This window comes from Anomaloglossus baeobatrachus, chromosome 5 (genome assembly GCF_048569485.1).
Source record: "Anomaloglossus baeobatrachus isolate aAnoBae1 chromosome 5, aAnoBae1.hap1, whole genome shotgun sequence".
In the NCBI taxonomy this organism is placed as follows: domain Eukaryota; kingdom Metazoa; phylum Chordata; class Amphibia; order Anura; family Aromobatidae; genus Anomaloglossus; species Anomaloglossus baeobatrachus.
Genome location: NC_134357.1, coordinates 167,326,024 through 167,470,202, shown reverse-complemented (window position 1 = coordinate 167,470,202; position 144,179 = coordinate 167,326,024). Strand labels below are relative to the sequence as shown.

At 48.2% G+C, this 144,179-nt stretch overlaps 1 protein-coding gene across 1 annotated transcript; it reads right to left on the bottom strand.

Annotated features, from left to right (window-relative positions):
- Positions 1-28,679: 28,679 nt before the first annotated feature.
- LOC142309831 (elastase-1-like) lies at positions 28,680-133,522 on the bottom strand. Its single transcript, XM_075347292.1, has 6 exons — positions 133,426-133,522; positions 62,703-62,812; positions 60,308-60,402; positions 54,093-54,373; positions 46,836-46,999; positions 28,680-28,859 (listed from the first exon to the last, which is right to left on the bottom strand). The coding sequence occupies exons 1-6, from the start codon at positions 133,520-133,522 to the stop codon at positions 28,680-28,682; spliced, it is 927 nt and encodes a 308-aa protein (XP_075203407.1).
- Between the last annotated feature and the right edge of the window lie 10,657 nt (positions 133,523-144,179).

The window sequence follows — 144,179 nt, the reverse complement described above, 5'->3', positions numbered from 1 at the left end:
GAAAAAAACTTCATAATACTAAATAGGATAACTGAAGTGAGCACTAATATATATTCTGAGTGCAAGCCAAAAAAATACATAGTACATAAGGATAAGGCTGCACATCAAAGTTAGATAATAGTATAATGCTATAAGCATACCGAAAAACATTGAAGCATACAATGAAAAATGCCATTTGCTAACTTGAAAGTGTGAATAATGAAATGCATACCTGCCATGAATATTAGGAAAAAGGAGATATTTAGCAATCACATTGATCAATGTAACTGAGCCCCAAAACCTCATCAAGGTATATCTCTATATTGGGGTCCCTAGCTCTATGACCCTAACTGTGTGTCATCTCATTGCAATTAAAAACTGCTGTGTGTGGAGAGGGGTAACCAAGGACTTTCTTATATAGGAGATGGAAAAAACATGGCCGAAAGGGGCGGAGCTGTGTTCACATTCAGAAAAAAAAATTCAAAATACTAAATAGGATAACTGAAGTGAGCACTAATATATATTAGGAGTGCAAGCCAAAAAATACATAGTACATAAGGATAAGGCTGCACATCAAAGTTAGATAATAGTATAATGCTATAAGCATACCGAAAAACATTGAAGCATACAATGAAAAATGCCACTTGCTGACTTGAAAGTGTGAATAATGAAATGCATACCTGCCATGAATATTAGGAAAAAGGAGATATTTAGCAATCGCATTGATCAATGTAACTGAGCCCCAAAACCTCGTTAAGTTAGCAAGTGGCATTTTTCATTGTATGCTTCAATGTTTTTCGGTATGCTTATAGCATTATACTATTATCTAACTTTGATGTGCAGCCTTATCCTTATTTACTATGTATTTTTTTGGCTTGCACTCAGAATATATATTAGTGCTCACTTCAATTATCCTATTTAGTATTATGAAGTTTTTTTTCTGAATGTGAACACAGCTCCGCCCCTTTCGGCCCTGTTTTTTCCATCTCCTATATAAGAAAGTCCTTGGTTACCCCTCTCCACACACAGCAGTTTTTAATTGCAAAGAGATGACACACAGTTAGGGTCATAGAACTAGGGACCCCAATATAGAGATACTGTATACCTTCACGAGGTTTTGGGGGTCAGTTACATTGATCAATGCGATTGCTAAATATCTCCCTTTTCCTAATATTCATGGCAGGTATGCATTTCATTATTCACACTTTCAAGGTACAAGTATTTTAACCATATAATTTTTATGCAGATTTTCCAACTCCAAGCTTTATAAACTTCAATGTTTATTGGATGAAGCAGATCAAGTGATGTGTATTTGTGTATGAGTATGTGGTTTAAGGATACAACATCCTTATTATTAGGCAGCTTGTTTTCCATTGGCAAAATGGGCCAAAAAAAGAGATTTAACGAACTCTAAAAAGTAAAAATTTGTTACAAATCTTACAGAGGGATGAAATTACTGATGTGGCGCCCCTGAACATATCAGGGTGTCACAGGGTACTGCAATTCTTACCATGGGTGCAGGATCTACCCCCCCTAGTTTCAGGTTCCTAAGAAACCGGTGTCACTAACATCAGCACAAATCCTAATCACACCTCACATCATGACCTGTCAGACACACTAATGGGTTGGATAAGCGGAATAAGGCCACCCATCTAGGGGTGAGGCAGACTGGTGGGAGGGAAGAGAGAGGAGAGTAGTGAGAGCCCTCAAAGAGTGAGGAGCTGAGAGTAGTAGCTCCTGGGGAGCTAGACCGAGGTTGGGTCGCAGACGGTGGTCCGGGACCAGAGGAGTCGAGGACCGGTGACAGTGACATTGGAAGGGTGCAATGGACATAGTCTAGGAGGACTATCGTCGTCAGAAATCCAAAAAAACTAACCGGTACCGAGCATGACGGGGTACAGGACCCTAGGTCAGGAGCCAGTTTATCGTCCTGATAATTAACCTGGGAGGGAGAGTCTCTTTATGAACTTCTCTAGGAGCTCAGAGATTGAAGGCGACAGCACACCGTGGGGGATAGGGCTTTTCAGTAACGCGGCCCACTAAAATCCCAAGTGCCAGCCATCAAGAGCACAACTACACTAAAAACATAGTGAGCGGGGCCTCAAAAGCTTCAAGCCAAGGAGCCATACAAAGAACTAATTTGTGCATGGAGGCGGCTCCGGATTACCCAGTGACACCTGTGGGAGCAGACATCTGGACGGGCTGCCTCGTAGAGACTGTGATGCACAGGGTCTTTGGTTTATCTTCAGTGTGAGTGTCTGCTTTTGAATCCTCATCCTGCACCACGACTACTCGCAGTGAGTAACCTGGTTCCCCTGCACCCTGCTCTCCCAAACATCTCACCAAAAACCCCAGAGGCCAGGGCCTTTTCCTACCTGAGGAGTGACTGACACCTTGCTGCTCCCCACCATCTGCCCCAGTACTCCTTCCAGCAGCGGCGGTACTCCCATTACCGCAACCCGCAGGTGGCGTCACGAACTTCTCCCCTGTAAATAATCCCCTTTCAAGGATTGAAGCGAGTGCCGAGCCCGGAACCGGACCCCTCGAGCCATGACCACCCTGGATCTGAGCACCCCGGTCTGCGCCGGGGCGGCACACTGACATATTGGGGTGTGAGCACATAACCATCAAAAGCTTTGTTGCAATAGTCAACAGGGTTGCAAAAATTGTGATGAGGAAAAAAAAGGCATACATTAACTGTCAAAGACTTGAGGAAAAGCAAATGTCAAGTAAACAGAAACCTGTTATCCTCAAGTGCTGTCATATTCCAGAACTGCCATGTCCCTGAAGTGCTCAGAAGTAGAGATGAGCCACCCCCCTAGTGTTCGAGTTCGGTTCGTCGAATGGCGGGTGTGTTTGTCGAACGTTCGACAAACGTTCGTCGAACACCGTCGAACCCCCATTGAAAACAATGGCAGGCAAACACAAACACATACAAACACATAGAAAACACCTTCTAAGGTGTCCAAAAGGTGACAAACAACTTAGAAGACACCACAAACACATGAAAAAGTGACAAGTACATATACTCATGCTGAAAGAAAAGAGCTGGACGAGTAAAAGGAGGAGAAGACACAGATATAGGTGTGATGCCCTGGCCTATCGGGTCGTCACAAGGGTGCCGTACAATCTACCCTTCTGCATGGTACCCGCTCCTCCTTGGTTATGGGTCCTGCCCCTTTGGTGTTGCTAAGAACAGGTATACATGAATCCTGAGGAACACTCTGCACCACACCCACCAGACACCCATTGGGCGGCCTGAGGGGAATAGGGCCGCCCAGATGGGGGGATGGTAGAAGGAGGGCCCGAAGTGTCAAGGAGTAGTCAGAGAGTAGTCAGTGAGCCGTGACAGGAAAAGGTCAAGCTGCGAAGCTGGGTTCCTGTACCCGTCCCAGGTGCCAGACGTTGACCTGGCCTGGAAGGAGATGGAACACCAGTCGCAGTGGGTAGTGACAGGGGGCACGGTACTGCAAGGCTCCAGTTGCAGAGTCATGGCATTGATATTCACTTGGAGATACAGGAGTATCATCCTCTCCAGCTGTTGACTACGTGTCAGTCTTCTTGTGTCCTGTGGCCTTGCAAAGCATGGTCTAAAAAATTCATGAAACGATTCCATAAAATTGCTGTTACCACCAGATAAGGTGTTGCTGGTATGGTTTGAGTTATGATGACTCGACAGTCCCATGGTTGGCAAGTTAGAACTGTGAGATTCACTCTGTGCACCACTGGTGTTTAGTGGAAAAGCCAATCTCATATTGTGTAACAGCTTCTGCTGATACTCCTGCATACATGCGTCCCTTTCTATGGCAGGAATTATTTCGCCAAATTTTGACTTTGACTACCGGGGATCTAAGAGTGTGGCAACCCAGTAGTCAGCATTACTTTGAATTCTGACAATCCGAGGGTCATGTTGTAGGTAGTGCAGCAAGAAGGCGCTCATGTGTCTTGCGCATCCAGGAGGACCAAGTCCTTGCTGTGTTGGTGGCGGCGAGGTGAGAATCATGCTTCCTTCCTCTGCCCTCTCCTCCCAACGTTGCATAACACAAATGTGATCAAGGTCTTCCTCATCTGCTCAGTCTTCCATGCCCATCGCCAGTTCAAACACGCTGATACTATGCCCCAAACAATTGCATGCACTTTTTGCAGTTACAAATTGTCTAGCAGAAATCGAGAACTGGGCTATGTTTGTGGAAAGCAGTGTTACGTCACTTACTATCACACACGCTGATACTATGCCCCAAGGAATAGCCTGCACTTTTTGCAGTTACAAATTGTCTAGCAGAAATGGAGAAGTGGGCTATGTTTGTTGAAAGTAGTGGTACGTCACTGACTATTACACACGCTGTTACTATGCCCCAAGGAATTGCCTGAGCTGATTCAGACAGACGCTGTGAACAACCCTTGCACAGCGCTGGCACAGTCCTGCCTAGCAAAAATGGCTATGAACTGCTCTAATATAGTCCCTAATCCCTAACCAATGTGTAGATTGCACTGTATAAGTGTATAGCACCCACAGCAGCAGCAGCAGCGGGAGCGGTGACTGACACACACCCGCAGCACTGAGATAATGGCGGCGATGGGGAAAATGGCCGGGTCTTATAGGGCAAGGAAATGTGACATGCACAGCCAATGAAACATGCCCTTGCTTGTCTGGCAAAAATCTTTGCTGTGTGTGTGTCTGTGATTGGCTGACAGCCTGGCCCTCCCCACTGTACACGAGGTTAGGAAAAACAAAATGGCGATCGCCATTCTTTCAGCACTCAACAGCACTGATCTAAACCCCATTCCCCCCGCACACTATACGGTGAATTTTGATAATATCATTATTAACAGTGACTGACAGTATTACAGTGAAAAGCCATCTGGTAACTAGCTACACTTTTGGTGATCGAACCATTATCGAACGGTAACTTGAACGGTCGAATGTTAAGCAAATCATTCGAGTTCGTCGAACGACTTGAACATCGCCCAAAGCAACTCAAATTTGAAATTGGCGAACGGTTCGATTCGAACATCGCTCATCTCTACTCAGAAGTAAAAGACGTTCAGTGCTCAAATACATGGTCGAGGTAAGAAAGGCTGAAACCTGACCACTGATCAAGAATTTCTAAACTATTGAAAGTTCCAGTCAGCACTGTTGGGGCCCTAATCTGGAAATAGAAAGAAAATCATTTCAATATAATCTAATGATTTTCCACTGATACTTATGTTTTCCTTATGCCGATTTAAAAAAAAAAAAAGAGACAAAAAACAAAATATTTCTATCTTTAGCCATCACATATGAATTTTGAACAAAACAACGAGCAATTATGTAAAAGCAATATGAACAAGAAATATCTTTATTATAGCCAAAAATGTACACAATATTATACAGTATATAAAAATTATTGAACATTCATTCTGCAATTTTATTGGAAACTAGAAGGTGGCCCGATTCTACGCATCGGGTATTCTAGAATTTACGTATTGTGTAGTTCATGTATGATTTTTGTTATATATATATAGATGTTGTTGTGTGTAGTTACCAAGTGTTTGTGTAGGGCGCTGTACATGTTCTGGGTGTTGTCTGGGTGTGACGGGGGGTGAGAGCGGTGTTGTATGTGTGTTGCGTTGTTTGTGGAGCGCTGTGTGTCTGTAGCGTTGTGTGTGTGTTGCGCGGTTTGTGTGTGTGTGGTGTGTTTTGGGTGGAGGTATGTTTTGTGCAATGTGTGTGTTGTGCGGTATGTGCCTATATTTGTGTGTGCAGCGTTGTCTGTGTGTGTGGGTGTCTGTGTAGGGCAGTTGTTTGTGGTTCCCAGTGTGTGTGTGTGGTGTGTTGTGCAGTGCGCGCGCGTGTGTGTGTGTGTGTGTGTGTTGGGGGGAGGTGTGCACTTCCCATCGTGCTCCATCCCCCATGCAGCGCACTCCCCATCGTGCTCCATCCCCCATGCAGCACACTCCCCATCGTGCTCCATCCCCTATGCTGCGCACCCCCCATTGTGCTCCATCTCCCATGCTGCGCACTCCCAAACATGCTCCATCCGCCATGCTGCGCACTCCCAAACGTGCTCCATCCGCCATGCTGCGCACTCCCAAACGTGCTCCATCCGCCATGCTGCGCACTCCCAAATGTGCTCCATCCGCCATACTCCGCACTCCCCATCGTGCTCCATCCCCCATGCAGCGCACTCCCCATCGTGCTCCATCCCCTATGCTGCGCACCCCCCATCGTGCTCCATCTCCCATGCTGCGCACTCCCAAACGTGCTCCATCCGCCATGCTGCGCACTCCCAAACGTGGTCCATCCGCCATGCTGCGCACTCCCAAACGTGCTCCATCCGCCATACTCCGCACTCCCCATCGTGCTGCATCCCCCATGCTGCGCACTCCCAAATGTGCTCCATTCGCCATGCTGCGCACTCCCAAACGTGCTCCATCCGCCATGCTGCACACTCCCAAACGTGCTCCATCCGCCATGCTGCACACTCCCAAACGTGCTCCATCCGCCATGCTGTGCACTCCCAAACGTGCTCCATCCGCCATGCTGCGCACTCCCAACCATGCTCCATCCGCCATGCTGCGCACTCCCAAACGTGGTCCATCCGCCATGCTGCGCACTCCCAAACGTGCTCCATGCGCCATGCTGCGCACTCCCAAACGTGCTCCATCCCCCATGCTGCGCACCCCCATCGTGCTCCATCCCCCATGCTGCACCAGCATCAGCCTCTCTGCCCGCAGCATCAGCCTCTCTGCCCGCAGCATCAGCCTCTCTCCTCCCAGCATCAGCCTCTCTACCCGCAGCATCAGCCTCTCTCATCCCAGCATCAGCCACTCTGTCCCCAGCATCAGCCTCTCTCATCCCAGCATCAGCCTCTCTCCTCCCAGCATCAGCCTCTCTGTCCCCAGCATCAGCCTCTCTCATCCCAGCATCAGCCTCTCTCCTCCCAGCATCAGCCTCTCTGTCCCCAGCATCAGCCTCTCTCCTCCCAGCATCAGCCTCTCTGTCCCCAGCATCAGCCTCTCTCATCCCAGCATCAGCCTCTCTCATCCCAGCATCAGCCTCTCTCCTCCCAGCATCAGCCTTTTCTGTCCCCAGCTGATGCCTTTTCGGTCCCCAGCATCAGCCTCTCTCCTCCCAGCCTACCCCAGCCTCAGCCTCCCCCAGCATCAGCCTCTCTTCTCTCAGCCTCCCCATCCCAGCCTTCCCCAGGATCAGCCTCTCTCCTCCCAGCCTCCTCCAGCACGCCGTGCTCCTCTGCCGACACTCACAGATCCGATCGCATACACTCACACACACACACACACACACACACACCCGATCGCATACACTCACACACACCCGATCGCATACACTCACGCACACACACATTGACGATATTGCACATACGCGCTCATACTCACAACATCCGGAGATACCACATGCTTCTGGTCATGTGATCCTCCGGCAGGTCCTGGAAGTTCACTCCACAGTATCGCCGCCGAGAAGCAAGCGATATCCCAGGATGTTGTGAGTATGTGGATGCGATGTGATGTGTGTGTGAGAGTGAGTGTGGTCTGATGTGTGTGTGTGTGTGTGCTGTTATGTGTGTGCGTGTGTGTATTTTCCGCCGCTGCAGGACCTTGATGCGCTGGTAACTATGCTACCATGGTTACCAGCGCATCTCGTCCCCCGCTCGCACGGGAGCCCACACCAGCATACGCCGGCCAGCCCCAGCAATGCGAGGGTTTGTGTCGGCTGGTTTGGCGGTGTACACTGATGTGGGCTCCCAGGGGTCCAGTACTCACCTGGTAGTCGTGGCTCCGTGACCGTGTCGGTTCAGGGAATGCGGGGGGGGCGGGGCCAGAGCTAACGTGCATTGCGTGAGGGGGGGCGGGGTGTGGCCGAGTTGCCAATGCCTGCAGGGTGCCGGGGCGAGAGGCCAATCTGTGGGGGGGCGGAGCCTGGGCGAGCGGCCGGCCAATCCGTGTGGGGGCGCAGCCTGGGCGAGCGGCCAATCCGTGTGGGGGGGTAGGGCCATGGCGAGCCCAGCGGCCAATCAGCTTTGTGTCACTGTAAGGACACAATTTTGGAGCAAGACAGACAGACAGACAGACAGAATAAGGCAATTATATATATAGATTAATTCTTGTGCTTTTTCCTTTTCAAACCAAAGCTTCTCTTTTGTACATTTTCTCTTACAGAAGGCCTGCCGATCTTCTCTGTGAAACATCCAGCAGTCGTCCCTCATCATGATCACGTTTCATCTGCCTTGACATCGTCGTTCTATCTCTTTGATATCCTGATAACATCTTTATCCTTGCTCTTCACTAACAGCACCAAGGTTTTCAGGAAAGTAGTCCAAATCGGAATGTAAAAACATTAACTTCAAATTCATTAGACAACTCAAGGCTTTAAAACATTTCAGCATGTTCTCCACAATAGACTTAAATTTTGGATTTTTGTTGTTACCTAAAAACTTCTTCACAACTTCTTTAAAAAAAAAAAATAATCCCAAACCCTTTTCTCAACAGCTTTCATCTTTGATGCGTCCTTCACGAGTTTCCAAATATCCTAGCCCACAAAAATGTCTTTCTTCAATTTTGCTTCTGACAGAACCTGAAGCTTGATACACAGGTACTTAAAAAAGGTGCTTTTGGTAGAGCTTTCATAAGCTGCTTCTTCAGTCCACGTTTAATGTGGAGTGGTGGCAGGAGAACATTATTGGGATCAACTAGAGTTTCTGCAACTATTTTTTTATTTTTTCTCATTAGCCAACTTTTTTAGCTCCAGTGATGAGTTCTATCACTGCTGTCCCATTCACACAAAAAGCATGGGTGCTGTGTGTATCCTCCTTGCTGCTCAAGGAGCAAAGAGAGAAATTTCTGATTACCACAGATTGATCATCTTTGATCCTCATAGTTACATTTCTCAAGAATAAAGTCTAAATTCTCATAGCATTCCCTCAAATGCAAAGAATGCCCTACAAGTACTGAAGCATACTTGCTGCCACTGTGCAGTAGCACTGCTTTCAGACTTTTTTTGTATGAATCAATAAGACTCCACTCACTTTATATTTAATTTTACATTTTTCCATCATCCCAGGAACATCACTGCAATACACTAGAGCAACATCTTGAGAAAATTGTGGAAGGAATTCCTAATCTCTATTTATGTACCATGAAAAACAGGTACCTTTGGGAAAAAGGTTGCTCGTTTGGTGGGAAAATTATACCATCTCAAGTGGATTTTTTTTAATTGTTCTATATGGTTAAGGCATGAGGAAAATCTGTGAATCCACTTTGAGGTAGGGTGCCAAGCATGAGTTGGGAGTGGGGAAGAGAGTTCCTTTTCCCATTTAAGCATATATGGGAGCTGTTTATCATTTAGCGGGGCATTTAGTAAGTTATAGATGTATGAGAGGCCCTTAATTTTACTATTTTGAAAGAAATTTTTAATTGTGATGGGGTCAGCTACTAGGGGGCTGGAGATGGTAGGAACGTTCTTGAGAAAATGGCGTATCTGAAAAAATTGGAACAAGCTGTGTCAAGGGAGGTTGAATTTCTCACACATCTCTGGGTAAGGAAGCAGAACACCATCTTTATATAGGTCTGCTAGGACAATAGGCCCTTTCTGTACCCACGAAGTAAGATTTAAATTTGGGATGAATGATTTAAGCGCTCTCAGGGAAATATTGGGTTTTAAAGCTTGTGACACTGTTCCACTCCACTCGCTCCACTTCTTCTTCAGTGCTGCTGTTGTGGGTAGAAGGTCTACATGAGAAGAGGGGGCTTGGATTAGAGATTCAATGAAATGTTTATGGGTGTGATATTGGGCCCAGGTATGTCCGATCTGCATCCATCTCAAATTTGGATCATTTTTCCACCAATCACGGGCCTCCTCCAAAATGGCAGCTCTATGATAAGTTAGAATATTTGGAATACCCATGCCACCGCCATTTAACGGGGCATGCATGCAGCGCAGGGCTATTTTCGTTTTTTTCCCAGCCCAAATTTATTTTCCCATTAGCGAGTGAATTTTAGTTAAATAGCGATGTGGGATTGCCAGGGGAAAGCATCTCAGGGGGTAGATGATTTTTGGGAGACATATCATTTTGAATGTCTGCATTCTTGCCAACCAAGACAGAGGAAGAAGACTGAGGCAGGCGAGTTCGTTTTCAAGTGAGTTATGTACAGCTATCATATTTTTCTGAATTATAGTCTTGAGTGGAGCAAGTGTAATACCCAGGTAGGGAATTCCTTCCTCCTCCCATTTGAAGGGATATAGGTGAGTAGTGATGAGCGAGTACTAAAAAGCTCGGGTGCTCGAGGCTCGGGCCGAGCATCCCAAGATACTCGTGTACTCGGCCCGAGCACCGAGCCCAATGTTATCCTATGGGAGACCCGAGTATTTTTATGAAATGACCACTGGCAGCATGTAGAAACCCTAAAATTGTCACAAAAGTCTCAGAAGAGTGCTCAAATGACATGGCAACAGCATGGGGAAGACCCCTTGAAGCACTTATCACTCAAAAGTCACAGCTGTGAACAATTTTGTCCGAGTTTTACGCCATTTTTACGGACTCACCAGAAAACCTTCCAAAATGACACCAAAATGAATTTTCATGGCGGAAATATTAAGGGCACATACCCAATAGTGAGATAGAGCTGGTGTATGTTACTTTTTGAGATTAATACATGACAGATTTTACGTAAAACATTGTGTGGCACTCCGATGTCCAAAACGCACGTTTTGTGCTTTTTACTAGCGATGTCGGTCATTTTTTTTTTCATTCTATCTCCCGTCGGTCGGTCTCGCTCTGTCGGTCTCTCTCTGTCTTGTCTGTCCCCCTCTCACAGTCTGTCGGTCATTCTCCCCCCTCTCTCTTACTTACCGTTCCCCGATCACTGCCGCGGCGCTGCACAGCTGTTCACTAAACTCCGGCGGCTTTTCCTCTTTTGAAAAAGCCGGCCGCTCATTAAACAATCTCGTATTCCCTGCTTTCCTGCTTTTTGGCGCCTATGATTGGTTGCAGTGAGACACGCCCCCACGCTGAGTGACAGGTGTCTCACTGCACCCAAACACAGCAGCCGGTGTGTGTGTGTATACTGTGCAGTGAAATAAATAATTAAATAATTAAAAAAAACAGCGTGCGGTCCCCCCAATTTTAATACCAGCCAGATAAAGCCATACGGCTGAAGGCTGGTATTCTCAGGATGGGGAGCTCCACGTTATTGTTAGGCTGGGGGGCTCCCCATATCAGTCAGCAGCCGCCCAGAATTGCCGCATACATTATATGCGACAGTTCTGGGACTGTACCCGGCTCTTCCCGATTTACCCTAGTGCGTTGGCAAATCGGGGTAATAAGGAGTTAATGGCAGCCCATAGCTGCCACTAAATCCTAGATTAATCATGTCAGGCGTCTCCCCGAGATTCCTTCCATGATTAATCTGTAAATTACAGTTAAAAAACACACACACCCGAAAAATCCTTTATTAGAAATAAAAAACACTAACAAAGTCCCTCATAACCAATTTATTAACCCCGACAAACCCTCCATGTCCGGCGTAATCCACGGACCTCCAGCGTCGCGTCCAGCTGTGCTGCATGAAGGTGACAGGAGCTGCAGAATACACCGCCGCTCCGGTCAGCTTCACACAGCAACTGAAGACAGCCGCGCGATCAGCTGAGCTGTCACTGAGGTTACCTGGATCCAGCGGTGGCCGCGGGTAACCTCAGTGACAGCTCAGCTGATCGCGCTACTCACCGCCGCTCCGGTCAGCTTCCCACAGCAACTGAGGTGAGTATAGCGATCAGCTGAGCTGTCACTGAGGTTACCTGGATCCAGCGGTGGATGCAGCGGTGGCCGCGGGTAACCTCAATGACAGCTCAGCTGATCGCGCTACTCACCGCCGCTCCGGTCAGCTCCATGCAGCAACTGAGGTAAGTATAGCGATCAGCTGCTGTCACTGAGGTTAATCGCGGCCACCGCTGGATCCAGCGGTGGCCGCGAGTTACCTGACTGACAGCAGCTGATCGCGCTACTCACCTCAGTTGCTGTGTGAAGCTGACAGAAGCGGCGGTGTATTCTGCAGCTCCTGTCACCTGAATGTAGGAGAGCTGGACGCGACGCTGGAGGACTGTGGAGTACGCCGGACATGGAGGGTTTGTCGGGGTTAATAAATTGGTGATGAGGGACTTTGTTATTGTTTTTTATTTCTAATAAAGGATTCTTTCAGGTGTGTGTGTTTTTTAACTGTAATTTACAGATTAATCATGGAAGGAATCTCGGGGAGACGCCTGACATGATTAATCTAGGATTTAGTGGCAGCTATGGGCTGCCATTAACTCCTTATTACCCCGATTTGCCAACGCACTAGGGTAAATCGGGAAGAGCCGGGTGCAGTCCCAGAACTGTCGCATCTAATGTATGCGGCAATTCTGGGCGGCTGCTGACTGATATTGTTAGGGTGGGGGGCTCCCCATAACGTGGAGCTCCCCATCCTGAGAATACCAGCCTTCAGCCGTATGGCTTTATCTGGCTGGTATTAAAATTGGGGGGACCGCACGCCGTTTTTTTAATTATTTATTTATTTAATTTACTGCACAGTATAGACACGCCCACCGGCTGCTGTGATTGGGTGCAGTGAGACACCTGTCACTCAGCGTGGGGGCGTGTCTCACTGCAACCAATCATAGGCACCTGTGGGCGTGGAAAGCAGGGAATATGAGATGGCTGTGTACAGAGCACAGCGCGCCCGCCGGTATAAAGGCTCGGTCACGCTGTGCAGGCCGGCCAATCACTGCAATTCCACAACTAACAGGGCTGTGGCATTGCAGTGGTCTGCCAGCCAATCCCTGCATGACGGCTGGCTCTCAAAAGAGCGCCAACATGCAAAGATGAAGACCACGAGTACAGCACGAGTATTGCGAAATTACTCGGTACCCGCCGAGTAGCCCGAGTACAGTGATACTCGTGCGAGTACCGAGTAGTAACAAGCATACTCGCTCATCACTATAGGTGAGATAAGGTGGTTTTGGTTGAGGCAGGCAGGAAAAGCAGAACAATGAGGGATTTATTAATATTTAGTTTGTAGTAAGAGACCTGTGAGAAGGAGGTCAAAATCTCCATTATGTGCTTCGGGGACACCACTACATTGGTGCAAGATAGGATAACATCATCCGCATATAAGCTGATCACATGATCCACCTTGCCTACTTCCACTCCAGATATCTGCGGACATTCTCAGATAGTGTGAGCCAGAGGTTCGATAGCCAGTGCATAAATGATGGGTGAGAGAGGGCAACCCTGGCGTGTCCCATTAGTGATATCAAAGCTCCGAGATATAAACCCAGACGCCAGGACCTTAGCGTTGGGGCCAGAATAGAGCGCCATTATGGCAAATAATATCGTGCCTTCGAATCCAAATTTGTCCAAAACTGATTTCAAGTATCCCCAGTGTACCCTGTCGAATGCTTTTTCTGCGTCTAAAGAGGAATACACTGGGGTTTTTCCTTTTCTCAACTATCGCGATCAGGTCCAGCATCCTTCTTGTCCCATCTTTTGCCTGCCTGCCCGCCACAAATCCCACCTGGTCTGGAGCAATTAGTTTTGGGAGAATTTTATGTATCCTGGCCGAGATAATTTTTGCGTACAATTTTAAATAGCAATTCAATAGGGATATGCGCCTGAAGTTTCCAGGAGTTATTGGGGGTTTTCCTGGTTTAGGTAAAGTGGTTATTATGGCCTCTAGGTTTCTTGGCAAGATAGCTGCTGAATCTTGCCAAGAGGAAAAGATTCTCAAGAGAAATGGAGACAGAGGGTTAGTAAATTGTTTATAGTAAGAATCTACTATCTGGGCCAGGTGCTGAGTTTTTCTTTGCTGAACTGATTGCCTGGCGAACTTCTTGCATGGAGAATGGAGAATTAAGCAGTTCTAGCTGTTCTATGGTTAGCCGGGGGAGGTTAATGTTATTTAGGAAGGGACTGATTGTGTCTTGGGAGGGCTTTGGAATGGCGGAGTCATCTTTAAGGTTGTATAATGATTGATAAAAGTCAGTAAATGCGTTGGCAATTTCTGTTGGGTTGCGGATTTTTGAATGAGAGCCTGATATGAGGAACTCTATTTTATTTTGCACTTCTCGTTTTTTGACTCTCCTGGCCAGTAAGGCCCCTGCCCTATCTCCTATAGCATAATATTTTAGTTTAAAAGCTCTCAAATTTTTCTCATAGTCCACCAAAAGCAATTGGCGGAGCTGTAGTCTTAGTTTCCTGAGATCATTTGAAATAGAGAGATTTGGGGAGGATTTATTAAGAGAATCAAGAATGTTGATTTGGGTTAGAATAGCTTTAGAAGCTGCCTGGTGTCTTTTTTTCTCCCTTGTGGCGATTTTTATGAATGACCCTCTAATATAAGCTTTGTGAGAGGACCACAGTGATTCCTCTTTTACTTCATTATTATCATTGAATTTGAAGAATTCAATGAGGTCAGATCTCAGTTCCTCAGCTACTTGTTTGGAAGCCAGAAGGGAGTCATTCATTCGCCACCGGCTGAATATAGGTGAGCGATCTTGCTCTTGGATAGTCAAGTAAATGGGAGCATGGTCCGACCATGATATTACTCCAATTTTAGAATCCGAACAGTCTGTAATAAGTGAACTATCTACCAGAAAATAATCCAATCTGCTGTAGGAGAGGAACCGAGGCGAGAAATATGTGTAGTCTCTCTCGTTTACATGTAGGTATCTCCATTTGTCATGAAAGTGCCATTCTTAGACCACTGTCCTCATCTCCTTCCTCTGTACAGCAGCATTAGAGCAATCCAAGGTGTTTGACATTCGCATATTGTAATCTCCGCATATTATTTGTTTGCCCCCCCCCCCCAGAGACTGATGAAAGTTTGAGCAGGAACTTGCAAAGGAAACAGATCTGCCCTGTGTTGGGGGGCATATACAGAGGCAATAGTATACTTGGACCCATTTATGGATCAATTTAGAATAGCATATCTGCCTTCAGGGTCTGAGTACTGAGCCAGTATAGAGAAAGAGACAGTATTTTTTGCACATATAAATACTCCAGCCTTTTTTTTTTTTTTACCACAGGCATGCATAATAAATGGAAATTTAGAGTTGTTCAGCTGGTGAGTGTCAGTTTGGAGAAGGTGTGACTCCTGCCCGCATATCACGTCACATTTTGATCTTGACACTTCCTGCCAGAACATAGGCCTCTTGGCTGGCGAATTTAGATTTTTTACATTTGCATTCAGTGGACACAGACTCTGAGGTAAACAAAGTCTCTTGGTACTGCTGCATTCGGTGACAGCACGTCCGGTGGTCCCTTTCAGTGATTCTGTGGTGGACTGCACCCTTCCTCCATACACTGTGTACTGTGTGTGTCCCTGGCCCTGTTGGCTTGAAACCTTCAGGTCCCGTCCCTCTTTTTACTGGGGACCTGCTCTTAGCAGCTGGCATGTGGGATTTTCTGTGACTGCTCTGTGTGGGAAGCCCTATCCCTCCGTTATGCTGACACCGCTAATCTCTGAGCCGTTGCAGATAGCACGTGAAGCTACTTCCCGCTGCAGGTTAATTGCCGGGTTGTGTGAAGCTACCTCCCGACTTAGGGGCCTGTCCCCCGTTGTGTGCTCGGCCCCCAGACCGGTTACTGTGGATCCGATGGCTGACAGTCCTCTTGCCCCGTCCAGCCCTGTCCTCCAGTTTCCCGCGACTGGGTCTCCGTCTCCTCAGGCACAGGCCACTGTCTGCGACCCAGCCAGACTCTCCTCAGGGAGCTCTTAATCCCCAGGTCCTCTCTCTTTTTCAGTTGCTACCAACTGTCTAACTGACTCCTCCCACCAGCCTGTCTGACTCATAGGTGGGCGGTTCCTTTCCCAGCTGGAACCACGCCCCCGGTGTGCCTGAAAAGTGTAGTGTTTGGGTGACTAGGATTTGTGCTGTTGGTACAGAATCACTGTTGCGGACCCCGGAACCAAGGAGGGTGGGCCCTGCACCAAGGATAGAGAATAGTGCAGTTCCCTGTGACACCCTGGACTAGTCCAGGGGCGTCACATTTGGATCACACAGAAGAACATTTGTGAGATGCAGAACAACTGAAAAGATGCTGGAAGAGTACCTGGAGCCATCTGTCAAGCACGGTGGAGGTAATATGATGGTTTGGGGTTGCTTTGGTGCTGGTAAAGTGAGAGATTTGTACAAGGTAAAAGGGATTTTGAATAATGAAGACTAACACTCCATTTTGCAATGCCCTACCATACTCTGTGGACAGAGCTTGATTGGAGCCTATTTTATCCTACCACAGGCCAATGACCCAAAGCAAACCTCCAACTTATGCATGAACTATTTAGGGAAGAAGCAGGCAGTTGATGTTCTATCTGTAATGGAGGTTCCAGCCCAGTCACCAGATCTCAACCCTATTGACCTGTTGTGGGAGCAGCTTGATCATATGGTACGCACAAAGTGCCCATCAAGCCAATCCAACTTGTGGGGGGGGGGCTTCTACAAGCATGGGGTGAAATATCTCCAGATTACCTCAGCAAATTAACAGCTACAATGCCAAAGGTCTGCAAAGCTGTAATTGCTGCAAAGGAGCATTCTGTGACGAAAGCAAAGTTTGAAGGAGGAAATTATTATTTCAAGTAAAAATCATTATTTCTAACTTAGTCAATGTCTGGACTATATTTTCTATTCATTATGCAACTCATTTGATGAGTAAAAGTGTGATTTTTCATGGAAAAGACAAAATTGTCTGGGTGACCCCGAACTTTTGAACGGTAGTGTAAGGTGAAGAAAAACCGTACACCTCTCTTCTGGCTGAAGCTGTCCATGCATCCGTGCACCTTCCTGGTCTCCTCACTGGGTGAGCTGGTTCAAATTTTTCTTTCCACTTCTCTGTGCAGTGTATGCAAGGCTATGGTTGGTGCAGCCCAAAAAGTTGATTGTCAACAGATTAAGAAACTGATAGACTCCATGGATGGAAGACCTACAACTGTTATTGCAAAGAACAAGGGCTATGCTGGTTATTGATGTTTTTAATGTCAGAAATTTATTTTTCTACATATTGAGTTATTTGGTTCTGACTCTATGATGGCTCTGTTTGAGCATTTGTCCCAGTGACCTGATATTGGGCTATTGCCTTTTCTTCCCTGTCCAAATGCTGATGATTGAAATTGGTTCACTTCTCTCCAGGTGTATGTCATTTTCCTAGTTTGGTCTGTCCTATCACATTCTGGGTTCACATTTCTATGTTCACCTTTTACTGCACTTCCTTGCTTGCTATACCTTTAGGCCTAAGCCACATGGCATGAAAATCGGTGCGAGTGGAGTGCGATAAAACATCACATTCCACTCGGACCAATATGAGCCTGTGTGTCAGCACACATAAGTGATTATTGTCTCAGCCCAAATCGGACCGAGAAAACAATCGCAGCATGCTGCAATTGTAATGCTAGACTCTTTCTCTCGCACCCATTCAAGTGTATGGGGCTAGAGAAAAATCGCACTGTACTCGCGGTACACCAGAGTACCGTGAGTGCAGTGCGAGAATGGCAATAGCCGGCTACGGAGGAGAGAGGGAGATAAATCCCTCCCTCCCCTCCTCAGTGCCGGCCCTCCCCTCTGCAGCTGAGGTCCACTCGCACGGTCGGACTTCAGTCGCAGGGAAACTCGCATGACACTCGGCTCTGCTGTACTGCCACCGTGATCCGATTGTCATGCGAGGGGATTGCAGTAATCCCCGTGTGGCACCAGCCTAAGTGGATTGTATTTAGGAGTAACAGTTGTTCGGGTTTGGGGGTTTACCTCATTTTGTAAACACCTGGTTAGTTCCTGCAGTGAGTCTGATTGTTTTGCTTCCCAACACCTTTTCCTTTCACCTGTTCTAGGTTTCTGGGAGGTTTTTCTTGATCTGCTTATTTGTAGCTCTCTTTAGCTTTCGCTCTCTATTTTATATGAACCTATTTTAGTTTTCTCACTGTTTCATTTGTATCCTCCTGCACACCTTCCTCTCCCCTTGTTGGCAGTGTGTTGCAGCCTCCTCTCTGGTCCTTCAGGAGATACAAAAAAAAAACCCTCAATGGCTTTTTAGGGAGTCAGGTCCGAGGTAGTGTTTTGACCTGTGTGGCTAGTCTATCTAGTCTGTACAGGGACCAGTTGGGTGAGGGTGCGGCATCTCCTTGTAGTACGTCTTCCCTTTTTCTGTTACCCGTGTGTGAAAGTGGTTACATACATAACAGTTCTTACTTTAAACAATTGAGATGGGAAAATTTTAAGTTTTAAAATTTAATTTATATTTCAGGTTAGTTTGATCTTTTGAATTGACCAAGAGAACTGTAGTTGTTCAATAAAAAAATGAATAATTCAAAAATACAAATTGCTTAATAATCGTGCACACAGTGTATTGTACGGTTTCCGTGCATGGTTGTTTTTATTTAAGGCTACATGTGTCTGTTACACATATAGGGAAAACGAAAATTTCAGGCTCACCGCTAGTATTAGTACTTGAAGGCAAACAAATTTCTGAATATATCTATATATCCCCAGCACACACAATGAATATGGAGGACAAAAATATGAATGCAAGTGACTTTATTTTAACATGATTTTATTTGACCGCTGACGTCACACGCATGCTCTGTGCATGCGTTCCACAAGCGTGTTTCACCACGCGAAACCGGAAGTGAAGCTCACCGCTCCACTTCCTATACGATGGTGCTCCCCATACACCCTGTTACCGCCGCTGCCGCCATATACACTGCTCATTCTGCGTTGCCTGGGCTCATCCTGCAGGTACCTGTCGTGCCACCCTCTCTGGTGCACTCTGCTATTATCCTCAATGGTTTTTAATTTTCTCCTGCTTTCATTACAGGCGCTCTTTCACCCTCCATACCTGTCTCACTGTCCATTCACCACTGTGGTATGTATTTTACTCTGTCTTACTCCAGTAGCTTGTGACACCTCCTGACTTGTATATAACCCCCCTATTGACATAGGACAAGTATATTACTGTAGTTACTATTGTACTCACTATGTTACAATACAGGTTTTCCTCTCATGTATATGTAACCACCATGACATACATTCTCCTATATTATATATACGTTTCTTTCTGTGTGCAGCTTGCCCATTGCTTATGGGGGCTTCCCTATTTTCATTATCTCTTGTTGGTACATTATATTAATCCAGTTATTTCTTATACGTTATCAGACTGCCCACTGCAAAATGTGAAGATCCTTGCTTCCACTTCTATGATACGGTCGTCCTAAGTGACCCGCTTGATTTTGCACATGACGTACGTGTATAATATTTGTATATAACCTTTGTTAATTTTTGTGTATATTATGTGTATATTCCACCTGTATATACTTACACCATTTTTTAAACCTTTACAGGCAACTACCTTGAAAAAGGCGTAAAAGCCGAAACGTTGGGGTGTTGCTCTAGTCGAGGTCCACTTTTTGCAGTCTATCAAAATAAAGTTACTTGCATTCATATTTTTGTCCTCCATATTCATTGTGTGTGCTGGGGATATATAGATATATGTTACACATAACCTACATATAGCATTAGAAATTCAAATAGAAGTGGACTCCCGCGCTGTCGTAAGAAGATGGTCAGCAGTAATGGTTAAACGTGATTTTATTACGCATTTCAGAGATCACGTCTCCTTCCTCAGATAAATCACACATGTACATGTGATCTCTGAAACATATAATAATGCGTAATAAAATCACGTTTAACCATTACTGCTGACCATCTTCTTACGACAGCACGGGGGTCCACTTCTATTTGAATTATTGATGCTAACTCCTTGTGGTGTCTGCTCCAGCCATAACCTACATGCTTTCAATAGCAGTTGGGATTATTTTCACAACTGTATCAGGTGAGCACATCTGATTTTATTCTACACACGTTTATAACGTTGGTACCCTATTAGCGCCATTTGTCTTTTCAGTCGTCTTCACATTGATATAACCTACATATAATACTTATAGGTGTACTGGCCATGGCCAGTACTGGCCAACAGAAAAATAATGTTGATTCCTGGTATCAGCTATGTTGGCTGAGGCCCCGCCTCTTCTCGTCACAAGGGTATGACATCAGCACAAGTCCTTCTAGTCACTTAGTAAAACAATTATATAATAGAATTAGCATAAATAACAGAGAGAGGATGGACAGGCGGGGAGTGGGAATCACTATGAATACCCACCCCAGCAATTAGCTGATTGGTAGCTGCTGCCAATCAAAAAACTGCATATTTTACAAACTTTACTTGCTTGTGTTTCAAAACCTATACATCTTAGCTGACACCTAAACATATGTATAAAATCAGCATGATAGTCCCATTATAGCACTGGCTTTAGGTTATGTAGGAAAATCCTGGTGATTGGTGCGTGACTGACTGACACATTTCATCCCACTTGAATTTTTTTTTACCCTTTTTTTCCAGTACATTTCATGGTAAAAATGCATAGTGTTTTTTAAAATTACATCTTGTCCAGCAAAAAAAACAAGCTATACCAACAGGGAGCCAAAAAAGTTATGGCTCTTGAAAGAAGGGGAGGAAAAAGAAAAACATGTTTTAAATGGCTGCAAAGGAAAGGGGTTAAACACAAAAAAATAACAGCATGTGGCAAATGGATTTCACATGTACAAAAAATGTAAGCTGAAATCCTGAACCAAAAATTATTATGTTTTTCTTATAGTGACATCATATTCCGCAGCGCTTTACAGACATTATCATCACTCTCCCCATTGGGGCTCACAATCTATAGTCCCTATCAGTATGTCTTTGGAGTGTGGGAGGAAACCGGAGAACCCGGAGGAAACGTCTTGCAGATGTTGTCCCAAGAATAATACAATGTTAGGATTCCTTACCCTGGTCAATAATCTACATTCTCCATTAGAAAGAGTGAGATGGAATGGGCATTTCTAACATTTTCTCCAAAGAAAATCAAGATTCACAAAGGAAGCACAATTTACAAATGTCACGTTAACTATGTTTTTATATTTGATGCACTGGTCCTGAAGAAGAGGTATATCCTCGAAACGCGTAGACCGATGGAATAAAAGAATACGTTTATAACATCAACGTGCTACATCTTCATTTTGGCTGATGCGCGGCATTAACCCCCTCTTCACTCTGATTTGTATGCACATCCACGTGGGGCTGCAGCAGACGCCTTCATCCTATGCTCTATCAGTGGTTGTGACTATAACAACCTTTTCAGGTGAGTGTATTTTTCCTGATCTACCTCACTGATCTGTTGGTATTACACTATCAGCGCTCCTTATTTTTCAGTATAATAGTATTGTTGTAATTTTTGTTCTGTGCTTTCTGCTTTCTACATGCTTTCCAAAATTCACAAATCTGGAAATCCAGGAAGACCCATCATTTCATGTGTGGGCACCCTCACTGAACAAGTCTCTGGATGGGTAGAGGGTATCCTTAAACCCTTGGTAAGGGATACAACCAGCTACATCCAGGACACTACTGACCTATTGAAAAAACTATCAGCAATAGGTCCTCTACCAGAGGGAACCATCCTTGCCACCATGGATGTGGAATCCTTGTACTCGACTATTCCACACCAGGATGGATTAAATGCTTGCAAAATTTTCCCAGAAAATACAGGAATTGATGCCGATTCTGTGGTGAAACTTACAAAATTCATCCTCACCCGTAATTACTTTGCATTTGACAATAACATATATATCTACAGGAGACTGCGACTGCAATGGGAAGCAAAATGGCACCACAATATGCAAATCTTTTCATGGCCAAACTTGAGAGTGACTTTTTATCCTCTTGTCCTATCAGGCCTCTGGCCTACTACCGTTACATTGATGATATTTTAATCATCTGGACAGAGTCTGAGGAGCAGCTGAAGACCTTTCATGAACACTTTAATCAGTTTCATCCCATCATCAACCTAACACTCAACTACTCCTGCACTGAAATCAACTTTTTGGACACCATCATTAAACTACGGAACAATGAAATAGAGAGATCCCTGTACAAGAATCCAATTGACCTTCCAACATACCTGAAATGGGACAGTTTTCATCCAAAACACATAAAAAACTCTATAGTGTACAGTCAGGCCATCAGGTACAATCGGATATGTTCCAACACTACAGATAGAGACAATCACCTTGAGGGCCTCAAAAAGACCTTTCTGAATCAAGGCTACCACCCAAGAACAATTGAAAACCAGATTGCAAGAGCCACCAGAATATCAAGAAACCATGTCCTACATTATAAAACTAAAGAAGAAAACAACCGGGTACCTCTTGTAATCACCTACAATCCAAATCTGGAGGTGGTAAGGGCAGCTGCATGGAAACTACAACCATTACCGCAAAAAGATGCCCGATTAAAATCTATTTTTCCAGAACCCCCACTTCTGTGTTTTAGGCAGCCCCCGAATCTAAGAAGCATCATTGTCAGAAGCTCCCTATCCTCTCCAATAACAACAGGAACATTTCCCTGCAACCAGAAAAAATGTAAGACCTGTCCATTTATTTTGACAACGGACAAGATAAAATTTCCCAGAACACATCAGGACTACAAGATCCCAGGTACCTTTAGCTGCACTACAACCAATGTGGTGTACTTGTCGTGGGCGGAGGAGGGGACGCTGCGCTCACCCACTGCTCGCGTCCGGCTGCTCTGCTGCTGCTGCTCGGTGGTGGCTCGAGCGGTGGGCCGGATCCCGGGGACTCGAGCGGCGCTCCTCGCCCGTGAGTGAAAAGGGGAATGGTTTTGGGGATTGATTGTCCGTGACGCCACCCACGGTTGTTCCCGGGAGCGGTGACAGGGAGCAACTTGGATGTTGCTTCTCCCCTCCGTGGGTAGGGGGGTTGGTTGTCCCGGGGCCCGGTGAGGGGTAGGAATGGATGACAGGCGGGTTACGGGGCCTAGGGAGGTGCAGGGTCGCGGGGGCAGCGCGGTGCCGCACGGCACGGTGGTACTCACTCAGCCAGTAATTCACACGGAGTCGCTGGTCAAACAAACGGCTGGATGGACGGGTCCCACAGACGGCTGCGGTGTTTCTCCTCCCGGCAGGTTGATGGTGACTGCCTTTCCCTGCACCTATGTTGTGTTTACAGTTCCAATGGCTTCCCACCGGTAACCCGCTCCCCAGCTTGTGATGTATGCTGAGGGAGCCCCTTTTGCCCGCAGGCTCTGGCCCTGGGAACTGTAGCCTTGGCGGTGACTGTGTTTCCCTCTACGGTGTGAGCTGTTGCCTTCAATCGGGTTTTGACTGCTGGGAAACCCCGGAGGTTCCCTTCGCTAACGGATTTGACCAGTTTAACGGCGACTCCTAGCCTGGTCGGGGTCCGTAAGCCCTGCCGGATGGTGCTGGCTTCTCTTTGCTCTCCGATCCGGTACCGCTGGGCCACCGCCCGTCCACGGTCCTTACGGTTCGCTCCAATCGGCCTCTCCTGCAGACGGTCACCACCGTCTGCCAACCTTGCTGTATATGCCCGGGCCACGCACCCGGACACGGTCAGTCTCCTCTACTACCACACACTTCACTCCTCCTCCACTCCTCTCCAAAACTCTATCTGACTTCCTTTTCCCGCCTCCAGGACTGTGAACTCCTCGGTGGGTGGGACCAACCGCCTGGCCCACCCCCTGGTGTGGACATCAGCCCCTGGAGGAAGGCAACAAGGATTTTTGTGTTTGACTTCGGTGTGCCTAGCCGGGGTATGGGGTGTGTTGCTGTAGTACCTGTGACGACCTGGCTTGTCCAGGGCACCACATAATTAATTATCACCGCCACACAATTAGAGAAAAAAGGATGGATCTACCCGTGGCCAAACATTTTTGTAACCCCGACCACAGCATCATGGACATGAAATTGCTGGTATTGAAAGGAAATTTCAAGTCCCAAAGAGACAGGAGAGTCTGGGAATTCAAACTTATGATGAACTTTGACACATTCAGAGCAGGAATGAATGTGTCACATGGATTTATGTCTTTTTACATCAATTAAGAAATTTGTTCCTCAGAGCATCTGGGGGCATCACAGCCTGGACCATATCCTAATCAGAGGACAATAAAACTTTCACACTGAACTGCAGCAATATTTATGGCTACAACAGTTTGCCCCCCTGCCATAGTGATAGTTCTGCTTCACATAACTTGTTTTTTTTTTTTTTTTTTTTTTTTACTGCACTATTCTATGTCCTGTTGTGTATAAATATGTGACTCTTCAGATTTTGTGTTATACTGAGCCTGAAGAAGAGACCTGAGTAGTCTCGAAAGCTTGCAATTATTACCATCTTTTCAGTTAGCCATTAAAAGGTATCAACCACTGAGGACTCTCAGTTCTTTTAAAAAACTTTTTTATCTCTACTGGCTAACACGGTACAAAGATATATTTTACCTGTTCAGTATTAGGGAGGAACTGGGGTGTCAACTGACACTATTATGTGTTTTTAAATGTTTTTAATGAGTGTTTCTATGACTGCAGATTTTCAATATGTATTCAAATAAAGATTATTATTTATATGACTTATTTTCAATGAGGTGATCCCACTATATAGTACTCTTTTCTCTTTGTTTGCTAGCCTAGTATTTAGGTAGTATTGATGATCCCCCATTCATTTAAGTAATGCCCTCCTACTGGTTTATTCTGCAATGGAAAAAATAGTAGTATTTGACAGCCGTTCAGATGCATGCTTGTCTGTGCTACACTTAGATGTAGTCCTGCAGAGAAAAGATGCAGCACTGGGTCTCTAACATCTGTTTCATAAAGGTGGTGGGTCCTGAGTATGAGACCCCCATCTAGGATGACTATAAGCTCAACTAGGGCATATGGTTAAGGGTTGTCTACAAGAGGCAGCCAATTTAAAGGGGTTGTCCAGGACATTAACAACATATCCTTTTATCCTATTTATTCAAATAGGGGAGGATATGCAGTTCCCAGCCATGGCCCCTATACAGTTGATGGAGTGTGCTGAGCAGTTCCGTAACTGAGCAGGTACGGCAGCGTCTGCAGGAGCAGCTGATTGACAGAGATGCCAAATGTTCCATTCTCACTAATTAGACATTGAGGATCTATCCTTATTATAGTTCATCAATATTAAAGTCCTGGGCAACCCCTTTAAATATTAATTAAACATACTGCAGAAAAAGCTCATCTTTTCCAATTTTCTATATCTAAAATTATGGTTTGCTGTCCCTGTTCTTTACCTGATTGCACTCCAAACACTGCTTCAGCAATAAGCCCTACCGTCATGTCTGTATTGCAGAAATTTTGTGGCGCTCCAACATGGACATCATCTGTATTTTTGATAGACCATTCTTTTTAGAAGAGACTCAAATAGGTAAGCACAAGGCAGTAAATAAAATTTTCGTCAGAGAATCTACCTTAATATTAAATCTAAGAACGCAACTTTATTCTTAAAGTGTTAAAAGCAAACAATATCCCACACAACAATAAACACACACAATAATTACAAGACAGAATATCTCATATGGAATATCCCCATTAATTTTGATCAAATAGGGGTCTACCCCAAAATTTCATTAAAGGGCCACCAACTAAACTGATCCCTAGGGGAGTACTGTATGTATGTGTGAGTGAAACCGGTGCCAACCTTCCTTGGACCTGGGATAGGTACTACACCCTTATGGATGTACAGTACCCTGTGGTGACTGAAGCCTCAGGGGCACCACACGAGGTCTTAAGCCTGCTTTACACCATACGATCCAGCATACGATATCGTATGTGATCGTACCCGCCCCATCGTATGTGCGGCACATTCAATTTGTTGAACGTGTCGCACAAACGAGTAACCCCCCATCATACGTACTTACCCGTCCATACGACCTCGATGTGGGCGGCAAACATCCACTTCCTGGAGTGGGAGGGACGTTCGGTGTCACATCGATGTCACGCGGCAGCCGGCCAATAGAAACGGAGGGGCGGAGATGAGCGGGATGTAAACATCCCGCCCACCTTCTTCCTTCCGCATAGCCGGCGGAAGCCGCGGGACGCAGGTAAGCTGCTGTTCATCGTTCCCGGGGTGTCACACACTGCGATGTGTGCAACCCCGGGTACGATGAACAACCTGACGTTCAATTTTTAGGAATTGAACGACGTGCGTGCGATGAACGTTTTACCGTTCAATCGCAATCGCACGTAGCTGTTACATGCTACAATGTAACTTACGATGCCGGATGTGCGTCACTTATGACGTGACCCCGCCGACACATCGTAAGATATATTGTAGTGTGTAAAGCGCCCTTTAGTCATATAATTCACACTTGTACAAAAACAAGAACTCAGGAAAGTGTAGTAATGCTTTTGTTGATTTATTAAGCCTAATGCTGAAATACCACAATCCAATAGTAAGAGTTAACAAAAAATCTCAGATAACTATAAATTAGCTATTTTTATTTATCAGGATAAATATTTGTTTTCAATATAGAATAATATAGAAAAAAATAGAGTAGCATAAATAAACAGCAAGCTTTATAAAGAGTAAATGAAAAGAAAGCACATATACATAAATATAGGCATTGATGCATAACACCTCTATGCGTAATGATATAGTGAATATAGACTGTGCATAATATATACGAGTGCGTTTCAACCACACTGAAAAGTCTAGATACATATATACATGTTATACAACTAATTTGAGATAAACAGGATGGTAGTGTTGTAACAGAAGTGAAAAGTTTTAGTTTATCTGTACAATCTATTACATAAGTGGTCATCTGGTTATAACATCCCCATTGCAGATGGTGGATTATGGCACATTTAACTAATAAATGGAGCGATCCACACGTAGACAACCTTGTGTTAGCTAAAGAATATTTTATTTGATTGCAGTCATTTCTACAAACTTTCTTGTACTTAATCACATTCCAACCAAGTCTTGTCTTGTAATATGGTAATGGCTTAAGGTGGATGGGAAACTGACTAATTCCTTGCTAGGATATCAGATCCATACTCGTGACTCCTGTTCTGTATTTATCATCAGTCTATGGCTCTATTGAGAAGGATGTGGTTGACTTTTCTTAAAGGAAAACACCATTATGTGTATTTTTGAATTTTACTGTACAAATAGTAAGAAAAGTAAATAGTGTTCAATTACCACTGACTTCCTTTTCCCCACCTTCGGACCAAATAATCAACAGGAAGTGAGCGCAACCACTGCACTCACTTCCTGTTAATTAACTCATTTGGTCCGAAGGTGGGGTGACAGAAGCCGGCACTGATTGGATGCAGGGCTCGCATGACGTCACAACCCCATGTGATTGCAGAGACCTCTGGAAAGGCGCGGGTAAGGGAGGGGAGTATAGTTTTTATTATTTTACCTGGGGGAAACATGTGGAATCAGGAGGGGTTGTGCTAGTAGTGGACAAACCCTTTAAATTTTATTTGGTTAGTTACAGTTTAACAGTATGTAATATTTCATAGACTTTCAGATGTGGTATCATCTGAGCACTGAAGCAGACATAGAAATCCAATTCATGCCAACACTGAAGTGACTGCTCTTGATAATGATATTTACTTAGAGCACTATATGAAATTGACATCCCTATTTTGACCGGACCCAATGAAACACACAGTTGACAACCATTTTAGTGGTAAAAATAACATTTTCCTTTCTACGCCAATCATAACTATGGGGTAAGCACTAGAACTAAACCCCTAACTAGTAGTGTAGTGTGAGTTGCCGGGGCCTGGAGGCAAGACAAGTATTTTGTCCTTTCCACTAATCCATTATTTAACCCCTTATCCTCCCACATATTTTAAGAAAATACTGATGCAATTATAGTTTATAACAATTTTCAGGGTTTTTTTCTGAACATAAAATTAGGTTGTAAATTATTTTTTTCTTACATTTATTGGTTTTATAACTATTTTATTTAAATAGCCCTAAACCTAACTATATCCCTAACATTACGCCTAACCTTAGTCCTAGTCCTAACTCTGAGCATAATCCTAAATCTAGTCCTAACCCTTGCCTTAGTTAGGGCTGGAAAAAAGTATGTAAAATCTTAAATATTATTATAATGTTACTGGTTTTGTCTGTATTTCTTTTTATAGGGGACAATTTTTTATACTTGAGACAGTTCTCCTAGGACCTCTCTGTCTCCCTGGTCACAACATTACAAGTGAGAGGGAAGGCGAGGACCACGGAGCTGTGGGAGCGCACAAAACATGTTTTGTCATCCTAGTCGTTGCCTATGCTAAGCACAATAGTTGAGATTAGATTGCCATAGGCTGCTGTGCTTTGCACAATACAGTAACTGAGATGACAATGTTCATTTCATTATACTGAGAGCTTTATATTCTCGGTCACTGATTATTGCAGAGCGTAATAGGCGATGATAAACTTATCTTGACTGCTGAACCCTAGATAGGAACCTAGTATCTAGTTCACTGGCCACTGAGCAGACACTCACTTCTTCAAGAAGAAGAGGTAATCAGGGATCTGGGTGAAATTTAGTGGCCCCATAAGATTTTGGGACCAGAAAAACCATCCCCCATGCTGGGCCAAAGCCTCCAACTCCCCCTCTCTGCATAAAAACCGGACGTTGAACTTATCCATTTTTTCTACAAGTATCTTTCATACCACAAACAACTACAACTTGAACATTGCTGAAGATGGTTTACATACAAGGTGTTTCATTTGGTAAGACTAAATCCCTTTTACAATTCAATATATGAATAGATGCCAAATTAAGTTTCTTCTCCTTCTATTAGTGTAAGAAGAAATCACGAATCCTTGTAGCCTCAATCCAAGGAATATATGTCGAAGTCCTAGTGAAGACACTTGGTTTGTTCTCTACTGTGCAACCTATGGGTCCAAAGCTGACGATACCATGGACTTCCCATCTTTCTCTTCCATTTTGACATACAAGAGGCCCTCCTGAGTCACCCTGTAGACAACAAAGTCCTCATGTCATGTATGCTTTTGCATGTTATGATAATTGTATACAGAAAAAATAAAAACCCTCAAAATATATAAAAACCCTCAAAATATATAAAGAAACAGTATATCACAATAGTGAATACACCCTTCACATTTTTGAAAATATTTTATTATATCTTTTCATGGGATAACACTGAAGATATGACACTTTGATGCAATGTTAAATAGGCAGTGTATAGCTTGTATAACAGTGTAAAGTTGGTGTGCCCTCAAAATAACTCAACAGACAACCATTAATGTTTATTCCACTGGCAACAAAAGTGAGTACACCCCTAAGTGAAAATGGCCAAATTGTGCCCAAAGTGTCAATATTTTGTGTAGCCATTATTTTTAATCACTGCATTAACTCTCTTGTCAAAATATGTATGGTGTGAACACTGCACTATTAGAGGTGGTATTGAGGTGCTAGTGAGAGGACCAAGGTCCGGACTCTAAACTGTACATTCAAAACACTGCACTCTCATCAGCATGAGGTATTAGTAAAAGGAAGTCAACAGATTCTTTATCGTGCAAAAAAGTTTCTTTATTTATGAATAAAGTGGGTGGGAGGGACTAAGGGACGTTTCGGCCGAGACTGGGCCTTCTTCATACCAAGTCACACTCCAAACATAGAAGAAGTAATATCACAGAGGGAATTTTTTTCTCTCTTTTTCTCTCCTTATTAAGGGTTTTTTGGTATAGAAGTGGTTACGGACTCCACCCAGGAAAATGGATATAATAGTTGCAAGATGCAAGTCCTTGCCCGTATTAGCAAATAAATAATTATTAAATGTTGTCCTTTTTATATTGGGAGAGTTTTGTGGCTCGTGGTCCCTTAAGTTTATAGTAGATAGATATGATCACATATGATATGTTAGTATCCACAGGCATAGGGGACTTATTTGCATCTGTAGGCTTTAGGGTAAGAGTATAGCTGTGGGTAATGGAGTCCTCTTTGCAGCCGTCTTCCCAGACTGTGGCATAGAGCCCTAGAGCTTAAGATGTTGCCACTGGTATTCTCTTCCACTCCTCCATGACGACATCACTGAACTTTTGGATGTTAGAGACCTTGCACTCCTCCACCTTGCATTTGCGGATGTCCCACAGATGCTTAATAGTGTTTAGGTCAGGAGACATGCTTGGCCAGTCCAGCAGCTTTACCCCCAGTTTCTTTAGCAAGGCAGTGGTTGTCTTGCAGGTGTGTTTGGGGTCATTATCAGGTTGGAATACTGCCCTGTTTCTCAAAGGGAGGGGATCATGCTCTGCTTCAGTTTGTCACAGTACATGTTGGCATTCATGGTTCCCTCAATGAACTGTAGCTCTCCACAGCTGGCAGCACTCATGCAGCCCCAAACTTGACACTCCCACCACCATGCTTGACTGTAGGCAAGACACACTTGTCTTTGTACTCCTCACCTGGTTGCCCCCCACGTGCTTGACACCATCTGAACAAAATAAGTTTATCTTGATATCATTAGACCACAGGACATGTTTCCAGTAATCTTTCTTGTGCATCATCATTAGAAAAGGCTTCCTTCTGGGACAACAGCCATGTATACCCATTTCATGCAGTGTGCGGCATGTGGTTTAAGCACTGACATGCTGACCCCTACCCTTTTAACTCCTGCAGTAATACTTTCAGCACTCATACATCTATTTTGAAAAGACAGCTTCTAGATATGATGTTGAGCACGTGCACTCACCTTCTTTGATCGACTATGGCGAGGCCTGCTCTGAATGAAACCTGTCTTGTTGAACCACTGTATGGTCTTGTCCACTGTTCTGAAGTTCAGTTTCAGGGTGTTGGCAATTTTCTTATAGCCTAGGCCATTATTATTTTATCAGATCCTTAGAGAATTCTGTGCCATGAGGTGTCATGCTCATATTCTAGTGACTAGTGTAGGACACCAAATTTAAAACACCTGTTCTTCATTTAGCTGAGACCTTGTAACACTAATGAGTCACATGACATCAGGGAGGGAAAATGGCTAATTGGGTACAATTTGCAAATTTTCAATAGGGGTGTATTCACTTTTTTGACCAGCGGCTTAGACATTAATAGCTTTGTTTTGAATTATTCGGAGGACACCAAATTTGCACTGTTGTACAAGAAACAAGCTGTACACTAACTAACATTGTATCAAAGTGTCATATTTTCAGTGTTGTTCCAAGAAAAGATATAATAAAATATTTAAAAAAAATGTGAGGTGTAAACTACAAGTTTTAAGAATTCCACAAACATTTGCAATCTGAACATTTTGTTTCAAGAAGCAGTGTGGGTGCAGTTGGACCTCTAATGAAAGACCTGTCTTACTTGTCTAACACTTTATGGCCAACGTATCCGAAGCAGATCATGAGGAGTTAATATATGAGGCCGACCAATTAAATATTTTTCCAATAAAATGTTGTTTAGCCAAAAATTTTACATTTTCAAAATAAATAACAGGAAGAAAAACACCCCACAGTTTGTTGCAAACTGCATGACAATGGAGTAAATTGGGCTGCTATTGAAAATATCTGTGCTGCAGTGTTGGTTAAACGTTAGCTTCTTCTTAAGCCTATAAACAGGCAAAATAACGATGGCCCTTCCTACCCTAATAATATCAGCCCCCAGTTGTCTGCTGTACACCTTGGCGGGTTTTAGAAAAATGAGAGGGACCCCATGTCTTTTTTTTTTTTTTTTTTTTTTAAATCAAATAATTAAAAAAAAGCTTGGGATCCCCTCTATTTTTGATAACCAGCAAAGGGTTGCAGCCTGCAGCTGCTGCTGTTCCTGTGCTAGATATGAAAAACGGATTTTTTTACCCCTAAACATTTTTTAAAAAACAGCTGGCCAAGCTAGCTATCCATTTATTGAGCTATTCTGTTATTTCTATCTATCTATCTATCTATCTATCTATCTATCTATCCTTTCTATCTATTCTTTCTGTCTAATTTTCTATCTATTCTAGTTATCTATCAAATATCCTATCCTATCCTTTTTTTTTCTCCTTTAAAAAGCGCACTGTCCAAAATGCATCCGAAACGCATGCATTTTTACTGTGTTTTTTTTTCAAAAGCAGTTTTACAGTTGTCAAAGTCTGCCAGAGGGTGCATTTTTTTTGTCAAATCAAGAATGCAGCCTGTGCACATACTGTTTAAGGGAACCTGTCAGATGCAACATGCACGCAGAGCCCTGACTAGTTCTGGGTGCATATCACTAATCCCTGTCAAACTGTCCCTGTATCTAGTAGCATAGATAAAGAGATCTTTAGAAAAAGTATTTCTAAAGATCTTTTATGATATGCTAATGAGGCCAGGGACTAGTCACAAGGGCGTTACTTTCCTTGACTAGTCAGCCCCCTTAGCATGTTAGCACACCCCTAACATGCTAATGAGTGCACAGCATCAGAGGCATGGTAGCGCTCACCTCCACTGCCACCGCTTGTTTTCGGCTCAGTGTGCAAGATCACAATATCCACGGACATCTGGTCATGCGTACTACACCAGTTTGAAGATAGGATGCGTACACCCAGTTACATAGTACGCATGACTAGAAGTTTGGTACTTCTGATCATGCGCACTGTGCTGACATCCAGCGTCGGGGGTGGAGGCAACAGAGAGCGGTGAGATTGACCATAGCTCCTCATGTAGAATGATGTCCGCACACAGTCCTCTTGCACAGTATTTTGTCCCCACACATCCCTCTTGCACAGTACTATGTCCGCACACTGCCCTCCTGAACAGTTTTATGTAGTCACACAGCTTCTTTGCACAGTATTATGGCTTCAGATAGCCCCCTACATAGTAATATCCCTCACACAGCCCACTTGCAGTGTCATGTCACCAAAAAGCACCTTTGCATGGTATTATGATCTCATACACCCCCTTGCACAGTATTATGTCCCCAAACAGCCCTATTGCACAGTGTTATGTCCCACACAGTCTATTTGAACAGTATTATGTCCCTACACAGCCCTACATGCAGAATGATGGCCCAACACAGCCCCCTTGCACAGAATTACTGTATGTCCCCACACTGCCAATTTTGCAAGTTTTCCCACCTACAAAGAATGGAGAGGTCTGTAGTTTTTATTATAGGTACACTTCAACTGTGATTTGAATCCCCCCAAAAAATCTAGAAAATTACATTGCATGATTTATAAATAATTAATTTGCATTTTATTGCATGAAATAAATATTTGATGTAATAGAAAAACAGAACTTAATATTTGGTACAGAATCCTTTGTTTGCAATTACAGAGGTCAGACATTTCCTGTAGTTCTTGACCAAGTTTACACACAAACTTCTGCATCTATACAGATGTTCTCCAGATCTTTCAGGTTTCAGGGCTGTCACTGGGCAACCTTGAGTATCAGCTCCCTCCAAAGATTTTCTATTGGTTTCAGGTTTGAAGATTGGCTAAGCCACTCCAGGACTTTGAAATGCTTCTTATGCAGCCTCTCCTTAGTTGGCTTGGCTGTGTATTTCTGGTCAATGGCATGTTGGAAGACCCAGCCATGACCCATCTTTAATGCTCTTACTGAGTGAAGTAGGTTGTTGGCCAAAATCTTGCAATACATGATCCCATCCATCCTCCTTTTAATACAATGCAGTCGTCATGTCACCTTTACAGAAAATCGCTCCCAAAGTATGATGTTTCTGTGGCGCCCCAGAACCTGGTCGCCACAACAGCATTGCCCCTCCAAGAGTGATGCTGAGCCTGGAGGTAATTGGGGGAGTCTATTGGCCAGTAAGTTTAACATCCAACGCAGTTCTCCCTCAGGCAAGCAGGGGGAGCTCTGAACCTGGAGTTCCAGGGAGCATTCCTTAAGTCTGACCTGAGGGAGGAGTTAGTGTTCAGTCCGTAGGAGAAAGCAGAGAGTGCAGACGCCGAGTGTGCTGTCCTGTGGAACTGGGGCCTAGAGCTGGAGCAGCTTGGCCCAGTGAAGCAGGAGGAGCAGAGAGGCACAGAAGAGACTCGGACATCGGAGTCTGTGGCCACCAGGGCCTAAAATACTCCCTGGTAGCCGAATCCGAAGGGCAGGAGAGCTGCAAGCACCTGGCCCATAAACAGCCCGAAGGTACAGCTGCATCATCAGGGCCCGGTGTGGACTCCAGCAGAGAAGCACCAGAGAGGGCCTGCGCGGCCTACCACAGAGGGAAAGGGACATACCACCGGTCCCAGCAGCAAGAGGGCCATTGCTAAATTCAGAAAGCAGGGTCCTATCACAGTAAGGAAAAGAACAGGAGTAGGCCTCATACTCATCTGGCCAAAACGACATCTCAGTTACTTCCAGGCCGGCCGGAGCCCTCTACTACCTGTAACGGTCTCCCAGGACTAACAGTTTGTGAAGTAAAAGAGGAGAAGGTAAAGAGACTGTTGTTTGTGCCTGTTTCTTTCATTGCCTGTCGGCCCTGCACCGTGTTATCCACACAACACCATAGACTCTCACGAGCACCAACAGTGTCCCCGGGGCACCGCTCCACCTGTGGGGAGCAGTACCACCATTGCTGCCATATCATCACCCCGGAGGCCTCACACAGCAGCGGCGGCTTAATAGCCGCAAACCACAGGTGGCGTCACGACAACCATAAACTTTATTCACCAGCCATATTTAATTGACACCCACCAGGGCCACGGAGCCGGGCCCCGCCACCACTGACGACCCCCGGACTAGTCCGGCCCGGCAACGGGTGTCCCATAGCCCTGGGGTGGGCGAGTCATTTCCACTCGCGTGCTTCATGGTTGGAATGGTGTTCCTGGGGTTGTACTCATTCTTATTCTTCCGCCAAACATGGAGAGTGAAGTTGATACCAAAAAGATCTGACCACAGGACCTTCTCTCATGCCTCCTCTGGATCATCCAGATGGTGATTGGCGAACTTCAAATAGGACTGGACATGTGCTGGCATGAGCAGGGGGACCTGGCGTTCATTGTAGGATTTTAATCCATGATGGCATAGTGTGATACTAACTGTAATCTTTGGGACTTTGGTCCCGGCTCTCTTCAGGTCATTGACCAGGTCCTGCCATGTAGTTCTGCGCTGATTCCTGACATTCTCAGAATCATCCTTACCCCACGAGGTGAGATCTTGCATGGAACCCCAGACTGAGTAAAATTGACCATCATCTTATGATTCTTCAATTTTTTAATAATTTCAACAACAGTTATTTCCTTCTCACCAAGCTTCTTGGCTATTGTCCTATAGGACATCCCAGCCTTCTACAGGTCTACAATTTTGTCTCTGGTGTCGTTAGCGCTTTGGCTTGGCTATGGTGGAAAGGTTGGAGTGTGATTGATTGAGTGTGTAGACAGGTGTCTTTTATGCAGGTAATGAGTTCAAACAAGTACAATTAATACAGATAATGAATGCAGATTAGGTGGCTTCTTAAAGAAAAAAATAACAGGTCTGTGAGAGCCAGAATTCTTGCTGGTTGGTAGGTGATCAAATACTTATTTCATGCAATAAAATGCAAGTTAATTATTTAATAATAATACAATGTGATTTTTCTGGATTTTTTTATTCTGACTGACAAATTGAAGTGTACTTACAATAAAAGTTACAGACCTCTCCATTCTTTGTAGGTGGGAAAACTTGCAGAATTGGCAGGGTATCAAATATTTACGTTCCCCACTGTATTCCCACACATATCCTCCTTTGCATAGTATTGTGTCCCTGCACAGCCCCCTTACACAGAATTATATCCCTACACAGACCCATTTGCACGCTAGTATGTCTCCACACAGATACCTTGCATAGTATTATTTCCCTACCTAACTGTCTTGCAAAGAATTATGTCTCCAGACAGCCCCTTGCACAATATTATGTTCCCACACAGCTCTTTGAAGAGTATTATTTCCCCACATAGCCCTCTTCCACAGTGTTATGTTCTGACACATCTCTTGTACAGTTTTATGTCCCTACACAGCTCAATGTGCAGAAAAATATTCCCACACAGTTTTGCTTGCAGAATAATGTCCTCACAAAGCCCTCTTGCACATTATTATGCCCCCACACAGCCCCCATGCACTATTTTTAACCCCATCTAGCCATCTTACACAGTATTATGTCCTAAAACAGCCCTCTTGCACAATATTATGTCCCCATGAAGCCCTTTTCCACAGTGTCATATCCCCACACAGCTCCCTTGCAGATTATTATGTCCTCACACAACCTCCATGCACAGTATTATGTTTACACATAGCTCACTTGATCAGCATTTTGTCATCACACAGCTCCCTTACATTATATCCCCACACAACCCTCTATGCTGAATTATGTTCCCCCACAGACCCCTTGTACCGTATTATGTCCCCACACAGCCCTCCTTCAGAGTTCTATGTCATCACACAGTTACCTTTTACAGTATTATGGCCTCACAGAGCCCCATACATATTATATCCTCCCACACAGCCTCCATGCGCATTGTAATGTCCCTACACAGCCCCCTACCACAGTAGTATGTCCTCCCATAGTCCCAATGTACAGTATGATGTCCCTAAACAGCGCCGTTGCATAGTATTATGTCACCACACAGTGTTATGATCTGGAACCATGGAAGACCACCACAAATCATTGGCAAAAGGTGACAGAGCATTGGCAACTAATCTGGCCGCCATCCCCTTACTAACCATCACAACTAGAAGTAGCCGAGGGGTGACTAACATCCTGTGCACCGCGAACCCAGCCGGAGAACTAACTATCCTAAAGGTAGGAAAGATGAATAACTCTCTGCCTCAGAAAATAGACAAGAATAGCTAGCCCTCCACATTCAAAGACTGCGGTGATATAGGAAAAACACAATACACAGGTAGATGACAGGATTAGCAAAAGGTGAGGCCCCCGCTGACTAAAATAGGAAAGGACAGGAAAGGGACTGATGGTGGCCAGAGAAAAATCCTGCAAAATACCAACTTCCTGATAGTACAAAAAGGCCCTCAGATCACTCGATCTGAACTCCGTCCTATACCAGGTGCCCTTGTCATACCAATGAACAGAAAACAAGAATCATAACAAAGTCAACAAGCCACAAACACATGGACCCAAAGGAGCTATACTCCACACAGAACTGCAGGGAGTTCCTCAACAATCCACTAAGGGGGAAAATCCCTGCAAGCAAATAAACTGAAACAACCACAGCAAATGACAAACCCAGATAAACAAAAGAACCAGACAATAAATAAAGAGCAAGCACTTATCTGGGGAAGATGTGGTGTAGAGCAGGATTAAGCAGGCTGGAGATACAAAGAACAACTGACATCCGGCAACAGCCTGCAATCAGTCCAGGATTTAAATAAGCAGAGAGTTAGCAAAGGAAACACCCACTGCACAACACACCTGGTCCAAGTCCAAACCATTCCTGGCCACCAGAGGGAGCCTCCCAGCAGCCAAAACATAACTAACATTCACAACAACACAGCTTCCTTACATTATATGGACGATCACAAAAAATTCCATTAATCAAGAAAAAACAAAACCATAAGAGTAGTTGGAACTGACTGAGCTGACCGCAATCCCCTATCTATCAGACAACACTAGAAGTAGCAGTGGAATGTTGCTAACACACCTAGACACCTCGTCACTGCCGGAGAAACTTGCTACACCTCAAAGATAGAAATGAGGAATCCTAATTTGCCTTGGAGCAGTCCCCAAAGAAATAGCAAGCTCCCAACATACAACAACGGTGATGTAAGAAATCACAATACACAGATAGAAAATATAGATTAGCAAAGGTAAGGCCCGATTTACTAGATACGACAGGACAGGACAAATAACTGATTGCGGCCAGCAAAAAACCCTGCAAAACATACCAAACTCCTGATAATAAAAAATATTGAGACCACATGGTCTCTTCCCCACTATATCAGTTACTCTTGTGCTAGACACTTTAGACAGAACTGCAGATGTAATGGGAAGGAGCAAAATCACAGAACAAATATTATTCTAAAGTGCCAATAATCCAAATCAGAACAGGGAGAAACTCCATTTCTTCCTGGAGGAACTGACCTGCTCACAGAAGCAGAAAGGCAGATTCTCACATACAAGAAACCAAACACAGAACGAAATGGAATAAGCAGAAACAACCTTAAGTGCAATTTCAGCAATTAAATACAGAAACTAGCAAACTTATCTGAAGTAGATTCAGGCACAGAAAAAATGGGAGAAACTTAAGGGAAAACTCCCAGACATCTTCAGAAGAAGGCAGGAAGCTGTCACGCTCCCCGGGTCCCCTGCTCTGCTCCCCGGCTCACCTGCCACGCTCCCCGGCTCCCCTGCCTCGTTCCCCGGTTCTTCGGTCCGGTCCCCGCCGCTGCCCGCTCTCCAGCCTCCATTGCCTGCGCTTCCCAGGCGTCCTGGTCCCCGCTCCCGGCGCCCGTCGGCTTCTCAGCCCCAGCCTGGCTCTGCTGCTTCCTCCACAACGCTTCCTGCTCTGGCTTCTGGCACCCAAGCCGCGCGCATGCGCATTAGGGCGCGCGCGCGGTCATTGACCCTTTCTTAAAGGGCCAGCGTCCACTGACAGGAAATGAAGCACACAGGTACAGGGTATAAAGGGGTTTAGTGTCCAAGTGGGCGGGGCCTGTTCTTCGTGTTTCCCAAGCTAGGAGTCAGGTCTCCTTGTGTTCCTGTGAGATACTCACCTCTCTTTCTTCTAGAGCCGATCCTGCCTTGCCATCCGGTCCTGCCGAAATCCCGAACCCCGAACGCTGTCTATCTGCCATCCTGACAGTCCGTACCACCTCTGATCCCTGCGGTGACCCGTCATCTCGCTCCAACGGTTCCGGACTCCGCCTGACATCATCTCGGCTTCCGAACCTGAGCTCCGTCACCCGGACTACCATCAGTGACTCCGTGGTCCCAAGGACTTCTCCATTATACTCTTGTGCACGGACTGTCCTGCTACCTGTAGTGCTCCAGCTACCGGACCCCTTACCATCATCAAGGAGTTCGGCCCAGTGGATCCACCTCCTGGGTCTGCCCGTCCACCTGGCCATAACAGTAAGAACAGGCCATGGATCCCGCCGAAGCACTAGCAGCCTTACAGGAGGAACTCACACGCCAGCGTGAGACTCAGACCCGCATGCTGCAATTCATGTCTTCTGTGGACGCCCGCCTGAACACGCTACAAGCGTCGGTTACATCTTCAGCATCTCGGGCTTCCACTAGACAATCCACGGCTCCAGCTCCCGTGGCAGCCTCTTTGGATGCTTCCAGACTTCGTTTGGCCTCACCACCCCGGTACGCCGGAGATCCCAAGACCTGCAGGGGATTCATAAACCAATGCTCCCTCCATTTCACGCAGCTGCCACATTTGTTTGCCTCCGACCAAGCCAAGGTCGCCTTCATCATGTCCCATCTAGAGGGTGAGGCACTTGCGTGGATGAACCCCTTGTGGGAAAGGGAGGATCCTGTGACCACGAACATCCAGGAGTTCCTGCAGGCATTTCGTGGCACCTTTGACGAGCCCGGACGCGCCTCCGCGTCTGCTTCATCTCTTCTCCGGTTACGTCAGGGGACTCTGACGGTGGGTCAATACGCCATCCGTTTTCGCACCTTGGCTTCGGAACTCGGGTGGAACAACGAGGCCCTAACCGCCGCCTTCTGGGAAGGACTCTCGGGTCGAATTAAAGATGAGCTGGCTGGTCGTGACATACCGTCCACCCTGGATGCCCTGATTACCCTAGCGACTCGAATGGACATTCGCTTTCAGGAGCGATCCAAAGAAGTGTCCCGTGAGAGACGTCCGGTACGGCATTCCTCTCCTCCGCAGAAGCCCGCCGTACTTCAGTCAACGGCATCTGGTGTCTCCGTCCACGAGCCCATGCAGATCGACCGTGTGCGGCAGTCTGAACAACGCCGAGCAGAGCGGCTCGCCAAGGGCCTCTGCTTCTACTGCGGAGAGGGCACACACCTGCTACGCTCCTGTCCAGAGAGGCCGGGAAACTCCAAAGCCTAGGGTTGGTAGGAGAGGCCACCCTAGGTTCTGGGACTCTCTCAGACCCAGTTACGTGGACTGTGCAAGTGACAACGGGAGAGACGCGGTTCACGGCTGAGGTGTACCTCGATTCTGGGGCAGCAGGCAATTTCATCCAGCAGGCCACGGTGGACAAGTACCAGGTGCCTGTTACTCCACTCGACAAACCCCTCGTGATTGCCTCCGTGGATGGGAGACCCCTTTCTGACACCATCTCCTGGATCACCAGGCCGGTCGAACTGCGTATCGGTGCCCTGCACACCGAGAACATCGCTCTCTACGTCCTCCCACACATGTCCCATCAAATCCTGCTGGGACTTCCCTGGTTACGGACACACGAACCATCAGTCAGCTGGGGCACTGGTGAAATCACCCGATGGGGCTCTTCTTGCCATGAGAACTGTCTGAAGACCATACAACCCATCCGACGACCTCCGGTTCCAGAGTCCCTACCGGGACTGCCCTCGGCCTATTGGTCCTTCGCGGACATCTTTGATAAAAAGGAGTCAGAGGTACTTCCGCCACATCGTCCTTACGATTGTGCCATCGACCTGCTCCCGGGAACCACACCACCGCGAGGACGGATATATCCATTGTCTCCAGCCGAAACAAGGGCCATGTCTACTTACATCACAGAGAGCCTGGCAAGGGGATTCATTCGGAGATCCTCCTCTCCTGCTGGAGCAGGCTTCTTCTTTGTTAAGAAGAAAGAAGGCGACTTACGCCCATGTATAGACTACCGGGGATTGAACCAAATCACCGTGAAAAATAAATACCCCCTGCCGCTCATCCCCGAATTGTTTGATCGGCTTAGAAGAGCTCGTGTGTTCACCAAGTTGGATCTTCGGGGTGCCTACAACCTGGTCCGCATCCGCTCTGGGGACGAATGGAAGACCACGTTTAATACTCGCGATGGGCACTATGAATACTGCGTGATGCCCTTCGGCCTGTGTAACGCACCAGCAGTCTTTCAAGAATTGGTGAACGACGTTTTCCGGGACCTTCTCTACGTCTGTGTGGTGGTATATCTGGATGATATCCTTGTCTTCTCTCCGGACCTCCAGACCCACAGAGAGAACGTGCAGCTGGTTCTACAAAGACTGAGAGAGAATCGTCTGTACGCCAAGTACGAGAAGTGTGTCTTTAAGCAGTCTTCTCTCCCCTTCCTGGGTTACATCATCTCCGATACCGGACTGCAGATGGATCCAAAGAAGGTCTCCTCCATTCTCAAATGGCCTCCTCCTTCTGGACTGAAGGCAAACCAACGCTTTCTGGGATTCGCCAACTACTACCGCCAGTTCATCCCTCACTTCTCAGCTCTGACTGCTCCTCTCTCCGCCTTGACCAAGAAGGGGGCTAATCCAAAGGACTGGTCACCTGCGGCCGACGCCGCGTTTGGCTCTCTGAAGCGAGCATTTGCCTCCTCTCCTGTACTCCACCGTCCGGAGTTAAACCGCCAGTTCACCTTGGAGGTGGATGCCTCCTCCTCGGGAGCCGGAGCAGTGCTCATGCAGAAGTCCTCCTCCGGGAAGATGGTGACTTGCGTTTTTTTCTCCAAGAGCTTCTCAGCGCCTGAACGCAACTACACCATCGGTGACCGAGAGCTATTGGCAGTCAAACTGGCTCTGGAGGAATGGCGCTACCTTCTGGAAGGAGCAGTGTATCCCGTTATTATTTACACGGACCACAAGAACCTGGAATACCTGCGGTCTGCTCAGCGACTGAACCCACGGCAAGCCAGGTGGTCCTTGTTCTTTGCCAGATTCGATTTCCAGCTCCATTTCCGACCTGCGGACAAGAATGTACGCGCTGATGCCTTGTCCAGGTCTTTCATGCCCATGGAGCAGGAGGAGGAGACATCCCAACCCATCATCTGTCCTAGTAAAATCATTCCGGTGGCTCCTGTCACCTTGGCCCAGATACCGCCCGGGAAGACCTATGTCTCTGAGACTGACAGGAAAAAAGTGTTACACTGGGGCCATGCCTCGAAAACAGCCGGTCATGCTGGTCAGAAGAGAACATGGAGTGCGATTGTACGTCATTACTGGTGGCCATCCCTTCGCACGGACGTCGCTTCTTTTGTCTCTGCCTGCTCCTCTTGTGCCAGGAACAAGACGCCCAAACACCTGCCATATGGCCGTCTTCTGCCTCTACCTATACCCTCAGTTCCGTGGCAACACATTGCGATGGACTTTATTACGGACTTGCCATTGTCCTCCGGACACTCAGTCATATGGGTCGTGGTGGATCGATTCTCTAAAATGGCTCATTTCGTCCCTAAGGCAGGACTGCCCTCTGCCCAGGAACTCGCGGACGCCTATATACATCACATCTTCCGCTTGCATGGCTTTCCATCACACATTGTGTCCGACAGAGGAACTCAGTTCACCTCCCGCTTCTGGAGGGCTCTCTGCAAACATCTGGGAGTGACTCTGGACTTTTCTTCAGCCTACCATCCTCAGTCGAACGGCCAAGTGGAACGGGTCAATCAGATCTTGACCTCCTTCTTACGTCACTACGTCAACGCCCATCATGACGACTGGTCCACGCTTCTTCCTTGGGCTGAATTCTCCCATAACCACCACGTCAGTGAGTCCTCCTCCAGCTCTCCCTTCCATGTCGTTTACGGACTTCAGCCTTCCGTCCCATTGCCTGTATCCTCTTCCTCGGATGTCCCTGCTGCTGATGCTGTAGCCCGTGATTTTACAACCATTTAGGACTCTGTTAAGGCGTCCCTTGCACGTGCCTCCCTGCAGATGAAGAGACACGCAGACAAGAGACGTCTGGACCCTCCGTGTTTCTCTCCTGGAGATCTCGTCTGGCTTGCTTCCAAGTACGTCCGATTGAAGCTACCATCCTACAAGCTGGGTCCTCGCTACATCGGGCCGTTTAAAGTCCTCAGCAAGATCAATGAGGTTTCCTACAAGCTGCAGCTCCCAGCCACGATGAGAATCCCCAACTCCTTCCACGTCTCCCTGCTCAAGCCGGTTGTCCTTGGTCCCTTCTCCGCTGCTGCCAGTTCGGCTCCTCCTCCTATTGCCGATGACGACATCTATGCGGTAAGGGATATCGTGGCCATGAAGACCGTACGGGGCCGACAGTTCTTCCTGGTAGACTGGGCAGGGTATGGTCCTGAAGATAGGTCCTGGGAGCCCCGGGAGAATGTGGGTACTCCTCTGATCCGTGCCTTCCTGTCCCGGTTGCGGGGAGGTGGGCGTGGGGGGGGGTACTGTCACGCTCCCCAGGTCCCCTGCTCTGCTCCCCGGCTCACCTGCCACGCTCCCCGGCTCCCCTGCCTCGTTCCCCGGTTCTTCGGTCCGGTCCCCGCCGCTCCCCGCTCTCCAGCCTCCATTGCCTGCGCTTCCCAGGCGTCCTGGTCCCCGCTCCCGGCGCCCGTCGGCTTCTCAGCCCCAGCCTGGCTCTGCTGCTTCCTCCACAACGCTTCCTGCTCTGGCTTCTGGCACCCGGGCCGCGCGCATGCGCATTAGGGCGCGCGGTCATTTACCCTTTCTTAAAGGGCCAGCGTCCACTGACAGGAAATGAAGCACACAGGTACAGGGTATAAAGGGGTTTAGTGTCCAAGTGGGCGGGGCCTGTTCTTCGTGTTTCCCAAGCTAGGAGTCAGGTCTCCTTGTGTTCCTGTGAGATACTCACCTCTCTTTCTTCTAGAGCCGATCCTGCCTTGCCATCCGGTCCTGCCAAAATCCCGAACCCCGAACGCTGTCTATCTGCCATCCTGACAGTCCGTACCACCTCTGATCCCTGCGGTGACCCGTCATCTCGCTCCAACGGTTCCGGACTCCGCCTGACATCATCTCGGCTTCCGAACCTGAGCTCCGTCACCCGGACTACCATCAGTGACTCCGTGGTCCCAAGGACTTCTCCATTATACTCTTGTGCACGGACTGTCCTGCTACCTGTAGTGCTCCAGCTACCGGACCCCTTACCATCATCAAGGAGTTCGGCCCAGTGGATCCACCTCCTGGGTCTGCCCGTCCACCTGGCCATAACAGAAGCATTATCACCGTCAGCCGACAGCCAGAAAATGCTCTCCTAAATACACTAGGCTGATTTGCAATAGGATTTCCTGGATTCCCAATTAACTCCAACACCTGTCTGGGTCACAGATTCAGACTTCAGCTTCATTACCATTCCTGGCCCCATTGGGAGCTCCACACCAGCACCCACTCGGATGACATTCACAACACCCTTATACTGAATTATGTTACCCCACATACCCCTTGTACCTTATTATGTCCCCACACAGCCCTCCTGCAGATTTGTATGTCATCACACAGTTCCCTTTTACAGTATTATGGCCTCATACAGTCCCATACATATTATATCCTCCCACACAGCCCCCATGCGCAGTATGATGTCCCTACACAGCCCCCTTCTACATTGGTATGTCCTCTCATAGTCCCCATGTACAGTATGATGTCGCCAAACAGCCCCGTTGCATAGTATTATGTCCCCACACAGTCCTCTTGCACAGTGTTATGTCCTCACACAGCCCCTCTGCACAGTATTATCTTCCGATACAGCTCCCTTGCACAGTACTATGTCCCCACACAGCCCTATTAAAGTGTTATGTCCCCACGTAGCCCCCTTGCACAGTGTCATGTCCACACACAGCATCACACACAGAATGATGTCCTAACATAGCCCCCTTGCACAGAATTATGTCTCCATACAACCCATTTACACAGTATGATGTCCTCACACAGCTCCCTTGCACAGTGTTATATCCCCACACAGCCCCGTTGCACAGTGTCATGTCCACACACAGCCCACTTCCACAGAATTATGTCCCCACACAGACCATTTGCAGTGTATTATGTGTCCACACAGCTCCCTTGCACAGTATTATGTTGCCACACAACCCCTTTGCAGTGTATTATATCTCCACACAGCCCCATGTGCAGAATGTCCCCATACAACCCTCATGCACAGTATAATGTACCTACTCAGCCCCCTTGCACAATATTATTTTCCCATACAACCCTTTTGCACAGTGTTATGTCCCCACACAGCCATCTTGCACAGTATTATGCTGCATACAGCCACCTTGCACAGTATTATGTAACCATAAAGTGCCCCATGCAGAATGATGTCCCAAGACAGCCCAGTTGCACAGAATTATGTCCCCACACAGACCATTTGCACTGTAATATGTGTCCACACAGCCCCGTTGCACAATGTTATGTGTCCACACAGCGCCTTGCAGAGTATTATGTCTCCAAACAGCCCCATACACAGAATGAAGTCCCCAGACAGCCCCCTCGTACAATATCATGTCACCACGCAGACCATATGCACTGTAGTATGTCTCCACATGGCCACCTTGCACAGTATTATTTCCTCACACAACTGCCTTGCACAGTATTATTACACAAATCAAAACAGCATCTAGAGTTTTTCAAGCACCACTATATTATTTAAGCCCATATTGATCTGCTCATATGGTAAAGATCATGACATGTTTTTTTATACCATAAAAATCAGTTTCATTAGGTACATTTATAATAAATAATTTTGGAGAGTCATACAACAATTACAATATATTTATGTATACAGTGTGTTCACCCGTATCCTGTCCACCGCCATTAACTTATGAACGGCGGCAGCTATAGGAATAGAAGTGGTGTCTAGGTATAGTAAAGTAGCCATGTGCTACGCAATTAAACCACCTATAGTGCCACCTGGTGGAAAACACCAGCATTTTTTTTCTCGAAAACGGAACGAGATAGAGGAAAAAAGTGAATTAAAAAATTGTAGGGCATCATCAATTCAATACGAATCGACACCTTGCATACAAAAATGCTATGATAAGAACGTGTAAAACTCACAAGGCTGCAGATGTGAAGCGATACCTCATGGAAACCTTCCTACAAGTCATTGGGTATGGTGGCTGCGTGGAGTGGCCTCCACGCTCACCTGACCTGATCCCATTGGACTTCTTTCTGTGAGGTAACATCAAACAGCAGGTGTATGCGACCCCTCCACCAACATTGCAGGATCTACGACGATGTATCCCAGATGCTTGTGCAAACGTGTCACCTACCATATTGTACAACGTGCAGCAAGATACAATATGCTGTCCAGAGTCTAGATGTGCATTGCAGCTGACGGTGGCCACTTTGAGCATCAAAGTTAAATGAGCGCCATATGCGTGACCATCATTCAATGTTTTGGTGGTGGTCACAGGTTTCATATCTTAGCATTTATGTATGCAAGGTGTCGATTCGTATTGAATTGATGATGCCCTACAATTTTTTAATTCACTTTTTTCTCTATTTCGTTCCGTTTTCGAGATAAAAATGCTAACTTCGTTGTTTTCCAAAAGGTGGCGCTATAGGTGGTTTAATTGCGTAGCGCATGGCTACTTTACTATACCTAGACACAACTTCTATTTCTATAACTGCCGCAGTTCTCAAGTTAATGGCGGTGGACAGGATATGGGTGGACACACTGTATATACACACACACACACACACACACACACGATTGTTTACTACAGAAGAAACAGTAATGACCAAAAGCAGAGGTGAGGACAAGGATAAATGCCCCATCAATCCACATGTACAAAAATCCCAGGCCTACACTCTATATTGACCAAAAGATAGTGCTACAATAGCTGAATAGCTAAAGTAATATCTACTGATGGCTAGGAAATTTCTAAAGAGTATTCATATGCGGGGAATAAGTGACAGTATAATGTAAGCAACTGACGACTCACCCATAAAGTGCACAGTGCCTGGATGTGCCCCGATGCATGTTTTGCACCTCACTTTAGTCAATTGAATGTCTCCATGTAAATCCTTTTTTGGGGATCTCGACAAGACCACTACATAGTGCTCAGCAAAGTACACAGTATATGTGTGAATCTAGCCTAAAATGTGCTATATAGAATAATCATGTTTTTAAAATGTCCATCAAAATCACAGGTACACTTCAACAACAATGAAATTATGTTGTGCTACTTACCTGGCAGGCAGCAGGGGATCCTCCAATGTCTCGAAAGCCAGCACAGATCATTGACTCCCGAACCCTTTCACCCCAGAACTTTTTCTGTTTGCATGTTTTAGTATCAATGATTGGCAGCTTAGCTTGGTTCAGAACGTCTGACAGTGTAAGGTTCTCTTTTCCACCTAGAGCCAAAAACAAAACTTCAAAACATATAGATATTGTATAAAATAAGGTTTCACCATGATGGCCTCTAATAAGGTGAACAAACCATTAAACAATACTAGTGTTGTAGGCAGACACCACAACCTCCTTCCATAAAATAGCATTGCCTAAAACCAAGTTTTCTTGGCTTTCAAGAATGTAAAATACTTCAGCCTCCTATTTGGAAAATATTGGGGAGAGAGTTAATTTGATGGAAATAGAAGTCATAAAATTTTAGGAAATTTGTTGGTCCTTGTGAATTGGAACAATTTGTTATGTGAGTGAATTGTCCCAAAAATACCCGCTAGCATTTTATACATTGCAGAAGATTGCATCAGCCATAAAAGGCTCACATGACCTGTGTGGCAACCGCATGGTATAGGAATCAGGAACGGACTACATAGCTGTTGTAACAGCCAAGGAAGGAAATGCAGAAGCCATTTTAGGGAGGCAGAGAACTGTACCAAACATTGACTAAAACTGATGGTGTCTCTCTCAGAGGTAACATTATCCAGCTGTGATGACACAAATTATGTGCATTATGTTCTATAACAACTTTCATTTCTTTTGCACTAATATACTTGACAGAGGGAAAGGAGGCCAATTGTTATGGCCTGCGTTTCTTAGTACTACTGCCCGGTCAGCTGGTGATGCTGGATTGTACTGCCTTCTGCAAAATGAGGGCATAAGTTCAGCCTCGAAGGAAAACACAAAGCTACAAGCTTTTCTTACTTTGTACTCTCATGTGGCAGAAACCGTGGTCTGCTTTTTGGAAATGTCTTTGTGCTATGAGGTGCACTTTTCTGACGACAGCAGCAATTAGGACCATATGTCTTCATGGCCCATTGAGTCAATCTTTAGAATTGCGGTAATGCAGTACCACAAGCAGGTTATGTTCCTACTGGTGACACACCCAACCCATTCACCTTCTGCACAACCTTCTTAATGGAAATCTCCTTGTTTCAAGCATGGCAGAACATTGTGTCAAATGTCACACTGGAAGACTCCTCAACTACAAGTATGCAACTTAATAAGTGACAATACTAGAAACACCATGGCTGCCATGTATTTGGGCAATGTAATGCAAATTTTCTTCATGGAACATAGCCTCAAAATCGTTTTTGCACAAAAAGAAATTTCACACAAAACTTCACAGCCTTCCATGACTACAATTTACTTCACATCATCATTTTTACTGAGTATAACTATTTTGGGAGATTGACTAGGGTTAGTTACCCAGGTTGAAGCCTTCACAGGATTGGGGCCCCATGCAAGACTGGGAACAAAAAGCAAACATTTTTTTCCAAAAGGAAAAAAAACATGGTCTTCATGACTATAATTTTTCTTTTCCATAATCCTCATATCTAGTAAAAAGTTGTATTTTGTGTACATCAACAGTTGTGAATTCCACTGCTAGGTTACTGTGCAGAAATGCTAATTTTCAAAATATAATTAATAGGCAGACTATAATTTATTTTACTATCATTCACATTTTTTTAAAAATCAGTATCTTGTCAGTAAACACTGGTATTTACTGTGCACAAGGTTGGACACAAAAGGCAAAATATTTTTTAAAACTAAAAATTATGGACTTCCATAATTAAAACTTTCTTTATCATAATTTTTATTTTAGGTAATGTGATTCGTATTTTTTTGTGCATAAACTGGAGTTCATTTCCCCGGCAGGGCCCTGTATAGTAATGGTCTCCAGCACAGGGCTGCGCATAAATAGCAAAAACTTTAGTGAAACAAAAATACAAAAATTCATGGATTTCCGTGATTACCAACATCTCAAATTGTTTTGTTAAAAATGTGGATTTTTGGTTCCTTGACTGGTGTAAATTCCTTTGGTAGGCAATCTCGCAGAATTGCTATCCTGAAAAGGACTGGAAACTTAAAAGATGTTACAGTGTTAAGGTGGTGTCACACACAGCGACGGCGACAATGACGTCGCTGCTACGTCACCATTTTCTGTGACGTAGCAGCGACGTCCCGTCGCTGTCGCTGTGTGTGACATCCAGCAACGAGCTGGCCCCTGCTGTGAGGTCGCCGCTCGTTGCTGAATGTCCTGATTCATTTTTTGCTCGTTGCTCTCCCGCTGTGAAGCACACATCGCTGTTTGTGACAGCGAGAGAGTGACGAACTGAAGCGAGCAGGGAGCAGGGAGCCGGCTTCTGGCAGCCTGCGGTAAGCTGTAACCAAGGTAAACATCGGGTAACCAAGGGAAGCCCTTTCCTTGGTTACCCGATATTTACCTTCGTTACCAGCGTCCGCCGCTCTCACGCTGCCTGTGCTGCCGGCTCCCTGCTCCCTGCATGCCAGAGTACACATCGGGTAAATAAGCAAGGGTTTGTACTCTGTACTCTGTGTACTCTGTGTACTCTGGCGTGCAGGGAGCCAGCGCTAAGCGGTGTGCGCTGGTAACCAATGTAAATATCGGGTAACCAAGCCCTTGGTTACCCGATATTTACCTTAGTTACCAAGCGCAGCACCGCTTCCACCCATCGCTGCTGGCTGGGGGCTGGTCACTGGTCGCTGGTCAGATCTGCCTGTTTGACAGCTCACCAGTGACCATGTAATGACGCAGGGGTGATCCTGATAAGGTCAGGTGACCCGTCGTGATCGCTGCTGCATCGCTATGTGTGAACCCAGCATTACTACTGGCAGTGCAACTGAACCAGGACACGAACCCTGACTATATTTGGTCAAACAACATGGTAGACACAGAAAGCAACATACAAAGTTGACAGGAAGGGCAATGACACAAGAATGGTTATCCTCAAGTTCTCCTATGTCCATTGTTTATAAAATGTGGGGTCAAACCAGATTTGTTGTGGAACAAAGGCCTCAGGTCAGTAGGCCACTGCATAGGAAATTTCAGTTTTTCTTTTGGACTTACTGACCGCAACAGAACAGTCTGTCTGATTACAAATGGTTAATGTGGCGCCCTGGACTAGCCAGGTCATCACAGATAACACACAAACACCCCCACCCCCATCAGACAGGGACAGCAGCCAAACAAAAACCCTTGTTGCCTCCCTCCAGTGTCTGATGTCCACACCAGGTGGGGCGGAGCCAAGCAGTTGGCCCCACCCACCGAGGAGTTCACAGGCCTGGAGGCGGGAAAAGTGACAGATAGAGTTTGGAGTTTGAAGTGAGAGGAGTGAGCACTTGGGTGTCGGGTTTGTGGCCCAGGCACTGACAGCAAGGTTGGCAGACGGTGGTGGCCGTCTGCAGGAGTGGTGAAGCAACGTGGAACCGTAGGACCGGGGTCGGGCGTTGGCCCGCCGGTACCGACCGGGGAGCGAAGTGAAGCCAGCACACACAGGCAGGCCATCGGACCCCGACCAGGCTTGGAGCCGCCGACAATAGTCAAATCCGAATGTGACCGGAACCCCAGGGGTTTCCTAACAGCAAAAGTCCCGATTGAAGGTAACCGCCCACACCATGAGGGTATACAGCTACCGCCTAAGGCTAGAGACCCAAGGGCCAGCGCCTGCGGGCAAACGGGCTCCTCCGGTACCCATACACCGGGGAGCGGACTACCATTGGGGATCCATAGTAGTCAACTGAGAACATCAAGGTGCAGGGAAAGACAGCCGCCATCACCTGTCCGGGGAGAGACACAGCAGCCGACTGCGGGACCCGCCCATCCAGCCGTTTGGTTTACCGAGGACTTTGTACGTTTCTTACTGAGTGAGTACACCCGTGCCATCCGGCACCGCGCCGCGCTGTCCCTGCAACCCTGCACCTCACCAACCCAGCCTCCCCGTCACATCACCAGGCCCCGGGACCACCGACCCCTACCCACGGAGGGGGAAAACAACATCCCAGCTGCTCCCTACCATCGCTCCCGGGATCTCCGTCACCAGCAGCCCATCTTCACCATGACCCGTGGGTGGCGTCACGGACTAAATCCCCTAAATCAACCACCCCTTTAACTCACGAGCGAGGAGCGCCCCTCGAGTCCCTGGATCCGGCCCACCGCTCGAGCCACCGAGCAGCAGCAGCCGCAGCAGCGCCAGACCCGAGCGTTAGAGACTGATCACATTTTTTTCAAGGCAGATGGAAGCTTTGCAGTATTACAATTCGCAGCAAATCAGGTTTTTTTTTAATTTGTCAAAGTTGCTGAATTCTTTTTAAAAGTTTCGATCAACTCTAATGATAACAATTAAAACTATAAGAAGGTGAGCTAGGGAGTCTATTGATAGGGGGAAAAGACTCACCTAGGACACAACGTTGGCCATTAGTCATTGTTGGTTTATTTCGAAAATAAAAATATCCCCTATTGCTGATCTCTGGGAAGTACGATAACTGGGACCCCCAGGGATCCCTGTTTTGAATAGAGCAGAGGAGCACATGCTCGTCTTCCAGTTTTCCTGATTTGTTTAAGGAAGGCCTTTAAGAACAGAGCAGTAGGTAGAGATACAATATTTATGGGCTAGCACCAATGGATCCAGGTTCATGCTGTCAATAAAGATAACCAAAAAGACTTAAACTACCATGATCCTATTCAGACCAGGGCAGTGTTCACTTCTGCGCCAGCAATCCTCTGCCCGGCATCTTGGGGGCTTCTGTACCTATTAGGCTCCAATGTGGCGCCTTTGATGGCAGGCAGAGGGTAGCTGGTGCAGAACTAAATACTTCACTGGTTCCGTTGCCACGGAGGACCAAATAAACGCTGGATGAGGGTAGTGCGAAACTCTCTGCCCATTTCTAGTTACCAACTTGCAGCTGTATGTACTAGTAATCTGTTTGATCATCTTAGCACTATTCATTTGGATACTGCAGTACAGATTGTATCTAAAAGCTGTTTGACACTACAGTAGTTATCACTAAACAACATTGTATGCACTATTCAGTTGAACTGTTAACATTATCCGGATGATGTTTGATACTAAAAGCCTGATTCATCATTTATATATTTTTTAACTCAGTTTCCTTTATTGTCTTATGTTAATCATTGACTTTATTGCATCAAAAGCGTCAAAATTCTGCATTTCACGCAAAATGAAAAATGCTCTTTATTTTTTACGTTAATCTTTTCGGTGACTTTTTAACACATAAAGTCATGTTTCGGTAAAATTTGCAAAAAATGTTGTGAATTTTTAACAAGTTGCAATTGATAAATCAGCTGAACACATCTGCAAATCTCTCCCACAATGCCGAACATAAAAAAATAATAATAGATGAAGAGATGTAAAATACAGTTTAACAGAGGCACAAATTAAAAGAAAAGTAAGATGCACATGAAAACGTCCATAACATAGACAAAAGAAGGCTCAAATTGAATATGTATTAATATGTATTTAAGTGTTAAAAGTGCAGAAATCTACAATCTGAGTTTGCAGAAGTCCCATAAATTAAGATGATCTGCCATAGATTCCCCCAGCACAAACTCATTTGAAATTACAGAATGTGTATTGTTTTGGGGGTTTAACAGTCTGTGCTTTAGAATTATTCTGCCCTTGCATTGTCCTTTCAATGCATGTGATATACAGTACTTGTGTCAGGTTTCCAGGTTTTCCAGTTCTCTTTTGCATGAGCTTGCCCTCAGTTAACATGGAGTTTTAAGGTTCTGTTGCCCTACTTCCTGTCCAGCTGCTTAAAAGGCCGCCTCTCAGCCCAGTCCAGTGCCTGAGTATACTGCTTGCTGTGTGCTCCTGCTTTTGCTGCTGCTAATCCTGATTGCTTTTGGATCCTCCTAAAGACTACCGACCGACCGACTCTGGACCTTACCCGGTTTCTCAAGCTGTGTCCGGATTCCGTCTGCCATCTTCGGTCAGCACTCTGCCCGGTTCTCTCTGGTTCGTAACCACTCTGGACAATCATCCCGTACGGACACTCCTGGACTTTTACCGCTTGCCCCTTGTGTCCCGGCTGCTGCGCATTTAGGCCTTCCGGGGTGATTGCCGGACAGTCCCTGTATAGGGGTTCGCTCTGGTGGTCTCCCTGGGGGAGTCCGGTGCGTGGCCCCGGGAATTCCCTCCGCTCCGTTTCGGGAAGGTATTGTGTGTATTTGTATTGCTGTGTTTGTTCCGTTGTTATCTACCGTGGTTACAGATTATAAAACATCTTGTATCAAAAACTCGTCTCTGCTGATCATTGCCCTACGCTATCGAAATCCTCAGAACATATAATAAGTATTACAACTTGCAAAGAAGGCAAAGAACATCAGGCCGTACCAATGATGAGATCAGAGGTGTTTCTCAGATTACCTTAAGTGCCCTACAAATGCGGAGTTATGACACTTGAAAGCCTCTGGACTTAAAATGTGAAAACCCCTTTAAAGGGAATCTATAACTAGGTTTCTGCCACCTGATTGGAAAGCAGCATAATGTAGAGACAGAGACCCTGATTCCAGTCATGTATCACTTATTGGGCTGCTTGCTGTACTTTTCATAAAATCACTATTGTATCAGCAGCAGATAATCTTTAGAAGACTAGTAAACCTACTGTCCGGTAGTCCAACATGTCAACGAGCAATAGCGCTCCTGCACTTGCTTAAACACAGGACCCACATCCTCAAGGCATTCCTTATTCATGCTATCATCCACTCAACTTCCATATCCCAGGCACCATGCTTGAAGCGACTCTTGACTAAGACCAAGGTGGGGTCAAAACGTCGGGTAAGACTTCATAGTCGCCACAATAAATTATTTTCATTTCTTTGCATCACAACCATTGATTGCAGTGAATTTATTTTCTATTATGTACTAGGGTCATTGACCCAATTCTTCACTAGCACCACTATCTTTTTTGTCTGAGTGCAGGCCATTTTTTGAACTGTACACTGTACATGGGCAGAAAGCTGCCGGTCAGTGGTGAGGATGAAATTATACAAAGCGCAACATTCAGAAAGCTGCTAGATCCCCACAGATAAAAGAGTGATTTTATCAAAACTGCAGCAAGGAGCTTACTGAGTGACACATTGTGGGAATTGGGGTCTCGGCCCCTACATTATGCTGCTCTCAGATAGGGTATCAAAAACCTGGTGAGAGATTCCCTTTAAGAAGAAATAAATGTACGTTTCCAATTATTGAATTCTGTTTATTGAATGTACAAGTATGTTACCTCTGGTATCTCCCCATCCTGTTACCCAGCAAAAATGACCTGGACGCAGAGTAATTTCTCTCCTAGGAAGACAAGCATACTGCACAAAGTGGGTGGTTAGTATGTCTCCTACAGGCTTGACCAGTGCAATATCATAGTCCAGCTCATTCAGATGGGGGTAGCGGAAACGTTCATGCCTGTATATGCGCTTCACATTGTAAATTTTTTCCGTAGGTTCTGTATGGTTGAGGTTATGCTTCCCAAGGACGATCCTCCAGTTAGCGGCATCTTCTGCCTTCCCCCTGTTCAATAAACAAATGGCAATCAGACGAATAAGATACATAATGATTAATATGTTTATGTAAAAATTATTTTCTATAACTTGTAAATCCCTTCCCATGGGGATAACTAATGTTAGGATAGTTTTTTTTCCACAATTCTTTTTTTGCCCAAGTGTAATAGCCTGCCTTATCTTGTATTGACTCATTATCCACACTTTATTTGTATATATTTGGAGCATGGACTCGGGCTTTGAAGGGGGTGACACATTGGGGTTTGCTTACACCTGAGTGATATACTGTGGTCCCAGAGCGCTTTGCGTCCTGCACTGTACACTCCACAACTCTGGCAATCAGGGGGCAGAATCCAAAGAAAAAGACTAAGGCTGCGTCACACGGTATGATCTATCATGCGATCGCACGAGCGATCGTACCCGCCCCCGTCGTTTGTGCGTCACGGGCAATTAGTTGCCCGTGGGGCACAAAGTCGTTTACCCCCGTCACACGCACTTACCTGCTGAGCGACGTCGCTGTGGGCGGTGAACATCCTCTTCCTGATGGGGGAGGGACGTTCGGCGTCACAGCGACATTACACAGCGGCCGGCCAATAGAAGCGGAGGGGCGGAGATGAGTGGGACAAAACATCCCGCCCACCTCCTCCCTTCCGCATTGCTGGCGGGACGCAGGTAAGCTGTGTTCGTCATTCCCGAGGTGTCACACGGAGCGACGTGTGCTGCCTCGGGAATGATGAACAACCGGAGCACAGAAGGAGGACCAATATTTTGAAAATGAACGACATGTCAACGAGCAACGATAAGGTGAGTATTTTTGCTCGTTCACAGTCGTTCAGAGGTGTCACACGGTATGATATGTCTAACGATGCCGGTTGTGCGTCACTAATGACGTGACCCCGACGACATATCGCCCGATATATCGTACCGTGTGACGCCGGCATAAGTTTATTTACTGTTTATGCTGTAGTCAGACATAGCAGATTTATTGCACAATTATTACTACTGGACTATGTATCAAATTCCTGTTCTTGATGCAGGGGCCGACACACAGAAGAAGAAGGTCCCTGTGCCAGAACAATGACTGGGCACTTTGCAGTCCATGTGCCTGTGGTAAAAGCTGCTTGCTGGATTTAGGTAAAAGTGACTCATTACCTCTTGGGTGTGTGCGACTGCATAGGATGCACCAATGGTGCGTCTACCCCTGGCTGGCCCCCAAAACAACCCTAGTCAAATTAATTAAACTAATTTTCAGTGGCAAAACATACTCCCGAAGGAACCCTTCAGAAAACTGACACATGTGAAATGTTTTTTTTTTATATGTACACAGTATTTAAGAAAAATCTGAAGTCAAACTAAAATTTTATATACATTTTACACACACACACACACACACACACACACACACAAGTGGTATGAAAAAGTGTTTGCCCCCTTTCTGGTTTCTTATTATTTTGCATGTTTGTCACACTTAAATGTTTCGGCTCACTAAACAAATTTAGATATTAGTCAAAGATAACACAAGTAAACACAAAATGCAGTTTATAAATGAAAGTCTTTATTATTAAGGGAAAAATAAATCCAAACCTACAAGGCCCTGTGTAAAAAAGTGGTTGCCCCCTAAACCTATAAAATGATTGGGCCACCCTTAGCAGCAACAACTGCAATCAAGCATTTGTGATAACTGGCAATGAGTCTTTTACAATGCTTGTGAGGAAGTATGGCCCACTTATCTTTGCAAAATTGTTGTAATTTGACTTGCTGGTGTGTGTTGGATCACTGTCCTACTGCATAAACCAAGTGGCTTTCAGGTAGAAATCACGAACAGATGGCCGGACATTCTCCATCATGATTTTTTGGTAGACAGCAGAATTCATGGTACCATTTACCACAGCAAGTGTTTCAGGTCTTGAAGTAGCAAAACAGCCCCAGACCATCACACTATCACCACCATGTTTTACTGTTGGTATGATGTTCCTTTTCTGAAATACTGACATACTTCTATGCCAGATGGCACAAAATCAAAATAGCGACAGTTATAAATTACAACCCAGCATAACTATAGCATAATGTTTTATTAGGCAGGGAATACCTGGCAACTTTCACTGCGACACCTATTGAATTTACAAGTTCGCTAGGTGTCGCTGCTACTTCGTAGCCCAATACAAATGAATGGGGTCACAATGCAACCAAGAAGGCTCTGCGACCATGACAAATAGGTGTAAAGAGTCCACCCATTTCAGATTTTTTGCAACCTGCTTGTTGCATCTTAAGTTCTAAAGTTGTCTTGTAGCACTAACCTTGCTTTTTCAGTGTTACCCCCAGCTAAATCTATTTGACTAAGCCTGCATTATCATTCAACAAGTGAAAAATCAAAGTTCACCACCCGAAATAATTAATTTAACACAAGAAGAAGTACGCCTGCATCTGCGTAAATTAAACATTGACAAATCCCCAGGTCCAGATGGCATTCATCCACGAATATTGAAGGAACTCTGTAATCGACAGACTGCTGTATCTCATCTTTTTAGACTCGCTTGTAACAGGGTTGGTGCCTCAGGATTGGAGGATTTCTGATGTGGTACCAATATTTAAGAAAGGTAAGAGGGTAGACCAGGCAACTACCGTCTAGCAAGTCTGACGTCAGTGGTGTGCAAAATTTTTGAGGGCATTTTAAGGGATGACATGCAAAAATATATTGAAGAAAATAATATAATAACTGACAGACAGCATGGATTCATGAAAGATAAGTCGTGTCTAACCAACCTGTTGGGGTTCTATGAGGGGGTAAGTGCAAACCTGGATATTGGTAATGCAGCTGATGTGATTTATTTGGACTTTGCAAAGGCATTTGATACTGTACCACATAATAGCCTTATACTAAAGCTCCAGAAGCAAGGACTAGGGGAAACTACAGTATATGCAACTGGGTAAGGAATTGGCTAAAAGATAGGAAACAAAGTGTAGTCATAAATGGTACATTCTCTAAATGCTAAATGGGTTATAGTCAGCAGTGGGGTGCCGCAGGGATCTGTGCTAGGACCGATTCTTTTTAATCGCTTTATTAATGACCTTGTGGATGGGATTGATAGTAAAGTGTCAGTCTTTGCTGATGACACCAAACTATGTAGGATATTAAAAACTGACCTTCATAGTACAATATTATAAAAAGATCTGGATAAGATATCAGAAACTTGTCAAATGAGATTTAATGTTGATAAATGTAAAATAATGCACCTAGGACGGAGTAATCCTATAGCTGCGTATACATTAAATGGAAGTAAACTTGGGACTACAGAACAGGAGAAGGACTTGGGTATTCTCATTACAAATAAGCTGAGCAGCAGTACTCAATGTCAAGCAGCAGCTGCTAAAGCAAACAAAATTTTAGGGTGTATAAAAAGAGAGATTAGATCCCGTGATCCCAACGTATTGTTACCCCTCTATAAATCACTTGTAAGGCCACATCTGGAATATGGGATCCAGTTTTGGGCTCCACATTTTAAAAAGGACATTCAGAAGTTAGAGTCAGTTCAAAAGCGGGCAACTAGACTACTACAAGGAATGGAAGGCCTCCCATATGATGACAGGTTGAAAAAGTTAGATATGTTTAGCTTAGAGGAGATCTCATTTATTTGTATAAACACATGTGTGGTCAATATAAAGGACTGGCACATGACTTATTTCTTCCAAAGACAATACTAAGGACCAGGGGGCACTCACTGTGAGAGGAAGAAAAGCGATTCCAACAGCTAAATAGGAAAGGGTTCTTTACAGTTAGAGCAGTCAGACTGTGGAATGCCCTACCACAAGAGGTAGTAATGGCAGATACTATGACAGCTTTTAAAAAAGGGCTGAATGATTTCCTAAGTACACACAACATTGTTGGTTATAAATGACTAAAGGCTGCTTTACACGCTACGAGTTATCGTGCGTTCGCATGAGCGATCGCACCCGCCCCCATCGTCTGTGGGTTACGGGCAATTTGTTGCCCATGTCGCACAAATCGTAAACCCACGTCACACATATTTACCTTCCAAACGACCTCGCTGTGGGCGGCGAACATTCACATCCTGAAGGGGGAGGGACGTTCGGCGTCACAGCAACGTCACACAGCGGCCGGCCAATAGAAGAGGAGGGGCGGAGATGAGTGGGACATAAACATTCCGCCCACCTCCTTCCTTCCGCATTGCCGGCGGGACGCAGGTAAGCTGCAGTTGATCGTTCCCGGGGTGTCACTGGGAGCGATGTGTGCTGCCTCGGGATCGATGAACAACCGGCGCACAGAAAGACGTTAGATTTTTTGAAAATGAGCGACGTATCAACGAGCAACGATAAGGTGAGTATTTTTGCTCGTTCACAGTCGCACGTGGCTGTCACACACTACGATATGTCAAACAATGACGGATGTGCGTCACTAACGACGTGACCCCGACGATATATCGTTAGATATATCGTAGCGTGTAAAGAGGCCTTTAGTGACCAAATGTAGAACTGGTGGAGGAAGTTGAACTAGATGGACCTAGGTCTTTTTTCAACCTAAGTAACTATTTAAACTATGTAAACTATGCATTCAGACATTCGTGTGTTACCATCTAAGAGAATTGGAATATTTTTTTTCTTATTTGTTGGCAATAGATTCGTAAAACAGGGAAGCAAATCTGAAGCCTTTCAACTTACATTAATGTTTCACATGCCCATTGACTTGTATAGCTGATTCCCAAAAAATCACACTCTGATCTGTGATTGTCACATGTGTATGAATAGGTTACATCAAACTCTATTGGTCTGTTTGCTGTCTGATAAAAAAAATTACTTAGGGGTGCTTCACACACAGCGAGCTCACTGCCGAGATTGCTGCTGAGTCACGCTTTTTGTGACGCAGCAGTGACCTCATTAGCGATCTCGCTGTGTGTGACAATGAGCAGCGATCTGGCCCCTGCTGCGAGATCGCTGCTCGTTACACACAGCCCTGGTTCGTTTTCTTCAAAGGCGCTCTCCCGCTGTGACACACAGATCGCTGTGTGTGACAGCGAGAGAGCGACAAATGAAGCGAGCAGGGAGCAGGAGCCGGCGTCTGGCAGCTGCGGAGGCTGGTAACTAAGATAAACATCGGGTAACCAAGGTGGTTACCCAATATTTACCTTAGTTACCAGCCTCCGCAGCTCTCACGCTGCCTGTGCTGCCGGCTCCGGCTCTCTGCACATGTAGCTGCTGTACACATCGGGTTAATTAACCCGATGTGTACAGCAGCTAGGAGAGCAAGGAGCCAGCGCTCAGTGTGCGCGGCTCCCTGCTCCCTGCACACACAGCTAAGCGGTGTGCGCTGGTAACTAATGTAAACATCGGGTAACCATACCCGATGTTTACCTTAGTTACCAGTGTCCGCAGCTTCCAGACGGCGGCTCCGTGCAAGCGCAGCGTCGCTTGCACGTCGCTGCTGGCTGGGGGCTGTTCACTGGTCGCTGGTGAGATCTGCCTGTTTGACAGCTCACCAGCGACCATGTAGCGATGCAGCAGCGATCCTGACCAGGTCAGATCGCTGGTCGGATCGCTGCTGCATCGCTAAGTGTGAAGGTACCCTTAGATGTGTCACATGGATGTGTGAATGCAGACTAAGTGCTTTATATTTCACCAATACAAAACCAAATATTCAACTGATAGCCTACAATTGTAAAGGCCCCCATACACAATAGGTAAAGGTTTGCCTAACTGCTGAATTTAACTGTATTGGTTAACAGTCTAATGTACGTCAGCCTCCTGACTCTTACCCAACATGATTTAAAAAGCTGATCCTTTTGTTTGGTGGAAAGGTAAGCCACTGCCAGAGGAGTCCATTAGTGGCTCACTCATAGAGAACACATGAGCGCTAGGCCATGCTGGGCATTTCTGTAAATGGGGGAATTGGGAGAAATCTAATGATCCAATATGTATGCTTAAGACTTACTTCTGAAAACAGTGGGCCGCAGTGAGTACCCAATTTTTGTGAATGAGCGTCCCACCGCAGACATGAACATATTTCTTATTTCCTCTAGCCTGAACCTTTAAAACAATAACAATTAATTTAGGTCAACAAAGCAATTAGTAACACATAGAGGGTTGTTCAATATAAAACAATTTGAAATTGAAGTTAGTAAAACTAATTACTAATTAAACTTAAAGAATGAAACCTGTATTGATGGTCCAATTTCAGCTCCCTCTTGAGGTTCAAATAGCTTCACTCTTGCTGTCCTTCACATACTACCTTTATCTGAGTATCGTCATCGGACTAATGCGGGCTTTACACGTTGCGACATCGCTAGCAATTGCTAGCGATGTCCAGCGCGATAGCACCCGCCCCCGTCGCACATGCGAATATTATCGCTACGGCAGCTTCATACGCACATACCTGCTCGGCGACGTCACTGTGACTGCCGAACAATCCCTCCTTCAAGGGGGAGGTGCGTTCGGCGTCACATCGATGTCACCGCGACGTCACTAAGCGGCCGGCCAATAGAAGCGGAGGGGCGGAGATGAGTGGGACATAACATCCCGCCCACCTTCTCCTTCCGCATTGCCGTCGGGACACAGGTAAGGAGATGTTTGTCGCTCCTGCGGGTTTACACACAGCGATGTGTGGAGCTGCAGGAACGACAAACAACATCGTACCTGCAGTCGAACTGACATTATGGAAATGAACGACGTGACACAGATCAGCGATATTGTACGCTCCTGTGCTCGTTCATCGTCGCACCTAGGATTTACATGTTGCAATGTCACTACCGGTGTCGAATGTGCGTCACTAACGACGTGACCCCGACGATATATCGGTAGCAATGTCGCAATGTGTAAAGCCCCCCTTACATGAAGCAAGCTGGTTGTCAGGTGTAGTTCATTAGCATACCAGCATCATTTCTGTCAGTTGTGATGGAAAAGGGGATGGTTTAGTTAAAAAAACTATCCAGAAAGTCAGATCCTTAGGGGCACTTTGCACACTACGACATCGCAGATGCGATGTCGGTGGGGTCAAATTGAAAGTGACGCACTTCCGGCATCGCAGGCGATATCGTAGTGTGTAAAGCCTTTTTGATACGATTAACGAGCGCAAAATTGTCGTAATCGTATCATCGGTGTAGCATCGGTCATTTCCATAATTTGGAAATGACCGATGTTACGATGTTCCTCGTTCCAGCGGCATCACACATCGCTGTGTGTGAAGCCGCAGGAGCGAGGAACATCTCCTACTTGCGTCCTGCGGCTCACGCCGGCTATGCGGAAGGAAGGAGGTGGGCGGGATGTTTACGCCCTGCTCATCTCCGCCCCTCCGCTTCTATTGGCCGCCTGCCGTGTGACGTCGCTATGACGCCGCACGACCCGCCCCCTTAATAAGGAGGCGGGTCGCCGGCCAGAGTGACGTCGCAGGGCAGGTGAGTGCATGTGAAGCTGGCGTAGCGATAATGTTCGCTACACCAGCTATCACCATGATATCGCAGCTGCGACGGGGGCAGGGACTATCGCGCTCGGCATCGTAAGCATCGGCTTGCGATGTCATAGTGTGCAAAGTGCCCCTTAGAGTACATCATAAAGAGGAGTGAATCTTTGTGGCAATTTACAACAACAGAGGAAGTTTGGGCATCATGGATTGCGAGAAATGGTCTACATTGTTATAATGGTACATATTTACTGACCATGTATACCTCTATGTGCTTCCACTAGGTCAGTTTATTGGATTGTAGCCTCTGTACCTCATATAGCTAACTCATTGACTAGAATAATTCTCCATAAAAAAAATGCCTTAAAGGGTTTGGTCAATACTATTTTTGCAAAGGCTCTAAAACACCATATAAAGTTACCATAAAGTGGTTAAATTAGCAACTTCTTGTTTTCTCTTCCTCCTGATTAGATTTATTACAATCCACTGCTCTGAAGAGGCTCAGGAATGTACCTACCAATCTTTCCCACCATTCCGCTGATGTTTCATACATGCACTTTAGTTAGTGGCATAGAGCACAGTATATGTGACGTCAGCAGAAGCAAAGACAATGCCTACAATGCACATCCCATGACAGCAACTGATTTATTCTAAAAAGAAAAATGGATAGATAAAGTACATTGCAAAATTACTTAAAACCACAAGGATTTTTTATGAGCGTTAGATTAAACAGTCTTGGAGAAACCCCTTTAAATTACGGTAGATAAAAAAAGATGAGTGCTTAGAGTGAAAAAATAGATACATTACACCTTCATACATCATACAAACATGATCATTAGAATTGTGAAGATGTCCCATCATCTGGTTTTGTAAGTATAAAATTTTTTTTAAAAAAAGCTTTTATGATATAGATGCCCACAAATTGACTTACCTGCAAAGAAACCTGCCATGGCCAGGAGAACGGGCGTACTTCATTCCCAGACACAATCCTTCCAGCTGTGTTTTGTTGGAAAAATGCCACCCCACAGTCTGCTGGCCAATCTGAGAAAATGAAGAAAGTGCAGGTGAAATCATCTTCATATATGAATGACTTTCCCTTTCTATGTGTTACCATGAAGCATACATCAACAACTTCCTATATTGGACTCTATAAGAATGCTACAATAATTCTTGGGCATATGTGAATGTGATACTTTTTTAAAAATGTTCTTTGTTTCAACAGATAAACAAAATTGCTGTAGTGGGAAGCAGGCGCCACATTAGAAGACAGTGAAGTCAAGGCTGGGGAGGAGCTGAAACGTCACACTAGAAATCACATAGCTGTTTAAATTCCTTGAATTTCCCCAATAAAAATTCCTGATTGCAAAGAATCCACATTTTGGAGAGTGCTGTGTGACTGGGACATTAGAAGACCAACAGTCATGCAGAATAAATGTCTATAAAGTGGGGAGTGTATGGAGGAGACCCTGGAGGAGCTCCTAATGGTCCTGTTTATTCAGTAGGTTCAGTTTTCATTACTGTCCACACTGATATTATGTTGAGAAACCTTGTGCGGCCAATAGTGCCTGTGAGCGGCGCTACTGCGTTCCGCTCACTCCCTTCGTGTGATCCCTGAGCTCCGTGACCTCTGATGTCCATAGTTTTCACATCAACTGAGGCGGGCTGCAGTCTTCCGGAGTACCTGATTTGTGTACAGCATTTTACTGCTCATCACAGCCCAGCATCTCGCGTGCTCTCTCCTTCACTGCAGAGCACTACAAGCTGGAGCGATGCCAGGCTGTGATGAGCGGTGAAACGCCACCCACAGCCCAGACACTCAGGAAGCCTGCTGCCCGCCTCAGTTGAGGTGACATCACCGGACATCAGAAGTCACTGAGCTCAGGGGTCACGCGAACGGGTGAGCGGACCACAATAGCGCTGCCCACAGGCACTATTGGCAACACAAAGTATTTGAGAGAAACCTTGTTTCTCAAAATAATACCAATGTGGCCAGTAATGAAAATGGATGAACCACCTCTTTGAGTTCTTCTAAAGGCTCCCTGCTGTGACTGACAGGAGCAGGCACCCCAGTGAGAGCCTCTAAATTCTCTTAACGGCTCTCACTGGGCGTAAAATTTGGGTGTTTGGTGGGTGAAACCCCGCCCACCTGAACAAAACCCCACCCACTCAGCATTTAAATTGGACCATTGCAAGTTTAGTCAGTGGGTGGGCGGGGTTTTGAGCATGTTGAAAACATCTTAATTATGTGTTCACCTGGAGTGAAAACATATTTAATAGGGATCTATTTAGGATCTGAAAGAATTCGACCCTTTTTGATCGGCGGAGCCATATGAGACGGATCACTAAAAATACTGGGCTCCAGGTAAAGTACCTTATTATTCTCACCCACTCTAATGCCCCTTTCATAGACCCCACACATTATGATTTTCCCCAATCATACACAGTATGATACCCCTACAGTGAATTCCTTCACACAATTTGCCCAAACACGCAGTATGATGACCCCACAATGATCACAGCAAAATATGATGTCTACAAAGTGCACCAAAGGAGTATGATGCTGCCAAAGTGCCCCCAACACAGTATGGGGTCGCCACCGTGCCCCACTCAACAGTGTTATGTCCCCATACTTCAACACAGATTGAGACCCCAAAATTACTTGAAACACAGAATGATGCCAAACATAGTTTGATTGCTCACTCACAACCTCCCTCAGAGTAAAATTGCCCTCACTGCCCCTTACTCAGGATGGTGAGCCCTCAAGCTCTCTCTGCATAAAATGATTGCCCCCACAAAGGACGATGGGCCTTTCAGGCTCCCACACACTTTGGAATGGTCGTACAACATTTCTCTCTAACACACCATAGCTTACCACAGAGTGCCCCCACACTGTATAATGGACCACACAATTTATGGCTGACACACAGTATAATAGCCTCCAAGCACAGTATGATTTCCCCATAGCCTTCTTCACACAAATGATGTTCATACAGTCCCCTTACAGTATGATTGCCCTGACATTCACCAAACACATTATGATGCTCCCACAGCCCTGTCCACATCAAATGATGGCATTCATCTCCCCCTCACCTCATACAGTATGATGGCCCCACAGCTGAAACACAGGATGATGACTCCCACAGCAGAAAAACAGGATAATGGCCTCCACAGACCTTGTAACGGGGTGCCAGGGGTGCCTCCGGGCTTGTAGTCGTGGCCCTTAATACCAGGCTTACCCCTGGCTCCGCCGTCACTTTGGGGTCGGGAGATGACATGGTGGGGCAGAGTGTGGTGGTGCAGAGGTCGTCCGACGTACAAACACTCTTCAGACGTGTTTCCGTGAAATCAGAAAGCATCTTTATTGCTCACAACTTCTTCACACAACCGGCAGATATTGATGACTTTACACTTCTTTAGCTGGGGAAACCTGCCCTTGACGTCTTCTCCAGTGGGGATGTGCCCGGCTACTCTGCTTCACCTGGCTCCCACTATGGCTACCCACAGACCGGACCCACACCGGTCTGCTTCGCACTTGAGATTCCGCCCGCTCCTTTACTCTCCGGCTTCTCTTTTATCCAGCTCCCACACTCTGCCCCTGCTCTGCTTCTTCTCTCCCGTCCCGCAACCAACTGCCTTCTAACTCCCACTTTTTCTCTACACCTTTTTCCTCTCCCTCCCCTTTAACTTGCCGGCTCCTCCTACCACTTGTTTCTATGAGACAGCCGTCCCACCCGGTCCTTGGGGAAACCCTAACACAATATACATACAATAAAAACATTTTTATTAAACAACATCAACATTCCGGGCTTCTTTGTAAGGGGTCTGCCCACCCCTTACAGACCTCATAACATAAATTGATTGCCCCTCACAGCCCCCACATAGGATGATGTCCACCACACAGTGACCCTTCTACAGTATAATGGCCTCCATTTCCCTTCTCACAGTATAATGGCAGTACAGCCTGAACACAGTCTGTTTGCCGCCATAGCACCCACAGAGGATGATGGCTCCACAGCCCTCTCCACATAAAATTATTGCACCCACACAGCCCACCACATAGGATAATGGCTATCCCTAGCCTTTACCTTACAGTTTGATGGTCCCACAGCCTCCACACACAGTATGGTTTCCCGATGGCCTACAGCGCTTCTCCACACAATATAATGGCTCACACATCCCCCCACATTATGATTGCCTTACTGTTATACTGTCATGCCAGGAGCGAAAGGACTCCCGGTGAGCAACACAACACAAAAGGGAAAACCAGGGAAGCAATGCAATGGAAGACCCTGGCACTAGAGAGCATGGTCAACTCCTACACTCACCTGAGTCTGATCATAAGGGACTCCCTTATGCCCCTAGATGGGTCGTTCTCCCCTCCGTGTGCCATCATGGACCTAGGCACTGGCTTGCCCTTAACTTACCCTGACTAGTGAAGGCCAACGAGACGCTAGTCATGCCACTGCAATAAGACAACATGAGGAACATAAAACAAACAGATGGGGAAAGACACAAAAAATAGCACTCTACAGCTTCTGCAGCAGAAAATGCCTCAGCTGCAAAAGAAGCGAACACCTAAGCTTCTCCAGAGACAGGCTCCTTCAAAGTGGACAATATAGTATGAACTGTAGCCGACATAGGGAAGAGTGATGAGTAGATATTTATAGCAGAAGGAAGTGCTATCAATTATACGCTGGGACCTTTCGATCCCAGATCCCCCCAAAATCACATCTGGCCCTTCCACACTCGTGACAGAATACCCTCTTATAAGAGAGGCCTCTGGACCCTCAGGACAAAATTTGTCTGGATGAGATGACCTACTAGTGGACTGATTGCGACTATTGTTTAAAGCAAACTCAGGCAAGAGTAAGATGCTCAATGTTCTGCCCATTCAAACTTAAAGACAGATATCAAAGTTATAGTTGTCATACAGCCTCTGTTAATGGACTTGTAGTAGTGTTAAATGTTGTCAGAGCTCCATCTAGTGTTCTTATTTCTGCAGTGTTTAGTATTTTCTCTGTGGGAGTGTCCTAATGTATTATGGGAGATGCTTAGGCATGCTGGGTAGTAGCCTCCATTTTAGGACTGCATTCACCACAGGAGAGACATGTGTGTCCTGCTGCACCCCTTCTTGTTAAAACTCCATTATTCTTGTAAAAGCATATGTGGTAAGAGGTTTACTTCTGTATGTGATATCTTAATGTTCAGACCCGTTATTGAGTTGTACAGCAGCCACTGCATAGGGAGATTGTGTCTGTTAGGAACTTGTGTTCACATGTATGTGCGGTCTTCATTTTGTGGTGCACTTCCTCTGTTTTGTAAATGTAATAGCAGTGTGCATTATGTGCTCAGTACTTACCACTGTTATTTGTATTCTTACAGTTTTACCACATAAATATACTCTTGCGCACCAGCAGTATTGCCTGTTGACCAATAAACGAGTTAAGACTTCAGAGAAAACAGGATGCTTTTTAGGAAGACAGAGAAGGTTTATGCTGTATGTCAGATTGCACACTGAGAATGTGTATGAAGACAGAACACCCAATCTTTTTGATTATCAAACACAAAACACTTTAGGTACATCTCTAGACTTTGATTCAGATGTTATGTCTGATTGTTAGATTGAGGATGGAACACTGAAGAAAAGGAAAGATGTACCCCACTGATGAGAACAAAAGGCTCTCCAAAATTTAGATACAAACTGGGTCCCACTATCTGACACCACTTCGGATGGAAACTCGTGAAGCTTCACGACCTCAGTGACAAACATTTGAGCTAAAGTTTTAGTGTTAGGGAGAGAGGTTGAGGCATTGAAGTGCACCATGTTACTAAACCTATCAACCACGACTAAAATTATAATTTTTCCAGCATATGAGGGAAGGTCAGTAATAAAATCCATGGATAAATGTGTCCATAGTCTGTCAGGTAGAGCAAACACGAGGAGAGGCCAGGACGAACGAATATGCGGGGTCTTAAGGGTATTTTATACGCTGTGATATCGGTACCGATATCGCTAGCGAGCATACCCGCCCCCATTGGTTGTGCGACACGGGCAAATCGCTGCCCATGGCACACAACATTGCTAACACCCATCACATGGACTTACCTTCCCTGTGACATCGCTCTGGCCGGCAAACCGCCTCCTTTCTAAGGGGGGCGGTTCGTGCGGCGTCACAGCGACGTCACACGGCAGTCGTCCAATATCAGAAGGGCGGAGATGAGCAGCCGGAACATGCTGTCCACCTCCTATCTTCCTCATTGCCAATGGACGCAGGTAAGAAGATGTTCGTCGTTCCTGCGGTGTCACACATAGTGATGTGTGCTGCCGCAGGAGCGACGAACAACATCGTACCTGCAGCAGCAACGATATTAAGGAAATGAATGACGTGTCAACGAGCAACGATTTTTCACGTTTTTGCGCTCGTTGATCGTCGCTCATTGGTGTCACACACTGCGATGTCGCTAACGGCGCCGGATGTGCGTCACTAACGACGTGACCCCGACGATATATTGTTAGCGATGTCGCAGCGTGTAAAGCACCCTTTAGAACCAGCACAAATATTACAGGAAGATGCAAAATCAACTACATCTTGATGCAAATTTGGCCACAAAAACGACAAGAAACGAGGCCCAAGTTCACTTTACTACCTAGGTGACTTATGTGCCACCTGCTTTGGGAGCTATCTATAGAGTTCCACCCACATTCCCCTTGACAGAAGTTGCTTCTTTGGCTGAACTACAGAAAGCTACAATTCCCAAGGTGCCTTGCAAATCTGGGGGAGGCAGGCAAAGGACTGTGGGGTGGAAGGAAGTGAGCCATTCTGCAGGTTTGAAGGGGCCACTCCGTGTGATGAAAGACTGAGTTCAAAAGCTCGAGGACACACTATTAATAGGAACTGCCGTCTTTCGGGTTTCCCACTCAGAAGAAGGATTTTGCCTGACATTCCCACCCTCTCCAAGCAGTTGGATCCGGATGCTCCATTGTAGAATAACCTAAGAGAACAGATCTGCTGCAGTCAGAAGTGAGTAGGGCATTGCTGGAACTTAACACAACTGACCAGGAGCAAGGAAAGGGATAAGTGGTGCCTCACCAGATTCCAACCGAACACAGGTGCCTGGAACAAGGGCTGGATACCACTCATAAGCAGCAATGAAAAACAGGAGAAATTCCGGCACCAGGCGTCTCTTCATTAAAATCTTCAATATTTTATTTGCATGTCAAGAATAAAAAAAATCATGCCCTTAAACGCCTGATGCATTTTGAACAAAGTTCTTAACCATAGGCATATGAACAATACATAAAAACATCCTTATATATCTATTCCATTAGATAAAACCATATACACCTGTTACTTGACAAAGTTAATTATGCTTACTTATAATTTAAATGTGGACAGCCTACCTAAATCTCATGATGCCAACACAAGCTGTAGACCCTCCCTCTACTTAGACAGAGCAATTTCCTAAAGGTCTCGTAGGACCAGCACCACATGTACCGGCCTGTATCAATGGGCAGCCATGCACTGTATTGCTGGATAGTGTTTCACAAGTGTCCAACATTTTTGAGAAGTGGTACATAAAATACTTGTCAGACATACCCTTGCAACCCCTATCTGAACTTGTAGTCTGGGGATTGAGTGAAAACAGTTACCCCTACAAGGATACGTGTCTGACACACTACGATTCCCAGAGACAATAGCTGGGGTGGAAAGAGAGGTACCCATCATTGCATTAGTTTGTCCACACACGGATGAAGACCGGAAAACAGTGCCTGCTATAATAGGGACAAATGCCAACCTATTCCATACTCTGGCTCAGTGGTGTCGCAAAGTTGGAGGTGATAGATACTCGCAGGCCCTCACAATCCATCCTGTCTGTCTGGCTGCTTATGAGAAGAAAGAGGAAGAGGAAAGGAAGGAACTATGTCCTGAACATTTTGACCTCTGTTTTGAAGGTAGTGATTTGAAGAATGAGGAAAAGCAGTCAGTGATAAGTGGTATGATGAAGCGAGCTGGAACCTTCTCATTGGGTGATTGGGACCTGGGCCTTGCAAGAGGAGTGGAACATCACATCCGGCTGACTGATGAGAATCCGTTTCGAGAAAGATCGTAACGATTGGCTCCCGCAGATGTGGAGGATGTTCGAAAGCATTTACAGGGTTTATTGTACACCGGAGTCCTCAAAGAGTCCAACACCCCATACGCATCTCCGATAGTGATCGCTCGGAAGAAAAATGGAGCTATCAGCATGTGTGGGGATTATCACACCCTGAAAAAACGTACTGTGCCTGATTAATATACTGTGCCCAAGATTGACAAAGCTTTAGATTGCCTGCAGGGCAGCCAGTGGTTTTCTGTGTTAGATCTTCGGAATGGGTATTACCAGATACCCATGACCAAGGAGGATCAAAAGAAGACTGCTTTCATTTGTCCTATCGGTTTCTATCAGTTCCAAGGGATGCCCCAAAGAGTGACCGGTTGTCAGGTTTCCGGGTTTTCCAGTCCTCTTTTGAAAGAGCTTGCCCTCGGTTAACATGGAGTTTTATGTTCTGTTGCCCTACTTCCTGTCCAGCTGCTTAAAAGGCCGCCTCTAAGCCTAGTCCAGTGCCTGAGTATACTGCTTGCTGTGTGCTCCTGCCTTGCTGCTGCTGCTACTTGATTACCTTTGGATCCTCCTGAAAATCTACCGACCGACTCTGGACCACACCCGGTTTCTTCAAACTGTGCCCGGACTCCGTCTGCCGTCTTTGGTCAGCACGTCTGCCCGGTTTCTTCCGGTTCATAACCATTCTGGACTTTCATCCCGTACGGACACTTCTGGACTTTACCGCTTGCCCCTTGTGTCCCGGCTGCGGCGCATTTAGGCCTTCCGGGGTTGATTGCCGGACAGTCCCTGTATAGGGGTTCGCTCTGGTGGTCTCCCTGGGGGAGTCCGGTGCGTGGCCCCGGGAATCCCCTTCGCTCCGTTTCGGAAAGGTATTTTCATGTGTTTGTTATACTGTGTATTTCCGTTGTGTATCTACCGTGGTTACATATCATAAACATCTTGTACCACAAACTCGTCTCTGGCTGTCATTGCCCTACGCTATCGAAATCCTCAAAACATACAGTAGTATTACATTATACTCAGGCCACTAAGAGGATTTCGCTGGGGCAATGACTGAGACACGAGTAGATCAGTTCTTTTCTATGATTAACTCCTTGCAGCAGGAGATGGAGGTGGTGCAGACTAAACTTAGAGATGTGGAGACACAGCTGGGCCATGATCACCAGGTACTGGGTCCGGCTATACAGGATTTGCAAGTCAGAGTGGAGGCTCAGGAAGCCGGCCCCACTACGTCCGTATCAGCTGCCGGTATGCCTAGGTTACCCCCATTCCGTTTCAATGGTGACCGTAGTCAGTTTCGTGGATTTGTGAACCAATGTATACTGTTTTTTGATGTACATGCTGATTATTACCGTTCTGACCGGTCCAAAGTGTTATGTATAATTATGTTATTAACCTCACGAGCACTGGCTTGGGCTAATCCTATGATAGAGAACCGGGACATCCGTTTAAATCACCTGGAGGACTTTCTGACCGCAATGGCGCAGATGTTTGATGATCCAAATCGCCGTGCTACCGCTGAATCGGCTCTCCTTTCCTTACGTCAGGGAAAGCGTTCTGTCGTTGAATACGCCACTGAGTTCAAGAGGTTAGTGGTAGACACCGACTGGGGAAACAATGCATTATTGTCTGTTTTCAGAAAGGGTTTGTCCGGTACCATCAAAGAAGAGTTAGCCCGTTCCGAATCGCCAGGGGATTTTGAACTGTTTCTCCAGCACTGTGTGCGTATTGATACCCGCTTGACGGAACGTAGACAGGAAAAATGGGCAGCTGTAAACCATGTGAACAACTTTGCATTTCCTTCCAGAGAACCCGCTCTCAGGACGCCACGGGAGGCCGAGGACGTTCCTATGCAAGTGGACTCTCTGCAAAAGCGAGAGACCAATGAACGTCGCGAACACCGGCTCCGTGAGCGTTTGTGTTTCTATTGCGGTCAATCGGACCATTTCTTGATCGACTGCCCGAAACGTCCGAATCGCCCAAATAAGGTATTGGCAGCCATGGCAGAGTGTGACAACACGGACGCAGAGTCCGATATCTCTGAGGCAAGCGGACACTTGGATGCGGTATTTCCCTTGACTGTAATGTCAACCTCACCGAAGGACTCGGAAGGGAAATATACCCATTGCTCGCTCCCCATTCAGATCCGGTGGGAGGGACAGCTAATACCTACCTCTGCAATGATAGATTCTGGGGCAGGGGGAAATTTCATGGACTCCTCTTTTGCCCGGAAACACGGTATCCGGACTCAGCAAAGATCCTCACCGGTTACCATGGAGACGGTTGACGGATCTCCGTTAATCTCTGGACCAGTTGATCGGGAAACCGTACCGCTAGAATGCGTCATGAAGCCAGGTCAGCAGGAGACCCTTGTTTTCATGTTAATTTCTTCTCCTCATTTTCCGATTATTCTAGGTATTCCGTGGCTACGGTCTACAAATCCGGTCATCGATTGGGAAACTAAGGAAATATCCTTCCCACCGCAGAGTATTCCGACCATTAGTCCAACTGTTCCGGTTCCAGTAACACCGAATGCGGAGGGCACTGTACAGGTACCTGTTCTACCCCCGGTGTATAATGACTTTGTGGATATATGCGACAAAAGAAAAGCCGATCGGCTTCCCCCGCATAGACCGTATGATTGCCCCATAGACTTACTCCCAGGGGCGGAGATCCCGTTTGGTCATGTCTACCCGTTGGCGGCACCTGAGCTAGAAGCACTAAAAGAATACATTGATGAAAGTCTAGCTAAGGGATTTATTCGTCCGTCTACCTCACCAGCAGGGGCACCCATCTTTTTCATGAAAAAGAAAGAGGGGACTCTGAGACCCTGTATTGACTACCGGGAACTGAATAAAATAACTATCCGGAACCGGTATCCGTTACCGTTGATTCCTGAGCTATTGGAGAGGGTCCAACAGGCAAAAATATTCACCAAATTGGATCTCCGTGGGGCATACAATCTACTCCGTATACGTCCCGGAGACGAGTGGAAGACAGCGTTCCGATGTCGGTATGGACATTTTGAGTACCTAGTGATGCCTTTTGGACTTTGTAACGCTCCCGCGACTTTCCAACATCTAGTTAACGATATTTTTAGGGATATCATGGACCAATTCATGGTGATTTATCTGGACGATATCCTAATCTTTTCTGATTCCCTGCAGGAACACCAGGAACACGTCAAGACCGTACTTACCCAGCTGAGGGAAAACCACCTGTACATCAAACTGGAGAAATGCGAATTCCATTGCTCACAAATACAATTCTTAGGTTATGTCATCTCTCCTCAGGGACTGAACATGGAGTCTGGCAAGATACAAGCAATTCTAGACTGGCCGGAACCGGGGAACATCAAAGAGGTACAACGCTTTGTCGGTTTTGCCAACTTTTACCGACGTTTTATCCGTAATTTTTCAGAGATCGTTCGTCCCATCACTCTGTTAACCAAGAAAGGACAGAAGTTTGTGTGGTCCGCCCAGGCCCAGGAAGCTTTCCATCGTCTCAAGGTTTGTTTTACCTCAGCGCCTATATTGGTACATCCGAATCCCGCACTTCCCTTTATTGTGGAAGTCGACGCTTCCGACTACGCATTAGGGGCCATCCTTTCTCAAAGGACTAGGGACAAGAATCTCTTACATCCGTGTGCTTTCTTTTCCCGCCGGTTGTCCCCTGCAGAAAGGAACTATGACATTGCGGACAAGGAATTGTTAGCGATTATTTCCGCTTTCAAGGAATGGAGACACCACTTACAGGGAGCCGCGCAGCAAGTGATAGTACTCACAGATCATCGTAATCTGGAATTTCTTAAGTCTGCCAGGTGCCTATCTCCACGGCAAGCCCGTTGGAGCCTATTCCTTAACCAGTTCAATTTTGTCGTTACATACCGTCCAGGTTCACGTAATGGGAAAGCCGATGCCTTGTCCCGAATCCACGCCGTGGACTCCGTGCCTGGAACCCCGTCTCAGACCGTGTTATCGGATGCCAATTTCGTTGGAGTAATCCAGGACCAGGACTTGTGGAAGGACATCAAGCTGGCCTATGATGGTGACGTATTTCTTGTTGCCCCCCCGAATGATGTAACTCTTGTTCTTCGGAATGGTGTGTGGTTGAGAGAGCGACGCATTTATGTCCCGGAGGCCGTAAGACTTCGGGTTCTCAAATTGGTCCATGACTCCGTGTTGGCTGGTCATAGGGGGGTACAGAAGACGCAGGAATTTCTGAACCGTTTTTTCTGGTGGCCTACCTGTTTAAAGGATGTAAAGGACTATGTCCACTCATGTGTGGTTTGTGCCCGGTGCAAGGTCCCTCGTGTGGCTCCTACAGGACTCCTCCAACCGTTACCCGTGCCATCTCGCCCTTGGGGGTCTATCTCAATGGATTTTATTGTGGAGTTGCCCGTCTCAGACGGTCACAATACCATTTTAGTGGTGGTGGATCGGTTGACTAAAGCTGCTCACTTTATTCCGTGTGCCGGTCTTCCCTCAGCCGCAGAGACAGTGGATCTGGTTATCCAGAACGTATTCCGATTGCATGGGGTACCAGACGAGATCATCTCTGACCGGGGCGTGCAGTTCACGTCTAGGTTCTGGAAGGGGTTTTGTACGGCACTTCAGATTGATGTCTGTTTGTCTTCTGCATACCATCCTCAGACAAATGGGCAAACCGAACGGACCAATCAAACCCTGGAACAATACCTTCGCTGTTATGTCAGCCATCTGCAGGACGATTGGTTGAAGATGCTTCCGTTGGCGGAGTTCTCGTATAACAACACTCAGAGCAGCTCCACTAAGGTAACGCCCTTCTTTGCTAACTTGGGTTACCATCCGACTATTTTGCCTAGGTCACCGGTTGCGGTCTCAGTGCCTGCGGTGGAGGACAGATTGACAGAGCTACGACAAAATCTGGAGGTTCTGAAGGACACTGTGGCTACAGCTCAGGAGCGTTACAAGAGGTCGGCAGACGCTCACCGGAAACCGGCACCCATGTATAAGGTAGGGGACTCTGTATGGTTGTCCACCAAGAACCTGAGATTGGGTGTCCCTTCGCAGAAGCTGGGACAAAAATTCATCGGTCCGTTCAAGATCACCGGGATCGTGAGCCCTGTGGCCTGTCGGCTGCGGTTACCGCACCATCTAAAGGTACACCCGGTCTTTCATGTTTCTCTCCTCAAATCTGTCTCTCCCAATACGTTTCATGGTCGTGTCGTGCCTCCTCCTCCGCCTGTGATGGTCGACGGCGAGGAGCAGTTCGTGGTTGAAGACATTATTGACTCCCGGCTCCATCGTCGTCGGCTTCAGTATCTGGTACGTTGGCAGGGGTACGCCCCCGAGGACGATTCCTGGGAACCGGTGGGTAACATTCGAGCACCCCGGAAGATCGCTCAGTTTCATCGACGGTACCCGGACAAGCCGGGCCCTGACCCGTCCTGAGGCCGTTTCTGGGGGGGGGAGTAATGTCAGGTTTCCGGGTTTTCCAGTCCTCTTTTGAAAGAGCTTGCCCTCGGTTAACATGGAGTTTTATGTTCTGTTGCCCTACTTCCTGTCCAGCTGCTTAAAAGGCCGCCTCTAAGCCTAGTCCAGTGCCTGAGTATACTGCTTGCTGTGTGCTCCTGCCTTGCTGCTGCTGCTACTTGATTACCTTTGGATCCTCCTGAAAATCTACCGACCGACTCTGGACCACACCCGGTTTCTTCAAACTGTGCCCGGACTCCGTCTGCCGTCTTTGGTCAGCACGTCTGCCCGGTTTCTTCCGGTTCATAACCATTCTGGACTTTCATCCCGTACGGACACTTCTGGACTTTACCGCTTGCCCCTTGTGTCCCGGCTGCGGCGCATTTAGGCCTTCCGGGGTTGATTGCCGGACAGTCCCTGTATAGGGGTTCGCTCTGGTGGTCTCCCTGGGGGAGTCCGGTGCGTGGCCCTGGGAATCCCCTTCGCTCCGTTTCGGAAAGGTATTTTCATGTGTTTGTTATACTGTGTATTTCCGTTGTGTATCTACCGTGGTTACATATCATAAACATCTTGTACCACAAACTCGTCTCTGGCTGTCATTGCCCTACGCTATCGAAATCCTCAAAACATACAGTAGTATTACACCGGTGCCCCTACTACTTTCCAGAGATATATTGACAAGGTGATGGGAGACATGAACTTTCGTGAGGTCCTGGTTTACCTAGATGATCTGATTGTATTTGGCCACACCATGGAAGAGCACAATCTGAGGTTATTTAAGGTTTTGGATCGGCTAGAGGAAGCTGGGCTAAACCTATCCCTCAACAAGTGCCTGTTCTGAAAGAAATCTGTGAAGTATATAGGACACATTTTCAGCCGGGAAGGAATCTCCACGGATCCAGCCAAAATAGAAGCTATGATTGAGTGGCCCAAACCCACCAAATTGGGGGAGCTCAGATCTTTTCTAGGCTTCAGCGGGTACTACAGAAGATTTGTGCCACAATATTCCAAGATGGCAAAGCAATTGACAGCCCTCACCCAAGGGTATCCCCCACTCCCCAGGGACAGCTTGCTCCAAGAAGCATGCAACAAAAGCCTACTTCAAGGTGAATGAGCCTTTTGGAGAGTGATAGACGCCAGAGTGGGATGTGGTGTTTGAGAAACTCAAGTCCTGCTTGACCCAGGCTCCTGTACTGGAGTATGCGGACCCCAACAAGCCATACGTACTTCATGTTGATGCTTCTTTTGATGGACTTGGAGCAGTCTTATAACAGGAGCACCAAGGCGTTCTGCAGACAGTCTACTACATCAGTTGTGGATTGTCTCCAAGTGAGCGCAATTACCCAGCACATAAACTGAAGTTCTTGGCCTTGAAATGGGCTCCGGTGGACAAACTGCATGACTACCTCTATGGAGTGCATTTCCAAGTTCATACTGAAAACAATCCACTGACGTATGTGACGACTACTGTAAAGCTGGATGCTACTGGCCATAGATGGCTCGCTGTGCTTGTTATATATGATTTCAGCCTGAAGTGCCGACCTGGTGCCACCAACATCAATGCAGATGCTCTGTCCTGCCTGCCCAGGCAGATGTTGAATGTGGAAGAGGACACCTGGATTGAGTTTCCTGTCCCAGAGGTGAAAGCTATGTGTCATCGACATCAAGAAAAGATACCTCAATCATGGGGCTGTGCTACCTTCTTAGAGGCTCCAGAGGAAGCTCTTCTACTATTGTTCTGTCAGTTGACCAATGTTGATGCCAGCTCCCTGCCTCAACTGACTCAAAACCAGATTGAAAAGGCTCAACAGGAAGATCCTTCTGTGGGACTTGTTCGATGGTGGGTGACCAGGGGCCAAAGGCCAGAGAGGAATGCACTGAAGATACAAGAGTCCATTTTTTTGACACGACAGTTAAGGGGGCTTTACACGCTACGATATTGTTAATGTTTTATCGTCGGAGTCACATTGTTAGTGATGCACATCCGGCGTCATTAACGATATCGCAGCGTGTGACACTTACCAGCGTCCTTAATCGACCTCAAAAATGGTGATAATCGTTCACCATGGAGAGGTCGTCCCAAACTCAAAAATCGGTAAGGGTTGTTTATCCATGTTGTTCATCGCTCATGCGGCAGCACACATCGCTGTGTGTAACACTGCAGGAGCGAGGAACGTCTCCTTACCTGCCGCCGGCCACAATGCGGAAGGAAGGAGGTAGGCAGGATGTTACGTCCCACTCATCTCCGCCCCTCCGCTTTGATTGGCTGGCCGCTTAGTGACGTTGTGGTGACGCCAAACGTCCCTCTCCCTTGAGGGAAAGATTGTTCAGCAGTCACAGCGATGCCGCCGACCAGGTAAGTGCGTGTGACACTGCCGTAGCGATAATGTTCGCTGCAGCAGCTATCACACGATATAGAATGTGCGACGGGGACGGGTGCTTACATGCTCGATATCGCTAGAAATTGCTAGTGATATCGTAGCGTGTAAAGCCAGCTTTAGACTTTCTGGTGGTGAAAAATGGATTGCTGTACTGAGAGGTCAAATGCCAAAATTGAGAAGTTCGTGTCCAGTTGGTGGTTCCTACTCAGTTCCGTGAGATAGTCATAAGGGCGCTGCATGACGATCATGGGCACCTTGGGGTGGAAAGACCACCAGCCTCATAGCAGATTGGTTCTATTGGCCAAAGATGGAAGCTGACATTGAACGATGCTATAAATTTTGTGAGCGGTGTATCCTAAGGAAAACCTTGCCTTCCCTGTCCGCCTCCCCTTGTCAACATCACAAGTGGTGGCCCCCTTGATTTAGTGTGTATCGACTTCCTGTCCATTGAGCCTGATAAAGGAAATGTCAACAACCTTCTAGTGGTCACTGATCACTTCACAAGCTATGCTCAAGCTTACACCACCAGAGATCAGAAGGCAACCACTGTGGCTAAAACCTTGTGGGAGAAATTCTTTGTGCATTATAGGATGCCAGCACGCATCCATTCTGACCAAGGGAGAGACTTCGAGAGTCGGCTAATTAAGGAGTTGTGTGAGGTTTGCGGGATCAAGAAGTCCAGGCCCATGCCATTTCATTCGCAAGGAGACCCCCAGCCTGAAAGATTCAACCAAACCCTTCTTAACATACTGGGCACTTTGGATTCAAAACAGAAAGGACTTTGGAGTCAACACATAAGTGAAATAGTTCATGCTTACAACTGCACCAAAAATAAGTCAACTGGGTACTCGCCCTACTGCCTCATGTTTGGAACGGAAGCCAGACTACCAGTGGACATTTGTTTTTGAGTGAACCTTGGCTATTCATCTGGGAAGAACTACCTGAAGTATGTGTCACAACTGAAGGAACAATTAAAGGAGGCCTACAAGGTGGCTGATAAGGCCTCTGGTCGATCAGGGAGGCGAAACAAAATGCACTACGACCGCAGAGTCCGGGATCAAATCCTGAAACCTAGAGATAGGGTTCTCATCCATCAGTTGGGCCTTCATGGAAAACACAAGCTTGCAGATCGATGGCGTTCAGAACCTTATGTGGTAGTAGAGAAGTTGCATGACATCCCAGTCTACAGAACGAAGCCTGAGAAAGGCAGGGGGAGTGTTAAGACTATCATCGTCAGCATTTGCTACCTATAGGACAGAATGTCTGATTGCAGCTGCCACAACACACTGCAGCCCATACAGCCACCCAATCTCACCGAAGGAGTCTTCGGCTGCCACAAGCAACCCATCCTGTGGTCCCTCCTGAAGGTGCTGAGAATGATTCCAGTGATGAATGTGGACGATGATTCAAATGGACAGGTGACCCAGGCTCCGTAACTCTTGATGATACAGACCAACCAGCTGAAGGAGTGTTCCAAGATGAGTGTGGTCCGGCACCAAGCCCATGTTGACATCAGTCGGGCGAGAATTTAAAAAATGCCGAGCTACCAAGTGAAAAAGTCGCTGTCATGGAGCCTGAGCCTGAAAGTCAAGAGCTAGGAGTCGATGAGGGGGTCCCCATGCTTTATCATGTGAGTCTTCAGTTTGTGCTTGGGACCATACAGTGACTCACCAGGGGGAGAGTGTGCCACCTGCTTTGGGAGCTAGCTATAGAGTTCCACCCACATTCACCTTTACAGATCTTGTGTCTTTGGCTGAACTGCAGAAAACTATAACTCCCAACGTGCCTTGCATATCTGGGGGAGGTGGGAACAGGACTGTGGAGTGGAAAGAAGTTGAGCCATCTTGCAGGGTTGAAGGGGCCACTCCATGTGATGAAAGACTGAGTTCAAAAGCTCCAGGATATACTATCAAGAGAAACTGCCATCCTCCAGGTTCCAATTTGGGACTGTGTCATTTTCGAGGCTGCTGTTAGTAGGTAAATTGTAATTAGTCAGCAGGGTGTGTGTTGTAGGTTAAAGAAAGAGGAAAAAGCATTACCCCTAACCATCTATTGCAAAGCACCCCTCCTGCACTTCTTTAGAATACTGCATAACATTACCTGTTGTTCACTGTTATTTGCTATTTCCCTTGCAATTGCCGGTTCTCATCCGCCTGCAAATAAACCTGTTAAGATTTCTAACCTCAGTTATTGTGAGTGTGTACGCAGCTTGAACAGGGGTTTCCCAAGTCGACCCCTAGCAGAAGACCAAGACCCTTATGCATTCCCCAAGAGCTTCTAGCAAGATTTGGGTGGAGGCACTGCATCATATCAAGGTGAGAACTACCGAACACCCTGCCCCAGCTGCGGATTAATTACACTTGCAAGAACTGAAGTATTTCCCCTGCAATTTTGAGACATAAATGTAAAAGCACAAACAATTTCCCTGAAGGACAAGTGTGCCGCCACCGTGGAAGCTGCCGAGCTGCTCGGATCTGAATTTTCGGTGGCTCGAAGGTCTCCGGACCCGTGGGTCGTGCGGCCTCTCAAATGAAGGGGGGTATTTACAAGGGATTATAGAGTTTGTGACACCCCCTGCTGCTGCCGTTGGGAAGTACCCAGGGTGATGATGGGTGCAGCCAGGTGTTGTAACCCTCCTCGGGTAGGGGGGAAATGCCCTGGGACTCGGTGTGGGGGTAAGGTCGTGGGATGCAGGGGTCTCTCTCGTACTCACTCAGTCCATTAAGCAGACACCAACAACTGGGGAAACCAAGTCTCTGGACACCGCTGCCACTGAGGGGATCTAGTTCGGGTCCCGTCCCCAATGGTGCTGCCTGGTGATCCGTGACCTGCCTCCGGGCACTAAATTTACTTCTCTGGTTGTCCTGGTAGTGTGAAACTTGCCGGGTCCCGCTCCCCACTATGGCTAAGTGTGGGAGCTTGCTCTCAGGGCTCACGCTTGGGATTGTTTGGATCGTTTTGGATGGAAAGTCTTCTCCCCCTCGTTGTGCTAATGCCCTGATTCTGGAGTGGTTGGGAACGAATCTTGAAGACTCTGTTCTCCACGGGTAAATTATCGGGTTGCCTGCAGCTACTCCCCGACTTAGGGTCCACGTACCCCGTCGTGCCTCGGGCCCAGCCTGGTGATAGTGCAAGGCCGCCGGCTGTCCTGCTCGACAGATCCGAGCCCCTCGCCATGATCCCCTGCGACCGGGGGTCCGACTCCTCTAGGTCCAGACCATTGTCTGCAACCTAGACAGCTTTTCTACAGGAGTCCCCGCTCCTGACCTGCTCAGAGCTCCTCACAGCTTGAGGGCTACTTGCTCACCCCACTGCTACAGACTCTTACTGACTACTCTTCTCACCTCCCCTTCCTGACCCTCCCAGGTAAGCGACTCTATTCCACTCAAGCCATCCACTGGTGTGTCTGGTGGGTGTGGTGCAGGGTGTATCTAGGATCTGATTTGCTGTTGAAGGCAAAACCATTTGCTTAGGGACCCATAACCAAGAGGGAGATGGATACTGTACGGGAGGGTAGATTGTGCAATACCCTGGGACGACCTGATAGTCCAGGGGCATCACACAAGCAGCAGTGGTGTCCCCCTGAGTCTTCAGCACCTCACCCTCAAGATCAAAGAGCACGATGGAGACGATAAAGAGAAGAGTGTTCAGACAGATATACTTAAAGAAATCACTCCACCTAATAATCTCCCTGATCTGCCAATCAACCACTGGATTGTGCCTAGTTAGCCAGGGGAGGCCCAGTACTATAGGGGTAGGAATGCCTTCAATAACATGACACAAAATAAATTTATTTTGAAGGACTCCTATGTGAAGGTTTAAGTTATGCACAACTTGCGTCAAACACCCTAGTCCTAGAGGCACAGAGTAGCTAGCAAATCTGGGGATAGGTTTTGCCAGTATACAAAAAGAGAGACCTTGTGTCTGGACAAACGAAGCATCCACCATAGGCCCCCACCCCACTATCCAAAAGAACAGAAATTATTTCACTTTTCATACCTATAACAATCTCTGCATATAGAAAAACTGAGTTGCACATGTGACGCCCCTGATCTAGTCAGGGTGTCACAGGGAACTGCACTTCTTTTTCTTATGGTGCAGAACTCACCCTCCATGGTTCTGAGATCCTAATTTTAGTATTGTTTTCCATCCGCACACAAATCCTAGCCACACCTCACACCACACCCTGTCAGGCACACCAGTGGGTGGTCTAGCTGGAATAGGGCCACCTACCTAAGGGTCAAGCAGACTAGTGGAGGGACATAGTCAGTTTGAGAGTAGCCCTCAGAGAGTGAGGAGCTTAGAGAGTTGTAGATCCCTGGGAGACTTTGATTAGGTCGCAGACGGTGATCTGGGACTGGAGGAGTCAGAGAGCTGGTCGCAGGGTATTGGCGAGGGTACCCAAACTTAGTTTAGGAGAACGGTCGGCACCAGAAAGTCCAGTAACCAGACCGGTACTGAGCACAGCGGGGTACAGGACCCTAGATGAGGGAGTAACTTCACGCAACCTGATAATTCACCTGTGGAGGATATTCTCTTTATGAACTTTCCCAAGAGCTCAGAGATTGAAGGCACTAACACAACGAGGGGGATAGGGCTTTCCAGCTGATGCGGCCTACAGAAATCCCAAATGTCAGCCATCGAGAGCACAGCTCCCCTATCTAAATATAGCGAGCGGGACCCCGACTGCTTCAGGCCGAAGGGTCGCTCAGAAACATCTACATATACATGGAGGCAGGCTCCAGTCCACCAGACAATACCGGCAGGAATGGATTCCCGGACGAGCTCCCCAGAGTGGCAGCGACACCCAGAGACTTGGTTTACTTCTGTGTCAGAGTCAACTTAATTGTTGCACCAACTTCCACACAGCTTGAGTGAGTACACTGCTGCCCCTGCGTTCTGCCTGCCCCACAGCCCGCACCACACCATCCTCTCACCTATCCTCTAGAGTCCCGGGGTCTCCCCTACCCATGGAGGGAACATCATCTGGCTGCACCGCTCCATCTCCCCTGGGTACGCCCATCGGCAGCGGCAGTACTCCCCTTACTGCGAACCATGGGTGGCATCGCGAACTCTCCCTTGTAAATATTCCCCCTTTTACACTTTGAAGTGGCCGCAAGCCCCCGGGTCTGGAGACCCTTGAGCCACGGCAACCCCGGATCCGAGCAGTTCCACTGCTGCAGGGGCGGTACACACATTTGGAGGAAATCCTTCACACAGCCTGGGGTCAGAAGTTTTTCAGAAGGATTTTTCTTTTGTTCAAGTACCAAAGAACAGGCATCAATAAAGTGACCCTTTTGACCGCAAAAGAAACAAACCTCCACCTTGTGGTGAACTGTAGGAGCCTCAGAGAGAGGAGAGGCTCCCCCTAACGGCATGGATTCATGAGAGCTTTCAGCCCCAGGATGACCTATAGTTAAGGGATCAACTCAGGTCTTTCCCTGAGGCTAAAACCATAGCTGCCTTTAAAGACGTTTTGTACATTGCCACAGCATTTTTTAGCCTTTCAGACAGACTCTGCCAAAAATAACTTCTAAGGGCGGGGTCATGCCACCTAGTATTAGTGGCCCATATGTGGAACGAACTCCGAACAAAAATCCTCTGCTGGCCGACCCCCCTGCCGAAGCCTATGTTGCTTGGACACAGCAATTGAGACTCGGTCTGGGACATCACAAATGAGGCCCAGGGCCACAAAAATGTCATCTACTGACTCAAAGGACTGAGAATTGGTTGAAATGGAGATGACCTAGGACTGAGGATCCCCTTACAGGTGTGAGACAACAATTTCCACCTGCTGATCCTCACTGAGGGGCGAGGGCGAAGATTGAAATAAAGTTTACAAGCTTCTCTGAAAGCCACAAATTTATCTCTCCTCCCAGAAAACCTGTCCATTAGGGCTACCTTGGGTTCTGGTTGAGTCTGGCTGTGAACCGAGACCGGCAGCCCACAGAATCTGCTGCAGCTACAGCACCACCTGTCACTTCCAGAGGTAAACTCTGCATCTGTTGTACAAGAGCAACTGCTGGATTTCTATTAGAATACTGGAAAAAATTGGGTCTGTATAATGTCACGCCAGGAGCGACAGAACTCCTGGCGAGCAACGCAACACAAAAGGGAAAACCAGGGTAGCAATACAATGGAAGGCCCGGGCGCTAAGGAGAGGGGAGCAGGGTCACCTCATAACTCTAACCTAAGTCTGTTTCCTGCACTCCCTAACATTCCCAGATGGGTCCTTCCCCCAGGTGTCATCTTGGACCTAGGCACTCGCTGGCCCTAACTAGTGAAGGCTAATGAGACACTAGTCTCACCACTGCAATCAGACAACACAAGGAAGGTAAGACAAACAGAAGGGGAAAGACACAACAAATAGCACTCCACAGCTTCTCCAGTAGGAAAGTTCTCAGCTGCAACAGAAGTAAACACCTAAGCTTTTCAAGAGGCGGGCTCTTTCAAAGTGACCAGTATACAATGAACTATAGTCAACATAGGGAGGAGTGAGGAGTGTATTTAGAGCAGAAGGAAGGGGCTACAGCTGAGCTTACAACTACCTGTTAGATCACAGCAAGATAGAAAGGAGCTTTAACCCCTTCAGCACCAGATGGAATTAAAAAAGCTCCAACTCAGGGTAAACGACAATCAAGCACTAAATAGGATATGCAATCAACTATATGCTGTTGTCGCGGGCGGAGGAGGGGACGCCGCGCTCTCCCACTGCTGCTCGGGTCCGGCTGCCGCGGCTGCTGCGGCCTGCTGCTGCTCGGTGGCTCGAGCGATGGGCCGGATCCCGGGGACTCTAGCGACGCTCCTCGCCCGTGAGTGAATGGGGGTTTTGGGTATAGGGATTGGTTATTGTCCGTGACGCCTCCCACGGTGGTGGTGATTTGTTGACACCACCGCTGCTCTGTATGGGGATCCCGGGAAGGATGGTAAGGAGCAGCCAGTTGTTATGTCGCCCCTCCGTGGGTAGGGGTTGGTGATCCCGGGGCCCAGTGATGAGGTGGGTGATGCAGGGCTTGGTGGGGTGCAGGGACGCGGGGGCAGTGCTGTGCCTTGCGGCACTGTGGTACTCACTCAGCCTGAGACGTTGACACAGTTTTTCGGTAACCACACGGCCGGAAAGACGGTTCCCACGGACGGCTGCACTTGCTCTCCCAGTAGGTGACGGTGATGTCCCTTTGTCCTGCACCTAATATTTCTGTGTTGGTAGCGATGGGTTCCCACCGGTAACCCGCTCCCCGGCTTGGATATGGGCCGGAGGAGCCCTACTTTGCCCGCAGGCGCTGGCCCTGAGAAACTGGTGCCCTGGCGGTGGCGGTGTCTCTCCTCAATGGTTGGACTGTTGCCTTCAATCGGGACTTGGTTGTTTGGAGACAGACGTCCCCTTCACTGACGGATTTGGCAAATTTACGGCGACTCCTAGCCTTGCCGGGGTCCGAGAGGCCCCTGCCCTGGTGCTGACTGTTCTTCGTATACTGCTCCAGACCGCCGGGCCACTACCCGTCTGCGGTCCTTCCAGCAACCTCCGAGCAGTCCCCCTCCAGACTGTCACCGCCGTTGCTGACCTTGCTGACTCTGTCTTGCACACAGCTGGACCAACTTCAGGCTTTTCTACTCTCACTTTTACTCTTTTCTTCTTTGCTCCACTACTACTTCACTTTCACTTCACTGTTTACTCCTTCCTCACTCAAGCTCTCCCTGAGCTAGACTGCCTGGTTTCTCCCGCCTCCAGGGCTGTGTACTCCTCGGTGGGCGGAGCCAACCGCCTGGCCCACCCCCTGGTGTGAACATCAGCCCCTGGAGGAAGGCAACAAGGATTTTAGTAGCCTTGGTGTTTCTAACTGGGATGTAGGGTGTGGTGGTGTGATGACCTGTGACCCCTGGCTTGCCCAGGGCGTCACATTCCCCCTTAGCAAAATGCAGACCGTCCACGGGCTGCCCGTCCAACACCGGTTTTATTTTCTGTAAATATATAAAAGTAAAACGGTAACATATATACATTTTTATTACTTCTTCCCATAACGGGAGGCACTTTTACTTAAACGTTGCAAAACGGTTCACGGTTACGGTTTCCGCTCTCTCCCACCCAAGCAACCTGGCCCTGATGCTGCCCCTAAAACCCAGGCAGCACCCCTTGACCCAAGTCCAGCACAAGTCACCCGAGCGGGATCTGTCCTTCCCCTCCAGAGGGTAGCCACCGGTTCCTGTGGTGGCTGGACCCCAGCCTGCTCTGCTGAGGGCCCTCCCTCCAACCTGCCTCTCCGGAGGCGGCAATGCGGAAACGGTAACGGTAAACAACTTATTTACAAGCCACTAACGTTTGTGGTTGCCCTGCAAGTTCACGGGCTTGTCCATGGAAAGTTCTCCATGCAAACTTTTAAACGGTCCCCACGGGGACAACGGTGCCGGCAACGGCCGGTTTTCTCTCAATCACGGTTAATCAGGTCAATCTTCGGTGATTATTTTCATTTTTAAACTTTTTCAAACAAACACAACTTCAGTGGGGGTCCCAACGGGGACTGGACAACGGTGCTCCGCTGCCCTACTCCGATTCTTCTGCCAAGGCGGCCCCATCCTCCGCCACCAGCATATCAACCATGCACTGACATGCCTGCTGTGACAGGGGTACCCGGTACCCATTTCCACCGGTACGCGGGGTATGGACAACCACGGGGTCTCCCACATAGCGGGAACGCTCACCCGCCTCTTCAAACTCAGCAGCGGACCCGGGACCAGGGCCGGAGCCGTCATCTCTTGTTCCTGCGTTAGGCGGGTTACCGCCAGTTGCCACTGCCTCCCGGCCTCCAACATCCAGCATTTCAGACTCTTCCGTGGCAGCACGGAGCAGCATATTAGGCGAGCTTACACTGAGATGCCCCATAAGTAACGGCAAGGGGGATGCATAGGCCGAGACTAGGCCGGGCCCCTCAGCCGCAGTGGCCGGTCCTCGTAGGACATAGGGACGTGGGTCACCAGTCGACTCTGCTACATCCATTTCCCCTCTGTACATCGGGGTAGTTGTAATCAGCTCCTCCACCTCGTTGGTCCACTGCTCCATCATCCGGAAGATTTGTTCCTGCTGACGCTGGTGGAACTGAATCACCCGGGCCCTCATCCAGGCCACGGTCCCGGGCTCAGGGTCTGGCACAGTCTCTACTGGGACTTCTGGCACCATGCTGTTAAGGGGCCGCGGTTCTAGCGGTTCCCCCTGGTGTACTTCAGGAACGTCCCGGACGTCTGCAGCCGGCTGGTCCGCCGGAGCGGCTGGGCAGGGTATCGCTACCGATTGGGCAGGTAGCGGGCCTAATGGCGGAGCGGCAGCAGCCATCACGGGTAGCGGGGAGAGAGGCAGGGTGAGCGGAAGCCGGCCGGGCCCCTCAGCCCCAATGGCTGATCCTTCAGGAATACAGGGGCGTGGGTCGCTTACCCGCTCCTCCAAATCCTCTTCTACCTCGCGTCTCCACATAGCAGCCACCACATCCGCCATGTCGGTCTCCCACTCCTCCAGGAGGAGTTGCATATGGGCCTGCAGACGATTACTCAGCGGAACGGTCCGGTCCCTCAACCACGTCGCCGTGCCAGGCGCGGGGGTCTCGCTGTTATTAGCTGGAGCGGACATCTCGGCAGTCGTGTTTTCCAGGAACTAGCAACAAGATGGCCACAGGGTCCTGGCGTCCCTGCTCTTATAGCCGCCTCACATGCATCCAGCCGCCATCGCGTCCCCCTTAGCTTCTTTCCGGCCACTCCTCTATTGGGGCGGAGGTTTGGCCTTCGCGCCTCTGCTACTCGAGAAGACGCTCGAGCGGGAACTTTTCGCACCAAAGATGGCGACTTCCGAAATTTTTCAGCCGGATACCTCCGGCGGTTACAAGGCACACCTCTACCCAACGGCAGAGCAGTAAGATCCTGTTCACAGCGCCAAGTTGTCGCGGGCGGAGGAGGGGACGCCGCGCTCTCCCACTGCTGCTCGGGTCCGGCTGCTGCGGCTGCTGCGGCCTGCTGCTGCTCGGTGGCTAGAGCGATGGGCCGGATCCCGAGGACTCTAGCGACGCTCCTCGCCCGTGAGTGAAAGGGGGTTTTGGGTATAGGGATTGGTTATTGTCCGTGACGCCACCCACGGTTGTGGTGATTTGTTGACACCACCGCTGCTCTGTATGGGGATCCCGGGAAGGATGGTAAGGAGCAGCCAGTTGTTATGTCGCCCCTCCGTGGGTAGGGGTTGGTGATCCCGGGGCCCAGTGATGAGGTGGGTGATGCAGGGCTTGGTGGGGTGCAGGGACGCGGGGGCAGCGCTGTGCCTTGCGGCACTGTGGTACTCACTCAGCCTGAGACGTTGACACAGTTTTTCGGTAACCACACGGCCGGAAAGACGGTTCCCACGGACGGCTGCACTTGCTCTCCCAGTAGGTGACGGTGATGTCCCTTTGTCCTGCACCTAATATTTCTGTGTTGGTAGCGATGGGTTCCCACCGGTAACCCGCTCCCCGGCTTGGATATGGGCCGGAGGAGCCCTACTTTGCCCGCAGGCGCTGGCCCTGAGAAACTGGTGCCCTGGCGGTGGCGGTGTCTCTCCTCAATGGTTGGACTGTTGCCTTCAATCGGGACTTGGTTGTTTGGAGACAGACGTCCCCTTCACTGACGGATTTGGCAAATTTACGGCGACTCCTAGCCTTGCCGGGGTCCGAGAGGCCCCTGCCCTGGTGCTGACTGTTCTTCGTATACTGCTCCAGACCGCCGGGCCACTACCCATCTGCGGTCCTTCCAGCAACCTCCAAGCAGTCCCCCTCCAGACTGTCACCGCCGTTGCTGACCTTGCTGACTCTGTCTTGCACACAGCTGGACCAACTTCAGGCTTTTCTACTCTCACTTTTACTCTTTTCTTCTTTGCTCCACTACTACTTCACTTTCACTTCACTGTTTACTCCTTCCTCACTCAAGCTCTCCTTGAGCTAGACTGCCTGGTTTCTCCCGCCTCCAGGGCTGTGTACTCCTTGGTGGGCGGAGCCAACCGCCTGGCCCACCCCCTGGTGTGAACATCAGCCCCTGGAGGAAGGCAACAAGGATTTTAGTAGCCTTGGTGTTCCTAACTGGGATGTAGGGTGTGGTGGTGTGATGACCTGTGACCCCTGGCTTGCCCAGGGCGTCACATTCCCCCTTAGCAAAATGCAGACCGTCCACGGGCTGCCCGTCCAACACCGGTTTTATTTTCTGTAAATATATAAAAGTAAAACGGTAACATATATACATTTTTATTACTTCTTCCCATAACGGGAGGCACTTTTACTTAAACGTTGCAAAACGGTTCACGGTTACGGTTTCCGCTCTCTTCCACCCAAGCAACCTGGCCCTGATGCTGCCCCTAAAACCCAGGCAGCACCCCTTGACCCAAGTCCAGCACAAGTCACCCGAGCGGGATCTGTCCTTCCCCTCCAGAGGGTAGCCACCGGTTCCTGTGGTGGCTGGACCCCAGCCTGCTCTGCTGAGGGCCCTCCCTCCAAACTGCCTCTCCGGAGGCGGCAATGCGGAAACGGTAACGGTAAACAACTTATTTACAAGCCACTAACGTTTGTGGTTGCCCTGCAAGTTCACGGGCTTGTCCATGGAAAGTTCTCCATGCAAACTTTTAAACGGTCCCCACAGGGACAACGGTGCCGGCAACGGCCGGTTTTCTCTCAATCACGGTTAATCAGGTCAATCTTCGGTGATTATTTTCATTTTTAAACTTTTTCAAACAAACACAACTTCAGTGGGGGTCCCAACGGGGACTGGACAACGGTGCTCCGCTGCCCTACTCCGATTCTTCTGCCAAGGCGGCCCCATCCTCCGCCACCAGCATATCAACCATGCACTGACATGCCTGCTGTGACAGGGGTACCCGGTACCCATTTCCACCGGTACGCGGGGTATGGACAACCACGGGGTCTCCCACATAGCGGGAACGCTCACGCGCCTCTTCAAACTCAGCAGCGGACCCGGGACCAGGGCCGGAGCAGTCATCTCTTGTTCCTGCGTTAGGCGGGTTACCGCCAGTTGCCACTGCCTCCCGGCCTCCAACATCCAGCATTTCAGACTCTTCCGTGGCAGCACGGAGCAGCATATTAGGCGAGCTTACACTGAGACGCCCCATAAGTAACGGCAAGGGGAATGCATAGGCCGAGACTAGGCCGGGCCCCTCAGCCGCAGTGGCCGGTCCTCGTAGGACATAGGGACGTGGGTCACCAGTCGACTCTGCTACATCCATTTCCCCTCTGTACATCGGGGTAGTTGTAATCAGCTCCTCCACCTCGTTGGTCCACTGCTCCATCATCCGGAAGATTTGTTCCTGCTGACGCTGGTGGAACTGAATCACCCGGGCCCTCATCCAGGCCACGGTCCCGGGCTCAGGGTCTGGCACAGTCTCTACTGGGACTTCTGGCACCATGCTGTTAAGGGGCCGCGGTTCTAGCGGCTCCCCCTGGTGTACTTCAGGAACGTCCCGGACGTCTGCAGCCGGCTGGTCCGCCGGAGCGGCTGGGCAGGCTATCGCTACCGATTGGGCAGGTAGCGGGCCTAATGGCGGAGCGGCAGCAGCCATCACGGGTAGCGGGGAGAGAGGCAGGGTGAGCGGAAGCCGGCCGGGCCCCTCAGCTCCAATGGCTGATCCTTCAGGAATACAGGGGCGTGGGTCGCTTACCCGCTCCTCCAAATCCTCTTCTACCTCGCGTCTCCACATAGCAGCCACCACATCCGCCATGTCGGTCTCCCACTCCTCCAGGAGGAGTTGCATATGGGCCTGCAGACGATTACTCAGCGGAACGGTCCGGTCCCTCAACCACGTCGCCGTGCCAGGCGCGGGGGTCTCGCTGTTATTAGCTGGAGCGGACATCTCGGCAGTCGTGTTTTCCAGGAACTAGCAACAAGATGGCCACAGGGTCCTGGCGTCCCTGCTCTTATAGCCGCCTCACATGCGTCCAGCCGCCATCGCGTCCCCCTTAGCTTCTTTCCGGCCACTCCTCTATTGGGGCGGAGGTTTGGCCTTCGCGCCTCTGCTACTCGAGAAGACGCTCGAGCGGGAACTTTTCGCACCAAAGATGGCGACTTCCGAAATTTTTCAGCCGGATACCTCCGGCGGTTACAAGGCACACCTCTACCCAACGGCAGAGCAGTAAGATCCTGTTCACAGCGCCAAGTTGTCGCGGGCGGAGGAGGGGACGCCGCGCTCTCCCACTGCTGCTCGGGTCCGGCTGCCGCGGCTGCTGCGGCCTGCTGCTGCTCGGTGGCTCGAGCGATGGGCCGGATCCCGAGGACTCTAGCGACGCTCCTCGCCCGTGAGTGAAAGGGGGTTTTGGGTATAGGGATTGGTTATTGTCCGTGACGCCACCCACGGTTGTGGTGATTTGTTGACACCACCGCTGCTCTGTATGGGGATCCCGGGAAGGATGGTAAGGAGCAGCCAGTTGTTATGTCGCCCCTCCGTGGGTAGGGGTTGGTGATCCCGGGGCCCAGTGATGAGGTGGGTGATGCAGGGCTTGGTGGGGTGCAGGGACGCGGGGGCAGCGCTGTGCCTTGCGGCACTGTGGTACTCACTCAGCCTGAGACGTTGACACAGTTTTTCGGTAAACCACACGGCCGGAAAGACGGTTCCCACGGACGGCTGCACTTGCTCTCCCAGTAGGTGACGGTGATGTCCCTTTGTCCTGCACCTAATATTTCTGTGTTGGTAGCGATGGGTTCCCACCGGTAACCCGCTCCCCGGCTTGGATATGGGCCGGAGGAGCCCTACTTTGCCCGCAGGCGCTGGCCCTGAGAAACTGGTGCCCTGGCGGTGGCGGTGTCTCTCCTCAATGGTTGGACTGTTGCCTTCAATCGGGACTTGGTTGTTTGGAGACAGACGTCCCCTTCACTGACGAATTTGGCAAATTTACGGCGACTCCTAGCCTTGCCGGGGTCCGAGAGGCCCCTGCCCTGGTGCTGACTGTTCTTCGTATACTGCTCCAGACCGCCGGGCCACTACCCGTCCGCGGTCCTTCCAGCAACCTCCGAGCAGTCCCCCTCCAGACTGTCACCGCCGTTGCTGACCTTGCTGACTCTGTCTTGCACACAGCTGGACCAACTTCAGGCTTTTCTACTCTCACTTTTACTCTTTTCTTCTTTGCTCCACTACTACTTCACTTTCACTTCACTGTTTACTCCTTCCTCACTCAAGCTCTCCCTGAGCTAGACTGCCTGGTTTCTCCCGCCTCCAGGGCTGTGTACTCCTCGGTGGGCGGAACCAACCGCCTGGCCCACCCCCTGGTGTGAACATCAGCCCCTGGAGGAAGGCAACAAGGATTTTAGTAGCCTTGGTGTTCCTAACTGGGATGTAGGGTGTGGTGGTGTGATGACCTGTGACCCCTGGCTTGCCCAGGGCGTCACACTGTCATATTCTGATAACCGACCTCCTCGAGATCACATCCAGCTGTGACACACTCGTGACACTCACAGCCCCAACACATTTGCTCCCACAGTCCCTTTACAGAATGATGACCTCAAGCCCTCTCTTTATAAAATAATTGCTCTTCCAGGTCGCTAAAAAGTATGATGTACCCACCCAGCATTCCACACATAGTTTAATGGCCCCACAACCTCCACAAAGTATGATTGGCTTCATAGCACCGAACACAGGATGACTACCCTCACACTTCACACAAATAATATTCCCCACAGCTTCCCTACACAGAATGATTGACTTGACATCCCCCTGTGGGGCCCCGAGGTTCGGTGTCGGTGCAGCGGTGCATTACCTTCAGGGACTCCACGCGGCTGGATCTTGTCACAGGTAGGAAATCCTCTATTTTGATTGTCGTGACGCCACTCTCAGAATTGCGGTCAGTGGGGACCGCCACTGCAGGTTAGGGGTGCCTGGGGCTGATAGTAGGTGCAGTCAGTTGTAATAGCCTCCTGAGAGTGAGGCATGCCCCAGGGTCCCGTGTAGGTGTGTGGAACTACAAGTCGCAGAATGACTCACACGCACAAGCAGGATGTCTTTCAGGGATTTTACTCACTGATGGTGGCAGGGTGAGTAACCCGGGCGTAACTGGGATGAACCAGGCTGGAACCAGGTGTCCTTCAGGCTGACTTATGAGGGTGGCTACCAACTCGCCTTTCTTAGCCCGTTGTGTTTTGGGGTAACCCCTGCTTGAAGCCCTGCTGGGGTCGCCCAGGGAAGTTGCTGGTGCCTCTCTCCCCTTCTTTTTGGCCCGTTTGCTTGTAGCCTGGACCAGGTCACTCCGGCTGCTTGCCTCCTGTGAGCTATGGGCCCTCACTTTGGCTACGTGGCTGCGGACTCTGTGGTGTTGTCTTGGGGGTGTAAAGTGCCCCCTCATGCAGGTTTGGCAAAGGACAGGTGGATCTATCCCTGCACTGGGACCTGTTACCCGTTTGGGCCTGGTATCTCCCTGACAGTCTCCTTACTTTCCACTCCGTTGCTCTCTCTTTAGCCGTGTGTGGATTTCGGGCAGCACTACCAGGTGACCGTTCTCCCCCGTCGGTAGTCACTGCGCGTACGTTGTCAGAATTGTGTAGAGCTACAGGGTCTGCTTCTGCCCTCCCTGAACTTCACCACTCAACTGTCTTCGGCTCACTCTTCCCTCCTCTCCTGTTCTTGCCTACGTCACCTAGCAACCAGGCTCTCTACCACACCCCTCGAGTGGAGATGGAGGCTTCGCCCCCTCCTGGGATCCCCAGGGGTCCTCTCAAAGGTAAATGTGTGAGACCTGATCACTATGCGCCTGTGTAGTCACACCTCGGTCAGCCTTCTGGATTACCTGTTTTGTACTGTCCCCAGCATGGGTGCAGTACTCAGTGGTGCCTGACCAGGTCAGGGGCGCCACATTCCCCCTTAGTTATCACCAGCACGTCCTCGGGCTGCAAGACAACATGTTAAAATGCGTAAAACAGTAAAACATGGTAAAACGTTTTAAAACCAACAGGTACCATACATCACCACCCTCCACCCACAAGTCCGTTAACCCACCCTAAACCCTCTCAGGCGGCAGGTCACCGGTTTCTTTTGGTAACCAGGTCTGGGCCATCAGCTTCCCCAGACCTTTCTTCCCATCTGCCTCTCCCGTTGGCCGCGCCTTCAGCCACTTCTGGCAGGATGTAGAGGCGGCTTTCATGGTCTGGTGGTTTCAGGGTATACCTGGCCTGGTGGAGCCGCGCCTTCAGCCACTTCTGGCAGGATGTAGAGGCGGCCTCCACAGTTGGTGCTGACCAGGTACCCTCTTTGTGGTGGAGAGCCAGGCCCCATAAACAGGCGTGCTCCCTGGTAGTGGTTGTACCTCTGGGGTAACTATAAACACTGCGAGAGTTTGTGGCTATAGCCAGTTCATAGCCTTAAGGTTCATGGGTTAAAGTGCAAAAGGGTTTCTCACACAAGTTCATGTGGGCACGTGCTTAAACTTGAACGTTGCAAAACTTTTCAAACTGCTGTAGTTTTCTTTACTTTTCTCTACTCCATTCCACCAGGGCTTTTGCCTATTGGGCTTTGGCACCTGACATTTTCTATGTTTCTGTCGTCTGTTTCTTTTTCTGTATCCTCATCTTCTGTTGTTGAGATAGCAGGCTTACTGTAGGGATTTCTGGGGCAGGGTGTGACATCTAGTGCGTACCATCCGCGTTCTCCTTGGTGCTTTGTAAATTCTACTGGGTCTCCTATCTGTAGGTTTCTTCCTGGATGTCCTCTAGGTAAATGTGCTCTAACATCCCTTCTGTTCACAAATATGCCCTCTTTTACACCAGGTGCTACTATAAAGCCATATCCAGACCTTAGACTGAAGTCTTCTACAACTCCTCGACAAAGTGGGCCTCTGACCTGCGATTTGGCCCTTCTCAAGGACCGCTTTTCCTCTAAGTCTCTGGCCGTGACCTCGTCCTTCTCCTCGGGAGACTGCTGTGCAGGTAGATCCCTTGTCCTGCTGCGGCGCCGTGTCCTGCGGGCTGGGTCCTGCCTGGCTGCCACCTCACCGCTTGCAGGCTCCCAGGTGAGGTATCTGGACAAATCTTCCTCAGCGGAGGATGTCGGGCCCTCTTCATCCCAGCGGGAGTACGGCAGCATCTCGGGCTCTTGGACTGGTGCTGCATCCACTGCTGATGGCTCTGGGGTCAGCTTCTCAGCTTCCTGGCCTCCCCTCCCCCTTAGTTCTTCTGGGCACTTCTCTTGTGGCAGCGCTAGGGATGGATTTTCATCAGCAGGCCAGGGCGGGGGACCCTTTGACATGAATGTTGCAGGAGTTTTCCTGTGAGTATGCGGAGGGAGCAGATACCGGTCCACCATCTCCTTTGGGAAGTGGGCCTCTAGATCAGTCTTCAGCTTCCAGTATTCGGGGTCCTCCCCCAGCAGGGACTTCCTAGCAGGGACTTCCTTGGGCTGGGGAGCGGTGTCTGCTCTGGCCTTGCAGGCCGGGGTAAATAATTGTACAGTCTTATCTTGGCGGGCCGAGCCTGGCGTGGCAGCGGCCTGGTCTTGGCGGGCCGAGCAGGGCATCGCTGCGGCGGCCTGGATTGGCGTCGCAGCTGCGATGGGATCTGTGCGGGCCGGGCTGGGCGCTTCTGCGGCCTGGATTGGCGTCGCAGCTGCGATGGGATCTGTGCGGGCCGGGCTGGGCACTTCTGCGGCCTGGATTGGCGTCGCAGCTGCGATGGGATCTGTGCGGGCCGGGCTGGGCGCTTCTGCGGCCTGGATTGGCATCGCAGCTGCGATGGGATCTGTGCAGGCCGGGCTGGGCGCTTCTGCGGCCTGGATTGGCGTCGCAGCTGCAGCCGGTCCTTGGCGGGCCGCACCTGCGGCGTGGAGGAGGGTCGCGGTGGCAGCCGGATCTTTGCGGGCCGGGCTGGGCATCGTTGCGGCGGCCTGGGCTCGGCGGGCCGCACCTGGCGTGGCTGCGGCCTGATTCAGCGTCGCCGCGCCAGGGCATCTCTCCAGGGACCGCGGGCATGGCAGCAGGGGTCGGGGCACTCGCGCTGACAGGGGCAACACAGGACTCACCCATCGGTAACATCATCAGGGTCTGAGTTGTCGCCGCTCGGTCTGGCACTCGTCGTGCGGTTCCCCTCTCATAGGCCTGAACCGCTGCAGCGATCTCCAGAAGCTCCGTACGTCCCTCGCTGATCTGCCATACGACCCTGGCCTCCAGTTGGTCGCAAAACTGGGCAAGTTCCCGATACCACCAGGCAGCGGAGCCTGGTTCTGGGTCTCTGCGTTCAGACGCCATTTCCTCTGCGTCTCCTTCTTCTAGTAGCAGGCTTCTGGCTCCCTTTCTTTCCCGACGTCTCTGAACGCCTCCGCTCTCATCACTTGCGAGACCAGGACCCTTCAGGGGATCTCTGGGTAGCCACACCTCTTCGTGGGCGGTAACTTCTCCCAGCGCGGGCTGCTGTTGTTTTTCAGCGCGCTTTTCATGGTGGCAATATGGCGGCGCTTCCAATTTTCCAAGCGGACCGCCCAGGCACATGGTCACCTGTCTGAACAGGTCTAGTCCTTATCCTGTTCGTGACGCCAGAAGTGTGGGGCCCCGAGGTTCGGTGTCGGTGCAGCGGTGCATTACCTTCAGGGACTCCACGCGGCTGGATCTTGTCACAGGTAGGAAATCCTCTATTTTGATTGTCGTGACGCCACTCTCAGAATTGCGGTCAGTGGGGACCGCCACTGCAGGTTAGGGGTGCCTGGGGCTGATAGTAGGTGCAGTCAGTTGTAATAGCCTCCTGAGAGTGAGGCATGCCCCAGGGTCCCGTGTAGGTGTGTGGAACTACAAGTCGCAGAATGACTCACACGCACAAGCAGGATGTCTTTCAGGGATTTTACTCACTGATGGTGGCAGGGTGAGTAACCCGGGCGTAACTGGGATGAACCAGGCTGGAACCAGGTGTCCTTCAGGCTGACTTATGAGGGTGGCTACCAACTCGCCTTCCTTAGCCCGTTGTGTTTTGGGGTAACCCCTGCTTGAAGCCCTGCTGGGGTCGCCCAGGGAAGTTGCTGGTGCCTCTCTCCCCTTCTTTTTGGCCCGTTTGCTTGTAGCCTGGACCAGGTCACTCCGGCTGCTTGCCTCCTGTGAGCTATGGGCCCTCACTTTGGCTACGTGGCTGCGGACTCTGTGGTGTTGTCTTGGGGGTGTAAAGTGCCCCCTCATGCAGGTTTGGCAAAGGACAGGTGGATCTATCCCTGCACTGGGACCTGTTACCCGTTTGGGCCTGGTATCTCCCTGACAGTCTCCTTACTTTCCACTCCGTTGCTCTCTCTTTAGCCGTGTGTGGATTTCGGGCAGCACTACCAGGTGACCGTTCTCCCCCGTCGGTAGTCACTGCGCGTACGTTGTCAGAATTGTGTAGAGCTACAGGGTCTGCTTCTGCCCTCCCTGAACTTCACCACTCAACTGTCTTCGGCTCACTCTTCCCTCCTCTCCTGTTCTTGCCTACGTCACCTAGCAACCAGGCTCTCTACCACACCCCTCGAGTGGAGATGGAGGCTTCGCCCCCTCCTGGGATCCCCAGGGGTCCTCTCAAAGGTAAATGTGTGAGACCTGATCACTATGCGCCTGTGTAGTCACACCTCGGTCAGCCTTCTGGATTACCTGTTTTGTACTGTCCCCAGCATGGGTGCAGTACTCAGTGGTGCCTGACCAGGTCAGGGGCGCCACACCCCCACAGTATGATTTATTTACAGTGCCAACATAGTATCATTGCCCCCACAACCCCTCCCTCACACAGGATGTAGCTCTCCAGCCTCCTGCACACAGTTTCATTGCCTCAAGGCCCCCCCACACAGAATGATGCCAAAACAGTTACCCATACAAGATTTTTGCCCTACCAGCCTGCCCCAAGAGGATGATGGCCCGAAGCTCCCATACATGGTATGATAACCCTACTGCATCCTCACACAGTATGATTGCTTACACAGCCTTCCCACATAATCTGATAGCCCTCACAGCCCCAAAATTGCCCCCCCCCACAACAGTATGACACCCCTAGTCACCCTCCAAAATATAATGAACCCCATAGCATCCCACACAGTATTATACTCCACAGCCCCAACATAGTATATTGCTCACAAGGCTCTCCCACACATTTTGATGCACCCAAACGCAGTATGATGCCATGAAAGTGACCACTCACAGTATAGTGCCCCAAAACTGAACTCCCACAGTATACCTCTAAGTACCCATCCTTCACATTGTGATAATGACTATAAAGCTTCCACATTGTATGATCTCAATACAGTATGATGGCCCCACATCTCTCTCACCTAGTATGATAGCCAACACAGCCCCTCCGCATAGTATGTTAGCCCTCACAACTGCCCCATACAACATGATGGCTTCCACATCACCCCACACAGTATGATAACTCCACTGCCCCAACACAGTCTGTTTTCCCCCACAAACCCCCAACACAGGATGACTGTCCCTAAACCATTCTCCACATAGAACAATAGCCCACCTCCACACAGGGGGGATTGCCCCAGCCCCAGAACTTTCTGATTGAATGCTAAAGACCCACACAGGAAGAATGCTCCCACAGCCATCTTCATGCACATGATAGCCCCCACACACAGTATGATGGCTCCAATAACCTTCTCACGCAGTATGATGCCTCTGCAAAACTCTCATACAGTATAATGCCAAAAAAAGGTCTTCACCCATGTCATCGCAGCCCCATCACAGGATCATTGCCCCACCATTATATTTAACAGTACCTGCATTGAAAGGCTGCAGATATAGTTGGAATCAAGATGCCAAGTGTGGTAAGGTAGGGGGCCATATAGTCTGCCACTATAATCTGAAAGTCATTGTGTGCTGTATGGGAAGAAAGGAAGGGGAAGCTGTGAATTATAAGTGTAAAAGAAAAGAGTATTCTTTGTAGGGGAAACAGGCTCAGCTGTAAACAGTATACAGTATGTAAGGAGAGGGAGATCGTTTTTAGAATATTTTTGTGGAAGAGGGGTAACTGGTTTGCAAATGCTATTAGTGGTCAAAAAGGTTTGGTTCAAGTAGTATGTGTGTGAGTGGATCAATTTTATTTAGCAAGGGTTAATTAGCTTTACATGTGTTATGTATGGGCAAACCTTTATAAATCTTTTTGTGGAGGAGCATAGATTTGCCTATAAATGCTACTTATGGGGTAGAGGGATCCTTTTTAAATTGATTTAGTATCCTTTATAATTTAACTTTTTATCCTTTATTATAATTAATTGAAATACAGATTGAAAAAGTTCTGCATTACTCTATTTATTTCTTTAGATCTATTAAAGGATGCCTATAAAAATGCAAGTGTGGATTTGCCTAATGGTAGTTTTCTGCAGTACTAGCAGTTCTTTTTATATGACCTTTTAAGACATACGGTACATCAGAGTTAGGACCACTCACTCCGATCATCTGCCTCATCTGCCTAAGGACCATAGTGAAGAATGGTTAGCATAGAGATTCTTGCTTTGTCAGACTCAGCCTGGCCATACATTACATAGTCAGACATTTGTCTGAACAACTAATATGTATTAAATTCAATTACTACAGTGGTTATGTACGGCGAGCTGCACCGTTTCCCTGTAAAAAAGTTTGTGTGCTTAACTATACTTACACTCCTAGAGAAGTGAAAAGATAGAGAGAGTAAAGCATCACCACCTCTCTTCTCACAGAATTATTGGAGGTTGTCCCATTCTAAAGATTAGTACACATTTATTTTGACACTAGCTGTAGTACACGGCGTTGCTCGCGATAGTAACTGTCTCTCTATCTCTCTCCCACTCTCCCTCTCTGATTGTCTCTCTGTCTGTCTCTCTCTCTGTGTATGTCTGTTTCTCTTTCACTGTCTTTGTCTCTCTCTCTCTCTCCCTGTCTGTCTCTCTGTCTGTCCCTCTCCCTGTCTGCCTCTCTCTGTCTCTCTCTGCGTCTCTCTCTGTCTGTCTCTGTCTGTTGCTCTCTGTCTCTCTCTATCTGTCTCTTTCTGTCTCTTTCTCTATCTATCTCTCTCTATCGCTCTCTGTGTCTCTATATATAAAAGATAGCTATTACTGCCACCACTGCCTGGGACTTTGTCCATAAACACCGGTGATCTCACTGAAGGCGCACTGCTCCTCTATCCTCTGCATCCTCCCCCATCTAAGCTGACATATGATTTGTCTCTGCATTCTCGGGCACCTTACCCATACCGCAGATGCCCTGAGCACCAGCTGATATTGCAGATTTTTCCTTTAAACCCTCAATGCTTTATAGGCAAAACCCTGATGAAGACTTCCTAGAAGCCGAAATGTCGTTTCGCAAAGGTTGTGATACACCACTTTTTGTAACAAATCAAAAATAATAAAAAAAAAATTCTATTTGACCCTTTGTTGTCTCTCTCTCTCTCTCTGTCTCTGGCTGTCTCTCTCTGTCTGTCTCTGTCTCTCTCTCTGTCTCTCTCTCTGTCTGTCTCTCCGTCTTTCTCTGTCTCACTCTTTGTCTGTCTATGTCTGTATCTCTCCCTGACTGCCTTTCTCTCTGTTTCTGTCTGTCTCTCTATCATCGCTCTATCTGTCTGTCTCTCTCCATGTCTGCCTCTGTCTCTCTGTTTCTGTCTCTCTCTCTGTCTCTCTAGCATCTCTCTCTGTCTCTGTCTGACACTCTCCTTTTTTGCGTCCCTCTGTCAGCCTCTCCATCTGTCTCTCTATCTGTTTCTCTGTCTCTCTCTATCTGTCTTTCTCTCTCTCTATCTATCCATCTTTCTCTGTCTCTGTCTGTCTCTCTGTCTATCTCTCTCTTGCTGTCTCTGTCTGTTTCTCTCCCTGTCTGCTTCTCTCTCTGTCTCTCTATCTGTTTCTCTGTCTGTCTCTCTTTGTATCTCTTTGTCTGTCTCTCTCTCACTGTCTTTCTCTTTTTGTCTGCCCTCTCTGTCTCTTTTTCTGTGTCTGTTTGTCTCTCTGTCTTTATCTGTCTCTGTCTCTCTCCCTATCTTTCTGTCTGTTTCTGTTTCTCTGTCTTTCTCTCTCTGTCTCTCTCTCTGCCTCTATTCGTCTCTCTCTATCTCTGTTTGTCTATCTCTCTGTCTTGCTCCCTATCCGTCTCTACACTGAAATAATATGACACCCTGGCACCACCAGGTGGTCACACAGTGTAGGCCCCGCACAACACCTTCCCTCACAGGGTTAAACCTTGCCAACCAAATCCTAGTCACCCCCCCAGGGTAGGAAAGGCACACCAGTGGGCGGGACCAGGCGGATGGAGAATGCCCACCTAGGGGTCTAGAGAACCCGGGGTGGGAAAAGAGTCAGTTGAGTTGAGTTGAAGTTGACTTGAGTGGAGTTAAGTGGAATTGAGTTGAGAGGAGTAGGCATTGGAGAGGAGCAGGAGGAGAAAGTCTGAAGCTCAAGTACAGAGAGCAGAGGCGTCGGGGTTGGAGTCCCAGCGTATTGGCTAGGTGGCAGACGGTGGTCCGTGTCTGTCAGGAGACGGGAAGACGGCAGCCGGAGATCCGAGGTGGACCGGGGAAGGGTTGGAGCCCGCCGGTACCGACACCGGAGACCTGACCCGGAAACTGTGCACAGAGGGGGTACTTGTACCCTGAAGCCAGGACCGGAACCAACGGCCTAGCTAATTAACCAATTGAGGGCAGGATTATAGGTCCTGTCCCAACCAAAGTCCCAAAAGCAGACAACCACCCACCGAGAGGGATAGGGCATCCACCAGGGCCCGATAGATCCCACGGGTCAGCGTCAGCGTGCAAGACTCCCAACAGAAGTACTGGGAGCGGACTCCCGGGTTCCACATCTGGAAGTCCATCACACCAAAAACACAGTGCAGAGGAAAGTGACACAGACCATCACCCCGGGTGAAGGACCAGAATACACCCGGCCGCGGCGGCCGGCCACCAGCACCTTGGTTAACCATTGGACTTGTCTGATTCATTTAATCGTGAGTAAACTGAGACCCCCTGGTCTGACCAGGCGCGCTGACCGTTGCCATCATCGTCCTCTGCGCGAGTCACCCTGGGGCAACCATCCCTACCCACGGAGGGGTTAACAACCAGCTGCCATCCCATCGCCTCCGGGTGCCCCACAACAGCAGCGGTGGTGCCACGCTTCACCACACACCGTTGGTGGCGTCACAGACTGCGTACGGCAAATCCCATACAAATACATACCCTTTTATTTGAAGTGTCCACGTGACCCCCGGGTCCGGAGAATCCCTCGAGCCACACTCCGGATCCGGATCCGAGCAGCCCGGCTGCTACTGACGTGGGGGCGGCACACCTCAAAACCTGGCGTCACGGACATGATTATAACCCATTCATCTACCTGGTGGAAGTGCGCCTTGTTCTGGACTGTCAGTAGTGCTCCACTGCAAACATTTTGAAAAGCCGCCATTTTGCCGCCATTTTTGGGCGCGAAAAAAACGACAACCCATCGTCTTCTTCCCCGAGAAAGGGCGCAAAGCTGAAGCCCCGGCCCCTGGGAACAAAGCTGGAAGTAAGTGACTCCGAAGGTCGAAAAATGAAACTAGAGAGCTGTGCGATGAGATTACTCGCCAAAAAGACCAAGGGGGAGAAGCCGGAAGATGTCTGCGCCAAATGTCGATGGCGGGGCAGCGCCTCTTGATGGAGCGGCGGCACCCATGAACGTGACGGATGACGGAGAAGCAGCAGCTCCTGCTCCAGTCGCAGGAGCGGTGGAACCTGTGGTCCCAGCGGTCACCCAAGTCATGCCGATCACCTTACCCTACGTGCCCGGCGCTGCCTGGTTACCTCAGTATGATGGAAAGCCCGATGCCCTGCATGTATTCAAGAAGAAGATAAGTACTGTTCTTGATATATACGCCATGACCGGCAAGTAGCATGCATTGGTAGTGCTTGGGCAGTTGACCGGCGCCACTGAGCAAGAGGTAGAGACTTGGGCCGATGCCGACCGGGCCTCAGTAACCACCATTTTTGACAAGCTGCAGGTAGCTTTTGAAACCCGCCCAGAAGCGGAATTGCGGATGCAGTGTTATAACTGTCGACAGCGTCCTCAGGACAGCATTCAGGACTACGCCTTGAGGCTGCAGACCGCCCTGTGTACATTGAAACAGATGGACTCCATCAATGAGCTTGAGAGCAACAAAATGCTGGTAGAGTAGTTCTTGCAGGGGCTGGTGTACGCTGAAGACCGCAAGCAGCTGTGACTGTGGGCCCTGGAACATCCGGACTTGAACTTTGCGGTCCTAAAGGACCGGGCCATTAAAGCGCTACAAACAACTGAAGCTGGTGTGTCTGAACCACCACCCTGGCCGGCTGACACTGCTCATGTCTCGGTAGCGGCCCCTTTGTTAGCCTTGCCGGTACCTGCAGCAACGCCCGGGACTCCTGAGGACTTATCATTGCAAGTTCAGCATCTGAGTGATGACGTCGCAAGGATCCTCGCCGCCTTACAGCTTCCACCAAAGGCCAAGCTAGCAGAGAAGATCCAGCTCACCGACAGCCCAGAAGACGTCCCCTGGATGCAAAGGAGGAAAAACAACAACAACAGCCGGTATGGACAGCCTGTCTGCTACAAGTGCAATAAGACTGGTCATTATTCCCGCCGGTGTCCTTTAAATGAGCAAACCGTGAGGCCAAGGGCCAATCCTCAGGAATGGATCCTCAAGGCCCAGCTGATTGGTGTGACCGGTACGTTGGAGGTCGCCCTATCATCTCTCTTGTGGTGGACGGCATCCCGACGTTCGCCCTCCTGGACACTGGCTCACAGGTAACGACTATACCTTATGTACTGTACAAACGTTATTGGTCTGATAGTGAACTCACCACACCTGATGCCAGTTTGACCATCATTTCAGCTAATGGACTCCTTATGACCCAAGTAGGGTTTAAGGAGGTAACTTTAAAGGTGGGGCGAGTGGAGCTCAAGCATCAAGGACTCATTGTGGTGCAGAATGACCCCAGTGACCATAACCCGAAAATGGTCCTAGGGATTAATGTGATTGAGAACTGCATTGGTGAAGTACTGCATTTATTACAACAACTGTCTGCCACGGCAGGAGCGGGCCGGTAAAGGGCCCTGCAACGTGAAATCCGGGCTCTCCTGCAGCGGCAACAGGTGAACATGTCAGGTGGAGAGATTGGTATTGTGCGGGTGATGGATGTAGCGCCTCTAGTGGTGCCTCCGCGGAGTGAAATGATTATTTGGTGCAGGGCAGCAGTAGGTCCCCGTGGATAGGATTACTCGGCAGTGGTGGAGCCTCTGCCTTCAGAACACTGGCCCACAGTAATGGCAGCCAGAGGGATGATTGATGTCTGTAAGGGGAGAGTGCCCGTGAGAGTGATGAATTGCTGAGAGGAAGAGGTTAGGCTACCCCGTAATGCCACCATCGCCAAACTATTCACATTAGACACTGATGCCATCCAAGCAGCAGCCTCCACCATCACTGCATCACAGTCAGACAGTGACAGTTCACCAAAGCAGTTAGAAGAGTAGTGTCGAGAGTTACACGTAGGCACCGACTCCACACCTGCACATCACAAGAGAGGGGTGTACAGGGTAGTGCAAGAGTACAAGCAGGTATTCAGCAAACACCTGTTAGATTTCGGGAGGATCAAGGGAGTCCAACACCACATCCCCACCGGCACACATCCACCCATCAAGGAGAGATATAGGACGATTCCGCCTGCACATTACCAGTGCGCCAAAGACATGTTGAGGAACATGAAGGAGGCAGGAGTCATCCGTGATAGTTGCAGTCCCTGGGCAGCTCTGTTGGCTCTGGTGAAGAAGAAGGATGGCACCATAAGGATGTGTGTGGATTACTGGAAGATTAATCAGATAACTCACAAGGATGGGTACCCTCTTCCCCGTATTGAGGATTCATTGGCTTCAATGAGAACAGCCAATTATTTCTCTATTCTTGACCTTACTAGTGGCTACTGGCAGGTGTCCGTCGCAGAAGAAGACCGAGAGAAAACTACTTTCGCTACCCCAATGGGTCTCTGCGAGTTCAACATCATGCCTTTTGGGCTGTGTATTGCGCCGGGAACCTTCCAGAGGCTGATGGAGTGCTGCTTGGGACATCGAAATTTTGAAACTGTCCTGCTATATTTGGATGACGTCATTGTCTGCTCCCAGACATACGAGGCACATCAGGACCATCTTGCTGAAGTGTTTGAAGCTCTCTCTAAATACGGAATGAAACTAAAGCCCTCCAAGTGCCATCTGCTGAATCCCAAAGTGCAGTACCTCGGGCACGTGGTAAATGCCAAAGGTGTGGCACCGGACCCAGAGAAAATCACAGCCATCCAGAGTTAGCCAAGACCTACCACAACCAAAGAAGTGAGGCAGTTCCTAGGCCTGGTGGGTTATTACCTCCGCTTCATCAAGGGCTACACCAAAATGGCAGCCCCCATGCAGGACCACCTGGTTGGACAAACTAAGAATGGCAAAACTCTTTCCCCCCTCCCGTTCACCTGGAGTGAAGAACGAGAAGAGTTCTTTCAGCAGCTGAAGTCAGCTTTGACCGGAGAAGAGATCCTAGCCTACCCCGACTATGGCCTCCCGTTCATTCTCTACACGGACGCCAGCAATGTGGGCTTGGTTGCTGTCCTGGACCAGATGCAGGATGGCAGGGAGAAGGTGATTGCTTATGAAAGCAGGAAGCTCCGGCCAACGGAAAGAAACCCTGAGAACTATAGTTCTTTCAAGTTGGAGTTCCTGGCACTCATCTGGGCAATCACTGAGAGGTTCAAGCATTACCTAGCTTCTGCAAAATGTACTGCCTATACGGACAATAACCCTCTGACCCACCTGGATACGGCGAAGCTTGGGGTCCTAGAACAACGCTGGGTGGCTTGGCTGGCGAATTATGATTTCACCATCAAATACAGGGCCGGCCGTAAAAACACCAATGCAGATGCGTTGTCTCGGATGCCGCACCTACCTGATGGAGGGTTGGATGAAGATGAGTTGGAAGAAATTGAACTGCCTGCATTTGATCAACCCGATGGTGAGAATGACGCAAAACCATACAGTGGTCAGCAGCAGGCAACTTTCGACCCATTACTCCACCAGGGTTGGCAGGAGGCCCAAGATAGGGAACCTGCGGTCTGGTTAATCAAGATGCTAATCTCCCAAACCAGTTCCAGGTTGGAGTCCACTGCCCCCGTAGAAGCGCAGCGGCTTTGGGAAGAAAGAGACCGCTTGTACTTGCAACAGGGCAAACTGTACAGAGGGCTAATTAACCCAAAGACACATGAGAAAGTCTGCCAGATCGTAGTGCCGCAAGCATATGTACCCGTGGTCTTGAAGGCTTATCACGATGGAGCTGGACACTTCGGCTTGAAAAAGGTAGAAATGCTGCTGAGAGAGCGCTTTTACTGGGGTGGAATGAGAGAGTCCATCGAAGCATGGTGCAGGGATTGTGGTACCTGTGCGCTAAGAAGAAAATATGGAACCAGTCAGAAAGCCCCGTTACAGCCAATTGTCACTCATCAGCTGCTGGAGCTTGTCGCTCTAGACCATATCAAGCCACACCAAACCGGAGCGGCTACACATATACCCTCCCCATCAAGGATCTAACAGCTCATACAGCAGCGAGGGTCTTCCAGGCATATTTCTGCCAGCCGCATGGTTACCCGGAGAAGGTGCTTACAGACCAAGGCCCTGCCTTCGAAGCAGAGATCTTCCAGGAGTTCTGCAACTTGTACGGATGCAAAAAGATCCAGACCACACCCTATCATGCCCAGACTGATGGGATGTATGAAAAGATGAACCACCTGGTCCTCAATCTTCTCAAGACCTTGCCCCTTGTGGAGCGGAACCTCTGGCCTGAAAAACTGCCTGATCTGGTGGACATGTACAACAATATTCCTAGCAGCTCCACTAAATGCACACTCGCATATCTGATGAGAGCAAGGCCCGGAAGACTGCCGGTGGATCTGGAGATGGATGTTGAGGCGCCTGAGACCATCCCACCAACTACCAATTGGGACGCCAAGCGCCAGAAGCAGTATCGACAGATCCAAGAATATGTGAGGAGAAACCTGCGCCAGAGCAGAGAAGGGCAAGAGTGGCGTTTCAACCGGTGAGCCCAGGCTACTCCCTTTGAGCTTGGAGATGTAGTGCTGAAGAGGAAGAGAAGGTTACACAAGTTGGATGATCAGTGGGAAAGAACCCCCTACGTTATCTAACCCACTGGCCAAGAAGATCAGAAGACGTATCTTGTCAGCCGCGATCAAGGGAGGACTACGGCCACTGTTTACAGGGACCACCTGAAGGAGTTTATGGAGCCCCTAAAGATGGTGGAGAAAGTTCCCGCTCCTATTCCGGGCGCGGAGAAGAAGAAAGAGGTGATCCACACCTGTATTGGTGACTTCCCGGCTGATTGGCCCATGCAGAATGTAGCGGTGATTGTTCCCGTTATAATGTTCCCCTAACCCATGGAAGATACAGAGTCAGAGAGGTTTATCAGCAATACACCAACACCTGCACCCAGGGATGCACCTGCACCGACACCACGCCCCCATAGGTCCTTACCAGCAGTACCTGACATTAGGGAAGAGGAACCCGTAATTCACTCTACCCCACCAGTCCTAAGTGAGAGTAGAAGGCTAAGAAGGTCCACACGCCCTAACTTAGGTCAGCCACCACTAAGATACAAAGAAACCGTAGTCTAGTGAGTGGTGCCCGCTTGCTGTGTACATAGTCCTGTATGTGTGTTACATGAATTTAAATTGACCGAATACTTCACCTGATTTCCAAGGATGAATAGGTAGCGGATTCCCGGCTACCCCAGCAGTTTGTCCCTGTTGGGACAGTTCTTATTCAGTTTTAAAAATGGACCAAGGCCGAGAACTGGCAGGCCAACCCAAGAACTTTTGGGCTTTATAAATAGATCCTCTAACCACCTTCTTGTTGAGCACCAGCACTGCCTCTGGAGAGGCGGATTGGAGGAAGGGCCTGTGGTAGAGTAGGCTGAGGCCCATAATCATTGCAACCGGTGACTACCCCCCAGACCAGGGGTCCCCAGACCATGGAACCCGTAACAAGGACTTCCGGGTAAGGAACTTTTTACCCGGCCCGTGTGGGCATCACCCGGACCCGTTCCTGGACTGGGGCAAAGGGGTGTGCACCTGTTTTAGTGGTTGCACCAAGGAACAGGTTGTTTTGGGTGATGGGGCGATAAGAAGGTGGCCCGGTCCTTTCCGTTATTGTAACGGTCAAGATTTGAGCCTCCCGTACCAGCAAGAAATGTTTAAAAGTTTACATGTTTTTACTGTTTCAATACATATTTTTCCTATCAAACAGATGCAGTTTTAATAAACGTTGGTGGTCGGACCGCCCGCGGATGGTCTGTATTAAACCAAGGGGGAATGTGACGCCCTCGCGCCGCCAGGTGGTCACACAGTGTAGGCCCCCCACAACACCTTCCCTCACAGGGTTAAACCTTGCCAACCAAATCCTAGTCACCCCCCCCAAGGGTAGGAAAGGCACACCAGTGGGTGGGACCACGCGGATGGAGAACGCCCACCTAGGGGTCTAGAGAACCCGGGGTGGGAAAAGAGTCAGTTGAGTTGAGTTGAAGTTGAGTTGAGTGGAGTTGAGTTGGGTTGGAGCCCGCCGGTACCGACACCGAAGACCCAACCCGGAACCGTGCACAGAGGGGGTACTTGGACCCTGAAGCCAGGACCGGAACCAAGGGCCTAGCCAATTAACCAATTGAAGGCAGGATTATAGGTCCTGTCCCAACCAAAGTCCCAAAAGCAGCTTGGTTAACCATTGGACTTGTCTGATTCATTTAATCGTGAGTAAACTGAGACCCCCAGGTCTGTCCAGGCATGCCGGCCCTTGCAATCATCGTCCCCTGCATCGAGTCACCGGGCCCCGGGGCAACCATCCCTACCCACGGAGGGGTTAACAACCAGCTGCCATCCCATCTCCCCCGGGTGCCCCACAGCAATGGTGGTGCCACACTTCACCACACACCGTGGGTGGCGTCACAGACTGTGTACGGCAAATCCCGTACAAATACGTCCCCTTTTATTTGAAGTGTCCGCGTGTCCCGGGTCCGGAGAATCCCTCGAGCCACACTGCGGATCCGGATCCGAGCAGCCCAGCTGCTACTGACGTGGGGGCGGCACAATCATGTTAACTTACACAAAAGCTGTTTTATATTAAGAATGTCCTTCGTTGCCTATAGTAACCAAACCTGTACCAAAATAGAAGCAGAGCTGTGAGTGTGTCTCTTTCTGTGTGTCTCTTTTTTTTATGTGTCTCTTTTTGTGTGTATCTCTTTATGTGTTTGTCTCTTTTTGTGTGTCTCTTTTTGCGTTTGTCTTTCTGTGTCTTTGTCTCTGTGTGTGTCTCTTTCTGTATGTGTCTGTCTTTGTCTGTGTGTGTCACTGTGTGTGTCTGACTCTTTTTGTGTGTGTCTCCTTCTGTGTGAGTGTTTGTTTGTGTGTGTGTCTGTGTCTGTCTTTGTGTGTTTTTTTTGTGTGTATGTCTTTCTGTGTGTGTCTCTTTTTGTGTGTCTCTTTTTGTGAGTGTCTCTCTCTGTGTGTCTCTTTCTCTGTCCATAATAGGAGTCTATGATAACAGATCTGTTCCCAGCTCCATTGACTTTAATGTAAGCAGGTTTTTTGGCGAATAACTGTAAAGTGCAGGGTTAAATTTTCCCCTCAAAACATAGTCTGTGAAGTTCCGTGAGTTAAATGAGGCGTCTGTGCAGAATTTTGTGATTGTAAATGTGGCGGTGCGGATTCCTTTAGCGGAGATACATACACACATACACCCACTCGTACATACACTCACACATACACTCAGATTTATGTAATAGATATCCTGTGGAGATCTCATAAATGTCTAACATGGCTATACCCCTTTAAAATGACAAAATTGATATTCTGGTTAGGATTTCCAGAAGAAAGATGAATATTTAATTTAGCATACATTATATTGATTTATTGGTCTAGATTTTGCTCAGAATTTTGTATTACAAATGTAGCGTGTCGTATTCTCTTCCTTTTTCAAAATTTCACTTTCTCTTCTAAAAACATTTGTTTCAGAAAAGGGAAGGCAAATTTTGGTAATGCTGTCCATGATTTTATCAGTAAGTATTCATGAAGATGGAAAATGCTGCAAGAATAACCTATAACTCTGATGTTAGATGGCACATATTGACAGACAAGCACATTTCAGACAGGTTATGCGGAAAACTGTACACATATATAGACATCTTACACAAAAATAGCTGCTAGCTATGTTCTTTGTGTCTATCTATACAGGTTAGCTAGCAGGCGAGCTCTATTTACTTTCAGGTAAGGTTGAGCAGACTGATATCTTGCAGTGTGACGGCTTACAGCTCCCTAGGCAAGAGCAGTAAAGTGGAGTTTATATAAGTGAACTACTAAATTGACTTAATCTGCAGTGCCTCTCTCAATTTCCCATGCATGTGCAGTGGGCCAATGCGGCTGGATGGAGTACACCATGATTTAGGTCTCTTTCAGGAGAGATATCCGTTTTTACCAGCAACACATAAAAATGACCCTGACCCATACAAGTTTATGAGTGCATAAAACTCATGGACAGAGCATGGATGATATCGTGTGGAATCCACGTGCTGTCGTTGATTGATATTGCTAAGGTTAAGAGACCATTTGTAATGTATTTATTTATCAATATGTGAAAAATAGAGCTAAGCAGATAAGGCGCAATTAAAATTTGACTATTCGCACAGTTTTTCCCAGGAAATAAAATTTGTGAATTTTTCTTGGTGAATATACTGTCCCTTATTATGTTCTGGACTCTCTACAGAGCCGAGATCAGAATGCATGTAATACTTAAAAAATAATGAAAATCCATATACTCACCTTACCGCTTACCTCTCCAGCCCCTCCACTTGTCACCAACACCCATCCGGTCCTCGTGGCATCTTTAGACAGGCATTGGCAGTGATGAAATTACTGGGGCCTCAGTCGTAAGGCTGAGTCTTCTGGGTTTGCTAGGTCCAGGAGGTATCTGCGCGTGCACCTACAAAGGTCTGGGCCCATTAGCAGGCCGGTGTCACCACCTGGCATACGCAAGCGTCAGGGCCCTGGACAAATGGGGGGCCCATCACACTCATCTTTCTTCTCTCAATTCATGTTCTCCTTCCGTTTCACTTTGTCATCCATTATTCACTGATTTACTATTATATAAAGTGTTTTTGCTCATACTTTTCCCTCTGCTAAGATGGTCACCGCGTGGTGTGCATCTGCAGTAGGTCTCCTGTGTGGCGGTGTATACTAGGTATCCATACGGGGCAGTGCAGGTCCTTGACGACACAGGAAGTTTTTTCCCTGTCCCGTACTGTCACCGGGATTACCAGAAGGGAAGCGCACACTTCCCGTTTCCCATGCGGGTACTTGCATATATAGGTTCTAGCCACACACATGGCCACACAGCCCCCCAAAGAAGCTCCTGCAAAATGCTCATCAAGGCACTTGGATACATGCAGGAACACACAACCTCATGGGTATATGCAATTAATACCATCTCCATTACTTGGCCACAATTCAAAGAAGGAAAAAAACGGGCACTATTCCCTGCTGTGAGTCAAAATAGAACAATGCAGCTCTGCTGCTGTTATGAAGACCTGCTCACTTGCAACGCAACATCGTGCTGATCAACAAGCTGCCAAGCTGAATCCACTCCATTTGGTGTGCTGCAAAGATCCAGAACATGTACATTTCCAAAACGTAAGAAAGGCAGGCAACTCACCGGTCAGTAGAAAATATTCAGAGGACTTTTAATCTTCAGGCATGTAGGGGAGGGTTAGGGATGGATGTAGCACCCCTGAGCCATCAGGTGCTATAGGGTATTGCATCTAGTCATAGATGCAGTGCCTACCCTCAGGGACCTGGAATACCAATGCCGGTTTTACACACAAAATTCAGTAGGTTGCCCTCCCCAATGGGGACTGGGCCAGGGTCGGGTCAGTATGGGCACCCCCTAAACATGCTGAGTCCATTGTGAGTAATTGGGTGCCAGGCAGCAAAGGGGCTCCCCAGATCCACTGGATCTGTGACTCAGGGTGAGGGAGGAGAAGCACCATGGGGAGCAGGAGCACATACACACAGTAAATGAAGTGGGAAGGTTAAGCTTTTTCACAGACTGGGAGGAGTGAACTAACGCAGGCAGTGCAGCTCCAGACACAGAACTGAGAGGAGATCAGGGGTGACCTGTCAGGCACAGGTGTGTGGTTGCTGAAGAAGTACGGTGGAGTACTCTTGGAACCATAGCACCGACGGGGTGAAGAGCCCTAGGTCAGGCAAACGCTGCAAGCAGACCTGATAAAATCTGCATGGTGAGGGGACCATCCAGGAGCTCACCAACCTAAAGTCCGGGGCACCAGCAGTGACGGAGAACCAGGGACTGGAACAGAGCACCGACGATACAGGGTTCAAACTGCCCGCCGTATGGACTAAGACTGAAATACTACCAGGAGGGGACTCCCAGACACACCTATAAACGGGACCCACCAACCAGAGACAGGTGCAGGGGAAAGAAGCCACCAGGTCACCACACCAGCACTGGGACTAAGGGGACCAGTGGTGAGGACCAGCCTCCATCAGGTTGCAAGCATCACCACCTAGAGTAAAGAACCAGTTTCACTGCAATCCCTTGTGTGGTCTACCTTCTTTCCGCACCCTGGTACTGTTAATGGACTTAACCATCAAATACCATCATTTTTCCCATGGGGCCTAGCCCTACTTGACGACATCCAGGCTGCCATTAATATCAGCCCCAGCAGTGAGAGACTGTGCAGCTGCAGCTGCATCCATGTAGCCGTAATCCACAAGTGGCGTCACGACAAAATCTTTATTATTATTCCCCTGTACATAACCTCTTTTAAGTGACCCCAGGGTCACGGAACTGGGCAACGGCCACACAGTGAACTGTCCCAGTAAATATACTGCCCGGGACCGAGTATCCCAAAGACCTGGGGTGCGTCACTCACCATGTACCTGTAGCGCCCCTGAGACTGGTCGCTACAGGGTTTATCATTATATCCTCCCCGGGCAGGAAGATGTTAATCTGGTAAGTTTACACACACCTCACACCACCATACAGCAGGGAGAAGCAGTCACTAGGAAAGGGTTAACAATGTTTCTACACACACACAGTTCCTGGCAGATGCCAGGTGGCCTCCACTAATTAGGTCAAGAGTGGTTGCCATAGCTCCTTGCAAAAGTGGGAGCATGAGCAGTTAGGAGTAGAGTTGAGCGCGGTTCGAGGTTCTCCAGTTCGCGGCTCGATTGATTTTGTGGCTGTTCTAGATCGAACTAGAACTCGAGCTTTTTTGCTAAAGCTCGATAGTTCTAGATACGTTCGAGAACGGTTCTAGCAGCAAAAAAAACCAGCTAATTCCTAGCTGGCTTTCCGCTGTAATAGTGTAAGTCACTCTGTGACTCACACTATTATGACATTTCAGTGTATAGTGTGCGGGAACAGCGCATTCAGATCACTGCATGGATAATGGCGATCGCCATTTTTTTTTTTTTCCTTGTCTTCCTTCCCTAAGCGCGCGCGTGTAGTGGGGCGGGCCAGCATGTCAGCCAATCCCAGACACACACACAGCTAAGTGGACTTTTAGCCAGAGAAGCAATGGCATGTGTGATAGGATGTCCATGTCACATGTCCCTGCATTATAAAACCGGACATTTTCCTCCAGCACGCCATTATCTGCCTTCTGCGTCCTTGGTGTCAGACATCACTGGCGCAGCTCCTATCGCCGATACTGCTGCATACGCTCCATACACAGCGCTGGACAGCTTAGGGATAGCACTTTCTATCAGTCCTTTTAAGGGCTCATACCGGCAGGGTCAGAGCCATAGGTGACAGAGTTTAAAACAGAGTTTAACAGCTACACAAGATGACAAAGATGCTTTGCATGAAGCACTCTCAAAAATATGCGTGCCTTTCCCGTCCCCTGGATGACCCAGGGTAAGAAAAGTCCTCTGAGAGCCATGACTTGTTCATCTTGGTTCTTTTTTCAAAAGCGAGGGGACTCCAACCACAGTCTCCCTCGTTTCCACTAATTGGGCCACCCGCACCCCACTTGACTGGCATCACTTGATCCCCCTTTTCAAAATGAAACAGATGCTTTGCATGAAGCACTCTCAAAAATACGCGTGCCTTTCCCGTCCCCTGGCTGACCCAGGGGAAGAAACGTCCTCTGAGAGCCATGACTTGTTCATCTTGGTTCTTTTTTCAAAAGCGAGGGGAGTCCAACCACAGTCTCCCTCGTTTCCACTAATTGGGCCACACGCACCCCACTTGACTGGCATCACTTGATCCCCATTTTCAAAATGAAAACAGATGCTTTGCATGAAGCACTCTCAAAAATACGCGTGCCTTTCCCGTCCCCTGGATAACCCAGGGTAAAAAAGTCCTCTGAGAGCCATGACTTGTTCATCTTGGTTCTTTTTTCAAAAGCGAGGGGACGCCAACCACAGTCTCCCTCGTTTCCACTAATTGGGCCACACGCACCCCACTTGACTGGCATCACTTGATCCCCCTTTTCAAAATGAAACAGATGCTTTGCATGAAGCACTCACAAAAATACGCGTGCCTTTCCCGTCCCCTGGATGACCCAGGGTAAGACAAGTCCTCTGAGAGCCATGACTTGTTCATCTTGGTTCTTTTTTCAAAAGCGAGGGGACTCCAACCACAGTCTCCCTCGTTTCCACTAATTGGGCCACACGCACCCCACTTGACTGGCATCACTTGATCCCCCTTTTCAAAATGAAACAGATGCTTTGCATGAAGCACTCTCAAAAATACGCGTGCCTTTCCCGTCCCCTGGATGACCCAGGGTAAGAAAAGTCCTCTGAGAGCCATGACTTGTTCATCTTGGTTCTTTTTTCAAAAGCGAGGGGACTCCAACCACAGTCTCCCTCGTTTCCACTAATTGAGCCACACGCACCCCACTTGACTGGCATCACTTGATCCCCCTTTTCAGAATGAAACAGATGCTTTGCATGAAGCACTCTCAAAAATACGTGTGCCTTTCCCGTCCCCTGGATGACCCAGGGTAAGAAAAGTCCTCTGAGAGCCATGACTTGTTCATCTTGGTTCTTTTTTCAAAAGCGAGGGGACTCCAACCACAGTCTCCCTCGTTTCCACTAATTGGGCCACACGCACCCCACTTGACTGGCATAACTTGATCCCCTTTTCAAAATGAAACAGATGCTTTGCATGAAGCACTCTCAAAAATACGCGTGCCTTTCCCGTCCCCTGGCTGACCCAGGGGAAGAAAAGTCCTCTGAGAGCCATGACTTGTTCATCTTGGTTCTTTTTTCAAAGGCGAGGGGACTCCAACCACAGTCTCCCTCGTTTCCACTAATTGGGCCACACGCACCCCACTTGACTGGCATCACTTGATCCCCCTTTTCAAAATGAAACAGATGCTTTGCATGAAGCACTCTCAAAAATACGCGTGCCTTTCCCGTCCCCTGGCTGACCCAGGGGAAGAAAAGTCCTCTGTGGTCAGTGGACAGACACGTGTGCTTATCTGCCAGCAGACCCCCAGCAGCACTGAAGACAGGTTCCGAGAGACGGCTGGCTGCAGGACACGACAAGATCCCCAAGGCGTACGTGGCAAGCTCAGGCAATTTATCCAGATTGGAAGCCTAAAATGAGCAGGGCTCAAGTTGCACAGTAATGGCATCGATGTTTCCTTGCATTTACTCATATATCTGTGTCTCCTCCTCTTTTACCTTGTCCAGCTCTTTTGTTTTCGCATGAGTATATGTCCCTGTCAATTTCCCATGTGTTTGTGTTGTGTTGTGAGTTGTTTATCACCTTTTGGACACCTTTGAGGGTGTTTTCTAGGTGTTTTTATGTGTTTGTGATTGCCTGCCATTGTTTCCTATGCGGTTCGAGTTCGGTTCGTCGAACGTTCGAAGAACCGAACTCGAACGGGACCTCCGTTCGGCGAACCGACCTCGAGCCGAACCGTGACCGGTTCGCTCATCTCTAGTTAGGAGTAGAGAACATTGCAATTTTACCTTTAGCCAGGCAGAACAAGCTTGAACACAACACAGAGGAGAAGTACGGTGTGTAGCTCACTGAAGGGAGGCTGTCAGGCCTTCAGGTAGGCAGCACAGAGCTGTTTGGATGTAACACCGAACAGATAGCACAAACAAGCTGGGGCCAGTAACACCTAGAGAGACGGGACCCGGCACTTGTAATCGTGGACTAAAAGGGGAGCATTTGCCAGAGCACGGGACTGAGCACAGAAGAGGTACAGAGCATCAGTTTGGGTGGCCGCGGCGCGGCAGCAGAGAGGGAGCCTGGGGAGATGGGACCGAGGTCCGACCCACGAGAGGTCCAGGCTGCCGGCCTGTATGGGCCAGGACTGGGGGAGAGTACAGAGTTGTGCATGGAGGAGAAAGGACACAGATTACTAAACCGGATCCAGCCTCTGACCTGCCCGGAAAGCGACCGGAGTTTCTGATAGCGAGGACCAGCACCTGGGGTGCGATACCACCTGAGCCAGTAAATAAAGTGACTGGAACCCGCACCTGGTGACTCTGTGAGTACCTGCCACCTCCCTGCGCTCCGGCACTCCCGTGGACTGCTGCCCAAGTTCTCACCAACCTCCCGGGCACAGAGAGACTGTGCAGCGGCGGCTAATTCCTGGCCGCATACCGTGGGTGGCGCTGCGAAGCATCCCCACTTCCCATCCAGTACTGCCCTTGGGGGAGAACTAGTCGCAGGAAGGGTCGGCGGCGGAGGAGGCCGAGACCCCAGTCACCACTGCAACAGGTGACACGCTTCCCAGGGGCCCGTCACACTCATTCCATCCCCATCTGTACTGTTTGTTTGCTGTTCTTGTTTAACATGTAGCCGACGGGGTCACGGAGCTGGGTCAGGCCAGTCACAGCTACTCCAAGGAACCACTGGCCCGGTGAAGAGTACCCTAAGGCCCTGTGGTACGCTACATACCTGTTATGATTATTTACTAGAGACATTTTTACAATTTTTTTGATCTTGTAATAATGAATTACTATATTTTAACATACCACTTTATAACATACTTTATGGCTGTGTTAAAATTAAGGCCGCTTTACACGCTACGACATCGCTAATGCGATGTCGTTGGGGTCACGGAATTTGTGACGCACATCCGGCCGCATTAGCGATGTCGTTGTGTGTGACACCTATGAGCGATTTGAATTGTCTCAAAAACGTTTAAAATCACTCATCGGTGACATGGGGGTCCCTTCTCAAATATCGCTGCTGCAGCGCGTACGATGTAGTTCGTCGCTCCTGCGGCAGCACACATCGCTCCGTGTGACGCCGCAGGGACGAGGAAAATCACTTTACCTGCCGCCGCCCGCAATGCGGAAGGAAGAAGGTGGGCGGGATGTTACGTCCCACTCATCTCCGCCCCTCCGCTTTGATTGGGCGGCCGCTTAGTGACGTCTCTGTGACGACGCATGGACCGCCCCCTTAGAGAGGAGGCGGATCGCCGGTCACAGCGACGTCGCAGAGCAGGTAAGTAGTGTGACGGGTCCCGGCGATGTTGTGTGCCACGGGCAGCGATTTGCCCGTGTCGCACAACCGATGGGGATATCGGTACCAATATCGCAGCGTGTAAAGTGTCCTTTATTCTCAAATCTCTAAGTTTTGAGTTATTTTATGACGATTTTGTAAGGTTTTACTCCAGAAACTCAGTTTAAGTTAGTGTGTGTTCACAATGTTTTGGATGCAGTATGTTTCAGCTGCGTCCAAAACGCTGCGTTGTACAATACAAGTACAGTGGATGGGATTTATAGAAATCCCATGCCCACTATGTGTGTGCTACCCGCAGTGTAAACTGACCTGCGTTGCGGCTTTCCGAGCCTCAAGCATGTTAATTCATTGCTGTGGAGACCCAAGCGTTCTCCGTAGGGAGAACAGAAAAGAGAAACCACAGCATCCCGAACCCTGATCATGGGCACAAGCAGCTGCAGACTCCTGCGGAGGAGACTCATAGCCCTGCAGGTCAGGACCTGTCACTTTCAAGGATGCAGGGCGTCCTGATCATGGGCACGTACCCTTAATATTGTATGGATCACAAGAGAGACATAATTATTATATGACGAAAGAAGAAGTTGGGACATTGCAAAGCAGACATGATATCTGCCTGCCAATTGATGTATTGAGCCTTTATACAAAAATCCATCTTAATGATGGTATTGCAGCAATTAAAAAATTTTGGGAATAAAGGATAAAATTATATCATGCAATATAATTATTATAAAACAGGAAACGGTTGTACTAGAGTTATCGAACATGTAAAGGAAGAACACAGTAGCAACCCCTGTTATTTTACTTTTGCAGGACAAATACATATTTTAAGACCAATTTGTGGTTTAGATAGCTATATGTTATTAGTATGCTGTGAGGCAGAAATGATTATTAAAAAAGGGGCATTAGGACTTTGTGAACTGAATGACAAGAATGCTTTACCTTTTTGAGTTATTTTATAGTTAATCCTTCCATATGCTTTTGTAATGTTGCTATTTTTAACTAGCTACTTTGTGTCATGCGATGTTCTGCTCTGCACTAGATCTGGTTCCTCATCGCCGATAATAGCTACACCGTAGCAACAGCGATTCCGGTCTTAGCGTGTGATCCGGTTACTGGTGATCAATTGTATGATATTTGGTGTGGTGTGGAAATATCCTTGTTGTCAGTTTATTTCCTCCCTGTATCTTATTTCTTCATGTGCACATGTTGTCTCTCCCCTGTGTCTGATTGCAGTGAGAATGTGTTTTGGTTCTCTCTTGTCTGCGTTATTTGTGGGGTTTGTTACTTTGGTCCCAGCCCTCCTCAGGGGTGGAGGAGAGGGGGTGTAAGACTAAGGTACGGGCAGGAGTTGGGGTCATGCTAGTAGTCCAGACCTCTCTACCATCAAGCGTACCTCTGGAATAAGGGACAGTGCAGGATCACCAATCTGAGGGCTAGTCTATCTGCCCCTGCTCTGTTACCCATCAGTCCCGTGACATTTTGTATATGCTGTAGTGAATTAGCTCTGGTAGGCAATGGCAGGGATGCAGTAAAGGCAGGGACACAGGTTTTCAGTCCAAAATTTCAGTGTTTTTTTCACACTGATAACGAGCAGAAAAACACAGTCTCAGTTCAGCCAGGTATGCAAAGAAAAAGTCCAGCTTGTTTAACAGCATAGCAAACGACGCGGATGTGCCAGTGTGCCGTCCCCGCGTCAGCAGCCTGCCGCCGCTGCTGGGATCCGGATCCGTGGTGGCTCGAGGGGTCTCCGGACCCCGGGGTCGGGGTCGCATGGCCACTCGGAATTACAGTAAAGGCGGGTTATTTACAGGGGATTGTATGGACAGTTCATGACGCCACTCGTGGTGCGTGGTAAGATGGAGTATAACCGCTGCAATGGGGAGTACTCGGTGGCGATGGTGTGGGCAGCCAGCTGTCTAACCCCTCTATGGGTAGGGGGAATGCCCCGGGACTCGGTGTTGGTGACGGGAAGGTGCCGTTGGAACGATCAGGGGGTTGTTTGTGTACTCACTCAGTCCAATAACACTGACACCGACAACTGTGGTAAACCAAAGTTCTGGACACCACTACCACTTGTGGGGAGTACGCTTGGATCCTGTGCCTGTTGGTGTTGCCTGTTAGTCTGTGACCTTTTCCTTGGCACCTTGTCCTCTAGTAGGTCCCTATAGTATGACACTAGTCGGGTCCCGCTCACCAGTATGGCTAACTGGGTGAGCTTGCTCTTAGGATTCACGCTTGGGATTTTCTGGACCGTGTGAGTGGAAAGTCCTAGTCCCCTCGTTGCGCTAGTACCCCAATGTTGGAGCGGGTGGAGAACGGATCTTGAAGGCTCCGTCCTCGTCGGGTAAATTGTCAAGACGCCTGAAGCTTCTTCCTGACTCAGGACCCACGTACCCCGTAGCCCAGCTCCTGTCCTCTCCTCTCTCTCTCTCCTCCAACACTTCACCGCTCTGTGACCTCTCCTCTCGAGAGTAAAGGGTGCTTTACACGCTGCGACCTCTCTAACGATATATCGTCAAGGTGACGTCATTAGTGACGCACATCCGGCGCCGTTAGCAACATCGCAACATGTGACACCAAGGAGCGACGATCAACGATCGCAAAAACGTCAAAAATCGTTGATCGTTGACACATCGCTCCTTTCCATAATATGGCTGCTGCTGCAGGTACGATGTTATTTATCGTTCATGTGGCACCACACATCACTATGTGTGACACCGCAGGAACGATGAACATCTCCTTACCTGCGTCCACCGGCAATGAGGAAGGAAGGAGGTGGGCATCATGTTCCGGCCGCTCATCTCCGCCCCTCCTCTTCTATTGGGCGGGCGCTTAGTGACTCCGCAGTGACAACGCTATAACGCCGAACGCACCTTCTCCTTGAAGGAGGGATTGTTCGGCGGTCACAGCGATGTCGCTGAAAAGGTATGTGCATGTGACGCTGCCGTATCGATATTGTTCGCTACGGCAGTGATCACCAGATGTCATACGATGATGATGGGGGCGGGTGCTATCGCGCACGACAACGCTAGCAATTGCTAGCAATGTCACAGCGTGTAAAGCACCCTCTACTCTCCAACTCACTGACCCGTGACCTCTCCTCTTGAGAGTCACTCCACAACTGACTGTCTCCTGACACTCCTGACCTCCCCTTAACCAACCCCCCACGTGGGTGACCCTATTCCACTCAGGCTGTCCACTGGTGTACTGGTGTGTCTGGTGGGTGTGGTGCAGAGTTTCCTAGGATTTTCATTAGCTGTTCTTGGCAACACCAATGGTTAGGGGTCCGTAACCAAGGAGGAGGTGGATATTGTACAGGAGGGCAGATTGCACAATACCCTGTGACGACCTGATAGGGCAGGGCGTCACACTAGTCCATACAGGCATGTTTTTTTCACAAAACCTGCTTTAGCTTTCCAGCCCAACCACCCACCACAGTGAAAAGTTGTGGCTGCCTATTTATAATGTCCTAATCCTGCAGCTGTGGAACTTGGGCTTTGCCCAAAAACCCACACAGAGAAAGTCTAAGCCAGGTTTGACCCCCTTCCCTGCTGGTCACCAGTGAAAAAGGCACTTGCTAGGAGCAATATATCTCCCATCTACCACATACCCCTTTTGTTCAACCCTGAGTGTGTGGACACACACCATACATTGGGCTATTCAGCTAGCCCATTCACTCCGGGACCCCTAATTGCACACTGATTTCAACTCCTCCAAGATGGTTTATCGCCAAGCCTCAGACACCCAATTCATCTTTAATTGGACTTTGGACTGGGGCTCATTAACATTGTCCTGCTTGATTACAGAGCTATGTCCAGGAAGATCGGAGAACACACCCAGAGGTGACAGAGTCTTCCCAGCAGGAAAAGTAGACAGCAAGATATCTCCACCAAGGCTTTCCCTATCCTTACCAAGCTTCTGCAAATTGACATGGTAAGCCTGCCTCTATTTTCACTGACCCGGCAGGTGTACCTTATAGTTCACTGTCCCCACCAGAGTGGAGATTAACCTTAAATGGCCTGGCTCCTGGCATCACCAGCAGACTATTGGCTCGTTTCCAGAGAGATATATTGGCTGTGCCCAGCAATATGGAGGTGGGGACTAGAGATGAGCGATGTTCGAGGTCCGAGGTTCGCCAATTTAATGTTCGAGTGATTTTGGGGGGGTGTTCGAGACGTTCGACGAACTCGAGCCTTTTGCTAAAAGTTCGAGAGTTCGAGTTACATTCGAGAACAGTTCGAGCACCAAAAGCGTGGCTTTTCACAGTAGGTATGTGCGCACCTTTCGTATCTGCATGCGTCCTGCGTCCCCAGCACAATCCCTCTCTCTTTCATACTCACCGATCACGGGCGTTTCGCTGCACGGCTGTCACAAATCTCCAGTGGCACTTCCTCTTTTGAAAATGGCTGCCGCTTCATTATTCAATTGGTTATTCCGTGCTTTCCCAGCCCATCGGCGCCCATGATTGGTTGCAGTCAGACATGACACACGATGAGTGACAGCTGTCTCACTGCAAACAATCACAGCCGCTGGTGGGTGGGTCTATATCGTGCAGAAAAATTAATAAATAAATTTAAAAAAAAAATGCGGTTCCCCCCATATTTGATACCAGCCAGGATAAAGCCACACGGCTCTCTCCTCTCTCTCTTCTCTCTCTCTCTTTCTCTCTCTCTGTCTCTCTCTCTCTCTCTCTCTCTTTCTCTCTCTCTATTTCTCTCTCTCTTTCTCTCTCTCTTTCTCTCTCTCTTTCTCTCTTTCTCTCTCTCTTTCTCTCTCTCCCTCTCTCTCTCTCCTCTCTTTCTCTTTCTCTCTCCTTTTCTCTCTCTTTCTCTCTTTCTTTATCTCTCTTTTTCTCTCTCTCTCTTTTTCTCAGTCTCTCTTTTTCTCTTTCTCCCTCTCTCTCGCTTCTCTCTCCTCTCTCTCTTCTCTATCTCCTCTCTCTCTCTTCTCTCTCTCCCTCTCTCTCTTCTCTCTCTTCTTTCTCTCTCTCAGACCTGGCAATGATCAGCTGATGCGGTCACCTGACGGAATCAGCTGACACTATACGTCGAGCGGTGAGGCTGGCTTTTTACCGCCCGGCCGGCTAAACTATCAGCTGATGCTGTCGGACAGGAGTCTGCACAGAAGTGTGTAGTTTCTTGTTTTTTTTTTGCACTGATGCATCAGCTGATTGTATAAAAGCCGTTTATACAATCAGCTGCTGTGTCATGTGATTCAGGCCCTTGAACCTGACACATCATCTGATCGCTTTGCCTTCCAGCAAACCAATCAGATGCTATTGGATCCGGATTGGATGGCACGGGACCCTTGACCCAGGATTACTGTGAAGGGGGGTTCTTTATTTCAATAAAGATGGAGTCACTAATTGTGTTGTGTTTTATTTCTAATAAAAATATTTTTCTGTGTTTTGTATTTTTTTATCTGTACTAGAAATTCATGGTGGCCATGTCTAATATTGGCATGACACCATGAATTTCGGGCTTAGGGCCAGTTGATAATATACAGCTAGCCCTAACCCCATTATTACCCAGTGAGCCACCCGTCACTAGGGCAGCTGGAAGAGTTGGATAGAGCACCAGAAGATTGCGCTTCTATGAAAGCGCCATTTTCTGGGGCGGCTGCGGACTGCAATTATAATAAAAAAAGGGCTTCCCTTTATTTTTGGTTCCCAGCCAGATACAAATAGGCAGCTGGGGGTTGGGGGCAGCCCGTAGCTGCCTGATGTACCTGGCTAGCATACAAAAACATGGCGAAGCCCACGTAACTTTTTTTGGGGGAAAAAACTGCTGCATACAGTCCTGGATGGAGTATGCTGAGCCTTGTAGTTCTGCAGCTGCTGTCTGCTGTTTGTCTGTATGGAGGAGAGCATATCTGAGGAGAACTGTATCTGTATCCGAGGAGAGCTGTATCTGGCTAGCATATTTTTGTATGCTAGCCAGATACAGCAGGCAGGTACGGCTGCCCCCAACCCCTAGCTGTTTATTTGTACCCGGCTGGGAACTAAAAAAATAGGGAAGCCCTTTTTTTAATTATTTCATGAATTTCATGAAATAATTAAAAAAAATCAACATAGGCTTCGCCCCATTTTTGTGTCCAGCCAGGTACAACTAGGCAGCTGTGGATTGGAATCCGCAGCACAGGTTGGCCCGAGCTTTCTGGACGCCTCTGTTGTGAATTGAAGTCCGCAGCCGCCCCAGAAAATGGCGCTTTCATAGAAGCGCCATCATCTGGCGCTGTATCAACTCTTCCAGCAGCCCTGAAACCCGGTGGCTTGCTGGGTAATAATGAGTTAATACTAGCTTTGTTTTACTAGCTAGTATTAAGCCAGATATTCTTAATGTCAGACAAGTTTGACCCGGCCATTAAGAATCTCCAATAAAGGGTTAATAAAAAGACACCACACAGAGAAAAAATACTTTAATAGAAATAAATACACAGACACATTTGAGACTCCATGTTTACTACTCCTTGTCAGCTCTCCACGATCATGGTCTTCAGTCTTCTTTCTCCTTTAACCCATGCAGCTCTGCTACATCACACAGCACAGCATAGGAGGAAGACGCTGCTGCTTCCCGTGCAGTCTATTCACTCAGTGAGTGAGCAGCAGCTGCGTGCTGTAAGCGGTGACATCACCACTGACAGGCAGGTTACCATAGCAACGGTGCTCTGATCACGTGATTCCCAGTGCCGCTATTTACCGACTGTGACAGCCAGAACTTGCATGTGGGCTGACTCTGTAAAGAGCGCCCCATGCAGGAACGGGGAGTCAACCATGTGCCAGAGCATCTCGCCGGTACATGGACATGCACAAAGGAGCACCGCGTAACGGAGAGATTCACTGACAGGACCTAGCAATGACGTCTAGCCTTGTGACCAGTCTATGAGATAATAGACACGTGATTGGCCACATGCTATTTTGACATCACGATAGGTCCTAGAATCAGTGCTGGTTACCGGGAGGACGCAGCGATTATCGGAAGGAAAAGCGGCGGGAGACAGAGTGCAGGATGCGTCGCGAGAACCTATAAGTGTTATGGCAATGTTTATTAACTGTATGTGTACATGTATAATGTGTTTTTATGTGTTTGTGTTTGCCTCCCATTGTTTTCAATGGGATTCGTCGAACGGTTCGTCGAACGTTCGTCGAACGGGGCCTCCGTTCGACGAATCGAACCGAACTGTAGCCTTCAGAGGTTCGCTCATCTCTAGTGGGGACATTCAAGATTTTGTTGTCACCTTCCCAGAGCTCCTCAGTAGTTCCATACCGCTCTATAAGGTTGACCATCTGGAACACATTATTATGTCTGTCTGACCCAGCACTGGAGGGGGTGTGTTAAGACTTTCCAGCATTTATCAGCCACTATGAGGTCCACCACAGCAGTGGAGGACAGTACCTTGTGCTGCAACCACTTCTGTATCAGCCACACTAAGTTATAATACTGGGACATTGCTGGCTTCTAAGGGTTAAATTCCCACTGGTGCACCCGCAGCAACCCATTTACAGCAAGTCGTGCCAGGATCTCACTTGCATAGACCTCCGCATTTACTCTAAATTTGCCTTCTGGGGTCCTGATTACAGAAATGGAGCAATGACTTCCTCCCATTAATCCTGGGGTAAACTCTCCCTCATGGCCACGCTCTCAAATGTGGCCAGGTAGGTGTCGACATCATCCGATGGTTCCATTTTAGGGATTGCTGAACGGACCACTTTCTGGACATTGTGGACCCTGTGAAGTGTTCCTGCTGTTGTAGCGCCCCTGAACCTATCAGGGCACTACAAGGTACTGATCCTGTCAAAGATGCAGGGCCTATCCCCAGGGACCTGGAAGACACTATGACCACTGTCATAGTGTAACAGCAAAACACACTATGATCCCAGTTTTTCCCCATCCACAGACTGGTGACAGACTAGAGTTGGACCCAATGGATGGCCACCTAGGGAAGGAGCAGATCCAGTCCACTAGACGACAACCAGGTGGGAGGGGATGGACAGTTAGACAGTCAGTAAGTGGAAGTGAGAGGGATGGATGTAACCGCACTGACAGGAGAGCGTAACGGTGACGCGAGGGTACAGGCGTGTGGTTGCCGGTGGGGTACAGTGGAGTATAGAAGCATAGCACTGACAGAGTACAGAGCCCTAGGTCAGGCAAACGCTCCAGGCACACTTGATAAAATCTGAACAGTGAGGGGACCATCCAGGACATCACTGACCTTAGAAGACCGGGGGCACCAGTAGTAACGGGAGAACCAGGCAACAGAACGGAACATCGACCCTACAGGGTTCACACGTACGGACCAGAGACTGAGAGACTAACAGGAGGGTACCCACAGATGCTCCACGCCATGGGGACCCACCAACTTGAGAAAGGTGCGGGGGAAAGAAGCCAACAGGTCACCAACCCGGCACTGGGACTAAGGGAACAAGAGGTGAAGACTAGCCTTCCTCCGGGTACCAGTTACCAACCGTTGTGAGTACAGAGAACCAATTACACTGCAATCCCTTGTGTGGCCTACCTTTTTTCCGCTCCTAACTCCATCACTTATCCCCCGGGGCCCCGGCCCTACTTGCGGAGGGCCCAACATCCAGGCTGCCGTCAACATCAGCCACAGTGGAAAGACTGTGCAGCGGCAATTCTATCTCCATAACCGCAACCCGCAAGTGGCATCACGACATAAACTTTATTAAATATTCCCCTGTATATAACCACTTTTAAAGTGACCCCCAGGGGCATGGAATCGGACAACAGCCACCCAGTGACATGTCCCAGGAGTACACCGCTTGGGACCCAGTACCCCATAGCCCTGGGGAGAGTCACTGTCTGTAGTGCTATCTCATGCTGTAACAGTAGCTGATTGGTCTCCTGCTGTTGCTGATTAAAGAACTGCTGCTGCTGAGTTGCCTCTTGCTGCTGCTGAGTGGTTTCCATGAGCGCTTTCACCATGCCCTCCATCTCTGCAGATATCCCAGACTGGGATTTGTGATAATCCTTTTACCCAGGATATATATTGGGCCTCAGCCAGAAGCTAAAAAAAATAATTTGCGTTGGCCTCACTGCATTTGCCTGCTTCAGGCCACCAAATGTAGGGAATTAAATCTGATAGGCAATGGCCAGGATGCAAGTAAAGAGGCACACACACGTTTTCAGTTCTAAAATTCAGTGTTTTATTCACACTGATAACAAACAAAAAAACAGTCTTAGGGTACCTTCACACTTAGCGATGCAGCAGCGATCCGACCAGCGATCTGACCTGGTCAGGATCGCTGCTGCATCGCTACATGGTCGCTGGTGAGCTGTCAAACAGGCAGATCTCACCAGCGACCAGTGAACAGCCCCCAGCCAGCAGCGACGTGCAAGCGACGCTGCGCTTGCACGGAGCCGCCGTCTGGAAGCTGCGGAGACTGGTAACTAAGGTAAACATCGGGTATGGTTACCCGATGTTTACATTAGTTACCAGCGCACACCGCTTAGTTGTGTGTGCAGGGAGCCGCGCACACTGAGCGCTGGCTCCTTGCTCTCCTAGCTGCTGTACACATCGGGTTAATTAACCCGATGTGTACAGCAGCTACATGTGCAGAGAGCCGGAGCCGGCAGCACAGGCAGCGTGAGAGCTGCAGAGGCTGGTAACTAAGGTAAATATCGGGTAACCATCTTGGTTACCCGATGTTTATCTTGGTTACAAGCTTACCTCAGCTGTCAGACGCCGGCTCCTGCTCCCTGCTCGCTTCATTTGTCGCTCTCTCGCTGTCACACACAGCGATCTGTGTGTCACAGTGGGAGAGCGCCTTTGAAGAAAACGAACCAGGGCTGTGTGTAACGAGCAGCGATCTCGCAGCAGGGGCCAGATCGCTGCTCATTGTCACACACAGCGAGATCGCTAATGAGGTCACTGCTGCGTCACAAAAAGCGATCCCGGCAGTGAGCTCTCTGTGTGTGAAGCACCCCTTACTTCAGACAGGTATGCAAAGGAAAAGTCCAGCTTGTCAAACAGCATAGCAAAGGACCCGGACATGCCAATCCATTGAGGTATGTTTTTCCCTACAAAACCTGCTTCAGCCTTCCAGCCCAACCACCCACCACAGTGAGAAGTTATGGTTTCCTATTTCTGCTGTCCTAATCTATCAGCTGTGTAACTCAGGTATTAACCCCAAAACCCAGAGTAGCAGAGAAGGTCCAGACCTGGTTTGACCCCCATCCCTGCTGCTCAGCAAAGCAAAAGGCACTTGCCAGGAATAATATTTCTCCTATCTACCACCATACTCTTTACTGCATCACAATGCATCATACCTGTAGCAGCAATGATATTTGGGAACTGGACAGCGTGTCAACGAGCAGCGTTAAGGTGAGTATTTTTGCTCGTTAGCGGTTGCTCGTACGTATCACACGCAACGACGTCGCTAACGAGGCCAGATGTGCATCACGAATTCCGTAACCCCAACGACATCGCATTAGCGATGTTGTTGCGTGTAAAGCGGCCTTTACTGTAGACTGCTTCTTTGACCATTGACCTCCTCCAAGGCTTATAATAGTTCATGAGGTCACAAGGTAACAGGGTACTTCTAAGAAAATAAAGACCTCTCTTACATTTGCTAATGTAAATATCAAAAAGACACTAAACAACAATGGGGTGCACAGTTGGATTGCAAGAAGAAAGCCACTTCTCCCTAGAAGACTGCTTCCAATCTGAAGTTTGCTAAGATCACTTGGACAAACTAGAAGTATGTTTGAACAATGTTTTGTGGATGGATGAGACCAATATAGAGCCGTTACATATAAATCAGAAGCATTATGTTTGGAGAAAGAAAAACACTGCATTACAGGATAAAAATCTCATACCATCTGTGAAACATGATGATGATGGTATCATGATTTGGGCTTATTTTACTGCATCTGAGGCAGTACAGTTTGCAATCGTTGATGGAACATTGATTTCTGAACTACACCATCAAATTCAAAAGGAAAATATCAGAACATCTGTCCTTGAGCTAAATCTCAAGAGGACATGGATCATGCGGCAAGACAACGAACCAAAGCACACAAGTCGTTCTATAAAAAAATGTCTAAAGAAAAATAAAGTTGATGTTTTGGAAAGGCAAAGTCAAAATCCTGACCTTAATTCTATAAAAATGTTATTAAAAGACCTGAAGCTGGGAGATGAAGGAATGGGCTAAAATTCAATCTAGTGGATATGCATCACTAAGCAACATTTATTGGAAACGTTTCAATGCAGCTATTACTCCACAAGGGTAGTCACGCCAGATGCTGAAAACAAGGCTTCCCATACTTTGCCATTCACAAACATTTCATTTAAAAAATTAAAAAGTCTAATATTTTTGACTCATTTGATTTTGTTGATTGCTTGATTTGGGTCTCCATCTAGGACTTGTCTGAAAATCTGCTGTAGTTTAAGGTTAACTTTATGCAAAAATATGGAAATTTCTGAAGGGTTCACAAGATTTCAAGCACCAAAGTATACTACATTTTTTCTATCTTTTTGAGGGTGGGGGAAGATATATCCTTTTAGACCTTATCAGGGCCACAAGCACTCACTCATACAGCAAATCAACAAGTTTGTGTTTGCCATGGTGGTGGATGGCGGGAGGTGAGTGTCGGGTCATAGGTCATAAGTAGTGATGGGCGATCCCCCCGATGGTTGGGATCGGGGAGACTCGCCCGATCATTTTGTAAAGATCGGGATTGAGATAACACAATCTTGCGTCCCGATCACCGATCTTTGACTTTACAGTTTTAGAATGGGGCAAGGGGGCTGTAAAATAAAGAATACAATTAATAATAAGCATTGTCATTATACTTACAGGTCCCGTGACGCATCCTGCAGACTCTGTCTCCTGCCGCTTCTGCTGCCGAGTCTGATCATCACTGTGCCGCACGGTAACAAAAGGACCTTCCATGACGTTATAGCATGTGACCAGTCACGTGTGAATTTTGTATTATCTTATTGGCTACAGACAGGTCACATGGCTATGACTAAATGCTGGTTCCTTTCAGTGCATCTCACAGGTACGTGGTCCTCGCCCAAGCATCTCAGTACACGATATACTCGGCGAGCGCCGTGTACCGGCGAGATGCTCAGGGGCACATGCTCGGCTCCCCATCCCTGCATGTCGGTGCTCTTTACAGAGATAGCTCACATGCAGGGATTAGCTGTCACAGCCGGTGATAAGCGGCGCCAGGAATCAGGTGATCGGAGATCACCGTTGCTATAGTAACCCGCCCGTCAGGTCACAAAGGCAATGGTGGCAGTGGTGGCGTCACCGCTTACCAACCCGCAGCCTCTGCTCACTCATTGAGTGATTAGACACACGGGGACCAGCAGCGTTCTTCCTCCCCTGTGCTGATATAGCAGAGCTGAATGGGTTCAAGAAGACAGAAGACCAGGATCATGGAGGGGTGAGAGGGAGTAATAAACATGGAGTCCCTAAGTGTGTCTGTGTATTTATTTCTAATAAAGTATTTTTTCTCTGTGTGGTATTTTTTTTCCAACCCTTTATTGGAGATTCTTAATGGCTGGGTCAAACTTGGCCTGACAGTAAGAATCTCGGGCTTTATATCAGCTGGTAAAACAAATCTGGTATTAACCCCTTATTACCCAGCATGCCACCCGCCACCAGGGCCGCTGGAAGAGTTGGATACAGAGCCAGAAGATGGCGCTTCTATGAAAGCTCCATTTTCTGGGGTAGCTGCGGACTGCAATTTGCAGGGGGGAAGGCAGAAAGCTTTGGCCATCCTGCACTGCAGATTCTAATCCCCAGCTGCCCAGTTGTACCTGGCTGGACACAAAAATTGGGCGAAGCCCATGTCATTTTTTTTTTATTATTTAATGAAATTCATGAAATAATTAAAAAAAGAGCTTCCCTATATTTTTGGTTCTCAGTCGGGTATAAATAGGCAGCTGGGGTTGGGGGCAGCCCGTACCTTCCTGCTGTACCTGGCTAGTATACAAAAATATGGTGATGCCCATATCATTTTTTGTTTAGTTTTTGGGCAAAAAACTGAAAAAAAGGGCTTTCCTGGATTTTCCATTGCCTGTGAAGGTAACAGCAAGCACTGGGGGTTAGCAGCCACTAGCTGCTTGGATTACCCTTAGCAATAGAAAATGCAGCGGAAGCCCATGTATTTTGTTTTTAATTATTTTTTTAAATAACTAAAAAAAATGTGCTTCCCTGTATTTGATTGCCAGCCAAGGTAAAGCCAGGCAATATATAATGTATAAAAATAAATAAATAATTTTAAAAAATGACGTGGCGCTTCACGGTATTTTTGATTCTTAGCACACATAAAGCTGGCGGCTACAGGCTGCCACCCCCATCTGTCTTGCTTTACCTACCTGGTGATCAAATACAGGGAAGCCCATTAATTTTTTTTTATTTACAAAAATAATTAAAAAAAAAATGCCTGGGCTCAAGTCGTATTTTGATCGCCAGTGAGGTAAAGCCAGGCAGGGGGCTGTGATTCTCTGCAGTCCGCAGCCGCCCCTGGAAATGGCGCAATGTTTCTTAGTGACATTTCCATGCGCTTTACCAAGATCGTACAGTGGCCCTGATGGCGATGGCACTCTGGGTAATAAAGGGGTTAATACCAGCTTTGTATTCTCAGATGATACTAAGCCCGAAATTCATGATGTCACATGGCCACCATGAATTTCTAGTAAACAGTAAAAAAACACAACACAGAGAATTTTTGTTTTATTAGAAATAAAACAATAAAAACATTTAGAGACTTCATCTTTATTATAAAAAAAATTATTCGTCCAACATAATCCACAGGTAGAGCATTGTCAGCTTCATCACTCTGTACAGACACAGTCTATACACAGTGAGAAGCACAAAGTGCCAAGTCAGCTCTGCTACATCGCTCTCTACAGAGCGAGATGCAGGCTGACAGTGAGGGGATGATTGCACTTGTATCTCGCGTATCCCCGTACGGACTGATCTCAGGACAGGAGCGCATCAGCTGCATGAAAATACATGCAGCCAACTGCTCCTATGGGGAGATTGTGCGCCGTGATGCAACACTTGCACAGTGACAATGAAAGTTCTGTTACCAGGACCTTCGATGATGTCATAGTCATGTGACTAGTCTGTAAGCCAATCAACATTCACACCAGACGGTCACATGCTATAACTTCATTGAAGGTCCTGTAAGTCACTGTTGGTTACCAGCGGCACAGCAATGATCGGACTCAGAAGCAGGAGCAGTCGGGAGTCTGCAGGACGCGTCGCGGGACTTGTAAGTATAATAGCAATGTTTTTTAATAATGTTCTTTTTTTTTTTACAACCCCTGGACCCGTTCTAAACTCGATCTGTAACACGAGCTTCCCTGGAAAGCTCATGGTTGGGATCATGTACATGATCACTATGTGATCGGTACGATCCCCGATCTTTACAGATCGGGATAGCCCATCCCTAGTCATAAGGACTCTAGTTATTGTATGTCCCTGCATCACCAACATGTCATTACCAAAGTAATAATCCCACGGTACTTACATGAAACTACCAAAATAATAATCACCTATCACCTATATGTCATTACCAAAGCAATAATCACACTTTACCCTCGTTAGCATCAAAGTAAAGATCAAAATTATTTTACAGGTCAGTTCCAAAACAATAATCATCATGAATTGTCTACATGTCACTACCATAGATCTCAATTGGTCTACAGAAGTATTAGCAATTGGCAAACATTACTCTAAGAATTTACGAAGGTGTCAATAGCCAGGGTCAGAAATTGTGCCTGGATAACTTTTTCCGTTATCAGTTTACTTCTCATTAGTTACTAGTGTGATGCCCTGGACTAGCCAGGTAGTCACAGTTAGGCCCCCGCACAACACCCTTCCCCTAAAAAGGGTACCAGCAGCCAACCTAAAACCCTGAGTCACCCCTCTCAGGTTCGGACGTACACACCAGGTGGGCTGAGCCAGGCAGTTGGCTACGCCCACCAAGGAGTTTGGATGGCCTGAGGCGGAAAAACACAGAGAGTTGAGAAAGGACAGTGAAAGGGAGAGGAAGGAGAGGAGTAGGGAGAGTAACAGAAGAGGAGAGAACGTCTGTCAGGGGTCAGGGTCGTAGCCCGGACACCCTGTGGCCAGGAGGCAGACGGTGGTGACCACCTGCAGGAGCTGGGATTACAGCCGGTGGAACCGTAAGGACCGGGGACAGGTGGTGGCCCGCCGGTACTGAACCGCGGAACCAATTGGAAACCAGGAGCGGTACTCAGACCCAGTACGAGGCCCAGAAGCCACTGGACCGAGTCAGATTAACTGATTGGGGTCTGGACTTGAGGTCCCTTCCCATCCAAGGCCTGACTGAAGACAACAGCCCCCTCAGAGGGATAGTGAGCCACCGCCAAGGCATAGAGATCCAAAGGGCCAGCGTCTTCAGGCAAAAGGGGTTCCCCAGCACACATCAAACTGGGGAGCGGACTACCGTCGCTGAAGTGTAGGCAGTTAAATCTACACAAAAAGGTGCAGGAGAAAGGCGGAAACCACCAACCCGAAGAAAGGGGAGAAGCGCAGCCAGCTGCGGGCACCGTCCACCATCTTGTTTGGTTTACCAGAGACTCCAGTGTGTCTGTAATAGTGAGTACACCAGTACCCTCGGGCCGAGTACCGCACCACACCGCATCAACACTGCCTTACACCAGCATCCCCAGGAGTGACCCCTCGGGCCCCGGGGCCCTCACCCCCTACCCACGGAGGGGTTAACACCAAGCTGCATAACACCGTCCCCGGGAGCCTAGTCAACGGCAGCGGTGGTGTCCATCCATTCACCACAGCCCCGTGGTTGGCGTAACAAACTCTTAATTCCAAAAAACCCCCACCACCGCGCGTAGAGGCGGCGGGACCCCGAGGTCCGTGAGAAGTTTGAGCCACCCGCCGACGAGCACGGATCTGAGCGGCTCGGCAGCCGGCCGAGCCCCGGGGCGGTACACTAGTATATTCTAAGTAAACGTAGTAGGTACAATAGCTCTCACATCTTCCAGCAATCAGCAGATGGCTCAGCTTGGGAGGACAGTTTTCCTCATCAGTGAACCCTTAGGGATCCTCAAATATAAACCTTCTGTTATCATTTGATATATACAACATATGCATATTGGTAAATATATTTAGAATTTTGAAAATGGTACAGTAATTCACTGTTTTACATCAAATAGATCAATACATTAGGAATAGAAATAAAAATCACTCACCCAGGTGTAGAAACTTGGGATGGATGATATGCTGAGGTGAGGTTGCCTGTGCTAATGACAGCACAAAAAGCAGAATAAGGAGATCCTTTAAAATCATTTCCAGGTGCCTGAACTGCTGTGTTGATGGTAATGTTGGTATTTATACATGACGGCAGTGTCATTATGAGCTTTACACAGGGGACACAACACTAACATTTGCTGTTACCAGGGTCCTGATGCACGTACAACAATGCCCCCTGATCAAAACACAGGGGACTGGATGGTTCTACATTCTACTTTAGAAACTGACCACTGGGAGTAATATCAGCAGTTTTATATTGACAAGCAGAAAATAGGCTCAATGTGGACTATATGAAATGTCACACCCTAAACATACCTGATTATTAATTATTTAAGAACTGGATTTATGTTCTAATTAAAATGTAATATACTGGTCATTAGTGATCAAATAGAATTTTGAAACAAAAGTGAAATATCAAAAAGCTGTGCACAAAAAAGTTGGGATTTGGGCATTTTAACATCAATTTCAGACATTTTCTCCAACATTTTAAAAAGAGGGAGGTGCTTACCCAGGAGGGGTCTTACCGACCCCATGACCGAACAATTTATCATCATTTCCACCAAAAAGGTGGTCATGTAAATTATGCCAACAATGGCCTAAATACAATATCTTTCTTGTGGTGGCGCATGGCAGCTGAAAAATGGACCAAATTCACTAAAGCCAGTTTTACACCTTACAATTAGGTATGCGATCTCGTATGCGATGTGACACGCCCAGGTCGCATATGCGATCTAATGAGATTGCATGTAGGTCGTTCATTTGCTGTCACACGTGCGTTAGTAGTCTATGTTAAATTGATCAATTTTGTGTGCGATCCTTTAGATCATGTGTTCTGTGACGTATGCATTGAGCACCTTTTTTTTTTTTTTTTTTTATTTATTGACTTGCCAAGCGTGTGTAATGTGTAGGGATGCGTTTTTACTATGTCATCTGCCGTTCAGCTCTGCTACATGGCCGCTGACAGCAGACACAGACAGCCATGTAGCAGCGGTGAATGGCAGATAACAGCAGACACAGACAGAGCCGCACTGTCAGAATGAACTCGGGTGAACTTCACCCGACTTCATTGTCATGCTGCGGCTCTGTCTGTGTCGCGCCCTGATTAGCGGTCACCCGTGAAGACTCACCGGTGACCGCTAATCTCCTGAGTAACTGAAGTTAGCAGCCCTCTCTCATATACTCACCGATCCCCGATCCCCGGCGCTGCACGGCATTTACACTGCTCTGGCGGCTTTTACTGTTTTGAAAAAGCCGGCCGCCCATTAAACAATCTCGTATTCCCTGCTTACCCCACCCACCGGCGCCTATGATTGGTTACAGTGAGACACGCCCCCCACGCTGAGTGACAGGTGTCACACTGCACCCAATCACAGCAGCCGGTGGGCGGGTCTATACTGTGTAGTGAAATAAATAATTAAATAATTTAAAAAAACGGCGTGCGGTCCCCCCCAATTTTAAAACCAGCCAGATAAAGCCATACGGCTGAAGGCTGGTATTCTCAGGATGGGGAGCTCCACGTTATGGGGAGCCCCCCACCCTAACAATATCAGCCAACAGCCGCCCAGAATTGCTGCATACATTATATGCGACAGTTCTGGGACTGTACCCGGCTCTTCCCGATTTGCCCTGGTGCGTTGGCAAATCGGGGTAATAAGGAGTTATTGGCAGCCCATAGCTGCCAATAAGTCCTAGATTAATCATGTCAGGCGTCTATGAGACACCCTCCATGATTAATCTGTAAATTACAGTAAATAAACACACACACCCGAAAAAATCCTTTATTAGAAATAAAAAACACAAACACATTCCCTCATTACCAATTTATTACCCACAACAAAGCCCTCCTTGTCCGGCGTAATCCAGGATGATCCAGCGTCGCATCCAGCGCTGCTGCATGGAGGTGACCGGAGCTGCAGCAGACACAGCCGCTCCGGTCACCTCCACGCAGCTAATGAAGACAGCCGGCGATCAGCTGAGCTGTCACTGAGTTTACCCGCGGCCACCGCTGCATCCACCGTGGGGACAGAGAGGGGCTGAGGCTGGGGACAGAGAGGGGCTGAGGCTGGGGACAGAGAGGGGCTGAGGCTGGGGACAGAGAGGGGCTGAGGCTGGGGACAGAGAGGGGCTGAGGCTGGGGACAGAGAGGGGATGATGCTGGGGACAGAAGGCTGATGCTGCGGGTAGAGAGGCTGATGCTGGTGCAGCATGGGGGATGGATTACAATGGGGGGTGCGCAGCATGGGGGATGGAGCACGTTTGGGAGTGCGCAGCATGGCGGATGGAGCACGTTTGGGAGTGCGCAGCATGGCGGATGGAGCACGTTTGGGAGTGCGCAGCATGGCGGATGGAGCACGTTTGGGAGTGCGCAGCATGGCGGATGGAGCACGTTTGGGAGTGCGCAGCATGGCGGATGGAGCACGTTTGGGAGTGCGCAGCATGGCGCATGGAGCACGTTTGGGAGTGCGCAGCATGGCGGATGGAGCACGTTTGGGAGTGCGCAGCATGGCGGATGGAGCACGTTTGGGAGTGCGCAGCATGGCGGATGGAGCACGTTTGGGAGTGCGCAGCATGGCGGATGGAGCACGTTTGGGAGTGCGCAGCATGGCGGATGGAGCACGTTTGGGAGTGCGCAGCATGGCGGATGGAGCACGTTTGGGAGTGCGCAGCATGGCGGATGGAGCACGTTTGGGAGTGCGAAGCATGGCGGATGGAGCACGTTTGGGAGTGCGCAGCCTGGCGGATGGAGCACGTTTGGGAGTGCGCAGCATGGCGGATGGTGCACGTTTGGGAGTGCGCAGCATGGCGGATGGTGCACGTTTGGGAGTGCGCAGCATGGCGGATGGAGCACGATGGGAAGTGCACAACACACCACACACACACACACACACTGGGAACCACAAACAACTGCCCTACACAGACACCTACACACACAGACAACGCTGCACACACACAACACCCAACACACAAACACCGCGGCACACACAAATATACGCACATACCGCACAACACACACATTGCACAAAACATACCTCCCCCCAAAACACACCACACACACACAAACCGCGCAACACACAACGCTACAGACACACAGCGCTCCACAAACAACGCAACACACATACAACACCGCTCTCACCCCCGTCACACCCAGACAACACCCAGAACATCTACAGCGCCTACACAAACACTTGGTAACTACACACAACATATATATATATAACAAAAATCATACATGAACTACACAATACGTAAATTCTAGAATACCCGATGCGTAGAATCGGGCCACCTTCTAGTCTAATATATAAAGCTGAATGTGTGTGTGTATGTGTGTATGTGTGTATGTGTGTGTGTATGTCCGGGATTGGCATCCGCACCGTTGGAGCTACAGCCACAAAATTTTGCACACTCACACTTCTGGACCCCGAGAGCGTCATAGGCTATGTTTCGAGGGGAAATTTTAACCCCACTCTTTACAGTTATTCGCCAAAAAACCTGCCTCCATTAAAGCGAATGGAGCTGGGAGCCACAGTGCAGCCAGAACTTCAGAAGAATGCGCAGCCACACCCTTATATGGAATGTTGGCGTGTCACAATGCAGCCAGGGAAAGAGACAGACAGACAGGGAAAGAGACAGACACAGACAGGGTAAGAAACAGACATAGACAGGGAAAGAACAGACACAAAGATACAGACAAAGAGACAGACTGACAGGGAAAGAGACAGACAGGGAAAGAGAGGGAAAGAGAGAGACAGGTTAAGAGACAGACACACAGGTAAAGAGACAGACACAGGGAAACAGACAGATAGGGAAAGAGAGGGAAAGAGACAGACAGGGAAAGAGACAGACAGGGAAAGAGACAGACAGGGAAAGAGACAGACAGGGAAAGTGACAGAGATAGATAGACAGACAAGGAAAGAGATAGATAGACAGACAGACAGGGAAAGAGATTGAAACAGACGGAGAAAGAGACAGAGACAGTCAGAGACAGACAGGGAGACAGACAGACAAAGATAGAGAGACAGATATATACAGAGGGGGAGACATCAGTTATTAACCTATTAACACAGCCAGGGAAAGAGGCAGACACAGACAGAGTAAGAAACAGACATAGACAGGGTAAGAGACAGACACAAAGAAACAGACACAGACAAAGAGACAGACTGACAGGGAAAGAGAGGGAAAGAGACAGACAAGGAAAGAGAGGGAAAGTGACAGACAGGGAAAGTGACAGACAGGGAAAGTGACAGACAGGGAAAGTCACAGACAGGGAAAGTGACAGACAGGGAAAGTGACAGACAGGGAAAGTGACAGACAGGGAAAGAGATTGAGACAGACGGAGAAAGAGATAGACAGGGAAAGAGACAGACAGACAAAGAGATAGAGAGAGACAGAAAGATATATACAGAGGGGGAGACAGACAGAGAATGCGAGAGAAACAGAGAGACAGTTACTATCCCGGGCAACGCCGGGTGCTATGTTGTGAGCCGAAATTTTAACCCCGCGCGTTCCAATTTACCAATCAATTTTGCCCCTATCTACATAATGGGGAAAAAGTGAAACGAAAAGTGTTGGGGACAAATTGACAACTGCCAGATGTGAACAAGGGGCACTTAAAGAATTAGAGCGATGGCGCCAAAGAGTATATACCGTACAGTTGCTAAGGTGGGGCCCCGACATGGGATACTCACCACACTCGGGGATATGAACACACACACAAAATGCGCCACACACTACCACATGCTTGAACACATATACCACCCTCAGCACACATTTCACCACACATACACCAACCTCGCCACATAATCGCCCTAAAACACACAAAAGTCTGGTATTATCCTTCAAAAATAAAAATCTGATTAATAAGCAGCCAAACTACAAGAACAACAAATGTATCATATAGAAAATACGGCAGCTGTCAGTCACATGACCTGTCTATTATGTGTATGTGTGAGCTAATATATACTGTCAGGGGGGAGGGCTTTCTGTTTCCTGAAGATTTATCAGGCTGCCAATAGCAACCAATCACAGCTTAGCTTCTATTTTGCTACAGTTAATTAACCCCTTAAGGACGAAGCCAGTTTTGTACTTAATGACCAGGCCATTTTTTGCAATTCTGACCAGTGTCACTTTATGAGGTCATAACTCTGGAACGCTTAAACGGATCCCGGTGATTCTGACATTGTTTTTTCGTGACATATTGTACTTCATGATAGTTATAAATTTAGAACGATATTTTTTGCTTTTATTTGTGAAAAAATCGGAAATTTGATGAAAATTTTGAAAATTTTGCAATTTTCAAACTTTTAATTTTTATGCCCTTAACCCAGAGAGTTATGTCACACAAAACAGTTAATAAATAACATTTCCCACATGTCTACTTTACATTAGCGCAATTTCTGAAACAAAATGTTTTGGGGTTAGGAAGTTAGAAGGGGTCAAAGTTCATCAGCAATTTCCCATTTTTTCAACAAAATTCACAAAACCATTTTTTTAGGGACCACATCACATTTGAAGTGACTTTGAGAGGCCTAAGTGACAGAAAATACCTAAAAGTGACACCATTCTCAAAACAGCACGCCTCAAAGTACTCAAAACCACATCCAAGAAGTTTATTAACCCTTCAGGTGCTTCACAGGAACTAAAGCAAAGTGGAATGAAAAAAAGCAAAAAATAAAATTTTACCTAAAATGTTGCTCTACCCCAAATTTATTCACTTTTAGAAGAAATAACACAACAAAATGAACCCCAAAACTTGTTACCCACTTTCTTATGAACGCGCCAATACCCCACATGTGGTCAGAAACCTTTGTTTGGACAAATGGGAGGGCTCGGAACAGAAGGAGCAATATTTGAATTTTGGAAAGCAAATTTGGCTGAAATAGATTGCGGGCACCATGTTGCATTTACATGTCCGCCAAGGTACCTAAACAGCAGAAACCCCTTACAAGTGACACCATTTTGGAAACTAGACCCCTTAAGGCTTCTATCTAGGGGTATAGTGAGCATTTTGGATCCACAGGTACTTCACAGATTTTGATAACGTTACGTTGTCACATTGAAAATTTTCATTTTTTTCTCAAAAATGTTGCTTTAGCATCAATTTTTTCACTTTTTCAAGAGGTAATTCCAAAAATGTGACCCCAATGTTTGTTACCCACTTTTTTATGAGCGTGGTGATACCTCACTTGTGGTCTGAAACCTTTGTTTGGAGAAATGGGAGGGCTTGGAACGGAAGGAGCAATATTTGAATTTTGGAAAGGAAATTTGGCTGAAAAAGATTGCGGGCACCATGTCGCATTTGGAGGACCCCTAAGGTACGTAAACAGCAAAAAAACACCACAAGTGACCCCATATTGGAAACTAGGCCCCTCAAGGAATTTATCTTGATGTTTGGTGAGTACCCTGAACCCCCAGGTGCTTTACAGAAGTTTATAACGTTGAGCCATGAAAATAAAAAAATAAAATTTTACCACAAAATTGTTACTTCAACCAGGTAGCTTTTTTTTTCACAAGGGTAACAGGAAAAAAATCACCATGAAATTTATTGCGCAATTTCTCCTGAGTTTGTTGATATCTTGTATGTGGTGGAAATCAACTGTTTGGGCACACTACAGGGCTCAGAAGAGAAGGAGTGCAATTTGACTGCAAAATTGGCTGGAATCAATAGCGGACGCCATGTTGCATTAGGAGAACCCCTGAGGTGCCCAAGCAGTGGAGGTCCCCCACAAGTGACCTCATTCTGGAAATAAGACCCCTCAAGGCTTTAATCTAGGTGTATATTGAGCATTTTGAATCCACGAATACTTCACAGAATTTGATAAGCTTAGGTTGCCATATTGAAATTTTCATTTTTTTCACAAAAATGTTGATTTAGCGACACATTTTTCACTTTTTCAAGAGGCAACAACAAAACGTGTACCCCACAGGTTGTTATCTAATTTCTTGTGAGCGCAGGGATACCACACATGTGGCCAAAAACCTTTGTTTGGATAAATGGGAGGGCTTGGAATGGAAGGAGCACCATTTGAATTTTGGAAAAGTTGAAGTAAATTGCGCGCACCATGTCACATTAGCAGGGCCCCTTGGGCACCTATACATCAGAAACCCCCCACAAGTGACCTCATTTTGGAAACTGGACCCCTCAAGGATTTTATTCAGGAGTATAGTAAACATTTTGAATCCACAGGTACTTCACAAAACTGTTGCTGTAGCAAAAAATTTCTCACTGTTAAGGGGGCTTTACACGCTGCGACATCGCTAATGCGGAGTCGTTAGGGTCACGGAATTGGTGACGCACATCCGGCCGCATTAGCAATGTTGCTGCGTGTGACACCGATGAGCGATTTTGCATCGTTGCAAAAAACGTGCAAAATCGCTCATCGGTGACATGGGGGTCCATTCTCGATTATCGTTACTGCAGCAGTAACGATGTAGTTTGTCGCTCCTGCGGCAGCACACATCGCTATGTGTGACGCCGCAGGAACGAGGAACCTCTCCTTACCTGCCTCCCGGCCGCTATGAGGAAGGAAGGAGGTGGGCGGGATGTTCCGGCCACTCATCTCCGCCCCTCCGCTTCTATTGGGCGGCCGCTCAGTGACGTCACTGTGACGCCACACGGACCGCCCCCTTAGAAAGGAGGCGGTTTGCCGGTCACAGCGACGTCGCCGGGCAGGTAAGTATGTGTGACGCATCTGCGCGATGTTGTGCGGCACGGGCAGCGATTGCCCGTGTCGCACAACAGATGGGGGCGGGTACCCACGCTAGCGATATCGGGACCGATATCGCAGCGTGTAAAGTAGCCTTTAGGCTATGTGGCCATGATCCAGCGACACGGCGTCTAGTACCCAGTGTCAGCCTCCTGCAGAAATGTGAGTGTTGTCCACGGGAGAACGCAGCTGCCCATGCCCACGATTTGGGTTCAGGCTGCTGTGGACTTTAGTTCTATTCTACCTGCAAAGAACACTCATCTCCGCAGCATAAATTGACATCCTGAGGCTCGGGAAGCTGCGCCACAGGTCGATTTATGCTGCGGAGAAAAGAAACACAGTGGGCACGGGATTTCTAAAAATCCTGCCACTGTGCTTCTACTGCACAACGCAGCGTTATGGACGCAGGGAAAACACTCTGCGCCCAAAACGTTGCAAACCCTGATTGTGGGCACACAGCGTAAAATGCTACAATGGATGAATGGATAGATGTCAAACATATATAACGTCCCACCCCCCTGCATATTCTAAGCTGGCGCCCTTTAGTGCCTTTCATGTGACACTAAAGGATGCCTAGCCTTGTATTTAGCCCAAAAAAAAAAAAAAGAATTAAAATAAATGACGTGGGGTCCCCCCTATTTTTGATAGCCAGCTAGGGTAAAGCAGACAGGTGTAGCCTGCAAACCACAGCTGACAGCTTCATCTTGTCTGGTGATCAATTTGGAGGGCTCCCCAAGCTGTTTTTTTTTTTTAATTATTTATAAATAAATAATTAAAAAAAAAACAAACAAACGTGGGGTCCCCCCAAATTAGATCACCAGCCAAGGTGAAGCTGACAGCTGGGGTCTGGTATTCTCAGGATGGGAAGGGCCACGGTTATTGGACTCTTCCCAGCCTAAAAATAACATAACTTATTGACAGTAATAAAAAAAAAATTGACAACAAAAAAAAATTTATTTGAAAAAACACTCCCCAAAACATTCCCTGATTGACCAATTTATTGAAAAGAAAAAAAAAAAATCCACAATAATCCATTTGGACGTCCCACGTCGCCTCTGGACCTTCTAGAATATGGGGGACACGTTCAGGGAATGTATCCCCCATTTTCTAGGAGGGCAGACCCTCCATTTGAGGAGAGTGGGTGCAAAGAATCTGCACCCACCCTCCCTGGGTCACAGCTGCAGAGTGCGAGCAGCCAGCGTCCTGAACACAGGAAGCTGTCATCTGCTCGGCACATGTGACCGGAGTCTGCAGAGAAGGAGCCGGAGGAGGGGGCCGCGGGGGATCAGAGCTGCGACAGGTATGTATGACACCGGGGGACACCGGGGGACATCAGGGGGGGGTAGGGGGGGACCCGGCAGGGCCTAGAGAGCAGGTTTCTGTCGTATGTGTTATGGCACATACGACAGAAACCATAGGAACAGTGGAAATGCGGCCGGCGCGCTGCTGTGATCGCCGGTGCGCGCGGCCATCTTGGATTTTCGGGAGGGGGTTGGGGGTCGGGGGGGGCACTTTGGGGACACCGGGGAACCGGAGGGAACCGGGAAAAAGATATATCTCCCATCTGGCGTGTTTGATCATGCCAGATGGGAGATAAATCATTTTTTACCGGCGCAGTCATTTACTATAACTTGATGATCGGTATACGGTGTATACCGGTCATCACGTGACTGGGGACCGGAAAAACCGGCCCGAATCATGATCTCCAGGGTCTCAGCTACCCCCGGCAGCTGAGACCCCGGAAATTTTCTGACTCTGGGGGGGGCTAGACCCTTTTTTCCGACCGCCGTTAAAAAGCGGCGGATCGGAAAAAGTACCCTTATTTACCGCCGTTAAAAGGCGTATCGGCGGTCGTAAAGGGGTTAATCTGAACTCTGATTGGTTAATATAGGCAACAATTTAATAATTACATTTCTATCTATTTGTTTTGTGGTGTTTGTGTGCAGAATACATTTTTGTTAATACATTCTATTTTGTTAACAGCGGTTATTAACCCGGGCGAAGCCGCGTAGTACAGCTAGTGCTCTATAAATCTGGTGACTCTAGTTTAGATTCTCATTGAAACGGCACAACTGCAAACCTACCAAGACATGGTTGTCCAAATGAACAGACATCCTAAGAAGGGAGAGCACTAATTAGAGAAGCATCCAAAAGACCTATGTTTACTCTGGAGTAGTTGCAGGGATTCACAGGTTAGGTGGAAGAATCTGTGCAGAGGACAACTTTAAGGGCTCGTGCACACGTTGCATAATAGCATGCATTTACGCTGCGTCTAGCACTGCAGAGTAAATGCATGCGTCCTGCGTCCCCAGCACAATCTATGTAAATTGTGCATAATTAGTGCGCATGTTGCTTTTTTGAACGCAGCAATTTGGATGCTAAAATTTTGACCCAAATCCGTGCGTTCAAAAATGCAGCATGTCAATTAATTTGTGTGCTTTGGATGCAGCTCCCACTCTGTCTATGGGAGAGCCAGCATCCATAGCGCATGAAATCGGCATGTAATCTGCTGAAACACTGCATCCATTACGCAGTGTTTCTGCAGCGATTTGAAGTGCACATGCCCTTCCAAATCGCTCCAGAAATTTCAGTATTTACGTGCGAACAAGCCCTTAGATGTATATGTACCGCCCTGAGAGGGGCCCGGCCGCTTCCTCCGCTTGCTCGGGCCGAGCCGCTCGAGGGTTCTCGGTGGCACGAGCGCCTCCGGACCGGGGGCCACGTCGCTCTTGTTAAGGGAAGGTGGTGGGGGGTTGTGGTCGTGTAACGGGTCGTGACGCCACCCACGGGTCGTGGTGACGGGGGATGCACCACCGCTGCGGCTGGAATGATGGCGGGCTCATCCGGGATCGGTGTTGCGGCCGCACCTGAGATGTTAGCCCCTCCGTGGGTAGGGGCGGTGTGTCCCAGGGCACCGGTGGGGGACTGTAAGGGGGTGATGTCGTCGTCGGGGTGCAGGGCGCCGTGCCGCGGTGTAGCGTCGTGCCCGC

Coding starts and splice junctions, on each gene's coding strand:
- LOC142309831 (XM_075347292.1), bottom strand. CDS start 133,522: ATGATTTTAAAGGATCTCCTTATTCTGCTTTTTGTGCTGTCATTAGCA. Junction 54,374..60,307: donor GCGGCCCACTGTTTTCAGAA/GTAAGTCTTAAG, acceptor TTTATTGAACAG/GGGGAAGGCAGAAGATGCCG. Junction 28,860..46,835: donor GATCCCCTGCTGCCTGCCAG/GTAAGTAGCACA, acceptor TGTTGTCTACAG/GGTGACTCAGGAGGGCCTCT.